The sequence below is a fragment of the Camelus bactrianus genome, chromosome 27 (assembly GCF_048773025.1).
Source record: "Camelus bactrianus isolate YW-2024 breed Bactrian camel chromosome 27, ASM4877302v1, whole genome shotgun sequence".
NCBI lineage: Eukaryota > Metazoa > Chordata > Mammalia > Artiodactyla > Camelidae > Camelus > Camelus bactrianus.
In genome coordinates, this window is record NC_133565.1 from 26434584 (window position 1) to 26558947 (window position 124364).

At 44.0% G+C, this 124364-nt stretch overlaps 1 protein-coding gene across 4 annotated transcripts; it reads right to left on the reverse strand.

The window, feature by feature from the left end:
• Positions 1 to 29527: 29527 nt before the first annotated feature.
• Positions 29528 to 117283, reverse strand: CRTC3 (CREB regulated transcription coactivator 3). Of its 4 annotated transcripts, none has more exons than XM_074354286.1 (15): positions 116970 to 117283; positions 108195 to 108293; positions 70299 to 70418; positions 63026 to 63087; positions 61653 to 61715; positions 59401 to 59501; positions 52640 to 52675; positions 49989 to 50074; positions 48417 to 48466; positions 42983 to 43200; positions 40212 to 40510; positions 35268 to 35468; positions 35099 to 35179; positions 33641 to 33743; positions 29528 to 33172 (listed from the first exon to the last, which is right to left on the reverse strand). In XM_074354286.1, exons 1-15 carry the CDS (start codon positions 117099 to 117101, stop codon positions 32967 to 32969), a joined length of 1857 nt encoding a protein of 618 aa, XP_074210387.1. In that variant the 5' UTR covers positions 117102 to 117283; the 3' UTR covers positions 29528 to 32966. The 4 variants fall into 4 exon arrangements, with proteins under 4 accessions (XP_074210387.1, XP_074210386.1, XP_074210389.1 ...); XM_074354285.1 differs by having other exon boundaries at positions 29528 to 33175; positions 116970 to 117282; XM_074354288.1 differs by lacking the exon at positions 116970 to 117283 and adding an exon at positions 71358 to 71477 and having other exon boundaries at positions 29528 to 33175; positions 108195 to 108291.
• Positions 117284 to 124364: the final 7081 nt, after the last annotated feature.

Genomic DNA, 124364 nt, shown 5'->3' on the forward strand with positions numbered 1-124364 from the left:
AGAAACATTTTATTTAGCAGATTACCAGTTTACTATAAAAAGGCATAACTCAAGGAAAAGTCAAATGGAAGACATGAATAGGGCAAATTATGTGGCAGGGGTACAACACTTCATGCTCTCTCTGAGAGGCTCTCTCCCTGAATCGCCACGTGTTCACTAACCTGGAAGCTCTCCAAACCCTGTCCTTTTGGGGTTTTATGGAGGCTTCATTACCTAGGCACGATTGATTAAATCATTGGCCATTGATGACTGAACTCAATCTCCAGCCTGTCTCCCCCTGCAGAGGTCAAAAGAATGGGACTGAAAGTTTCAACCTTCTAATCGCTTGGTTGATTCCCCTGGCAACCAGCTCATCCTTAAGTGACCTAGCAGCTTCCCAAGTCACTTCATTAACAAAACTTTAAAAGACAATTTTATTGCTGTCATCAAATAGGAAACCCCAAGGATTTTAGGAGCTCTGTGCCAGGAACAGGGACAAAGACGAAATACGTTATTTCTTATTATAAATTACAGCATTTCTGTTTTGTCATCCTCCAGCTTCTGTGCCCTTGGTTTCCAATGGTTTGTAACTATGACTTTGTTCAGAGGATCTCTATTGGGCTTTGGGGGCTAAAATGCACACTAGCACACAAAGGGAGCTGGAATTGCCTGGGAGCGTCTTCTTCCTGGGTCCATGGCTACTGACTGGTGCAGGAGTACAAAAGCCTAGGTCCCTTGTTTGAGGAGGGACAAACTCCTTCAGAACTCCTCTCTGGATTAGGCTGAGGCTGGGGCTTGGCCGACATCATACTGTTGCTGGCTCCTTCCCTTTCTATACTTCTTTTCCTATTCTTTTCCTTGTTCCTCCCTGAAGCACTTTAAAAAAATCATTTGCACATGACTCCTGTCTCAGCCTGTGTTTTGGGGAACCCAACCTAAGAAAGCAACCATCCCTGATAAACCATGCTGCCATGTACAGCCTAAGGTTGGGATACACATCAAAGTTTACCAGCAAAACTCTTTCCTGAAATATTGCTGAAAGGAGTCTTTGGCTTTGAATCCATTACTGCACAAAGAATTCTGCTCAGTGTAGGCAGGGAGGGGAGCATAGAGGCAGAGTCATGGTGCTTATCGCTTTGCCCCTGACAAACAAACCAAAGCTGCCAGGGAAATGCCCACTGCGGCCATTTGCGCTTCATGAGCAGCAGGCACAGGGGCTGTTGGTTGTGACTGTCCTTCCTGGTTGCTACGGAAGGGTCCTGGGTCTCTGCCTTAACTGCCTATTCATGTGAAGATTTGCAATCCCAAAACAGAATTATTTTGCCCATCCAAACAGGCTTTAAAAAACCCAGTGTCTCCTGAAATATTGGCCCCTTATTAGCTATAACTATCATTTCATACTCATCATCTCACCAGAAAGAAAAAACAATACTTTTCTTTGACTGACATACCAACATGCTATGAACATGTGCTTCATTTGTTGGCTCCCACAGTTCCTGGAAGCCATGACATGAAACATAGACATTTTCAGATAAGCAGAAACTGAAAGAATTCATTCTCAGCAGACTTGTACTACAACAAGTGCTAAAGGTTATTTCTCAGGCTGAAGGGCAAGGATATCAGATTAAAAACTTGAATTTGCGAGAAGGAATGAAAAGCATCATATCTGGGTAACTATAAAAGACTATATTTTTCCTTTCAATTCCCTTAAAAGACAACTGTTTAAAGCAATAATAATAGTTTATTACAGAGTTTAAAACATGGAGAAATAAAATATATGACTATAATAGCACAAGGACAGGGAGGATAAATAGAATTATTTTCTTTTTAAGTAATACATTTTATGAGAATTGGTATAAATTAATTCTAAGCAGAATATGATAAATTAAGAATATATATTATAATCTTATAGCACTAAACAGAATATTACAAAGAGGTGGATCTAAAAAGCAAATAGAGGAAATAAGATAAACTACTAAAATATTTGATTAATTGAAGGCAGAAAATAAGAAATAGAAGAACAAAAAACAGGTAGGACAAATATAAAACAAATAGAAAGATCATAGATTTAAACCAAAGCACATCGATAATTACATTAAGTGTAAATAAACTAAACACTACAACTAAAAGGCAGAGATTATCAAATTAGATAAAAATGACCCAAACCTATACTGTCTTAAGAGACATTTTAAATTTATAGACACAGATAAAACAAAATGATGGAAAAATACATGATGTACATATAATATAGCTAATAAGATGAAATACAAAGGAAAATAAGAACACAAGAAAGCTGGTGGAGTCATCTTAATATCAAAGTAGGCTTCAAGATGTGGTGTATCACTAGATATAAAGAGAGAAATTTCATATTGACAAAAGGGTCACTTCATCAAGAAGTTTTAGCAATCCTACATATGTACACTTAGTAACTGTATTGTTTATTAGGGCTGCTGTAACAAAGGATCACAGACTGAGCGGCTTAAACAACAGAAATTTATTTTCTCACAGTTCCGGAGGCTGGGCATGTGATATCCTGCCAACACTAGGATATCACACACCCAGTGTTGGTTCCCTCCAAGGGCTGTCTTCTCCCTGTGTCTTTACATTGTCTTCCTTCTGTCTATGTCTGTGTCCAGAACACTATGTCCAATAACTTTTTTTTGCTAAATATATATATATTTTATTGAAGTATAGTCAGTTTACAACATTGTGTGAATTTCTGGTGTACAGCATAATGCTTCAGTCATACATGAAAATACGTATATTCATTTTCATGTTCTTTTTCACCATAAGTTACTACAAGATATTGAATATAGTTCCCTGTGCTATACAGTATGAACTTGTTTATCTATTTTATATCAATAGCTGTTTATATGCCCGGTAAACATATGTACATTTTTTTCAAGGACACATGAAACATTCACCAAGATAAACCATATGCTGGACCATAACATAAATGCATATTAAAAGACTGATGTCTTATGGAGTATGTTCTAAAAGAAATCTAGAAAAGTCCCAGGTATTTGGAATATAAACAACACAGCACTAAACAACTTATGAATCAAAGAAGAAAGAAATTACAAGAGAAATTGTGAAATACCTTGAATTGCAAGATAATAATATAACATATCAAAATACATGGGAGATAGGTAAAGCTATGCCTAGAGGGAAATTTATAGCTTTAAATGCTTGTATTACAGAAGAAGAAAAGTTTTGAATCAATAATCTAACTTTCCACCTTAAGTAGCTGGGAAATGAAGACAAATTAAATCCAAAGTAAGAGGAAGAAAGGAAACAGCAAGATGGAGAAAGAGAAAATAAAAGTGGGGCCAGGGTAAAGGCTATTTGGTGGTTCCTTACACTGTTCTTACAGGTTTTCTGTATGTTTCAAATTACATCACAATAAAAATTTAAACAAAGTGGGTGGAATGTGCAAACTGGTGATACTGAACGGTTCAAATTTTGGTCAAGCAAGATTGTCTTTTTCTGCTGAAATGAAGACCAGAGGGGGAAAGATACGGGAAGGAATAAAAGTTACGGTTGAAGAAATTGGAAAGTTGAGTCCTTAGATGCATCACAAGGATGCACCAGGTTTCCATGCCAGTTGGCGTTCTCTCCTTGATGTTTCTTGCACTCAACACTTAAACTCCTCTTGCAACTTTAACCTAAACACCATTGTGAAGCCAAGTTTTTCTTACAGTGTTATGGGGAAGAGGATTAAGTTTTACAGGGAGAGAAGACAGGCGTTTAAATTTAGACGTGGATGAAAGCAAATCTCATATTGCATCTGAATCAGAAACGAGGCAGAGTCCTTCTTTATTCTAAAAGCCAACAGCTGCTCAGAGACAAGCAGATTGAACCACTTCCTCCCTGCTCAGAAATTCTCAGAGGAGAGCGCACACACGCACATTTATATACACATATGGTTAGAAGAACAAAGAAAAGGAGCACAAGGAAAAATAATTCATTGATGATGTAATTTGCAACTTCAGTGCACAGTTATATGTTTCATATCACATGACTTCCTGCAAAAAGCATGTTCATGAGTCCAGGCAATTCTCTCAAACCAGGAGGTTAAGGATTACATTTAGATAAGCACTAACCAACCAATTAAGACAGACTAGTTATTTTTTTTTAAAGAGAGAGATGTTACTTCTTTTTTAGATTTTTATTGTGAAAAATTTCAAACGTATGCAGAAGAATAGTGTAATAACCCCCTTACCCACCCATCCCCCAGACTGAACAATCCAATTACACTGAGTTGGAAGAAATCATAAAAGAAAAAGTCTGCAGTTTGGGATACAGAGCAGGGCATAGTTAAATTTAGCTTTACTGGGAACTTGCTCCAACTTGATTAATCAGCTAATCAAAGCTCTTTGTTTCATTTCAGTTTCCTTATCGTCATCCAGAAAGGCTATTCACCACTCACCAGCTGCACAAAGTTTCTGTGGGTCCGGGTCAAATGCTCATGCTCTGTTTAAGATTCTTTGTCTTAGTTGATCCCTTGTTGATCAAGAGTTGGAAAAAAGATGTGATATTATTTTCTATACTCAGTCCACCACGTTGGAGATGGTGGCAGGGTGTCTGCATGGGCAAATGGAGCTATAAACTGGGGTCTCGGGTGAGAGCTCTGGGGCTGGAAATCTGCTAGAAGTGATAGTCCCTAAAACTGGGAGACCGTGTCAGGTAAGAAGGGTGCAGAGGAGAGGAAGGCTTGGGTGGAACCCTCTGAAACACTCCCATTTAGGTTACAGGAGGGACACGCAGCAGCTGGGCCATGAGGCACACAGCCCTGGGAGAAAAGGAGAAGAGAGGGGTTAAGAGGGGTTAACCACACAGGGGGACTGAGGGTGCTGAAGTCCCTCAGAATGAGGCAGGACAAGGACATGGCACAAAGCATATGAGGCAGAGAGAAAAATCTCATTTCTATCTGCTGCATCTCACCCCCAACCCCCGGCCCCCTCCCGGTATCTTCCACTTCTGGAATCCCTAGTCTCTGGAGGCAACATTGCCCTTGCTCCTTTTCCCCGGTTCTTTTCGCACCTTCTTCCTCCCCTCCCTCCTGGACTAGCTAATTCCTACCCTGAAGTCAGATCTCAGCCTCCAAATCTCTTTTCTGACCTTCCAGTGAGATCAGATCCCACCATTACACCTTCATGATACACTGTGTGTCTGTCCGCTAGAAAACGTTTACGTTGTCATCGTGTATTTTCACGACTCTTTGACTAATCCTACGTCCCCAGGTAGACAGGTCACTCCATAAGGGCAGAGACCATGCCTGGGCCATTCACAAAGTGTCCACCAAGTGCCCACTTCAGGGTCTGGCTCAAGCTGTACTCAGTCGAGATTGAATGAATGAATGATTGAGGGCAAGCAGGTAGTGGCACATTCTCAGGACTCGAGGCCAAATATTCTTTCTGGAACCCCTCGGAAGTTCCATTGGATCATCGGCAGTTCCTGCTCACAACCCTGGGTAACGCTGACTGGCCACTGCTCCCATGGCCAGTGTCCTGAGTGGGGCCAGCCCAGCCTCCTGCTCTCCGGCCTCAGCTCTGCTCTGCAGAGATCGCTCACCATGTTGCTGAGAGCTGTTTTGGGGGACTGATGAGGGTGGAAGCCAGACTGAAAAGAGTGGGAGGTGAGGAAAGGGAGGCAGTGGGTGTAGACAGCCTTCTCACAAGTTTGGCTTTGAAGGGGAGGAGAGGATTAGGGTGGTGGTTGCAAGGAGCTTTGTGGTCAAAGCAGAGATTTTTTTGTTTTTTAATTTAGGGAGTGATTTAAACATGTTTAATTGTCAGTGGGAAGGTTCCAATCGGGTGGGACAGGTTGAATAATTCAGTGTGAGGAAGGATCCAGAGAGGAAGAGTGAAGGCACTTCTAAGGGGCACATGGATGTTAATAGAAGCTCTTTCGCCTCACAGGTGGCTGAGGCCCTGACAAGGGAGGCAGCCGCTCGCCCCGCCCAACGTGGGATGCTGGACCACTAAGCACGAGCGGGGAGGGAAATGTCTGAGAACTAGTTCTGAGTCAGTATATTGACCGCCCACCTCCAGCTTATAAAGCGGATGGATGAAAAGCCCAAGAGGGAGGGGACCAGAAATTATGGAGGAGTTTTCTGGAGGAGACACTTGTACTACAGAGCCCACCCCCAGCCCCCTCCGTGGGAGGAGGGAGGTATGCTTCCTGTTTCTTCCAAATCAACCGAGGAGGGCCACCTGGGGAACTCGAGGGGTGGTCCCTCGAGCCAGGGGGACACAGGGGTGACTGAGGCACACCTGGAAACCTACAGGGGAGGCTGTGGCTGTCTGTCAGTGGCTGGGCTTTTCCAAAGAGCTTTATTTGAGAGGTAGGTGAAGGTTGGTCCTGTGGGTGCACCTCCTGTGACCAGAGGTTGGTCTAGATCAACAGTTTGCATGTGGGTGACTTTATGCCCCGGGGGACATTTGGCAATGTCTGGGGACATGTTTGGTTGTCATGGAGGCTCATCTAGTGGACAGAGGCCAGGGACGCTGCTACACATTTCACAGCGCATAGGTCGGCGCAGGCAGAGGGGAGGACAGGGTGGGTTTGGTGTTGGGAAGCTGAAGAAGTTCCCATAGGAAGGGCTAAGCTTTTTCTGTGGAATAAGAAATTTATCATCTGCCGGGAATGAGGAGGGCCATAGAGATTTGAAAGAATGACGAATTGAAATAGTCTCTGGGGAGTAGGGGAGCTAGGAGACACAGTAGGTTCGCCAAACAACATGTAAGAGAATGGAGGGGTCCAGAGGCACAGGCAGGGCAGATTCCAGGGGGCCGCCCAGGGGTCCTGCAGCAGAGCCTGTGTGCCCAGGCCTGCCCACTGAGCACTACTGCTACCCGAAGTGGCACTGAGGGCCTCCGTGTTAGCAGTGCCATCCTCTTTTGTTGCTGTAGCTAAGAGCTGTCCACTAGTCCAACTTGAGCATCTCTCACTGGCTCACATGATGAGTCAGTTCCTTGATCAGGACAGGTCCAGTAACTGCGGGCAGCTGTCAGCCTCAATTGCTCCCATTTTGCCTTTACAGAGGGGAGAACCTTCTGACTTGCGCCTCATAAACGTCATTGAGCATGGCTCTCCCTGCCGTGTTCTTGGTGCTCCCGCCAGAGTGGTGAGATACGGAGGCGGGACATGCAGCTCTCGTTGGCTCTTACGCAACAGCTTGGTGCTATGGCGGTCAGCAACAGACACTGACTTCGCCACAAAGGAAATTCATCGGAAGGATATGGAGTCTCTCACAAAATAAATGGGGAAGTTGGAGAACCCAGTCTGAAAAGCACAGGGACCAGGGAGGCCTTGGGGACGCAGAAGCACGAACTGGTTGATAGTCTCATCTGGCCACTACGGGGGTGCATCAACCCTCACCTCTTCTCTGCTTTTCTTTCCCTCCATTCAAGAGTCAGAGTCCAGGAGAGAGCGCCTTGGTAGGCTCAGTGTCCTCCCACCCCAGGGAGGACAGACATCATTTTCTGATTTTCCTAGGTAATCAGGGTGCTATTCCCGGAATCCGGAGAGCAGAGGCAGGACTGAGAAAATAAGGCTTAGGGACTTCCTCAGCTCTACTGGGAGAAGGTTCTGGATGCTCATTTCTTGGAAGACTCTCCACAGTTCTCAAGAGCCCCTCCTCCACGATAAAGATTCCTAAACTCTGAGTCTCAGACACTCTTGCCACTCGGATGCAGACGATTGCATAACCATTTCAGGGTGCTGCTGGACTCCCAGTTGAGTCCCTGCTTGGCAAGTCTCTTGTCTCCTCTTACCAGCCTCTGTCTGGCTCAGAGGCAGGCCTCATACATCATCCTGCTGGGGACACGCAATTTAACAATTTCATGCCCACGGACCCATGTGTTACATAAGCAGGGCCCTAACCCTCCTCTTAATCTTGTACATTTTTTTTCCTAAAAGGGCAAAACACTATTTTAGTCACTGTTTTGCGGGGAGAAAAAGTCCTGTTTGTCCTCATGATTCATATTGGTGGTTTTTGGATGTTGTATTGATTCATGACGACTCACTCAGCATCTGGTATGAATTAAATGGGACTTTCTCTTGGTGACAGTAAAATGAAAGATCTTAAACAAGGCTGACATTAAAAAGAGGCCTGGTGGGAACTTCTTCAGGACTTGAGTCAGTTCAAGCAGATGCCGTACAGTGTCAGCAAAGTGAGCAAAAAAACCAACCCGCCACGCGGCTTTGGTGTGGAGCTGCCCTTGACGTAACGTCTGCTCCTCACTTTCTTGCCGATGAGTCTTTGTGGGTCAAACTGCTTCCCGCAATGTGTTGTGTTGTTTCATTCTGCAGCCATTGTTCCAATAGACGCAGGGGGAAATGGAGGCAGGAAACTGTCATGGATGTCACATTAGGGGCCAGATTCTCTCTGCTTTGTTCCAGGACGTTTTCTGCAGAAGTCCAGAGGCCATCCAGTGGTTCTTTTTTGGGGGCGGTGAGGGGAGTAATTAGGTCTATTTATTTAATTTATTTATTTAATGGAGGCACTGGGGATTGAACCCAGGACCTCGTGCATGCTAAGCACGTGCTCCACTACTGAGCTATACCCTCCCCCCATCCAGCGGTTCTTAATGGGGGATGATTTTGCCAATCCAAGGGGCATCTGGCAATGTCTGGAGACATTTTTGGTGCTCAGAGCTGGGAGGGTGCTACTGGCATTTAGCGTGTAGAGGCCAGGGATGCTGCTAAAAGCATCCTATAATGCTCAGGACAGTCTACATAGCAAAGAATTTTCCAGCCCTAAATGTCAATACTGCTGAGGTTGATAAACTGCTTTAATCCAAACTGACACTGAATCCCAAATGACTTGATGATTTCAGGTCATTAATTGACTTAATGAAAGGCTTCTAGTTATGGTAAAAACAGATCTTTTGAAAAATCATGTAATTTCTGTGTTTAAAAAGTGTATCAATCTTGCCTAGATCTTAGTCTCTAAATACCATTCTCCACTAAAAGGAAACAAGGTTCCTGAGAAATGGCCATTCTAGGGCTGCAACAGATGAGCAAGGAAGGTATCAGAGACTATGGGGTCAGATTAAAAGGTAACAGGAGCCAAACTGAAGACGTTCCCTATGGTCAAAATGGGATGCTTTGGGCATCAAAAAGAATAATGCAAATATGGGAAAATTCATATCTGCAATCATGTGGCTTAGAGAGGCTTCCTTTATTTTAAAAAACGGCATTTCCATTGCCTCTTAAAGTTAGGTGTTCTCATTTTTCTTTAGTATTATCAACAATGGAGGAAAGGAAATTTGTATCATCTTGATTAAGCTCCCATATTAAAGTTGCTCTGGAAAGGGAGCCGGAATGAGGCTACACAGTGATCACACAGTCATCATCAAACAAACCATGACTAGGCACATACCCTGAGATGGCTGCAGCTCTCAAGTGGGAAAGAGAGTGAGAAAGAGAGTAACGTATGAACCGGTGATTGCAGAATGGACAAATATGGTCTACAATAGTAGGGTGCGTCAGCTGGAATTGTCCTCTTATAACCAAAAACCCAACTCAAGTAAGTTTAAACAATAAAAAGAAGTTACTGAATCATAATCAAGAGATCTAGACAGTGCTACTCAAAGCATGGACTGGAGAGGTCCACAGACTGTTACTGGTCCACGTTGAGATATAACTATACTGCTGAAGTCATGCACAGTCATCTTAATAGACGTTAAGGCCTGCAAGCCTTGTAATTGCCCAGCTGCAAGACCAAAGAAAGAGCCCGGAGACAGTGACAGAGACATCAATGATTGATTGGGCAGAGAATCTTACATACCCTAAGCAAAGTCCTAGAGTGACACCTCACCATGTACAGTGAACAGCAGGCAGGACACTGCAGCAGTCTTTGCTACTCGGCGGGGAAGAAGGAGGCTACCAATTATTGGGGGGATTGATGTCAGGTTGGCTCATCAGTCACCAGGGAAACCAGGGGCTGGGGCAGGGAGCAAGCATGCAGGCAGTTACTGAATAAGCCCCATGATTAAGAGAACTGGATAGTCATGTGAGTGGAGTTGAAGGTGAGACGGGGACTGGTCAAGCAGGGAATGTACTACAGAGAGCAAGAGAACAGCCATCTTGAGCGGCCTGACCATAAACCGTCTTTCTAAAAACTTCCTTTCTTCCATTTTTTAAAGGGGAGGAGGTAATTAGGTTTATTTATTTACTTATCTTTTAAGTGGAGGTACTGGGGATTGAACCCAGGACCTTGTACATGCTAGGCAGGCACTCTACCACTGAGCTACCCCCTCCACTGCCATTGTTGATAATGATAAAGAATCATGAGAACACCTGGGTTTAAGAGGCAATGGCAATACTACTTTCTATAAGGGAGGCTCTAGAAACCATATGGTTCATTTTTATTGTATGTCACAAAAGTATCAGTCAACGGGATAATAGAAATATGAAACTGGAAATGAAAATCAAAACTGCCTTAATCACAGACAGTTTGAGAAACACTGGCCTACTGTGGTGATTCGAAATCCTGGCTACTCCTTAGACTCACTGGGTGAATTTTGACAACTAGTCATACTGGAGTTCATTCTTAGAAATTTTGCTTTAATTGACCTAGGATGAAACCCATGGGTATTTTTAGAAGCTCTCTAGGTGGTTCTAATGTGTAGCCAGAGTTGAGAACCAGTTTTCTGGATTTAAGCTGGCCTCAGATGAGAATTGATCTGATGGTCAGGAATGTCATCAAGGACTTGGGTCCTCATAGCACTAAATGCTTATATTAGAAAAGAAGAAAGAGCTCGCATCAGTGATCTCAGTTTCTACCATAACAAACTAGAAAAAGATGAGTAAACTAAGTCCCAAGTAAGGAAATGAAAGGACATAATAAACATCAAAGAGGAACTCAATGAATAGAAAACAGAAGAACAGATAAAATCAATGAAACCAAAAGCTAGTTCTTTGAGGAAATGAATAAAATTGATAAATCCCTAGCCAGAGTGACTAGGAGAAAAACAGAGAAAACACAAATCACCAATATCAAGAATATCACTGCAGATTGTATAGATATTAAAAGGGTAGTAAGGGTATGTTATGAGCAACTTTGTGTCAATGAATTGCATAACTTAGATGATATGGATAATTTCCTTGAAAGAATCAAACTACTAAATCTCACTCAAGAAGAAATAGACAACTTGAATAGCCCTACATTTATTAAAGAAATTGAATTTGCAGCCAAAAAGCCTTCTTACAAAGAGTACTTCAGGCCCAGATGACGTTCCTGGTGAACTCTACCAAATATTTAAAGAAGAAACAATGCCGCTTCCATACAGACTCTTCCAGAAAATCGAAGAGAAGAGAATACGTCCCAACTCATCATTTGAGACCAGCATTACCCCGATGCTAAACTCAAAGACATCATAAGGAAATACATAAAAATCCCAAAAATCCCTACACCTACCAAATAGGCACTCATTCCTGAGATAGTCATCATTTGTTGCCTACCCCTTAATAGCTCTTTTGAAAAGAAGTTATCCTAACCCAGAACCTAGATCTTAAATGACCTTGAACTGTATAGAAGGCCTTCTTCTGCCTGGTTCCAGATGTTTGGAACCAAGGGCAGCCATTTAATTGTGCCTGGAGACTGGCTTAAAGAGGTGTGCTGGAACCCAAACAGATGCCCTTCTCAGGAGGCTGACCTAAGAGACACAAAGGGAAGGAACAGTTGGTGTAGGAGCTGAGGATGGAGATTCATATTGCCTAAGCAGTTGTGGCAGCCGTATGGGAACCATGGGGAAAAAGGAGATGAAACAGATCCAAGGAGTGGAATGAGGCAGAGGCACAAGCATAGGCAGAAACGGCATGACAGAGAGAGCTAGCAAGGAGGAAATACCCTGACTTTCTGTCTCTTGGGGGCCCAGCTTTTCGGATTCTGCTGGGTTCATATAAGACCCTTTATACTTGACACATGAGTGCCCTCCTGTTTCTTATAGCCAAAACCACCCTGACCAAACAAAATGTTCAGTAAATGTTAAGTTCTTTCCCTTCCTACAGGCTAAGTCCTTGGTGTCACTTCTTAGCCTTAGCCTAAGGATACCATGGGCCACCTTCTTCATTCCCAAAAGCCTCAGAGATTTAATTGGATTCACTTTTCTTTTGTGCATGTTCATTAAAGAAAAAAAATGTTTTTATTGAGGCATAACATAGTAAAGAACACAAATCTTAAGTAAGTCTGTCAAAGAATTTTTACACACTCACACATAAACACATCCTTATGTAACTACCACCCAGACACAGAACATTTCCACTGCTTACAGGAGGTTACTCTTTCTACTCTCTGTGGAGTTGCAGATCAGTTATGAGCAGCTGGTTGGGTGTCCATGTGCTATGAACTGAATTGTGTTCTCCCATAATTCATGAGTTGGAACCCTAACCCCCAGTGTGACTATATTTGGAGATATGGTTTTAAAATGTAATTATTTTTCTTTCTCTTTTTGGATGACTTCACTTAGTCATCCAGACGATCTCATACTAAGTGAAGTAAGCCAGAAAGAGAAAGAAAAATACCATATGATATTACTTACATGTGGAATCTAAAAAGAAAAAAAAAAGGACACAGATGAACTTATGTATAAAACAGAGATAGACTCACAGACATAGAAAACAAACTTATGGTTACTGGGGGGAAGGGAGGTGGGGAGGGATAAATTGGGAACTCAGGATTTGCAGATACTAACTACTATGTATAAAAAACAGATAAATAAGTTTCTACTGTATAGCATAGTGAACTATATTCAATACCTTGTAATGGCCTATACTGAAAAAAAATATTTAAAGGTAAACTTGGAACTGTAGTTAAATGTCAATATATATATATATTATTGAATTACTATGCTGTGACCAGAAATTAATACAACATTGTAAATTGACTACACTTCAATTAAAAATAAAGAACCATTGCAGAAAATCTTTTTATAGACTGCTTTCATATGGTGATGTGTAATCATCCCAAATTTGTTTCATTAAATTGGAAAAAGGTACCTGTTAGTAATAATATCAGATACAAACAGCAGTGTTATTTATGATTTTAAAATAGTTAAGACTTGAGTAGGGAGGCTACAGCTCATTGGTAGAGCATGTGCTTAGCATGCACGAGGTCCTGGGTTCAATCCCCAGTACCTCCATTAAAATAAATAAGTAAATAAATAAATAAACCTAATTACCCCCCCAAAATAATTAAGACTTTTCAATTTATAAAAATAAAACATATAGAGGGAAAAAGTTTAAGGATATTTAGTTATCAAAAATCTGGGCAACTTCTTTATTAAATTATATTATTGCTGGGAAAAAACCATAATTAAGGTTAAATGAAGTTATAAAGGTGGGCCTTAATCTAATAGAATTAGTATCCTCATAAAAAGAGATACCAGCGTGCTCTCCTTCCCTCCCCCTCCCCCCCTCCCCTCCACACACAAAGAAGCCGAGTACACAGGGAGGCTGTGGCCATCTACACGTCAAGAAAGGAGGCCTCAGGATGAAACTTACTTTGTTGGCACCTGGATCTGGAACTTCTAGCATCCAGAACTGTGAGAAAATAACTTCCTATTGTTTAAGGCACCCAGTCCATGGTATTTTATTATAGGAATTCAAATGCCATATCATACCGTGAGACTCACAATCAGAACAAGAGGAGAAAGAAGTTTTGAACAGAAAATTACTCTTGGCAGGAGCTTGGGCAGCCGATCCCACAGTGCAAGCAGGGACCTGTGCCCAGCATGGGATGGTGGCGGAGGGCTAGCAGCACAGCCTGGAGGACAGGCAGCCCCTCAGCCACCAAGTCCAGTCCAGTCCAGGCTGACATGGACATATTGCTAGAAGACATTGGGCAAACTTGGAACTGTAGTTAAATGTCAACCAACAGCCTCTCACTCATCTGTCCCTTCGGAAGTGCTCCGAGATGGCCCAACAATCCAATAGGGCTTTCATTTTATTTTCCTCATCCAAATGTGAGCCTGGTGGGTAGAACCATCTGAGCACTGGCTTGTTAGGAAAAACCAATCCCTCAGCACGGAGTGGATTTAGCACAACTTACCAGCCAGATTATCCCAAAGCCCCTCTGAAAACACCACACTGCGCAGTCACTCCACTCTGCTGTTAAACAGTGACTCCTCTCCTGGATATTGGTGAAATCCTGGCCGGGAGTAGCTGGGAGGGGTCAGTCCTGGCCCAGGCTCCCTAACTTTGTCATGGTCCTGTGGGTTGTCCACTCACAGGCTTCCGTGTCCTGAGATGGCCACTCACTCCACTTGTCACTCCTGTGTCAGAGCTTATGTACCAGGGCAGAGAGCTCCAGGTCTCCGTCTCTGCAATTGCTCTACTTCTGTCTCTAAAGGAGAGTTTTGATGCCTCCGTGATTTCTCTTCCTATTTGTTACAGCAATGCTGCGATGCAGCCCCGTCCTCCATCTGCAATGTGCCCCACCAGACAGCCATCCTCCCCGGACAGACATGGTGGGAGGTACGGGAAGGATACACCCCAAACTCAAGGAGGTGGGTCCTCAAGTCTCACTTTTATCTGTTACTTTTTCCAGAAATCTTTCCCTGATCCCTCACTTGAAGTTAGATGTGCTTCCCATGGTGGGCAGGGTATTAACAGCCTCTTCTGCAGTCATAAGAATATAAACACTGTTGATTTAGTTAAAATCGTGATGAACTGTCTTGGGAAGACAAGGAAGGGAAAAGGTGAGTTGATGTGTGTGTGGGATGTGGGTGTGGGAGTGTGTAGGGGAGAGGTGTGTGATGAGACAGCTTCAGCTTCAGCTTCCAGAGTAGGAAGCTGGAAATCGGGAGATGATGATTCAAATTGAAAAATCAAGTTGAAAAACATAAGCATATTATTGAAAATCAGGGCGGTAAATACCAGAAGAACTGTGTTAAGAGCTTGAACTTTGCAGGGCTGAATTAGGGGACTACTGCTATTTAACCAATGTTTATTGTACAATTGGCCAAATTAAAATTAGGAAAATAAAACAGATCAAATCACAGCCTCTCTGCCTGGACTAGGAGGGCAGCCCCTGGCCCCAGCCCATCCCTGGCATTCTCACAGCATAATTCAAAACTAGACAAACCACGGTTTCAAGAAATTCCCGGGAACAAGAGAGAATCGCCAAAGGCCTTGGATGAGAAACAGCCACTTAAACAACAATTAGTCCCTCTGTGATTCAGGATGAGAGAATTTTGCTGTATTTAGTGTCTACAGAAAAGCTAATGCAGACATCTTCTTTTTGTAGTGTATTCAGCACCCAGAGTCTAGAAGAAGCTGGAGTCTCTCTCCCAGGATCTATTGCCTGAAACCTATGAACTGTCATTGCCCCCACGTTTAAGAAGCTGCATCTTTTTGAGATGTTTTCCCCTGGCTGAAGATGTGCCTCCCTGGTCCTTCACAGAGATGTAAGGAGGTCTTGATAAAGCATGGAGGGAAGAGCCCTGCTCACAGAGCTGTCTCTGACAATGGGTAGAATTTTTCAGACACAATCTTGGCTAGTTTAAGTCAAGGAAACTGCATATTGCAGTTAGATCCTTCCTGGGCCAAGTTTTTACACAGATTTCCAGCAATGTCAATGCATGGTATATAATTATAGTATCTTTAAATTAGGACGAAGCTGCATGAAGATGCTAATGCAACCTACTGCATTTAGAAAACCTTTCAGCCTGGATCTTGTAGAACAAGGATGTATTTTCACTCTTGTTTCACAGATACGTGAAACACTCCAATTCCCCAGTGTCACATGTGAAATATGTCTTTTTTAAGCCTTAGGAATTCATATATTTATAAAATCTGCAAAAGGGAGCACTACATGTGGGGTCTGCCCCAGTGATTTCCAGGAACACCTCTTTCTGTGAGGTTTGTAACATGGAAGGATTTCTTGAGGTGCACGCCCAGGGTTTGCCTCTTTATCTGAGAACTCTCACACCCACCGCCATTCCCAAGAGTGGATACTGACCTCCACCTACACACACACATACACACACACGTGCATGCACATGTGCTCACAGAGCCATAGGACAGAGAGGTGGCCAACCCAGGGCAAGTGCCCCAGAGACAGAGCCAATCCCCTGCCCTGGGGATTTGGAACTGGGTCACCTAGAGACAAGGGTCAGTTGGTACAGGCACCAAAGTTCAGAGTCTTGAGAAGCCCAGCCATGTTTCAGCAGAGGTGAGAAAGCCAGTCTGCGGGGGGGGGGGGGGGGGGCAGATGCGCTGGGAGGCAGAGATGAGAGATCTCATGTTCTGACAGACAGGTCATCATGCAGAGACAATGAAGGCCAGGGGACAGAGACCAGGCCACAGAGTGATGGAAGGACAAAGGCACAGAGACACAGTAAGAAGCAAAAGAGATGACAGAGCCAGAGGCATAGACTGAGAGACAAATGGACCAGGAGATGGCACCCTGGCTCCCCACATGTCCCCAACCCCCTGCCTGGGTGCTTCCCGGCCTCTAAATCACCACTTTCTCTGTCCCTTTTGGCATAAACCCCAAATCTGGGTGATTCATTCACCAGACAGTGCTTGGGACTGAAGGGAGCTGGGCTCCTATTTTGTGTCTGTTCTGGCAATTTATTTTTATCCTTTTATGGGGAGGGGGCATTCAGTGGGGATGCGAATTAGGCATGTCAGTCAGTGTAACAAAACTCACTAAATATGTCTCTGTTCAGACAACGGTATTTTTCCCCTATCTTCAGTCATTAAGTCAACGCTGCTGTAGGAGTAACACTTAAGTGACTGGGTTTTTATTTTTGTCCCCAAGGTACAAAAAGTACTGCCTACTTTCTCACAGTGCATCAGCAGAGTGATGTGTCCAAGGTGAGGGTTCTGGAGCTTCAGAGAGCTGGGGACGCTGACCCAAGAGGGTTGTCCCCATGGAGTAAAAACCCCGCAACGGCAGGTTTTGAGACTGTTCTGCCCACCAGCTTGTAGTGCACAGCAGGCGCTCAATAAATACACGTAAAAGACCGGACAAGGGGAGCACAGACGGGGCTCGTGGATGTAACGGGGCCCAGGCGTGGGAGGATGGAGAGCAGGCCCGCGGAGGGTGCTCCACATGTGTCAGTGCGGTGTCAGCTCTCCCCTTGCAGGTGTCCTTCAGGCTCTGCGTTTCGCCGAGGGCCCGGGAGGCTGTTTCCCTGCGTTCCTGGGTCCCAGATTTCCTCTGATCGTCTTCCTGGCTTCAGGAGTCCTCATCTCCTGATAGAGTTTGACAGTCATCTGATTTTGTTTTTTTCTGCTTGAAATTTGGGAAAGTCTTTATTTTTCCACCAAGTTTAGGAATTTCACCAGAATGTGCCTTAGGGTCGGGTTGGCTTTTCACTTTAATTGGCACCAGATGACCCATCTCAGTTCATTATAACAGTTTATTTAACAAATATTAAGGGCTTACTATTACTGTTTTAAGTTCTGGGTAATGAAGGCAACAGAAAACTGTGTGAGAGAGAGGGAGAGAGGGAAAGTGGAAGAGAGAAAACAAGCAAGTTTTGATTATTGATCCTGTTCCATTGATTTATTTAGAAACTTCAGGGATGCCTCCCCCTCATTATGTCTTCATACTTTATCCTAAAAGTCCTGCATTTCCCCGTGGCTTTCCTTTCATCTCCTCATTAAATTTGCCACCTACGTTTCTCTTGCCAGTCTTGTCCAATAATCCAATCTCCTCTAATCCTATTAACCACAGCTTCCGGTGACACGCTAACGTGATGGGAGCATCCACCTGCCCTGCACTGTCCTTGTCTGATGGTCCTGAGAATAGGGAATAGCTGTCTTCTAAAATTTTCTTTCATTTCATGTGCGAGATCCTCTTCAGAGAAATAGGATAATCAGCACAATTTCACTGCTTTCTTCTTCACTCCTATGCTCGAGGCTTTCTCACTGGGATCAGATTCGTTTTCTTCCCCTTCTATTCAGACTTCCTCACAATTCATATGTTAATCCAATAAGAGCAAGTAGATGGTTTATTTTAAAATCACTAAATCTTGTAGTATATATGCATTCAAAATAGGGGAGAGAGAGGAAATTGTTGAGAGAGCAGGGGAGGGGAGGAGAGAGATTGATTTAAATAGCGCTGGAGATTCTGCCTCCCAGTCTACACAGAAAGCAGGTGCCTGTGATGAGCAGAGATGGGAGATGTCATGGGAACCTGTGGTTCCCTCCGTGGGAAGAAGGTCTCATGTGCCTCTTATATGCAAGCATCTCATCACGACCCTAATGTCTAAAGATGTTTTTCATATAAGATCCATAAGGTAAACCGGCTACTTCCTCTGGTCCGCAACCAGAGAAACAGCCATCACTTCCCACTTTGAAGGGAACACTGGTTGACCTGGATTTTCTTTGGATGGTACTACACAGTAGAGACACATACGGGTAATTTAAGAGATTTATAAGAGTAACTGACTATATGGGATAAATTCTTACATGGAGATTTTTGAATCCAGTCTTCAGGTGAGATTTGAACCAACTGTACTAAACATGTCAACCACAGTGTCTGGGATGCCAGAGCCCTTTCTGATGACCAAAGTGGGCAGACACCTCTCCCCAGAGCCCCCAGTTGAGAGGCCCCCTGACAATCTATGGCTTGGTACAAGTAGGCAACATGAGCCAATCAGATTCCCCCTCTCTGAAACCTGAAAATGAGAATAGCCAAAGAAGGAGGCTGTTACCATGGATGCTGAGGCTTGAAAGTCACACACATGGCCATCTCTGTGGTCCCCTGCTCGTCACACAGGTCAGCCCCATCCACTGTGGGAGGGGACTCCATGGACACAATCCCCTAACTTAACATTTATGGGTACCTAGGATGTGCCAGGCACTGTTCTAGGTTCTGAGGGTACAGAGATGAACAAGTTTCCTGCTCTCCAGCGCTTACGTGGAGCGCTGCTCAAGACCAGCAAGAAACAGATACATGAGTGAGATGGTCAGAGAACAGCAGAAAGCCCTGCGTTTTGGAGTGAAGCCATGAATTCTCTTTGCAAGCAGCCAGTTTCTTTTTGAGAGACAGCTCTCAGCTTTCTGTTGGGTTCTGTTGTTGTCTGTAGGACTAAGTATGGCAGAAGGGTTGATGATGCTGAGTAACCAAGGAGGTAGACTGGAGGATATATGTCACCAATGTGCTTTGGCTTCCCTGAACCACGAAACACTCTTTCTACATTTTAAGAATTCCCCGCCCGATGAGCTCACACCCTCCCCATGGTGGAAGCCACAGGGAGCCATCTTTTTCCAGCTTTACGTGCAGACAGGGCAGAGCATGTGACTTAAGACACCCCCAGTCAGAGGCACCTGCCTGAGGCTAAGTGACACAGAGAAGCAGGTGCCAAGTCATCTTCTCTGGAGAGGATAATAGCAGATCCACCTGGCTCCCAGAGGCAGCAGCAGCCAGCATCCCAGTGATGGTGTCCATCTTCAAGGCCCCCCCCCACCGGCAAATGGTAGTGTGAGTGCAGCACGGGTTATCTGCACAGGTGGCCTCCATGCCCGATTCTCTGCTTTCCTGGGGATTTTATGAGGTACCTATTATCTTTTAACAAATTCCTCTTCAGCTTAAAACAGCTAAAGAAGAGTCTGTTGCTTATAAACAAGGACTCTTGCTGGTACATGAAGGGAGAAGGGCAATAATCCAATAAATGAGATAATTTCAGACAGAGGTCAGTGCTAGGAAGAAGTTAACACAGGTGATGTGAATGGGCATCTCCTAAGGGAACGGAGCATGACATTGATGCAGACTGCGCGTGTGTGAATACATCATACCGGCAAACCATAACATGTCAGTCATGTATCATGGTTCCCATAGTATTTACAAATTTATAACAGTGAACAGTAACCACACACACACACACACAAAAAACCACAAACTGAAGTGAGAGAGAGTGACAGGCTAGGGTAGGGGCTCTTTTTGATAAGGTGTTCAAGCAAGCCTGTCTGAAGAGGTGACATTTGAGCTGAGATTTGAAAGATGAGCAGGAACCAGCCATGCAAAGATCTGGGTAAGGAAACTTCTAGGCAGAAGGAGCAGAAGATATAAAGGATGAACTTGAGAAGTTGAGGAACCAATGGAAGGCTGGCGTGTTTAGTGGATAAAGAAGGACGTGATGAGATTGGACAGTAGGTAGGGGCCAGTTCACGCCAGGCTTTGCAGGTCATGGCCAGGTGCTTGTATTTTATTCTAAGATACAAGAATAATGGCAGGAAGCCATTAGAAGGTCTTAGGGAGTGATAAGGCACTGGTAGGCAGCTCTGAGAATGCCCCCACGGATCCTCAGTTCCTGGCACATACACACTTGTGTAGTCCAGCCCACACAGGATACGGCTGATCTGTGTAACCACTAGGATGCTGCAGAAATGAGTGTGTGCCTCCCAAGGCTGGGTCATTAAAGGCACTGTGACTTTCCTTTGCTCTCTTGAGTCACTCCCTCTGGGGAAGCCGGCTGCCATGTTGTGAGGACACCCAAGCGGCCCTACAGAGAGACCCACTGGTGAGTGAGACATCTTGCAGGAGATCCTTCAATCCTGGTCAAGCCTTCACATGACTGCAACTCCAACTGACATCTTGGCTACAACTTCAGGAGAGACCCTGGGCCAGAACCACCAAACTAGGCAGCTCTGAATTCTTGACCCATGAGTGTGCATGATCATAAATGGTTGCTGTTCTAGGCCACCGAGTTTTGGGGTAATTTGCTACCTCTATCCATTGTTACAGCCAGTGTCTGTCCTGCTTGGCAGGTGCCCAGGCTTTAAGAGTTGTTATGTATCTTGAGTACGAGCCCTGAGTGAGCCCACGTGGGAGATGAGACCAGATGGTGGAGGCAGAGAGAAAGCAGCACCCTGGGGAGGGCTGAGTCACGCTCTTTGGAGGAGGACAGAGTAAAGACCCGCAGCCCAGCTCAGCTACAGTCTTGGCTTCTCCTGCGTCCAGGTTGCTCTCCGGGTTCCAATGTCTGTGTCCTCACTGTAAATGCCCCACGACTCTGGGTGATCCGGGTGAGCTCTCCTCCTTGTTCCACTTGGAGCAATTCCAGACCTGAGGTTGGAGGATTGGGCTGTTGTCCGAATTCCCTCTCCTGGGCTGGGCAGAGCTCTCAGTCCAGATATGGGCACTGGGCACTAGTCAGCGGCAGAGGCTGCCTTCCCTCTGCCTCCTCTGTGCAGTTGTGGCCCCAGACTCCAGCCGGGTGGGTTAGGGGCTGTGTGAAGGGAATCCCTTCTTCATCTGTTCCCATTAGAAGGGGCTGGGTTATGTGGATTTCTCTGTTCTGGCTGTGCCTGACAGTTTATTGGGGTTGGTTTTAAGGACATTTTAATGGGCTTTAGGGGTAAGAGGCACTGGTATTTCAGCTCACTCTAAATAACTTCCTGAAAATCAGACACACAGCATTTCCCCCTCTTTTTGGCATTAATTTAAAAAATACTAGCAACAAGGCTCTACTGTATAGCACAGTGAATTATAGCCAGTATTTATAATAACCTTTAATGGAGTATAATCTGTAAAAATACTGAATTACTATGCTGTACACCTGAAATGAATACAATATTGTAACTCAACTATACTTCAATTAAAAAAAAACCCCAAATACTAAATAGAAAAAGTTCAAACAATACACAAATATCAAAAGTGAACCCTCCTTACTCTTTCCACTCTCTGATTATTTAGATTACCTTCAGGTTTTCTCTAATACAAACAGTTGTGTGATAAGCATACTTGTTCACAAGTCCACGTACTTTAGAGCAAGTGTTTCCTAGAAGTTCATCTGCACGTTTTACACGCAGATGGGTTCTCCCAATGGTCCTTCAAAAGACTGTACCAGCACATAATGCCCACAGTATACAGAACTACTCCTTTTCTTCCTGTCAACACTAGATGTTATCAGTTTTTAAATTTGCATTTCTCTGATCCCTAGTGAGCATAAATGTCATCTCTCAACCAGCGGCCATTTGAATTTCTTCTCCTGTGAATTGCCTGTTCTTGTCCTTTGACCATTTATGTATTGGAATATAAAGCTTCATCCTTTGATATGAAGGGAGTCTTCATACTTTCAGGTTATTATGCATGTTGCACCTCGTGTCTGTCATTTGTCTTTTATCTTTGTTATGGTCTCTAGCCCTACAGAAGTCTTAAATCTTTATGAGGTCACACCTGTTCACTTTTCCCTTTAGGGCTTCTAGATTTTGTCTTGCTTAGGAAAGTTTTCCCCACGACAAGAAAATAAAAAAATTTTTTATCATATTTTTTTCCAGTACCTTAAATATTCTGTTTGAAAGCTGATGTCAAATTGTCCTCCAGAAAGGTAGTACCAATTTACATCTCATCAGCACAGTGTATGAGCCCTATTTCCCTACACCCTCCCCAGCCCCTTCAAAACTTTGCCAATAGTGAATATGTATTAATTGTGAGTGAGATCAAGAATATTTTCACATGAGTATTGGTTATTTGTGTTTCTTTTTCTGTGAACTGCCCGATGGTATCTTCACTTGGTTTTTCTGTTGGCTGTCAGTCTTTATCTGATTGATAAAGGGCTCATTGTTTATGAAGGAAATGAGCCCTGGGTCCCGCCCCTGTGTGGTAAATAAGTTCCCCCGGTTTGTCCTTATCTCTCTGCTGTCTGCTAGCAGCATCTATTGGCCAGCTGCTCGGTGCAGTGGGATGGGGGAACAGCAAGCCCTCGCCACACCCCACCAGTCACCTTGTCAGCTGCCTAGGCTTCCCCTGTGCTTGGCACACCCCAAGAGCCAGCCCCTCCCTACACAGACATTCTCTTCCCAACATTCAGATTTTCACCTTCAACTCAATCTTATTTTCCTTTCGCTCTCCAGCATCCTTTATGCCTCATAACTTTTGATGATGAGGGTATCTTTTTGTGGTTTCTAGCCTATGACAGATTTTTTTAAAATATGTTTTTGTTTTTATTTATTTGGTTTTTTGGGGGGGGAGGCAATTAGGTTTATTTATTTTTTTTGATGGAGGTACTGGGGATTGAACCCAGGACCTCGTGCATGCTAAGCACACACTCTACCACTGAGATATATCCTCGCTTCCTAGATTTTTTTTTTTAATACATATTTTATTGCTCGAGTTGGAACAGGGCCTTTGGAACAGATACTCAAGCTGCCATATTCTCCATCATTAAGTCTTACCTAATCATGTAACTGATTTTTTTGTTGTTGTTTCTTCTGGTTTTAAATTTTTATTTTCTCCAAGCTTTCAGGTCTAAGATCATTTGGTAAAATGATTATTTTACCAGAGACATTTTAACAAGCTTGCATTGGTGAGCCACACTCTCATTCATGCAAACTAGAAGACCACAGGGACATTTTTGAATTGAAAAAAAAAATCCAACTTCTAGACCAGAGGCGGCTTGTGCTCGCTTCAGCAGCACGTATGCTAAAATTAGACCAGAGGCAGCTGTCAGCCTGTCCTGGGCTGGGTGCCGGGCAACTGCGATCACCGGGAGGTGGGAGAACACAAGGGGGCGCACTTTGCAGGCCACAGCCCTGTCTCGGTTAATAGTACAGTCTTAGGTGGGTCCTCCATATGCTCTTTTCCGCGTTTGCTCCATCCTTCCCTTCTTCTTCTTTGGTCCTTTCAAAGTCTAATTCCCTCCCGCATCCTGCCCTCAACCATCCCTGCCTGTTTCCATGAATATCAGCCTCATTAAGATGGTCTCAACAAAGAGGACTTGGGGGTCAAACAAGTTTGAGCAACGCTGACTAACATGTCACCCTCTAGGAAGTAGGCTGGCACTTTAGAGCCTCTGGGAAGCCCTTCAGGGAAGACATTTCGTCTCTGTGTGTGAGCAGCTGGTACCCCAGGCTTTTAGGAGCACTGATCTGTGCACCCCTTGCGAGCGTCCTGCAAAACTAGCACTTGCCTGACCTCGCCATAGGGAGCGCTGGCTCTCAGGCCCCTGGGTGGGAAGCAATTAAACAGCACTGTTTGCAGTGGCTAGAGGTGTGTGTTGATGTAACAAGGGACGTTCCCCAGGGCCAGCCCTGAAGAGTGAACCTGGAGCAGGAACTGACGTGTTTCACCAGCTCCCACTGCTACCGCCTGAGCCGTGGGAGAAGGCAGAGTCAGCAACAGGGGCCCAGGTGGCAGCCCAGCCCCCCAGGCTGGGGCAGAAACAGAGCTGCAGAGATTCCCGGCTGCAGTGTGGAAAGGTCAGCCCTACAGCTGGCAAACTGAAGCAACTCTTTGCTCCAGGGGCTTTATGAGAAAGTTAGTGGGGCAGCCCACAGAATAACGGCCTCTTGGGGGTCGCAAGGGGAACTTCTCTCCAAAGAACTGCCCTTTAATGTGGCTTCATTTCAGTGGCACCCCCTCCCCACCTCCCCGGACACTGTATCTCTTGTAGTCAAGCTTCAAATTCCTGGGAGAAAACATCTGATTGGCCAAGTGGATCAAGCAAACATCCTCAGGGGACTCAGTCTGTGCTGGCCTGGCTTCTGGGATGGGAGTGCCCAGCAGCCTCCACGGCTTCTCCTGCAACCAGGAACCCGGGCTCCTGGCAGCGTTTAGGGCTTGTTGGAGGGCAATGAAGACGCTGCAGAAAGCAATTAAGGAGCACTCCATACTTACAAGGCCAGGTTTTGAGCGGGTAAAGAATACGCATCATCTTCTGAACCAGGAAAGCCAGTGCACAGAGCAGATCCGAGTCTGGCCAAACTGTTGAGTTGCACCGGCTCCCCGGAGAAGAGAGGCGGAGGCTTCACAGGAGCCTTCTGCACATCGGGAAAACTATGTTCTGTCCTCCTCTCAGAGTATGGGCTTGGTCTTCTCAACAAATCCTTTTGTCATGTTTCTGAGGTCTACCAATAAAGGATCCATTTAGTAAAAAGATTAACAATGAAAACAGGAGCTAACATTTAGGAAGTGCTCACCAGGGTCAGGCACAACCCCGTGAGGCAAGTACCATCACCTCTACTTTTTCAGTTCAGGAAACAGAACCACACAGAGGCCACTGGCTTGCCCCTGCTTCACAGCCGGGAAGGGTGGAGACAGGTTTGAAGCTGGGTCTCTAGAAGTCCAGAGTCCACGCACTTGGCCCCTAAACAGAAGTCGTCTAGGTCTTGTTCCTCTACGCGGGCTGACCGTGCGTCCCTGTTTGTGCTGCTCAGCATCCTGGTTTGGGTGATACACGTTAGGGAAGCTAGGATGGACGGAACCAGGATTATCACAGCAAGATGCTGATGGTCAGAGTCTGGAAAACCCAGCCCACAGCTCCCCTCACTGTCCCAGAGTTCTGCGTGCCAGTGCTCCTCGTCCCAGGGCAGGTCTGCATTATGTTGGTGACATGGCCCTTACTGACCCTGGATACTTGGGCACTTTGCAAGGAAGTCCTCTGAGACTTCCATACCCCAAAGTTCTTTGTTTCTATTTGGACAGAGAGCTCAGCTTTCTCTCTGTTCCCACCTCCCTACATGTACTTACCAGGGTCTTGTCCCTGTTTTCATGCGTTAGCCTGGCTCGGAAGGCAGCTGCTGTGGTCCCCAGTGTTCCAGGTTAGGGCTGCTATGCCCTGAGTGTTTTCTCCAGCGGTGGGTGCCGAAGCTTAGGGCTTTTTAAACCTTTTTGTCCACACTTGCAGGTAAGTCCTGGAAACAGAGGCCTAGGCTCTTCACTCGGACTGGGCTGGAGAGTGTGCAGATCGACAGGATGACACTAGGTGCCATCTGGGTAGGCACTGGGGAGTCAGAATTGAATGAGACACAGTCCTTTCTTCAAGTTGGTCATAGGCCAGGGTGAGGGCAGACTCTGCAACAAAATCAGCCTTACAGTTAACAAGTAAAGTTGTGGACACAAAGTACAACTCAAGCACAAAAGAGGAAACGAATAGAGAAGGGACATGGGTCAACTATTGTCAACAATGCTGTATAACAAATGACTCCATAATTCAATAGCTTACTGTTATGATCACTTATTTCTGGCTCATGTGTCTGTACACTGACTGGAGCAGCCCTGCCAGTTTCAGCTGGGCCTGGTTAGACTGGCTCCTGGGCATGGGTTAGTTAGGCTGCGGTCTGCCTTGTCTTTCATTCTCCTGGAACCACAGGGCTATGTCAGGGAATATATGCTCTTGGCAGTGGCAGAAGTGTGAGTGGGTAGGCTCTGCCACCAGCCCATGCCAAGGCTGTGTTCCAGGTCTTGTCTCCAAACATCTCAGTGGCCGAAGCAAGTCACAGAGCCCATCCCAAGAGCAAAGGGGCCTGGAGGTATACTACTCCCAAAGTAGGAAGGCAGGTAAGTAAATATTTGCCAAGCAAGAATCCAAACCTCACAAAAGGCTTCACAGAGGAGGTGTCATATGACCTAGGTCTTGAAGGAGGAGTCGGATTTTTCCAGGTGAAGATGGGACAAAGCACTGCTGTCAAAGGGATGAAATGTGTGCATGGAGGCGGGTGGGGAGTGGCTGTCAAGGTAGTGGTGGTGGACTGGTCTTAGAGGCTCCCTGAGCCATAAATTGGGCATGTCCTTTCTTTGGACACATTACTATCCAGGCCCCCCCACCCCAGTCATTTTCTTTATTTGCAATTTCTAAGACTTCAATTTTGTGCCACCAAATACAAGTTGAAGACTCGGTTTTTAGCCAGGAGTCATACTGGAAAGTGTCAGTACTTATCTCAACACTGGGGATTTATGCCAGTTTCTCTGGGCACAAACCAGGCAATTTTATAGCCCGCCAACCCTCATTTCTGAGTTGAGGTCTCCATCTTTCTTCCTCCGCCCCACCCCAGCTGGGACCACCACAGCCCTTCTTGAATACACTTCTTGGGGACAACCGTCAAGGCAGATATGAGGTGAATCAAAATAAGGAACTCAGGAATGGAGGGCTGGGAAACCCAGTCTAAAAAGACTGGCAGTGATCAGGGGACCCGTGCATATGCAGAACTGGGGTCAAACAATGGTGGGAAGGATGGTTGCAGGACAGGATGCAAGTAGTACAAACCTCGACAATGTAAAAATAAGAACTCACCACATTTGGGAGGGGGGAAGGGATGGGAAGTGGGTGAGCTCATTTCCTTATCCTAAATCGCAGGCTGTCAAGAGCTGCCATCTACAGTTGAAACATATGTAAAGAATGAATTCAGCCTCTGGATATTTTTCTTTCCTTTTAATCATTTTTAGCTCGGCAATTTCTTTAGTTACATTTACGCTTCTTCTTCTTTTTCTTTTTCTTTCTGTTAAAGACTTTTCCCAAAAGAGCATGTACTGTGTGAGCCCTTTTTTGTAAAAAAATTTCATCCATCTATCCGCCCCTTTCTCTGAATAGGTGTGTAGACACATGTCTCCATCGAAGTTTCTGGGGGAGCTGGTTTTCCCGACCACTTGAAAATTTTCTTTTTCCTGCTCTTCGGTGTTACTTGAATTCCTTACAATGTGCATGCACTATTACTAGAAAAGCAAAGCTTTCTATAAAAATATATGTTACATATGTATTTACTTCTGGAAAAGAGAAAATCCGCACTCGCCTCTCATGCTCCCTCCCCACGCTGCAGGACCCGACGGGTCGGGACTGGTCCCGCAGGTCCCCGCGGTGCGGGGCGCCGTCCAGCCCCTCCGGGTCCAGCCGGTGGGGCCGGCGGGCGGGGCCGGGGAACCCGCTGGGCGGTCGGAGCGGGAGGGCGAGGCGGCGCCGCTTCCGGAGCTCGGCGGGCAGTTTTGAGCCTGGGAAGTTGGTGCTGCGGCGGGTGGGGAGGCCCGCTCGCGCTCAGGGGCTGTGCTCCCTGCGGAGCCGAGGGACTCTGCGCCTCTCTGGGCCTGCTTCCTCGTCTATAAACCCAAGAAGTCATCCTTGTCTCACTTCCAGGCTGCTGTGAGGGACGTGTGATGTACAGTGTCTGAGCGTCCACAGTTGAGCGGTCACTAGAGACTTACCAATACACTCTGCCATTATAGGATTCGATTTTAACCTACACTGCCGCCAACCCACTCTAAAGGTTAAATTGGAGAGAAGCGGGTCAGGTAGCGCTGTCGGCTGTTTCCGGGTCCTAACAGCTACTCTTATGTCTCAGCTCCATCTAGTGTCCATATTGGGACACAGTCACATATGACTGTCCTTACTGTAAAATTTCCATACTTGCGAAACTTAAAGCACGCATCAGGCAAACAAGACCTAAATATGATCAATTTAAAACATACTTCCCTATACTAAGATTTAGTACTTCAAAGCAAGCACTATATAGAGTCAGTGCTGCTAAAGATTCGTGCATCCTTTGAGAGGACAGCAAATTTGTGCAACAAATAATACTTATTATCATGGACATTTATTGAGTGCTTACGATGTGCTGGGCACAATTCTAAGTGCTTTAACTGTGTGAGTTCATTTCACCCTTTACAATGCTATGAAGCGGGGGTGGGGGTGCTTAGTGTCTCACTTTGTAGATAAGAACACTGGGGGACACGAGAAGTAAAATCTGTCACTCTGGTAAGTTCTGAGAGGAGGTAGAGGTTCCCTAGTGTGCCAGAGATGAGGAAGGAGCCAGATGGGAAGCCACTGCAAGGCTCAGGAGACAGAATGGGGGCTGAGACAGGCATGGGGACTCAGGCTGGATCTGGGGGGAGGAGGATGGCTGTGCAGAAGGGCTCGCTCTCCAGCTTGAGCAGATCCAGCTAGAGGCCGTGATCCAAGAGAGGCCCGACAGTAGTCAGCAGTTTGAAAATATTTATTGAGCATCTACTACATGCCAGGCACCGGAAATGGTGAATTCACGTAGACAGGCACAGCCCCTGTCCTTGAAGAGTTTAGAGCCCCATGGGGAAGGCCTGTGGCAAAGGTAATTTAAATGCCAAGAGTCAGAGCAGGAGGAGGGCTGGGGAGGGTGTCATGGAGGCCTCCTACACGGGGAGTGGGGGTGGAGGCGGGAGAGGACAGGCAGACTGAGAAGGTACAAGGGACAGAACTCACAGTGGGGTCAAAGAATAGAGTGTGTGTAGACCCAAGTAGAAATGGTAGCTCAGGAAGTTGGGGTCAGAGATGGGATTTCTGAGTAAGATTTCAGAAGACTCACCTTTGACAAGCCCTGGGTGTGGCTGTGGCTGAGGAAGTGGGTCTGTGGAGGTGGTTGAGGCTGTTTGCTGTTGGATGGGTCAGGCCTGTGAACCCTGCTGGGATGTGGGGAGTGGGGCTGGGGGTAGAAAACTGAGCCCAAGTCCTTGGTGAGGTGGGGGGAGGGCTAAAGACCGTTCAGGATAGCTTAGTAGTTGGGGAGGAGCATCAGCAGCTGAACCTTCAAAGCGGAGGGGTTTTAGGGGAGGGCAAGTGCAGGGTCTGGAAGAGGTGCCACCGTGGGAGCAGAATCCTGAGTTCCCTGCCATGATGTCCCATCCTGGGTACCTACAGCCTCAAAGCAACCGCGCGCCCCTACTTCTTTCTGAACTGCTCTCAGGACTGGGCGCAACATCACATATTAAGAACACTTGACAAGTGGGGCCAGCGCAGGACCTGCTGAGCCGAGGATCAGACGTCTCTAACTGCAGGCTGAGCTGAGAAAGGCTTTCCACTAATTCATCTCACCCGAGGCTGAAGAAAAACACCAAATGCAGTTACAACCTTATTGTGCTGCCTTTAATTAGGAAAGATGTAAAATGATGCATTATAAAACTTGGAAGCTACTTTATACAAATTCCAATCTTTAAATATTGTTTAATGAAGGACTTGGGAACTAGGACACTGGCGGGAAGTCTGATTAGTTACCGTGATGGTTCCATCATGAAGCAGTGGAAGAAACACGCTTGGAACCATCTGTGCATGGATCAGAAGAGCCGATGAGAGTCGGAACTGGAAATGTCTTCAGATATGCAAATGGACTGGAATACACAACATTTCAGCTCAGGTAATATACAGTAGACTTAGGAGAAATGAAACAGGACAAAGGAGAATTCATGTTGATCTTGACATAAACAAGAAAAGCTTATGTCCTAAAACCCACAACCATACAGAAGGAACAAAATAGAAAAAAAGGTTTTAGTTCTATGCTGTTTAACTGCTGGTAAATGAGAGTAGTACAACCATCGATTTCTTGTGAAAAACTAAATATTGAAAAATAGTTTACTCTGAAGTCTGCAGCCACTTCAGATGCCGAGGACCACGCCTGGTTTGTTACAAAGGCAGCAGTGAGGGCAGATGTACCCACCGAAGGTCAGGCAGACACCTGTCTGCGGGTGTCCTTGACACCCTGTAATCAAAGTGGGTTGTATAATGCCCAAAACCTTTTCACAGGAAAAGATCGGACTGATGGACCTAAGGACAAATTTAATTCAGTGCTAAACCTTACTGTCATCATTATACTCCCCCAAGCAAGCCACTTTTCCTGGGAGCCTCCATTTCCACGAGTCACCTGGCAAATGCAGGCGGGAGTACACGTTGTCCTGTAGGTCTCAGGGTCTCCAGCTGTAAGGCAGGGCTGCTGTGCAGACAGAAAGAGCTGGGACCCCGACAGCAATGATCTCCATGGGTAAGGCACTGTGTAAAGAGCAGATTATGCTGGGACCTCCATTTTTCAAAAAAAAAAAACAAAACAAAACCAACTGACAACATCAGCACTCCTCCCTATCTGAATGGCCAGATCAGATTTTGGGGGCCCTTGACTCAGGAGAGGCAGCAAGGATCTGGCTTCTTTCAGCACACCAGGGTGCTGTGTACAACGAAAGGCCCTTTTACTTTAACAAAAAGTTACTGCCCTCTGAGATCTCAAATATAAAGGGAGCTGGAAGTTTAACTGGGACTAAGGCTTCTAAGGGGAGGCCAATTGCCCCTTCCTGAGCCTGAGCTCAGGCAAGGAGGGCTCCGGCTTGACTTCCTAATTCAACAGTGGGGGTTCAGGGCAAATGAGAATTGGGAAGACTTGGGTTTCTCAGTAAAGATATGCACCATTGGGGTTATTTGAAAGATGGGAAGGAGGAATCCCCCTGAGGACAGAAGGAAATAGGACAAGGTCTGGAGAGGTTAACAGCCAGGATCCTATGACAGGCTCCTCCTGCCACCAGGCACATGTGTCAGATTCAGACCCACACAGTGCAGCCTGGCTTCTTTGGGTGGGAGTGGCCAAGAGGCCTTTAGTGACACTCCTGGTGTCTCCAGGAAGGGCAGTAGCCACTTTGTCTGGGCAAAGGTTCTGGCATCTCTCTCTCCTTCAGTGTTCCTGTCCTCCTGTCCTGTCTTCCCAAGCGTGTATTCGGCCCCACTGGCCAGACCCCTCCAGAGGGGCCTCAAGCCCACCAGTCAGGTCTCTGGTCAGGGATGGCCTAGACTAAGTCAGAGGAGGCAGGCGGCGGTGGAAATATAGTGATACTATTATGCGAAGATACTGATGCTTAATGATGGCTTCATAAATTAGGCCTTCATTTTATTATACACTACGTCTTCAACCTCAGAGAATGAATCTCTTTTTAAAGCAATTGAGAGCAGGGGGAGGGTATAGCTCAAGTGGTAGAGTACATGCTTAGCATGCACAGGGTCCTGTTCACTCCCCAGTACCTCCTCTTAAAACAGATAAACCTAATTCCCTCCTCCCCTCAAAAAAAAAAATTTAAAAAAAGCAATTAAGAGTAAAACCTGGGTCTGAGAGGGAAGATTTTTGCGGGGGCCAGGACCTCTGAGGTCCCGGCATGTAGGAGGCCTCAGTTGGCTCAGCCATTCTGGACGCATTGCAAAGACAGATGTCACCTCCCTGCACACCCTCGAGAAGAACAGGGCGCAGTCTACTCGTGGATTTGGTCATCTAGTGTTAAAAGCATATTAAAGTGCACGCTTAACTGAACCACAGGCACAAGTGTTAGAAAAGCTGAAACTCTGAGAAGATCTGGTGAGGAACAGGGATAGCTGGAGATCAGACTGCCCCACAGCAAGGCAGATTCATTCGTTCACGCACGCACTCACTCACTCACGCGTGTGTGCATCCGATGCACACTTCTGCAGCACCTGCTCCGTGCCAGGCACTTGTTAGGTACTAGGAGTTCAACGATGACTGAGGCACAGTCCCTGCCCTCAAGGAGCTTACGGTCTAGCAGGGTTACATTAACACTCCTGTTCCACAGAGAATCCGCCTCCCTCTGCTGCTGCTCGGCTGCCGGGTGGGCCGGAGTCAGACCTCAGCCATTCCCTCCAGCTGGTCCAGAGGGAGGGAGGCCTGTATTGTCTGGCGCTTGTCTGGAGGATGTCACGTGTCTGTGAGATACCTACAGCCCCCTTCTTTCTTCCCCAGCCACCAAGAAGGAGCACTGTTCTCTTCAGGCTCATCCGTTACCAGGGGATTTCTTATTTCAGTGACTGAATAAAATAGTCTTCCCTTTCCTCTTGTCCATAGGAAAAGGTGTACTGAAGCAGCAGAAAAGAGATTACAAACTGGGAGGAAACAAATTAGCATTCAGTTTGCTTCACGCAAGTCTGTTCTTGGACGTGTGGTAAAAATTCTTCATGTGAGAACTGAGGCCCCGAGAGAGCCCTGGCCCTCTGCTCCGCCCTGCTACATCCTGGTGCTGCGAGGCACAGCGGCTGGATCAGAGAAGGCGTCCTGGGGCTGTGGTACCGTTTCTGGAAGCTGAACTGACTCCCAAAGGCCTAACTGCCCCCAACTCCAGGTCCTTCCTTCAGTGTTGACTGAGATCAGTGGTTCTGAGCATGACACGATTCCACTGGGGCCTCCTGTTACATATTTTCTACTTTACACATCGACCGACTAGATGGCCGATGAAAAGATGTCATGGTGGTGGTGATGGCTGATTCATCGGAGGCCCCAAAGCAGCTTGCCTGCAGCAACGGGACCTGCGCCGCAGGCCTGAGGGGCGGTGCCCAGCTCTGTGGTCTCGAATAAGCCACTGTGTGTGAGATGGGACCTTGTCTGAAAGCTGGGAGCCAAGGAATTGGTTCCTTCCATGTCAGAAGCCAGAGATAACTAAAGCCCAGGGGTGTAGCTGGCTCCACTCTGTTCCATTCTATTTTAGCTATTTCAGAAATAAGTTCTCCTGGTCCGTTCCATTCTATTCACAGTCGGTCAGCTCGGAAGGTCTCTTCAACAGAGGGGTCGAGCAGGCCCATGCTGGAATCACTTAACATGTTGAGTCCGTCCAGGCTCAGGGGTTCAATTTGGAGCTCTTCTTCCAATGGAAACGGAGTGTCCACGTTCAGGCTGACCTCAGGCATGCCGGCCAGAGCACTGCTGAGGTCTTTGAATAGGCTGGTGCTCGAGTCTTCTGGAAAGAGCAGTGAGAGGGGAAAACAGTGCTGATTAGGAGGCGTGAGGGCCCAGGCCACTAAAAGGGCATAACTAATAAAAACCCTCAAAACGCTGTTCCTGTCATCTTCCTATCCAGGATGGTCATCACCCGTGTCCCAACCACTCCAGGCCTACAGTTTCACTCTGGAATCTATGTTCTTTGCAGTCGGTTCCACGACTCCCAGTTTGGCAGGTTTTCTCCCTCTGAATAGCTGTCAATCACCAGAAACTAAGTAGATCAGAAAAGGCCTGGCTTACCTGGCCCTTTCCCTGCGGCCTCACAGCCTCTGGGGCTGGACACCCGCATCTCACAAAGGTCAAGTTGAGCTGGAAGGCATTCATCTTTTGCTTTATATAATGTTATTGTTTAAACTGTCTTACAGCAGTATCTGTAGAAACACAGCGAAATAAAAAGAGAAGCGGAGGGGTGGCCCACACTCACCTGTCAGGATGGCGCTCGGGAAATTCCCGCAATTGGAATACAGGTTTGGTCTCAAATGAAAGGAGTCCTGTGGTTCTCGGGGGCCCTGCTGCACCAGGGGCACCTGGAAGCATCAAAGCTCATGCTGTAAGGAACGACCCCCGCTTCCAAGGAGAGGATAGCGCAGTGTGCTCCCAGAGCAAAACCAGACATGAAAACTGTCTTCTGGTCCCTTCTCTCCAGGATCCCAGAGTGCTTTGCTGCTGCAACAGCCTACACAGAACGTTATTTTCAGGCCGGGGGATGCTGGGGTGGAGGAAGGGTTCCTGAGGGCCACTGTGGGTGACTCGTCCCCGTTCGCACACTGCCCGGCCCACCATGCCATCCCAGGAGACACTACTGGTTTCTTTGGGCCCTCTGGTCTCAGCCACCACCCTCCTCAGCACACTGAGGCCTTTGGAAAACCACCAGCTGTGGGAACCCTTCAAAGGCTCCATCTGTTACCAAGAAAGTGATGGGTTCTTTTCCTCTTTGGTTTCTAGAAAAACGAGGAGGTGGGACCATTTCCTTCTCTCACTCAGAGGGAGGAACCACAGGCAAGCTCCTCTCTATGAGAAAGCCTCTGTAAGGATGGTTTAGAACTTGGGCCCATTTTAGGTGGCTTTCCTGAAATTAATTTTCAAACTATTTTTTTAAATCTTTCAAAAGTACTTGAATTTCCATCATTTTTCAGAGAGACACTGACTTACCTAGACTCAAATGGCTTCTTCAGAAAATGGGGAGGCAAGGACTACTGCTTACCACAAGGTTTCCCCACGGCCTAATCAGGAAATACCTGTCTTTATTTTTTATTATTATTATTATTATTATTATTATTATTATTATTATTATTATTATTATTATTATTATTATTAATTTCTGGAAAATTGCTCTTCTTCTCTCCTTAGTACATCCTGGAGCCCAAACCACAATTACTGAATACTGTAAAATCTAGGGATATTAAAAATGGTCAGTGTTAGGGAGCAGCTAAAAACCAAAAGAAAATGGCTGAATGAAAGTATCCTCAGGAAGGAACCCCCGCCCCTGGCCAGGACAAGCTCCCAGGAGGCCACACACTGTGCAGGGCACAGCAGCTCGGGCAGAGGCAAGGCCCCTCCCTGTGTCTCAGTCTCCTCATGTGACAGATTCATGGATGGCTATGCCTCCTTCCAGTATGAATAATCCACAATTCTATGGCTAGAGTGTCACACACAAGTCTTCCATTGCTTGTTCAAACAGGTCCTCTGACTAGGCCTGACATTAGATAAGGCAGCCAGCCCCAGCATTCCAGGGCTCGGGCCACACCAGGCTCTAGGCACCGAGCACATCTGCGGTCAGAGAAGTGGAGGACCAAGTCTGGGGGGCATGGGTTCCCTGGGTGGAGCAGACCGACTGCGGCATCCCCACCCTGAGGCAGAGGCAGGCTGGGCGATCACTCACCTGCTGAGGAAAGGCTGGGCCTGGCCTCATGGACTGCTGGTCAAAGCTCACATCTGGGAAGAAGTTGGTCAAAGATGAGCCCTTCAAGGAACAAGGAGTGGACCGTTTAGCTTGGAACTCGGGGCAACATGAGCGTTCCCTCCTGACCAGTGTTCCTGGTAGGACTCACCTGGGCTGTGAGGAGCTGGAAGTCTGACTGCAGCAGCGATGAAGCTGCATGGGGCTGCTGAGCAGGGGGCTCCTGGGTGCAGGGCTGCTGCAGCAGAGGCTGGGGGAGGTCCTGGGGCGTGGGGTACGGGGGCGGAGGGGACACCTGGGCTTGAGCTTCTGCGGGCAGGAAGGAGAGCGGGCTTCGATCTGAGGACACCATCTGAAAAACAAAGCCACTGACTACTTAGCTTCTGAGTTTCTAGTTTCTAAGTCTTTTATGATTAGGGAATGTCAAAGTAAGGAAAAACCCTGAGATTTTTTCCCCACCCTGGTATTCTGCACTATGCTCTGAGAAGCCTGCTTCTGTTCTTTCAAAATATATTTTAAATCTCACTTCCCCACAAAGCATTTTCCATTCAATGACAATTTCTATTGTCTTAAAAAAACAAACAAAACAAAACACAGCCAATTTAACCAGTTTCCTCTCAGTTTTCTCAGTGAAAATTGTGTTTGTTTTTTAAAGCCATAACTTCTGGTTAAAAATGGAAGACTGAATAAAGCATTTAGCTCTGCTGTCTCCCAAGACTCTACTAAGACCCCAAAATAACATTAAACAACAATAAACAACACTAAAACAATAATAAATAACACTAAAATGATAATAAACAACACAGGGACAAAGAAAGTGGGAGAGAAGAAAATAGCAACATGATTTGGAAAACGAAAAGCAGATGGACAAGTAGGAACTGGCTGAGCAGAGCTGAGAAAGCCAAATGCTAAGCTGGCAGCCGGGGGAGAATCTAGAGGCAATCTGCCTGACATCACAGCATCCCTAGCGGGGCCTGGAACTGGGGCAGCAAGCAGCAGCGGGTGAAGGTGCAGCTACCCGGAGGATGCGGACGAAGCTGACGTGGGCAGCGGTTAGGCTTCAGAGCCCCTGCCTGGCGGGAGACTGGGGGCTGCACTCTGGAAAGAGTACAGCACAGGGTCTTCGCACAGGCTGCACCAGACCCCAGAAGGTGGGGCACCACCGAAAACAGGGTTTATGAGAAAGCTCACTGTCAAATCTTGAGCCTTCCGCCTTTCTTTCCCAGCTCAGCTCTCAGAGTGCTGGAATCCAGGCAAGAGCCGGGCGCGAGATCAGGAGAGTGTCCTTTGGGGATCTGACCAGCCTAGGAGAAAATCCAACTTACGACACCAGAGGTTCCCCAAGGAAATGGCTGAGTTAGATCACTCTACAATGAAGACCATATTCAACGAGCCCACCCATCTATACAGAGCTTCCAGCCAGTTTGTGTGTGTTCTGTTCTTAAATAGGAGTACGGTGCCAAGGATCACCAGACCATGAAGAAAGCATCTGAATGACAGTCAGAGACCCAAGCAGACAAACAGAGAAAAGAAACTTGGAAAAATCTATGGAGGAAGAAGTAGTCATGAAAAACAAAATTATCATTATAATCTATAGGGCTGTTAAAAATCCTTATCTGTTAGAAATACATATTAAAATATTTGTAATACATATCTCAATATACATTTTTATGAAGTAGGTATATGGGTGAAACAAGATGACAAAAATGTTGACAGTTGTTGATGAGAAATCATGGGTACAGAAGGATTCATTATCTTATGTTCTGTACTTCCATGCAATTTGGAAAATTTCTATTACAAAAAATAAATGTAAAAGAAATCAGGGGGGGAGGATATAGCTCAGCGGTAGAGTGCCATGCTTAGTATGCATGAGTTTCTGGGTTCAATCCCCAGCGCCTCCATCAAAAAATAAGTAAGTAAATAAACCTAATTACCTCCCCACCTAAAAAAAAAACAAAAACAAAAACAAAAACCAGAACAAAAATTACCACCAAAAACCTCAGAGAGGTAAAAGATGATGTTGCATCCATGGAATAAGTATGATGTTATAAAAAAGGGAACATTCAGAGAATAAGAAGAAAATTATTGGCTATTTAAAAGTATGAGAGGAAAAATGAAAACCTCAACATAAGGTTTGAAAGATAATGTTGAGAAACTCTTCCAGAAAGCAGAGAAAAAAGACAAAGAGAGAAAAGAGAAGAGAAAAAAATTGGATGTCAGAGGAGAAGTACAGATGTGCAACAGTCATACAATAGGAGTGCAGGAGAAAAAAGAGACAACTAAAGGGAAGAAATCATCAAAAAAGTGATTATGGAAAATTTTCCAGAAATGAAGGAGATGAGTTTCCAGATTGAAGACACCCACCATCCAGCCAGACTCCTATCAAGCCACATTATCTTAAGTTTCAGAATACTAGGGACAAAAAGAAGATCCTACAAGTCTCTCGAGGCAAAAAAGGGAATTTCATTCAAAGTCTGATGAATCAGAATGATACTGGATTTCTCAGGAGCAACTCTAGAAAGTAAAAAGCAATGGATTAATACCTTCAAAATTTCAGGAGAAAATTATTTCAAATTTGAATTCTATACTTAGCCAATTATTCATTAAATGGTGGGTAGAATGAAGGCACATTTAAGTCATATCAGGTCACACATACTCTTTTTGTAAAGCTATTGGAAGATTCGTTTTTAATTGTATTGAAAGATTTACCCAATGCAGAGACTTTGGGATTGAATAAATACAATACACACAGAAAACCAGACCAAGAGAAAAGTAAGACATTTATTAACTCCCAGAAGAAAACAAATGCTCATTTTGTTATTTTACAGTAAACTACATGGTTCCACTCTGGTTGCATTATTATAACCATGAAAACACCAAACACTGAGTATTGCTCTAATCAAAATTATAACAAATCACCCTGTGAGGATGAGGAGGGTGAGTAGGAAATATGTGTGTGTAGTGTGGGGTGAGAGGCTTGAGAGACTTGAAAGAACTAAATCCTAATCTTCCATGGTAGGATGTCATTAGATAATCCCTAACACTAAAAATCTAGAGCAAAATAATAAAATAACACCATTATACCAGACTGCCTAAAATGGTTGAAAACGGCCATCTCCAATGCAGTTTGGTGCAGCCACTGTGGAAAACAGTATGGATATTCCTCCAAAGGCTAGGAACAGACTTACCATATGACCCAGGAATCCCACTCCTGGGCATATATCCAGAAGGAACCCTACTTCAAAAAGACACTTGCACCCCAATGTTCATAGCAGCACTATTTACAACAGCCAAGACATGGAAACAGCCTAAATATCCATCAACAGATGACTGGATAAAGAAGATGTGGTATATTTATACAATGGAATACTATTCAGCCATAAAAATGACAACATAACACCATTTGCAGCAACATGGATGTCCCTGGAGAATGTCATTCTAAGTGAAGTAAGCCAGAAAGAGAAAGAAAAATACCATATGAGATCACTCATCTGTGGAATCTAAAAAACAACAACAACAACAAAAAAACCCCAAAACCAAAAAGAAATATAAAACAGAAACAGACTCATAGACATAGAGTACAAACTTGTGGTTGCCAAGGGGAAGAGGGGTGGGAAGGGATAGACTGGGAGTTCAAAATTTGTAGATACTGACAGGCATATGTAGAATAGATAAACAAGATTATACTGTATAGCACAGGAAAATATATACAAGATCCTGTGGTAGCACACAGCGAAAAAAAATGTGACAATGAATATATGTATGTTCATGTATAACTGAAAAATTGTGCTTTATGCTGGAATTTGACACAACATTGTAAAATGACTATAACTCAATAAAAAAATGTTTAAGAAAAAGAGAAAAAGAAAAAAAGAAAGGAAAAAAAGAAGAAAAAGAAAAATAAAAAAGAAAATGGCCATCTCCAGGCAATGAGAAATATGGCTGGTGGCGGCTAGTGGGGGAGGAGAATACCATTGTTGTTTCATAACAAGCCCTTTAGAAATTTGACTTTTTTAAACTATGTGCACGAATAACACTTTTTTTAAAAAAAATCTAAATATTAAGCAAACCAAAGATGAGAACATCTGAAGGAGATGCTCTCTGTCCCTCCAGTCTCCTTAAAACGTAGCTGGAAAGCAAGAGTGATTTTTTTATACCCTATAAAATAATCTTGCAAAATAGAATTAAAGGCAACCCAATAACGTAAAAAGAACCATTAAAAAACAATTATGAAATACGCCCTGACCTTCTACCGAAAGGGATTACTCATATAATAAAGATCCCGTAGCTAGTAATTGGTACAGGGTGACTAATGACTGGGTCTGCTAACTCCTTCCGCTGTATTCTGTCAACTCCTTCTTGCTAAATCGTTACTCATTTACAGTGAAGTGATGAGTAAACGATGTTATAATGTATTTAGGGCGTGACCAACAGGTTGAAAACATATTCACTGGTGACTGTGGTAAGGAGAACCACCCTAAGATCTTAGAATAGAAACAGTCAACAAGTCAAAATATGACGTTTCCACCCTAAATTTCTATAAAAGGCTTCTGACTTCAAAATGTGCCTCTTTCTGAACAGACTTCTTCCAGTCCTTTTATAGAGATATGATCCTATCGTACCTAGTACTTCATCAGCAAGAGAAGCATTGCTTCTTAAACCTGTCGTTATAATTAGGAAAGAGGTCTAATCCAGTATCAAAGTTTCAGGAAGGTATTTAAATGTCTTCTTTGGCTTTCCTCTGTGACTTAAAGTACTCATACAGTCAAGTATTGATTTTCCATACCAGATTAAAAATCCCTACCTGGCTTCCCCAAGCTCTCTTAGATAGACCTGGATTGTGTTCCTCAACACCCTACTCTGTCCTCCAACCCAAACTTCATGAGTTAGTGACCGCAAACTGTTCAGTGCTTGCTTAAGAGTAATCAACACAACAAATATTATTAGAAAATCATTAGTGCATTCTGAATTATTCGATTTTGCATATAAGTGAGAACTGACTGCACTGGAGACCTCACGGACAACGCCTGGTGTGAGGACCTAATCCGACTCCTATATGCTTCAGTCTGTTTCACTGTGAGTTTGTGGCTTTTACCTGCGAGGCAGGATACGGGTTCAGAGGGCTGGTTGAAGAGAGCTGTCTGCTGAAACCTTGATGTGCTTCAGGGCCAGGAGAAAGCGTGAGAGGGCTGACGGGGGGCTGCCTACGCCGAGAGGGGCCGCTCAGGTTTGTGGTGGAAAGGGATGGGTTGCTGAGGGAGAAGAGACGGAGCGAAGGGTGAAGAGCAGAGGCGCTGGGGGCAGATGCCTGGGGGTGGCTGTTTACGGAGGAGGAGAGTGCTGTCTTATTGAGCGTGGCCTGGATGGAGGGGTTGCTCCGAGAACTCTGGAGACCTACAGGATGACAAATTCACAAGTTACTTGTCATAATTTCAGACCAAATCTTCTGTTTTCCAAAGATTAAAGAAAACTTAACTTCCTATGATTTGTATTTGATGATGATTCTGTATGAAAAAGATCTCCTGGGCAACTCTCCTACTGAAAATGGTGCCAACGGCAAGGAAAAGACGCGCCAAGACTGAGAGGGACGATGCCATCAAGATGAGAATGGCTTTTTCTTACAAAGAATGAGAGCGCGCGAACCACCCCTGGGAGAGCAGGACGCGGTGAGCAGCGGCAGCACAGACCAACGCCCGGTGTGCTCTGCTCCAGCCCAAGGAGCACACCCAGGGCTGCGCAGCTGATTCTGTTTAGGTCCCCCGGCTGCCTCCATCCCAGGTGTCCAGCCAGGACGCTCTGCTGCCTTTGGAAAACATCCTTTCACTGAGAGTTGTGGCTCTTGGGGAGCTGCCTCAATGGACCTCTAAATACCCCGAGCACAGCAGAGAGTCACAGGAGGGGACACTCCATGTCTCCTGCCCCAGGGTTCCTTTCTTTTTGTTTTTCTGGCTCTTGAGAAATTGTTCATTACAGTCTATTCCAATTTAGGGAAGAAAAAGTCTTTGCGGGAGCTTTGTTTCACGTTAGGGGGAGGGTAGTAAATTTTAGCAAGAGCAAGAGAGTTTGGAAAGGCATTTCTATGACACAGGCTGCTAGGGCACCAGCTCCAGGGACCCTGTCCTATGCCCTGCTGGCTCCCTGGCACCTGGCCCAGGGCCTGGCGGAGTGGCTTCACTCCAGGAATGAGTCCTCTGCTGCTGCTGTGCACCTGAGCTGGCGAGCTCCGTGTTTCAGAGCCCAGCCCACCATGCTCGTACCAGCAGTTGGAGCGAGCAGAACTGTGTGCTGTCTCATGTTGGTACAAAAAAAACTAAGTGTTACATTAAAATTATGGCAATGAAGAAATGACCAAAAAAAAAAAAAAGCATTTTTAGCTGGCAAATGATTTTTTAAAGGAAGGAAAGTGTCTCTGATAAAACTGTAAGCAGTTATCCCACCATTCAACTCCCCATGAAAAGGTCAGAGAGTTGGGTGGCTCAAATAAGAATTAAAATTAGAGCTAAAGATATAAATTTAGATTTAAAAAATCATTCAGAAAGAAAGCACAAACATCTTAAAAAATATATGTGAGGCTTTGTGTACCGTGCACTTTAAGGAGTGCATAGAAACTGTAAAAACTTAAGCACTGGTTCTGACATATTCTGGAAAAAATAATGCTTGTTTGAGGAAAATAACAGCCAGCAATTATACGTAGGATTTTCAGCTGAAGCAGTGTCCAAGGATGTACTGGAGAATGCCAGCTTCCCCAAGACCCAAAGGAGCTAAGTGCCAATGCTGCTTTACTTATGTGACCTTGGATGTCCTTGTTCACAGAGACTTCACCAAGGTCACGTAAGTAAGGCAGCAGAATAATAAAATGACAAAAAAATAAAAAAATAAAGGTGGTCTCTGGTATTAGTTCTTCAAACCTAAAATTATGTTGTACAATGGCAGCATCGCTGTAATTGACAGAGAACCTTCCAGGTGACCACACTGAAGGGGACCACTCTCATTTGAGTGGTGAGTTCTGATTTGCATGGACAAGTCTTACTGAACCCAGAATGGAAACCAGCACAAGCACTTCCCCCACTGACAGACCATCACTGAGGATTCCTTCTAAAAGAAATGGTCCACCATTCTTAGAACCCTTATGGCTGGGGGCCGTCCTGCAACACTGGGAGTAAGAGAGATTAATTCCTGTCCGAGACATTGATAAGAGCATCTGTCAGGGTTCAGGCAAATGTAGTCATGTTTCAACCTGGGGGCTGAGCTGCAGGCACTCAAACTCATACAGTAACACCCAAGTCACATCGTGGGTAGCTTTTTAATACAGCTACATGCCACATCTTTAAGCACTTCTGAAAATTTGAACCAATAATTTTGAACTGTGGTAGGTTATTTAATATATACATCTATTAAGTGTAAGTATTTTCCCTGTATCCACTGTAAATTTTCTAAAATTCAAAATATTCTCTTTAGAAAGCCAATGGGAAATTGGAGGGACCTAGAGAGACATCTGTAATTATTAAATATCATCATAAATTGATAAGAGCCACAAACGTTCCACTAACACAGAACAGAACAGACACTTATTTCTCAACTCTCAAATCTTATTCTCCAAGTCCCTGGGACACACGGGCTGGTGAAGACAATGAAGAATGAGCTTTAACAGAGCTGTTCCAGAGTTCATCAGATCCAGGAGAAACAGAACCATCAAAATGAAATGCCAGCAAGTTGAGAGGTACAGGAGCAGGTAGTTATCATCTCCAACCCAGAGGGAGTCACTCTAATTTGGTGACTTACTAACATGCCACCTGGCCAGGGACCACTTACAGGTAAGCCACCAGGGGACATAGGCAACGTCCTTACAGAGTGGGGAGCGCTTACCAGAAGAGCTTCTTATGCCCAGGTGAGTCATGGCAGCAGGGAGGTTGCCCATGCTGTTCCCCACACTCATGCTACCGAAGAGGTGGTCGCTGCTGTCCAGGGAGGCTGGCAGGGGCGCTGAGTAGTGGAGGTTGGTGAGATCTGGCAATGACCCCCCAGTGTTCAGGGTTCCCAGAAAGGGTGAGAGGCCTATGTTTTGACCATTGTGTGGAAAAGCACTGAAAAAAGAAAGATAAATATTATTTTAAAAATGCATTCAGCTCTTGGGAAATAGGACCTGTATGATACTCTTCCTCGTTAAATAAAAGCAGTGGGTATCAAAGATCTAAGTCCTTGTGCTGACTCTGCCTCTTCCTTGTTCTGAAAACTTGCATCCCTGGCTTAACTTCTCTGAAGTGCAATTCGCTTACCTGTTAAGCTGGACTAAGGATGTCATCCATGCCCACGTTACAGGAATGTTTTCCGAGACAAGATTAGATTACTGATGCAAAAGTACTTTGAAAATTATAAAGCACTGTATAAACTGCGAGGTACTGCTGTGTATTTATATGGTTCTTTTCGCTACATTTCTAAATTATCTTTCCTACCAAAAAAAAAAAGTATCTCTGTATCAACCAGATACCTTCCAAGATATACTTTTTCAATTGCAGTTTTCATAAACTTTAAAGTGAGGAAGAGATGTTACCATTCATTTGTCAGAATCTGCTGGGCGGTCACTCTGGGCCCAGGCACTCGGCTCAGTGCTGGTGGTGTGAGGGTGAGTGAGCGCAGTGTGTGCGTTCACAGTCAGGCCCGTCCCTAACATCTGCAGGCCTGGAGGTCTGCACAGTCTGCTTAAATTTTTTAAAGTTATAAATCAAATCAACAAATCCTTAAGTGAATTATGTTTCATGTTTCTTCCCTTGACAAACTGTACCTTCGTAATTGCTGGGAAGGCCAGATTCAAGCTTAGAATTCTCTGACTCCTTGGAGCTCTGCACAAGAACATTAGGAGAGGCAGCCCTGGTCCTCAGTCCACCCCACCATCTCTCCTCGCCAGCCCTGTTCTGCACTGCAGGGCACACAGGTAGCTATCCCAGCCTAGGGGCTGAGATCTGGCCATACTCTGCATCCCCCGGGCCCTCCTCCCAGGCCAGGTGGTGTGTTCCCCTGTGGTACCTGGGACACTTGATCTTGAGAGTGGAGTCCTCTGTGGGAGTGTGGGACCCAGGGAGGGGCTGCCTGGCCCAGGTCTGAGGGGGCACTGCTCGTGGGGTCCACAGGCAGACCAGAGACAGACTGGTAAGGTAAGCAAGTGCAGGATGGCAGGAAGCTTGCTGGGCCAGGCCTGACACAAGTGATGGCTGGGGACACAGAAGCAGGAGTTGTCATTGTCAGGATGGGTGGGGAGGGAAGGTCTGACCAAGTACGTGTGCTCAGGGAACTGCAGGCAGCTTGGCACAGCCATGGGGTCACGAGTCAGGGTAGAGCGGGGAGTATGGAGAGGGCATGAGGTAGGCGAGGCAGGTGAGTGAGGAAACAATGGTATGATAATGTGCTGTTCTGAAGAGCCTGGACCAGGGACTGCGAGACACAGGGAGCCCAGGTTTAAGCTGGAGAATGACATTTGAGAAGTGCCACTGTGGTTACAGTGTGGAGGATGGCTTAAGGGAGCAGAAAGAGAGGAGGGAGAACAGTCAGAAGCGACTGTGTGGGCCAGGTCTGATCTGGGAAAAAAAGAGAGAGGTTGAAGAGGAGAATGGCTGGAGGAAGGTGCCATTAGCCAGGAACAGGGGAAGATAATGAATTCGATTGAAGACACTTCATTCAACACAGCACGCATCAGCAGGTGCCTGCCAGGTGCCAGCCACTGGCATTAGGGCCTCAAGAGACTAGGACAAAGCAGGGAGATAGAGCCACAAAGAAAATAACTTGCAATATAATACAATTCAGTAGTGCAATGACGGAGCCTGATGGATGAGGTGTGGAGGGAACCAGCAGGCAGAGGGGGCTTCCTGGAGGACGTCTGAGCTGAGCTTGAAGCCTAAAGAATTCAGATGATCTAGACAGGCAAATCATTTCAGGCTGAGTTCCCAGCATGGGCAGAGCAGAGAGGCACGTAACCACAGTGTGCCCATGGAACTTAGCCACCGCAGGAAGGTCAGGCTTAGGAGGGGCGGATGTGATGGGAGATGGGACCAGAGAAGCAGGCAGAAAGCACGAGACTTGAACTGACGAGCTGATGACAAGAAGCCAGTGGGAGGTTGAGAGCAGGGAATAGACATAATCATTCCTAGGACAGCATGGCTCATAGACTTGGGGGAGGGAGGGCAGGGTGTAAGGAGCGGAGTCTGGAGGCAGAGAGGTGAGTTATGATGCTGCTGAATAATCAGGCGAGACATAATGAGAGCACGGAGGAGAGACAGGGAGGGACTCGAGAGATGCTCAAGGAAGTACTCAAGAACGACTCCTGACTTTCTGGAGCAGGGACTGGTGGAACCACGCCAGCCAGGACAGGGGACACGGAGGTATGCAGGTAGACTGGGGATGAGGGTGGGTGGTGTGGATAAGATAATGATTCTGTTTGAGACACTGAGGTAAGATGGAGGGACATGTCATGGAATGTTTCTTGAGGAGAGTTCCACTGGAACAGTGTGGGTGGAAGCCAGGTCACAGGGGGTCGAGGAGTGGACAAGGAGCCTCAAGAGTAAATATGCTTTCAAAAAGTGTGGCTGAGAATTCTGGAAATGAGAAGGAAGTAAATAAAACAGAATGCAGGGTCATGGAAGGACTTTTTAGTGCAGAATCCTTTAAATGCAGAGCGGAAACTTAGTAGAGAGGGAAAGGTTGAAAATACAAGAGAGGGGAGGATAAAGCAGAAGAGAGGGGACTCACAAAGGGCCCGGGACATGGGCGAGGCAGGCAGCCTTGAATAGGAGGGACATCTGTGTCTCTGAGACTAGAAAAAAAGATGGCCAGAGGGGAATCGGGGCAGGAGGGAGGCTGAGCGTTCACTCCCAAAGGCTTCTTTTTTCTGGGTAAAAGCAGGGCTGGGATAACTGTGGGGGCTTGAAAAGAAGTGGGGAAGCAGGAAGGGTGTTCAATTTGATGGATAAGGAAGAAGGACAATTTTGGTTGTAGAAAAACTGAATGTGACATCTTGTCTCTCAGAAGGCTGGTTGCAGGGTTAAAGGTCAAGGACTAGGAGATAAACGTGAGAACCCAGAGCTGCTCACCATGAGGGCAGACGGGCTCTCTGACTAAGAGAGGAAAGATCCATTGGATGCTCAGGTGGGGATGAGGCAGAAGGAGGAAGAGAAGGGCAGAAATAGCATCTGGTGGCACAGAGCAAGGATGGAGATGGTAACTGGGACTGGCATGACCCAGGTCATCAGTGACATTCAAGACAATTTCTCTCCAGTTGAGAGAAATACAAGTTTTAACCTTCCAATTATGGTTGCTACCTGCTGGAATCATCTCTTGGAGCTGACATAAGGCAGGTAATATTCTCCCTGCTTCAAAACCCTCGGATGATTCCAACTTACTTCAGGCCACCCCAGCCTCCATACTGTCCAGGCACACTCCTGCCTCAGGGTCTCTGTACTGTTCCCTCTGCCCTTCCCTTCACTTCATCCCGGGTTCTGCTCACTTATCATCTTATCAGAGAGGCCCTCCCAGACATCCATCGCTGCCTATCTCCTTACTTGGCTTTCTTTTCCTTCACTGTATTTACCAACACATGACAAACATTATATTTATTTGCTTAATTGTTTTTGCCCATCTCACTCCACTAGAGCATTAGCTCCTTGAAAGCAGGGACTCGATCTGTTTTGTTCCCTGCTTTACCCCAGAGCCTAGAATTAGGGGCTCAATAAACACCTGGATGAATAGGAGTCACTGAATAAATTCTACCTCTAATATAAGAGCAAGAAAGCAACTTTCCTTATCTATGAAACACTTGCTTCAAAACCCTCAGGGGTGGGGACAAGGGGTTTAAAGCACTGCAGCCCCTTCTGTAAGGCAGGCCTTCGGGGCCTTGATCATTCGTTTGTCTGAGGACTGAGCCACAACGCATTCTTGTGAAGAATCCTGGCCGCATCTGTGGGGACATCCTAACCCGAGGGATGCTGGCCTTCTATCAGGCATGTGTCCCGGCAGGCTTTCTGACTTCCTGACCCTCAGCTCAGCGGGCCGTTAATGACATGGGTTTATGTTTAACTAGCCAAAAAGAACTTCTGCACTCCAGCCACTCAGTAGGAGCGCCCCGAACTCGCTGCTGCTAATGTTCACGGAAGGCTGTATTAACCAGGAGATGGTAAATAAGGACGGCCTGATGTAGACTTGGCTCCTCTCCAGACCCTCTAAGCCCCGCACTTGTTCTCAGCTACATCAGCAAGGGTGCCGTTTTCAAACCACGTGATTTTGGCCCTGGAAAGAGTTGCTGTTTCTGATTTGGTTTTGGTCCAAGCCCGTGGGGCAGCCCTGAGGGACACTGTGGTGTCTCAGGACATTGTCCATCGCGTTCCAAGGGGTTGGTCCCCTCGGTGCAGATCTGTAGGGGAGAGAGTCCTCCCAGCGCCACAGCATCAGGGAGCGGCTGCTCCACCCCAGCTGCTGCCATCTGTCATTCAGCGATGGCTCTGTCTCCGTGTCACTGTCACCTTCGAGTTCTTCCTCAGTCCCCACTTCCTCAGGAACGTCTTAATCTTTTAGTGCTATACATGTGTTTGTAAGCTGTCTCAAATCTTTCAGGAAGTTGTGCACTTCTAAGTACGTTAATTACTTGTTCCGCAGAAACTCCCTTTTTTTTTCTTTTGAGGGAGGGGGGAGGTAATTAGGTTTGTTTGTTTGTTTGTTTGTTTGTTTATTTATTTTAACAGAGGTACTGGGGATTGAACCCAGGACCTCGTGCATGCACACACTCTACCACTGAGCTATACCCTCCCCCCACATGGAAACTCTATATTGCAAATTTACCTACTTATTCATCTTCCATCAGTTTTTAAAATTGTAGTAAAATATCCATAACATAAAATTCACCCATTAAATGTACAGTTCTGTGGCATCTGGCACATCTGTAGAAACTGTCTTAGTTGACTTCTGTGTCACCAAGTTGCCAGGTGCCCAGGGCTGCCAATGCAGCGAGGGTGGTGGGCCCCTCTCGACGCCTGCACACTTCTGCTCCTGCCCGTGGGGTCATGTGTTTACTGAGAGCCAGTTGTGTCATTCTCAAACATATTTATGGCAGTTTTATTTGTTATTGCAGTTATGTAATATAATTACTTCAAACAAGTGAAATATGAGTACCTAAAGAGAGCTGTTGTTTTTATGAAAATTCAGTTGACTTTCAACTTATATATAATGAGTGAAGTTTCTCAGGGTTCTCTGATGACTTTCCTTTTGGAAAAGCCTTCAGGACAGCCTCTGAGCCATGAACGGAAAGAAGATTACTTACCTGCCTCCTCCGACGTCACAGGACCGAGGGCGCCCTGACAGGGACTGGATCTGGGGAGAGATACAGAAAGCGGGGCTTACTCATCGTAAAGCCAAATTCAAGTTTTTAAAAAGTGTCTTTGCAGGTATCTTGGAGCCCCAGTCAGTGCAAGTCAGAGCCAGCACATGTAAATAAGCATCCTTGCAAAGCAGCCATTTAAGTTTTAACTAGACTTTTTCAGGCATAAGGGAGATATAATATTAATGCATTTTCTTAATTTTGATACTTTCTTAATTTATCTTCTAGATGGAGATTATTTCCTTCCAAAAGGCCAATATTTTTCATATAGAGCTTTAAAACAAACGTTTATTTTCCAATTGGCCTCAGAGGAAAAGAAGAATACAGAAAAACAAAACAAGGTGAAAAGAGAAGAAATCACCATTAGAAGAAAATAAATATTTCAACTAGAATCTAAGTTCCAGGATGCGGGGGAGGAATCTTTATTTTGTTTATTGCTGTATTCCTGCACCTAGGATGCCTGGCAACAGGTGATCAGTAAATGTATGTTTAAAAAGATGAATGAACCTATTGACTTAACTCTTCTCCCAGAAATGATTTATGGAGACCTGCAAGTCGGTAAGAACTAGGAGAGGTAAAGACCTCTTCCGAGAGAGAGCATTCCCTGGTACTGGGGGAAGAGTGGGTGCCCCTGCCCCCTTTGTGGGGAAGATATCACGTCCTCTGATAAAAGCCTCCAAAAGCACCTGTGCCTTCCACAGCCACAAACACAGTGGGCTGCTTCTACATTTAAGTATGTGAATTTAAACCACCTCTTTTTTCCCCCGAAAGATTGAACACCATAACATCTTGCTTTTACAAAAGACCTCTCGAGCCCACCCTGATGCTGACGATGACTTTGGTAGACTTGGCAGCAGAAACTGGAGCTGAACCAAAGGAAGCCTGAGCAGACGGGGATGGTCAAGTCCCAGGCAATACAAGCAACGTCAGCAGTGCGTCTGACGGCTGGGACAGAGGCAGTGTTTTCTTTCAGGGGCAACAGCTTCCCCACGGGAAGAAAGGCCAACTCCGGCACCGTGGGACCTCCCTCTCTTCCACGGCAGGTGAGTTTACAGAGAGAGCCATGGTGAACGTCAGGGACAAATAAATACTCAATGGCTCTTAGAAACCATTAAATGGAGGACTTCCTTTCTGACTTCCAGAGGATTATCTTATGGACCAGCAAATCTGGACAGAAGCTGGTGACTGCTACACAAAACAGAAAAATCTGCCTAAGACCTGTAACCAGTTTTCAGCGCTTCTAGTACCTGGAATGAGATATGAGGGACCAGAAGGCTTCTCTGAATGAGTAAATTCACATGAAAACTACAAAGTCCAGAGATCACTGTACTAATGTATCAACACAATTGTGATCACTTTTATTTGAACCATCATTCCCTAGTATAGGCTTCCTGTCTCTGTCCCCAGACATCCGCTCTGCCTTTTTTCCCAGTTCCTCTTGTTTTCTCCTCCACGATGACCTCTAAAGTACAAATATTCAGTGCCAACAAACATAGCTGAGTGCTGTCCACCCACCTCCTTGGTCTCCCACAGCTGTTTTGGCAGCGGCTTGGGAACGTTTACCAGATTCTCTTCTTTCAGTGGGCCAGGGAAAGGCACGGCTGGAAGGGAGAAGAGGCACATTCACTGCATTAGAAGGCAGCCAGCCCGCCTTCGGCTAAATTATCTTTGTAAACATGACTGATTTAACATATATGCATGGACCATCTACGAGGGAAGGTGTCTTGAGCATTACTGTGGGGCCTGCACAGATGAGTAAGATGTGGATTCAGCCTGTGAGGACTTTAAACTCTAGTCGGGAAAGGCCAACACACGAATACCCACCCACGACTGGAAGGAGAAGCAAGGGGAGACTCGCAAGCGCAAAGGGCTGGGTGCTGCTGAAAGGGCGGACCAGGAAGAGCCCATGCAGGCCTCCGGACCTCGGCACTGAGAAGCCCTTTAGGGACACAGGAAACGGGCTTTCCCAGAGAGGGAAAAATAAGGACAAAGGCCTAGAGAGAGAGGGAGTGGTGGGCAACCATTGAGCAGAGCTGTTCTTTTCAACTGGAGTGTAGGGTAAGTGGGGAGGTGGCAGGAAGTAAAGTTTGGGGAACTCGAGGCCAGACCAGGGAAGGCCCTGCAGACTTGGCAAGGAGAGAATGAAAAAAAGGGATGAGGAGAGACCCACAAAAATCTAGGAGAGATGAAATGGGCATGGTAACAGAGAGAGAGAAGGAATACCTTATGACAGACATGGTGGCAGTGAGGCGCCTTGGGCACGGGCTGGGAGTGGCAGGTAAAGAGGAATTGAGAACCCAGAGGACTGGGCTGGGCAGCTGAAGGGCCCTGTCCTAGCTCATCAGTGCTGTAAAACTGCCTGGGTCTGTACCGAGGGGCCATTCCAGGGCCTTCTGCTGTTAACGTTCTGCCAGGTAAAATGGGAGGGCTGAGCCATCAAACAAGGGAAAACTTTTTGTTCTTGGAGAGAGGCCAGGAGATAAGGGCCAGCTGTCAGGGATGAAGGGACCTGATGTCAGGAAGGGCATTCATCAGAGAGACGGGTGACTGCTCAGAACTACCAATGCTGTTAGGTTCTGGTGACCATGTCAGCTCCAGGGTGACTGTCATGACTGTCCTGTCTTAGCCCCACACAGGATAACAGACCCCAGAGACAAGCCACTTAAAACAGAGGCTGAAATTTCAGAGTAAATTCTGAGAACGGTGCAATGTTCCCTGAAGTTAACCTCCTCGGTGCCATCACTACGGCAGTCATCTCTGCCCAGACAGTCCAGGCTGTATCAGTGAGCCCAGGGGTCTTTCTTAATCCTGACATTCAAACCACTCTCTTTTGGAAAAGCTTATTTTGTCAACATCCTTGTCTGGCTTCTGTTTCTTCAAATGTTACCTTGGCTAATTGATAACACACACTGCTTCAGAAATGTAAGCTCCATGAGGGCAGGGCCTTTATTTTATTCACTGCTGGGCAGTGCTTAAAACAGTACCAGGTAAACACTGGCCCTACAGCCCCCTCTCAACAAACTGGAGGACAGGAATAATAGGTCTGAGAGCCTTTATAAAGCAATACAATGACTTAAGAATAAAACATTGCTCTGAAAGGTACTGTTGGATGACAGGAAGAGTTTCAAGGCTGATGGAGGTGGCTTCACGGCTCAAGGCTGCTCTTCATTACAGTCTGGCCACAGGAATACGGCTGGAGTGCGTACTCCAACGCCTTAGAGAGGATGGTTTCCTTAGAGCAGGTTCACTGGGTCTAGTCTATTTTCACATCCAAGACTGGCTGGGAATTCGTCAAAGAACTCACTGGGGGAATGCAAATGACTGTGAACCCATTTCTTTATTTCTGTCCTCGTGGATTAGATATTTATTGCTGCTTCAACTCTGATTTTATTCATGGCCTAAAGTGGCTTGCCGGGAAAAGGCGTATCCAGGATGATGAAAGAGGACTGTGCCTCTGGGGCAAGATGCTCCTCATTCATCATGTTCCCCATGAGCTGATCTCTGCAATACATAAACCTAATATAGTTGTTCACTCTCAGATTATGAAAATTAAATTTCACATTATAAAGTTTCAGGGAAAAGAAAACAGTGCCTGGTACTGAATGGGTAAATGAACTGTGTCAGACCCTCATCAGTCAATGGCTCTGAGTGTCACTGAGTAGCTAGCTCTCCAGCATTACTTTAACCAGCTTTATGAAACTCATTATCTTTTGCAAGATTTGCAATTTCATTTTGCAATCAATTTGTATTTTTGTTGCACTGTTTATTTCCATCTGTCAATTATTGACTCACAAAACTGTCTAAATGGGCAGGGAAAGACAGCTGAGGAAGGCAGGACATTGGAACAACTAATGGTTTAAGTGACTGATTCATTAATATTTTCACGTGATACAAATTTTGCCCTCTTGCACAACCTTGTGACTGTGGGACTGTGGGGACTCAGATGATAAGAAGCCTTTGTAATCTAACCACACATTTCCTTTCTCGTGGCCTTTATCATGGCTAGCCCTAATTTTATAGAGCATCTCAGGAAAGGAAACCAATCAGCAGTTGTCAGCACTTGGGGAAGTCCTGAAAACGTATTAATTAGTTCAGATGTTGAAAGAAGGTTATGTATATTACAGTCAGTACCCAACTCAGCACAGGTAGGCGAAATCAATTCATACCTTCCCCATGTACATCGTTCTCACCATCACAGAAACCTAGTGGGAAAGGAAAAAAAAACCCACTTTTATACGATGCTTTCATTTGCATTCACGGATTAGTAACTCTTTCTGATTCAAAATAGAATTTTGAAAATCCCAAGGCAATTTTGGCACGTGGATGTTCTTCTAGAGTGCGTTAGCACTTACACTAAACTTAAAATCGATATTGCTAATTTATGTCTAAAGTTGGTTGCTATCTACTTCTTTTTCTTTTAAAGTTATCTCAGTCTTAAATTTTTTTATCGTCTTTGTCCTGAAAGAACAATTTACAAAGTCTGAGAACCTCTATTCAAATCGTAGAGTAATGAAGTACACAGATAGAAACTCTCCTCCAAATGCTTTGTCATGGAAGGAAGGGGACGTAACTCAAAAAGTCTACATCACTGTTTCACACTCACCATGAATGTCTAGAGGAACAAACTGGAAGTTCCATGCTATATGTTGTATTTATATTTCTTACAGTCAAGTCATTTTAAAAGGAAACTTATCTGGAGTCTCAGTCAATTTGAATAGTATATGTGATAGCTATACATGAAGTTTTAAAATTTTGACTGGGGATAAATTCTGACTGAACAAAGTATTTTTAATCCATAAAATATATTGCAGATGACAAGTACAATATACCCTGTTGGTCCAAGCTAAAAGCAAAAAATTGTGCCAAGAATGTTATATGTTAGCATTCTCCTTGGAGCAATCAAGTATATAACAAATGAGTTTTCGGTATAAAATCAGGACAAATTTTTAAGCTCTAAGCCTTTAAATATAGCTTACTTCAGGTTTAAGTATGTTTCTGGATAAGCTTAATCTATAAGTTAACCTGACTAGTCTATAAAATTTAAACTAAATGTTTAATAATCATTCATTCAACACATTTAAATCCCTGTGCTAGGTGTGGCCAGGCAATAAATAGGCGTAGGTGAGAAGATAGAACATGGAAGCAAAGTCTGTATCAGCTGGAAGATACAAAATGTTAGTGGAGCCCAGCAGCTGGGCAATATTGAGAGTCCCCAGGAGCACAAAAATGAAAAATTAAGCATGCTCATACAGACAGTTTCTCCCAGGCCCATGGGAAAAGAATCCAAGTTAGTGACTGAGAACTTTATTCAGTGCACATAAAGACCACCTGGGCAAGCTTGCTAGGAGGCATACTCATGGGCCCAAACCTCACAGATTTTCATTTAGAAGCTGTGGGGGTGGGCCCAGGAATCTACATTTTTAATAATCACTCAGCGGACTTTTCTGCAGATAGTCCCTTTGAGAGGCCTGGACGAGGCTGTGGCGTCACCCTGATCGAACACACCTGAAGAAAGGCAGCGTGAACAGAACACTGGGAGGCGAGGTGCAGAGAGACAAACGGTGTGCTGCTCTACAGTCAGCACTACCAACAGGAGGAGAGAAGCTTCTGATTCGTATTCTGGTGTCCCTGGGACCCTCACACTGGGAAAGACCATTCAGATCACTAAAAAGTGACTATTCTATTACAGATAAAGAACCGAGTTTTACACGGCAATGCTGAAGCATCTCTTCATTATCAAGGCACCAATCACTCTGGGTTTAAATAGTAAGGTCAGTTTTCAATTTAATTAGCAAGGCTGACCCGTCCCTGGAACTTGAGGACTCAACTGAGGGCTACCTTGTGGAACCACCTGAGTGGTGTGCAGACATCCCACATAATATCCCTTTAGTGTCACCCTCTCTGTCAGGCTGGAACAGAAGGAAGGCTTCATGGAGGAGGTGGCACCTGGGTTAGGCACTGAAGGACAACGATGAGGATGATGATAATAACAGAGCCAGTGGTATTGCTGGCTCGCTATGTGCCAGGCACTTACTCAGCAACTCAATGAGGCAGGCGCTATTATCACCCCCAACATCACACTGCCAGGAAGTTTCAGGACTAGGCTTCTGACCTCTGTGCCTTCAGAATGCCTACCTTGCTGCACCTAGAGGGATTCAGACACTCAGGAGTGAGGAAGAAGACAGCCCCAGTGTAAAGACAGGAGGAGGAAGAGGAAGAGGGGGTCGAGGGTAGGGGTGGAAAGGAAGGGGGAGGGCACAGCTGGGTGGAGAATGGTGTAGTCGGGCTGGAGCTCAAGATGGGAGGAATGGGAGATGAGGCTGGATTGAAGGCATCTGCCAGTAATTTGGCGTGAGGTAGAGAATAGAAGGTTTCGGTTAGAGAAGTGACATGACTACAGCCAAACTTTAAGTTTTTTCTTGGTGGGGGAGGGTAATTATGTTTATTTATTTATTTTAATGGAGGCACTGGGGATTGAACCCAGGATGCATTCTACCACTGAGCTCTACCTCACCCCTCCTCCCAGCTAAGCTTTAGAGAGACTGTTTCTGCAGCAGAGTGAGAGATGGATTGAGAGGAGAAAGCCTAGAGGCAGGGAGACGAAGTGGAACATCACTCTAATAGTCCAGGCAAGAAGGAAAGAAGTAGGGTATTTTCTGGCAGTAAGGACAGAAGAGAGGTGGCAGATCTGAGATACGCTGCAGGGACAGAATGAACAGGACTTGGCTACCGAGCGGGTGTGAGTGGTATGGGAATGAGAATCCCAGGTTTGGAGTTTAGGTAACCAGAAGCATGGTGGTAGCAATAACTGGTATGTTAGCACCAACTCAATGTATAACCAAAATGTCCAAGCCTGGACTTTCACTACTGGATAAAAAATATCATATGATTCAACTATAAATAAAGGGATAAAAATAAAAAGGAACGAATTGTGACTGGATATCTAGAAACAGAGGAAACTCATATCAGTGCCCCAGGGGATGGGACAGCAATGACCAGGGCTGAATCTATGTTCCAAGAAACCTTGAGGTCTCAGAGCCACTGAGGGCTGACCTCCTAAGTGTAACCAAGACCGTGTTCCCGCTCCCTACTCCTGTGCCCGACGAATCTAAAGTAACTCCTAGCACGGTCTTGATTTGCTGAATAGAGGCAGAGGCAAGAGGCAGGTTCCGTAACTGGAGTGTGTCCTTTAAGAAGCCTTTGGTGCTTCAGCCTCCCCATCTGGGCCTTCCTGCCAACTGGGTGACACTCTTGCCCCTCTCTAGATCTGGGATGCTTTTGCCAACCCTGTCTCCCTCCTCTCTGTTCAACCAGGGTCATGAACAGGCTTGCTTATTTCAGGGTTATTTGCATTTTAAGCCTTCTTAACTATGCTAGTCAAAGGTACTGCCTATGGAAAGGTTACTGAAGTCCAAGGAACGCCTCTTTCCCAGGGAGGAGCTCAGGGTCATAGTTCTCAAGGCTGGGAATACTCAGCATCAACGGCTCCAGCTGCAGGTGCAAAGAAGGCAACTAGCATGCCCTCTCCTGCCTTCAGCTCTAGACTGCTCCCTGAAAGGACAGGGGCCACCCAGCCCCTCCTCCATTCACTGGGTGATGAGTAGAGGAGAGTTAGGGACAGTCCTAGACTATGGGACAGGGCAAGTGTCACAGTGGTCTCATGCTTACCCATCTCTGCACGTGTGTGTGTGCATGTGTGCGTGTGTGTGAGAAATGACAAACTGCACATGCTACCAGGGAAATGATCGATATTTCTCTTTATAAATTCTGGATGATTAAACAAGAAGAGAGAATTATAAAAATCTTGTTTGGTTGTATAAAAGTTTATTTCTATCATTTATTACAACTACTTACCATGTTTGCTTAATTGTTGTGCAGCTCAATAACCATTATGAAAATTACTAACCATGTATCAGACTAATGGCTTTGTTTTCTTGGGACACAAACCTCTGCTCACAAATGTATCACAGTCTATTGCTTATGTAGTTAAGATATGAGCAGATGCTCCCTCATCATCTGCTTACAAAAAAAAAAAAAAAAAAAACAAGTGGGAACATTAACTGAGGCTACATCATTACGCTCAGGAAAGATTCCAAGGGAAAGAACAGTTATTGCTTCTCCTATGGAGCCTAATTCTGGGCTTCAATTATATCTTCCCATCACTTTTTAAATCTTTACTTTATTTGGTTGGTCCCATAATAAGAAATACCTTTTTGCAAAGCTAGTCGATATTTTTAAAGTCCAAAAGGAAAGAAAATGAAAAACTTTAATGAATTACAGGGGGAAAATACATGAAACTATTTAAAATAGCTCCCACCAACAAATATAATTCTCCAGAAATAATTCCCATCCTTGGAGACTTGAGTAATATTTTAAACACACTGGCTTTCCCATGTAAACACATCCATATTTGGATGTGTTTCTGAGTTCTGCTATACTTGCAAGGCAACTGTGCAGAAGCAGGCACCCAGCTCAGACTTTCAAGCTGGAGGTCAGTCCACCTTCCACAGTTGTCAGAAATTGGGGCCCAACAATTTCTCAATGCTGATTTGAAAAGGAGTGCCCACTCTGACTCTAAAGTCAACCTGGGAATTCTGCTCTGGGATTTCTTTCTTTCTTCCTGCTTTCCTTATTGCTCTGTCTACTACGATCAACATTTACATTCTTTTGCTTTTCTTACTCATCCTCACTCACACCTTCTGACACTTCTCACCTCTTCCCTCCAAGGCTACCTCACTCTTAGCATAAATATTTCACTCAACTAATCACTTTCTTTAGGTACTTGTTTCTCTCTACATGCAGGCCTCACAATCTCACTTAAGTTACCTACGATTCCCTTGTTCTCTCTAGGTCTTTGGCCCTTTCCAGAAAAGTGTAAACTTTAAATAGAGGGCAACACAAATCAAGGAATGGCAGAGGCGGAAATGCAGCTCTTTATTTGGGGTTCTGAGTAAAAACCTATCAGTCTGGTTCCCTTCCAATCCAGGGAGACCGAGATCTTGCTGCACTCACCAGCATCCCCACTAATAACAGTCTCTGCCTTTTTTAGGCTTGTATATTCCTAAATCTCTACCTATACAGAAGCTAAACTACTCATCTTCCCATATGTCCCACTTTTCTGATCAGTGAGCAGTGGTCCCTTATCCAATTCCAGCATAATTGTCAGCTTTATTCTCATATTCCCATGCGTGGAGGCGGCTAGGAGGCCCTAACCGATTCTAAAAGATCTCATACTTTACAAGCAAACAACCATTTGGGTAAATGCAGTCATCTCTGAATTGCACCAAGAGAACAGAAACAGCATTATTACAACAAATACAAGGACTGTTAAATCCCATCCCCACTATATGCAAGGAAATAAGACATTGAATGTTCTCTGCAGAAGGAGCAGAGACTATTTAGGCTTTAAATTATCTAAAAAGTAAAGAAAACCAGAAAAGCTAGTATTATCTTGGCCAAAGATTCCCGTTTGTGGACAAGAGTCGATCTGCATTGGAATGGATAATTCAGGACAACTGTTCCTACTAGATTATAAACCCCAGGAAGGCAGGCTTGGAATGTGTCTCAGTCAATCAGACTTGTTTCATGGGCAGGTTAGATGTCAGCAACCAGAGTGGTTTTAGCGAGTGCTCTGTGCACATAAGCCATTGAGTAATTTCTCCACACTTCTCCATCACTGAGGGCTCCTCTGTGCCAGGCGCTGTGCAGCAGGTGAGACCATTAAGAAGCTAATTGTCAGAAATCTACATGGAGCAACAGAGAAGCACATCCTGAGAAAAGCGGTCAAGTGACACAGGTGCCAAGACGGCCATCTATATTTAGGAGCTTTGAGACGTTAGAAGGACACAGGGAGTTCTGGGCCGGCAAAGGGAGAAAGGTCAAGGTGGCCCCACAGGCATGGGGTCAGAGCTGAGGGTGCTGGTCAGGTAGCCAGGAGTAAGTTAAGAGAGGAAAAGATGGGAGCAGGATGAAACATTAATAAAACCCCAAGGGGTTCAAAGACTTGGGGGAGGGGCTAGTGAGTAAGGAGAGAAGGGAGAGAGATGGGTGGGGGGCCAGACCCTGGCATTCATGTCATTCCAAACTGAGAGATTTGGACTCTCCTGGAGGTGAGGTTTTAAGCAGGCAGTAATACGATCAGATTTGGGTTCACTCTGGAAGCAGATGACATGAATCTCATCCCCACTCCTGGTCACTTCTGGCCTCTCTCCACCCTTTTACTCACCCTGCCCAAGGGTGGTGGAACAGTGACCACAGAAGAGTGGGGAACAAGCCAGCAGGTGGTGCGGCTCCCCCTTCCCCTGCCCAGGGGCGCGCCTTCCCTCCAAGAGCCTGCCTTCTCTCTTGGCCCTGCCCCTTGGTCTGATCTCCGTGCTCCTCCCCTGGGGGCCGCCCTGGGCCAGTGCTGCTGGCCACTCGGGAGCCAGCCTCCTTCTGGGGTCCAGTCGTGATAGGCATGGACCCACAGGGAGAAGCCACTTCCTCTTGTCAGGAATAAAGGCAGTATTTACCTCCATCTGGCACTTCTAGTTTGAGTTCTCAGTTTGTCCAGAGCCTGGATGGGAAGAGAGGACTTTCAGAGAGTCCAATGTAAAACTAGACTGAGAGGACACTGGACTGGAAATAAGGAGATCAATTAGAAAGTTTTGATGAGTTCCTGCAAAAATAATGAGGGCCTAAAAATTGGAGAGTGTGGAGTGGAGGAAGCTTGAGGGCCAAGAGATGCCAAGAAGAGAGAATCTGCGGTGGAGAAGGCAGGAGAGGAGCTCTGTTTCACTTCATCATGAACACACACATTCCCCTGCTGGGAGCTTTGCTCTGAAGACCACGAACCCGGGAAGTGCGGGCGCGGTTTCAGCTTTTCTCCTCCTGGGCCTACAGGACAGAATGAGCAGCACAGAGCTGGCAGCTGGCCCGTGTGTCTTACCCATGTATGAGGCAGGCCAGGCCGATGGGCCCCCTCCTCCATAGGGGTCTTGGGGCTTGGTGCTCAGAGCACTTGTGTGAAGAGCAGAATCAGAATTGGTCCTAGGAGAGGGAGGAGAGAGTCTGGCTGAAAATCCATTTTTTTTTCTTTAGTGAAAATGCAATATTCTTCACTGAAAATTACCAACAGGAGAGAAGGCAAGATCAATCGATTTACAATCAACCAAAAAAGGAGGGGTCTAGACCTACCTGAAGTCCTTTACATCAATAACAGCCTCTGGGGATGGCCCACACCCAAAAGACTGAAATTTGTACTTGTATGATCTTATCTTTTGAAGCTGATGGCATAAGGATCTGGTTCAACAAGACAGACCTCAGATTCGTGGCTTCCTCTAAGAAACTTCTCATTTTTCCTTGCAACTCCAAAGATCGCTGTGACAGTATATTCTCTGTGGCTGCGCTAGACCTTCCCTGTCTGAGAATAACTCCTCCTACATGAAGGACCGCCGAAGCAGGGATGCTCAAACACTTTCAGAGAGAATGCAATGTCAAGACAACTTTCAAAATACTACTAACGTGTTCTCTGCCCTTTCACTCTTGTTCTTTCGTAAGCACAGTGGTTTTTCCAGCAGCTATGTGACCCATAGCTGCAATGCCGCTGCAGACCCAACGCACAAGCAGACAGCACAGCTTTCTCCCAGGGATTTGTAAAAGGTACAACAACGTCAGTCTTCTCAGTAAATTAATTCGTTTCAGAAAATGTAACTGTGCTTCTTTTAAAAAGATACTATTTCGGTTGACATTATTACATGTTTATTATTTTCTCTTGTTATTTCTAAATGCATTAATGAGTATCTTCTAGAAATCTCTCAACTTAACTTCCAAAATCAATAGCTAAATGTCAATAAATATACCCACATAAACAAACACTGTTTGAGGGCTTCAATGGTTTTAAGGTTCAAGGGAGTCTTAAGACAAAAAGTTTGGGAACCACTGAACTATAGCAAATTTCTGAAATTCTCCCAGACAGCTCCAATTTGTACACAGCTTCTGCTCCAAGAGCTGATTATTTACTTATCTCATCCAAGGGTCAAACCGTCTGCCATGAAAAGAACTTGAGAGAGACTTCAAATTAGCTTAAAATGCTTCTTCTGTGGTCTGTTCCAGGGGATGGCCTCATGCGGCCATTAAGCCATGTGGCCTGACTGCACCGTGGCTGTGTTGTGCTCAGACAAGGGAGGGGCAGTTCAGAACCTGTGCGATGCCACAGGAAGAGCGTGGACGCTGTGGTCAGAGCACCCTGGGTTCAGATTCCAGCTCCTTTACAGATTCAAAGAAACTCAAGAGAACATCAGTCAGATGCAGAGGGACAACTGGGAGAATCTGAATATAGACTGGGTATTAGATAATATTTGGAATTATTGTTAATTCTGTTAAGTGTAATAATGGCATCGTAGTTATGTTTTTTTAAAAAGGTTCTAATCAGCTTTCTACTGTTAGAGATATTTACAGGTAAAATACTCTATCTGACTGGTGGTGGGATGGGGGTGGGAGGTACTGGGGTTGGGGGGTGGGTAGAGAAGAAACAAGACTGGCAGAATGCTGATAAGGACTGAAACTGAAGGATGGGCACATGGACTTATTAATCTTTCCCCTTTTGAGAATGTTAAAATTCTGCACTATAATTTAAAAAAAATCTCAGTTCCATCACATGTTAGCTAAGAGGCCTTAGACAAGTCATTTAACCTCTTAGAACGGAAAATAATGTACATTCTTATAGGATGGTATCAGGACTGAAAAAAATGTCCTATGTAGAAAATTTACTGTGGAGGTCCGGCCCAAAGTGATAATTTAACAGCTAACATCTATTGAATACTTAATGCTTCCCACCTTTCTTATGTATCTTATTTAATCCTTGCAACCATCCCTTGACACATAGGTACTATCATCTCCACTTTCCAGATGAATAAACTGAAGCATAGAGAAGTTAAGTCACTTGTTCAAGGTCACAGAGTAAGAGGCAAACCCTGTCGTCCCACACCCAGACCTCACGTTCTCATACAGCTACACTATACCAAGCAGACACTCATTACGTGCTGGGAGATTTGGATCTTCGTTTTTTAACACTTCATATGGACACAACTGATATAAACACACTCTGGCAAATGGATGATATATTAAAAACATCAGGACAATCAAGTTGATTGGTCTTCCACGTTAAAGTTTATTTCTACTAGGAAATCAGCCATGTACCTGTTAAGTGCAGATGTTAGTCTGAACCCAGGGTGCTTCTCTTCCTTCCAAGCAGGCTGCTGCCTTTAAAAAACAGAACAACATAAAAAGAAAAGAAGTTCAATCCACAAGGAGCAAAGGAGATCCTCCAGCCTTGGGTTTGAGAACTGGCTCTTCCACTTACCCCGCTGCACGACCTGAGGAAAGTCACTTCACAGCGCACCACCTCATTCACTTGGCTCATCATTGTTATAAAACGAGGTCACACTGAGTGATCTCTCCAGCTCTTGTGATTTCTGATTTCCATGACAAAAACTGTCACAAATCCACCAGAGCAGGATGAGCGGATGAGCTAGCTGGGCATATAAGAGTTTTGGTTTTCATTTTTAAAGGTCAAACAAGCACCTTTGAAAATATTTTGAAATAGTTCAAATCTATGGCCAACTCCTCTTCAGGGGATGGGAGGTCTTACTCCGGACGTGTGTGTGGAGAGGGCGCCCTGACAAGCTCGGGTGCAGAGACGCTGCATTCCCAGGCAGATGTCCATTGAGAGGAATACAACTGGTACAGTAACCCAGTTTATGAAAACAATAATCTCACGAATCCTCGTGCTTGTGCAGAAGACTGTTTTTCTTGGATACAAATTTTTAAAATCTGTTTCAAGATATCTTTTTATGATAAAATACTGTGTTTATCCTACAACCATGGATCTCAAGATTCTTGAGGGTAGCTGAAAACCTATTGGAGGCAGGGGCCAGCTGTTACCCACCTTCACACCAACCTTTCCCAGGTCCTGAATACATCGTCTGCAGTAATTGCTGCCAGTATTTGCCCAGAGAATGCACGGACAGTAGACCTCAACCCAGAGAGCTAAATGGTTTCAAATGCCTCCGAAATCTGACTAGGTGATCTGAAAATGACACCACATACCCACTGGATGTAGCCATCTTTTCAGTTAACTGTATATTCTGTCACTCTCAAAAATACTCAGTTTTGGGGTGTATATTCTCTCTATACAAAAATACTCAAAGAGACCCTAAATCAAATCCAACTTTAGGAGCTTACTAAAGCCTTTGTTCCTTTCAGTGGATTGCCAAGACACCTCATATATTCAGATATAAGAATACCAAATCAGAGTATTATGTTTATAAATGTATTCCAAATGTGTTTATATTTGGTCTTAAAGATGAAGATCTAGATTTACTTAAATAATTTTAGACTCTCATATAAGCATATGATTATGCATAGAAAGAACTTCACTTTTACAAGAGAAAACAAGAGTCTGTGCTTTAGATTAGAGATTTCTAAAACAACATTCAGGATGGGTAAAATAAAGTGAAACCGTCCAAAAATAGCACATGCCCATCATACCTTTGAAAACATGGCTTGCTTACCTGGGCCAACTCTCATCCAGAGGCTGTGAGGCGTAATTAGCTCCAAAAGTACCACCATCAAAGTAGAGTTTTTAATAAAGGAAAAATAAAATGAATGGAAAGCTGATGCAGAAGTAAGAAGCTGGAATCGTGGGGCGTTAAAACAACTGAGTTGTGGGTCCTTATCTTTATCGCTGCATCAGACAGCTCTTCCTCCACGCATTCTCTTACCAGCTTCCTCTGGAAAAGTCTACTTCTCTGTCTTCTAACCAGTGCCATCTTTGCTTGGTTCATCGGGGGTGTTTCTTACTCTTTTTGCCAGCCTAGCATCTTTTACTTTGAAGAACTGCCTCCACCCCAACCCGAAACCTGGGAAGCCTGGCATTCCCCTCCCTGTCCCACGGGATGCTCCCAGGCCCAGCATTTCCAGTCAAGGCAACTTATCCCCCAGTGATTGGTTCAGGGATGATGGGCTCATGATATAAACAGGACCAATGAGAGTGCTTTTGAGGAGAAAAAAGGAGTGTCCCCAGTGGAGGTGGTGAGCTTGAGGACCATGTGAATCTGGGTTTCTCTCCCTGGAAGTCAATTCAGAGGGAGCACCTCACAGAGACAGAGTCTCAGTGCTACTGGACGGGCCCCTAGATCTAGCCTGTGGGCTTCTAGTGATGTCAGCCAATACATTCCCTTTTCTTCAAGTTGAGGGTTCCTGTTACTTATCGTCAGAAGGGAACTGCATTAGGTTTGTGGAGAAATGTTAACTTCCCTGGGTTGTCAGGGGCCCCGTTCCATAAATTCTGTATCCTTCCCTGGGTCTAGCCTTAGCACATCTTAGTGTGCCTTCGCACATCTTCCACATGCACGGAAAGACAAATGTGATGCTACACCACTCATGCTGAGGACAGCAGAGCCATGTTGGTTAATTTAGTTAATTATACCCATAGAATAGCCTTCTTAAAACATTTTAAATTACATTATTCTCCTGCTAAAAAAATCTTCAGTGGCTCTGTGTAAAAGAAGCCATCATGAGCTAGAGCTCAGGAAGAGACGGGAGCCTTGATGAGAAGGGACTATGATGCAGGTGGAATCTGGCACCGGTAGAACTTGGGCACTAGTGAGTTCTTAATGAAATATTTCCTTTGCCAGGAGAAGCATTATGATCACAGCTTCACTTCCTGTGTGTTAGTTGTGTCATGTCTAGCTACCTTATTTCTTAATCTGAATCTTAGTCAGTACAATAAAGCAGACATTTTCAAAAAAGAGACCCGATATTTCTCCAACATTAACTATTAGGCTTAATGCTTGCAAAGTACGGATTAGAACAGAGCCCAGGAGAAGACAGGAAAGGAGAAGGTGAGAAAGAAATAAGAAGGCCCTCGGAGAGAGGAGGCACTGAGCCTTTCTCTTTTCTGCAGGGTGTGATGACTCTCTGTCCAGAAAAGCTGAATTTCATGAAGCAGAAGTTCACCACTTCTTCTGGTGCACTGCCACCCTTAAAGTCATTAAGTCCAATTATCTAGACAAGTGCAAGTTAGAATGCAGTGGTGTCGTAATAATGCAATGATCAAACATCAGTTATTTCAATGTTGAGGTGTAAGTTAGCATTGTAGCCTTTCTGATGTAGATTAACAACACGGACATGAAGTAAATTCCTGAAATTATAATATGGCTAGACTGAAGGCATCTAAAGTTAAAAGATGTGACATCTGAGCTCTCTTAATTCTCACCATCACATCTCATTTAATGGATATTTACAAACCAAAGAACTGTTGGCATCAAGAGAATCACTAATGTTAGCAGCTTACAGTTAAACTCAACAGAGGAAAACACCGAAAAGGTTTATTTGTTCTTCTGAAGATTTCAGAAAACTTTGTTCAGGTGACTAATTACTCCACAACACTGATACGTCTAAAGAACAACATAAAAACAGGAAAAATACCCTTATTTGTAAACTTGAATTTACCATTTAATTCAACAAACATTTCCAGAGTGCCTGCTAATTGCCAGCAAACAAACAGAAGAGCAACGCAGGTGACAGGTTTTTAACAAGCCAGACCAGCTCCTCACCCATTACCACCTTAGTTAAGCCTAAGTCAAAAAACAATCCCACGTCATAATGGACCTTTTTATCTATTCCACTCTGCACTCCTGTTGAAGCTCCTCCTCTCCTGCCTTCAACCCTAATGGTCCCAAAGTTCTGTGGCCTCACAGCCTCTCTGCTCTGCTCGCATCTGCTTTCATTGCTCTCAAATGGACAGGATGGGGAGAGGGTCTCAGCACCACTGGGTACCAGGTAGAGTGGGGGCAGGGCAGGAGGCTGGAGAGGCCGGGTACTTTGGGAAGAGCGCCCTTGGAGACTCTGTCAGCAGGCCCTGACCCCTGTCCTCCATGCTCGCCTTGGTCGGTCCACACATACATTTGGCTCCAACTATCACCCACAGTCCCACTCCTGAATCCATACCCCCAGCTCCCAACAGTTCTCGTGAACTCCAAGTTCACATTTCCAAATGCCTACTCAGCCTCTCCACCAGAAGTACCTCAAATTCTACTCAAAGCCCAACTAATCATCTTCCCTCTCATCTTCTTACAGTCCCTCGTATTCAGTGGAGGGCGCCATCCACCCAGGGGCTCCAGCTGGAAATCTCAGAGTCATCCCAGTCTGTTCTCTCTCTCCCCAAGTCCCTGCGGGTCAGTAGAGGAAAATCCTTCCCCTCACGCTCCTGCCTCAGTCCTCTGACACGGGGACTCCTACTCCTTCTCAGCTCGGGGAATATCAGAGGGAAAGTGCTCACCTACTCGTCCCCAAAGGAAGGGGAGTAGCCCTTCCATCAATAAGACAGGACATCTGCTGGCCCACTTCCCTGTGGGTGGGATTACTGAGCCTCAGAAGCTCCAAGCAGCTTCCACCCTTCTCTCTCCTGTGCTGCCTGCTCGTGGCTGGTGAGCACAGCTGGGTCATTCTTTTGGCTTTCTGTTCCCATGTGGTAAGGGACCTGGGGCAGGGCTCAGGGACTGCCCCCTACAGCAGCCTAGAGGCCGACTGTTTTCTCTCCTACCCTCTGGAACTCGGGGTTCTACCAGAGACAGGGTGCGGGGCAGGCTCGTGATCTCCCCTGCAGCTGGCGGGGTACGTGAACTCCAGGTCCACTTAATAGAACCCGCCCACCAAGACGAGTGCCAGGGTAGGATTTAATATATACAAACGTCACAGTTTGGTTCCTCCCCTAATTTCTCGACCATGTCTTCAGCATCACTCTACTTCCTCTGGTCCCCTTACCTCCTACTATGTCCTACTAGAATATATCTTAAAGTCAAACATGAAGGGAGTTGGCATAATGAGTGGAATCATTCTTGAGTTCTTATGTGTATCAGAACATCTTATTTCTTTCAGCATATCAGTGACAAATAGGTGGCATGTGGAATTTTGAGGTCTGAATATTTCCCCCTTACCACTCTAAAAACCACTATTTCCATGAACTTTGAGATGGAAATCTCTAATGGGTGTTTAGATGAAAATTGGGTTTTTTGATCAAATAAATTTTTGGAAATCCCGGGTTAAAGATGAGAAGTTTCTTAACTATAGGGCTTCTCAGAGCCTTAATGTCAACTGTGAGGCTCCAAGAAGTGACAGAGAGTTCAGTGTTTCTCAAACATAATAGGCCATGCATTTCAAATAAACATGCTCTATAAACCAATGTTCTATAATTTTCATTTCATTGTGTGAAAAGTTTCAAAGCAAGACCTATTCCAAAGAGGAGAGCCATTCCTAACTTTCGTGGGTCTTAAGGCATCTCTTGATGACTGTTCACACTAGATTTCAGGACACAGTATACTCTCAAGCCTTGTTGGGAATATAAATTGGGGGAAATCTCTAAACATTTGTCTTTCTTTCTAAAAACACATCTCTTTTAGAAGAAGACATTTTCTATGATTCATCAGTGTGTCTTACCCACAGATCTGAGATAATATTACATTTGCTGTAAATGTATGTTAACAGTTGAGAAATTCAGCAAGACGGTGTTTGGGGTACACATTCTGCTGCCCTTGAGGAGGGAGGGGTGAGAAGGGCTGCCTGCAGGGAGGCGGGAGAGCTTCTACTCTGAGTTCTCAAGCCCTGGCCCCCAGCCGGGGACCAGGCAGCGCCTCTCCTCTGCCCTGAGTGCGGCCCCAGGCCAGAGCCCACCTGGGCAGTGCCCTGGTCTCTGCTTGTGGTGGCCACTCATGCCAACAGCAGAGCCCACCGCACTGGCCTTCTATGTGGGGGCGGCCGCCCACCGCAGAAGGAATGCCCTTGTGCCACAGGCTCTGCGGAGTGCGGCTGCCCACACTGTCAAACAATGTTCACTTTATTTGAGATCATTTATCCGTATCATAGGACTGAACCCTTGTCTAAGCCAGTGTGCCTGTTCTAAAATAACACCCAAGCCAAGGAACAGCTGGAAGAAGAGAATTCTGAACACATTTCTTCTTTTTGTTCTAACAAAGATTCAAACCAGTGTTAATACTTTTAAAAGATAAAACTTCATGAGGGAGTAATAGACCAGTGTGAAAGGCAACCATTTTAAGTGAATTATTTCAAAATCATATGAATGCAGGCCAGGAAAGGAAAGACGGAATTGCAGCCCTCTTCCCTCAAGTTCTCCTGAATATACCAATATCTGCAACAGAAAATCATCCCACTTTTATATCTTACTAGGATTTAGGGGTCCCTGGATTCCTCAAAAGAGACTTGCTGTTTGTTAATGGGCAGGCCTATGCTAAAGCCCCAGGGCCCCAGTTCGGTGCTTGAGAAGAGTGTATGGAGAGACGTCTCATGGTCTATGATCAGTCTTGTACTGTCTGATGAATAACTTTAACTGCTCTGTATAGGAACTTGGTTCTTGCTTCTCCTCCGCTTAGGAGTTGATCTGCTCTGCTGCTGATCTCACAGGGTCCAGCCACACCCTGTGACTTACTACTGAGGAGAGACGGGGCCCCCTGAGCACACGGCGGAGTAGCGCCTTCCTACACTTCGCCCAAGTCCGTCCCTCTGCCTGAAACATTCCCTCTGCAGCTGTCTTCCTCTTTGGATATCACTTACAACCACTTGAAATTATTTTCCTTCATCATTTTTTAAACTGTTTGCTGTCTGTCATCTCCCAAAGAACTGTAAACTCAAGAAGGCAAGGACATGCCTGTCTTATTCACCACTGAGTCCCCAGCGCTGAGAACAGTACCTGGTGCAGAGAGGGGCTCTGTGCACATCTGTTGAATAAAGATGTACATTATCACCTTACTTATAACCTACCCTTCAAGCCTCAGATTTTCTCCCAGGATGCCTTCTATGCCCCCACAAGACTGGTTCAGGCTGTCCCTGCCGAGCCCCTGAGCCACCTCAACTACAGCTCCCCGCACTGTGCTGCGACCACGTGCTTGCCCAGCTGCCTCTCCCACTGGATGACAGTGACTTGAGGGCAGGGACCATATCATGTTTGCCAGTATGCCTGCAGTATCTAAATGATGCCTGATGCTAACAGATACTCAAACTGTTTTTAGGTGAATGAACATTCTTCTCTATTGCTTTTCTTCAATTTCCTCCTCTTCTAGGTATTCCTTGGTTAAAAAAGCTATGACTCTATGTATATATTTAGACTATACTTGATGCAAAAAGGTTCTGAGAAAGCTGTAAATGTATCTATATGTATTATAATATTTAGAGAGAACACCTACAAGAGAAAGAGGGAATTGAGACAACAGAAAAAGATGTAATGTTACATCAAGCGAACAACACTCAAAGTCTTTTGCTTGAAAATTCCGAGCAATTTAGACAATGGTTTGATTTACTGCTCCACCCACATGTGTGTGAATTCGCTGAAGAACTGCCTCTATTCTCCTCTCCTTTTTACATTCTTAAAGTTCTGCACATTCCAGAAAGGAATTTGAGGGATACATCGGTGGTTTAACGGTAGAATTCTCACCTCCCAGAAAGGAACTGGAAAAATCAGTTATTGTTTTCATGTCCCCTGATAATGGCCACACCATATACAAAATCAGAAGTCAGGGTATCTTGATGGACCAAATGTAGTGTGTTCCTGGGGGCAGAAGAGGGGAGAAATAAACATTCGTTGGGGTCATTATCCTCACTTCAAATTACTGGAAGACTGCAAGAAGCTTGAGGGCAAGAAAAGCAGTGGTTTCCTCTGTGTCCCCACAGCTCCCACGGGTTTCTCTGGAGCATGGTCCTGGGAACAGCTGAGCACTGCAGAGAGGAAGGGGCCCAGCTTGACCTGGGCTGACTCTGGGCCCCTCCTACCTCAGCAGTGGAATTTTGGGCAAGTTACTTTGATACGCAGTTTCCTCAGGGGAAAATGGGGGTTAAAAAAGTCAACTGCTCACTGAGTTTTGAGGACTAAATGACATTGAATTGCCTAGCACAGGGCCTGGAACGGATAGGTGCTCAGTAAACATGAGTGCCCTTCCCCCGCTTCCTGGTTTCTAGGCTGGCGAAGCCAACTCTACCATCACTGCCAGGAATTCAGCTCTGCAGTCAGACTCACCCTGCCTTTCTGGTCTTTTCCACCCCTGTGGGTGAGAAGAGTGAAGTGGGGGGCGCAGGCTCTCCCGGCACACTTATTCTGTGCCCTCTCTCACCAAATCTGGCTCAGGTCTCTTTCTAAACACCCTGAGCACAATGCTGGATGCTCGGCAGCACCCCCTACTCTGGCCTGATAAATAAAATTGTCAGATGAACTCAGTCTCCTGTTTTAGTCCTACGTAACAGCATAGGACTTGGTGTGAGTACATATCACCATATAAGAATTTTCCCAAATACCAGCTTCATATTTTAGCTGTCACTTACTGAGTTTGAGACTCCATAAATAGAAAATCATATAAAATTCCTTCTGTAAGTTCTAACAGCAGTTCAGTGGGTCAACAGAAATAAAAATAAATCACATATCTGTATGTCTGTTTTAGCTAGACTAAATCTTTCTAACCTGATTCAAAGTCAACTCTGACTTTGCTGATTTCTGAAGAAAATGCTGCAAAGGCCTTGCAATGAGGCTGACTTACATGTTTCTTATGTGCACTTACTTCATTAAAGTGAACTTGATTGACACTTTCATAAACACCTACAATGATCCTTCCAAATTTGTGGTGCAGAGATGTTTCTGGTTTCCTGCTCATTTTTTTTTTCTCTGTTCATCAGATAAAATGAAGATTTTGAGGCCAAAAGGGAATCGCAGAGAAGATAAAACCTGAAAACTTCTCAAACATTTCAAAACTTATCGTCTCCTCTGATGATGAGAAAGGATATCTGTCGTCCTGGCTTGTCCCCAGACCGTCGGTGGAGGGGGTGGAAGCGCGTCCGGGACGGCCTCTCCACCAGCCCGTGGTGGCGGGTTCCTCGCACGCTGTCCGCTGGGTGGAACGACGGCTGCAGAGGGAAGGAAGAAGAGTTGGCCTGTGACCATGACATCGCCACTCACCCTCAAGAACAACAGCTGACAACAACAGATGACAAGACTGACTTAAAAATTTTACTGGTGTCCCTCACTGTGACTTGAGTCGAGGTTAATAGACTGCAGCACATGGGGCTGTTTCTACATAGTTACAGAATAACTTAAAATGGTCTTTAAGGTATGAAGATGCAAGCTGAAAGAGTGATATATTAAAAGTTGTCACAATTAGGGGACTACGGATTCATACACCAAATCTGGAAACTAGGAGGGACACGTGACATGTGAGAGAGGTATACTTAAGACAGAAACAAACTGGGCACCATAGTGTCCACCTGCAGAAACACAGATCGAGCAACCAGAATTAAAATGGGATACCCACAGACTGTGGACTAGCTACTCTGCACAATGTCTTTTTACATTTTTTATCGAATCAGCATTGTTTAAAAATTCAGGTCTGGGGCTTCTCGTGAAAAATCTGAACATCTCGGCCCAAATTCCCACATGGCAAAAGAGGCTGAAATCGAGAGTGGCTGCTCCCTGCAGGTAGGACACCAGATCACTTCACTGACTTACTATGTTAGACATTTGAGTAGAATCCAAAGTCCTTTGTTAAGGGAGGCTTGGGGCACATTCTTAACATTTTTGAGATTGGCATCATGAAAAGCAATCTTTTTGATGGTCAAAGACCAAATCCTAGGCTGGAAAATTATATTTCACAGAATGGGGCAATGTGTATACAATCTGATGCCAGAGGTATTTGTGAAACATATAAAAATAGGTTTTCTTTTATGTAAGTTGAATCATATGTCAAATAGCTAGCTTACTATGAAAGGAATCCCTAGACAGACTATGTCTTTATGGGGGAGCTCCTTTTAGCTAAGAATTGATCACTAATTTTTCTCTGTTAAACTTACGGATTTTGTCATATTGGACTTGAGAATTACTCCTATTTCTCCTGAATGGGCTGATAAAATGTCTGGGCTAATTTAGTTGAAGAATTCTAATCTATTTTCACAATCCAGATCTATTAACTCCTAAAAAAAAAAAGAGAGAGAGAGACAGAGAGAGATCTTAGTGAGGAACAACCTGTGAGCCTGGAAGAAAAACATCCCTGTAACAGGTAAGCTGGGTGCTAACCTCAGATAAGAGAGCACACACACTATCCTAGGAGTGACCAACTGAGACACCTTCGTTAATCAAGGGGACAGCACACCTTATCGGAACCTGTTTATATGATAGACATAATTTTAAGAGACAGATGACTTTGTTCCTGGATAAAAGAAAAGGGAGGACTCTCTGGTAATATAATCAACATTCACCACAGTAACGTTAAGTGTACTCGAAAACACGACATTTTCATCTAGGAGTCTTAGAGCACTGCCAGACTGGGCTCCCGGGGGCCAGCCTACAGAGGTGGCGCTGAGGGTCTTTAGAAAGGGTTCCAAAAAGTGGAAAGCTCTTGGAATGTCTTCCAGGCTTCCCATGACACCCGTATTTTCTACTTACACTTGCCCCTTCTGCGTTAACCCCCACTGGCCCAGGCCCTCCAGGACTACCTGGACTCAGTTTTGGGGGGATAATCTCTGCTTACATTGGATATTCTCTTCCCCGGGGCACAGCTTCAACGCTCGGCCCCTGCAGTCGCTGATCCTCTTCCAAATGATATTTGGCTTCAGCCCTCTCAGTTCACAGCGACCTGCCTGGCTCATCAAGTGAGCTACAGCAGTTCAATCAGAGAAGCTGGGACTGGAGGAGTTTCACAGTGAAGGAGTCTATTAAACACTATGGTGTTTGGTAGTTATCCTAAGTCTCTGGGCCCCGAAGAGCTAGGGACAAACGGACACACAATTCTCCTGTCCCCACCAACTTCCAAACTCTTGATTTCTGGGAGTTAAAATTCTGTTATTTATAAATGAATTCTTTAGGTCAACTTTAATACAAAAAAGAAACAAAACCCTACCACCCTGAAGGCCAAGTTACTTCATTTTTTTCTGTTCCTTTTTAAGCTTCAGTCATACTTTTTACATGGCTGTGCTCACAGAGCACATATATTTCTGTGATCTATTTTTTATACTTAAAACTTTATAAACAATCTTTGTATTTTGTAAACAATCTTCCATATATTATGTAACCTTCCTAGTTATTAATTCAGTCCATATATAGTTATTTCATTTCTAATGTTCTTAAGGAGAATATTCCACGTCACAGTTCAAAGAACATGTGATTTAGAGTCAAAGAAACTGTTTCAGTCCAGAATCCTCCACTAACTAACAAGTTACTTCATCTTCCTTATCTATAAAGTGAAAATGATGATCTGATAACCTCCTCACAGGCTTGTTGAGAAAACAAAATTAGACTGTGTATGTGAAAGCTGCCTTATCCCAAGGATACCGGGTGTTATGGACTGCATTGTGTTTCCCAAAATTCATGGGTTAAAGCCCTAACCCCCAAGGTGACTGCATTCGGAGATGGGGCCTTTAAGGAAGTAATTAAGGTTAAGTGAGGTCATAAGGTAGGCTCTAGAGGACTAGTGTCCTTAGAAGAAGAGGAAGAGATACCAGTAGTACATGCACACAGATGAAAGGCCACGTGAAGACACAGGAAGAAGGCGGTCAGAACCCAACACTATCAACACCTTGATTTTGAACTTTCCAGCATCCAGAACTGTGAGAAAATAAATTTCTGTTGTTGAAGCCACCCAGCCGGTGGGGTTCTGCAGACCAGTGCACTAGGCACTGGAAGGAGGAAGGAGGCCAGGTGGTGGGACACTGTGAAGCATCCTGCTGAAGGCGAGGCCACCCTGCAGGGCCCTCCTGTGGACAGCAGGTGTGGCATCACCACCAGGGACTTCTGCAGCATTCTGACCCTCCCACAGGCTCCCCTAAGCACCTAGATCTCCCTAGATCAACCCATCTGTTGCCCATTCCATGTCACCACTGAAAGATGCTGCATGGGATGAATGGCTGAAAAGATGCTGAAAATGGTTGGCAGGGTCTTGTGACCTGCTTTTGCCAACGAGCAGGCGTGATATACATCTTGTCTACCCAGGAGCTCTCATACTCTTCCCTCTGCCATGAGAATGCCATGTCCAGTGGGGATGCTCCTTCAGCCTCCACTGTAGCGGGGAAGATGCAAGGAGGGGAGCCGCAGCAGGCAACACGAGTGAAACATAAATGTTTGCTGAAAATCCCAGAGTTTTTGGATTGGTTGTTACTGTAGCAAAGCTGACTAATACAGCAGTGATGGCAGAGAGACAGACAGCAGTGAGATGGAGAGTCCTCTTTTTCAAGAAGAGCAACAAGGGAGATGTAAAGTCAAAAGGTCCTGCATGTTCTGAGGAGGGCCTCAGGCTCAGGCTCTGACAAGCACCACCCTGTTTGGGAATGTGGGACCCAGACACTCAGTGGAGAAGAGAGGGCTCCTATGCACCCGTGTACAAAAGCTCCTCCACACAGATGTCTGGGACCCGGTGCTGGACTGACTGACTGCCCACAGGTAGACCGAGTACATTCTAGGACACAAACAAGAAAAGGGCAACACAGAAGAGAAAGACTGAGAATGTTCAATAATGTTCAAAGTATTCATTGTGGGAAAAATCAGAATGTAGCTGGATTTCCTTATCTCCTTGTTTGTTTATTTAGGATGGCTTAATAGTTTTCATTCTGAAATACACATAGAGGAGGTCCAATAATCTCTTCTGGGCCTGGGCCAGCAAAGGTCTTACTGCAGGCCTCTGGGCACGAGAAAGCAGATGGGAATGGCACCCTGGGAACAGCAGGGAACAGCAGGGTCTCGGAGGCAGCCTGAGATACTGCAGGGTGCCAGTGACAACAGCCTGACAGTGAGGTTTAGCACCAGGAGGCTCAACAGGAACCTTAGCAGCGAAGGGCTGGGCTACCGAAGTCCGTCCCACATTGTGACCTAGCTGCCAGGGGCCAAACACACAGAGAAAAGACCGAGTGGTAACTCAAGGCAGAAGAAAGGTGGATTCTGGGCTTAGGTCTCCAAATCTGAGAGAGGGTAGATTGGGTGGAGTACAGCCCAAACACAAGGCTCCACGGACCTCAACAGCAAAGGGCCACAAGGCCAAAGTAAGAGTGGTCCCTGGGTTGGCAAGCAGACAGCCACAGTCTTGCTTAGTTTCTGTAGTTGGGCTTTGGTGGGAGGAGGCAAATCCAAAGCGGTTCAAGGAACTGCTGAAAACTGGATGTCCACTTGCAGAGAACCCCAGACCCAGGCTCTGCCCACCTTGCAGGACTGCATGCTCCTGACTGTTTCTGAAACAACATGGATGGCTAATTGGTTCAGGTTTGCAGATATTAGGGTGGCTGACGGGGTGAAGGTGACGCAGCTAATGCTGCTGGCAGAACTATTTCTGAGATGGATCAGGAGATGTGAATCTTCCAAAATAAGCAGAGCTGTGGATTTCCAGGCTAATGGTAGAAAGGACCACACTCTCAGAGCACACCCCCAGGGACCGAGACCTCATGCAGGCATCTTTACGCATAGCCCCATCTGCCACCACCTCCCATCACCTCTGAGAGCTGCACCCTGGATGAATGGCTGAACACTGCAGCTGAATTTCCTTACCTTTCCTGGGGGAAGATTATTTCCTTTAATTAGGGACTACTGATCTGTCAGTGTGACCTATATTTGCATTCATTCTTTAAGCAGATATACCACACTGTTGGCATATCATTAGGTTTGTGGTTAATGAGAAACCGCAGATCTTTCTCACATGACTAATAAACCACAAGCAGATTCCTACTAAGCCCACGTGTAGCCATGAAATGAACTGAAGTCTGAGAATTGGAGAGTTGCTTATTGTCAACTCAAGGAGATTATCATTATTAAACGTAAACATGCTATATGTTTTATGACTAAGAATATATATAGTAACTCTCAACAGCTTCATCTGTAGACATTATGATGACTAAAAATCAAGAAAAAAATGATAAAATTCCTGTAAGAGCAACAAAGAGTTTTCTGGAATCCCACTGTCAATACTAGAAATACTTATGGTAGGAATCTTCCATGCTGCAAAGGCATTACACTGGATGTAATGTCACCATAATTTTATGGTATGAGAACAATGTGCTAGCCTGAACGAGGGGTCATTGATGGACTACCTCACCCATCTCAGCAGTGAACCAAAGCAAAGAGAGACTCTAAACAACAAAACAGAGTCCTCGAGGGGAGTACTGGGAAGGGGGCCCCCCAGGTTCTCCACCATGCCTTACAGCAGCCTCATAAACTGGGCCACCTCGTCTTTCAGCCCACGGCAGGCGAAAATAAGGCGGGGATGGGCAACAGAAGGGAACAGGGACCACCGGCTTCTCAGAGTGAGCTGCGCAAATAAAAGTGAAAGGACTGCGGACCACAGTGGAACCAGCTCCGTGCTTCCCCTCTACAGACGAGAAACCAGGATCCAGAAAGATGAAGTGATTTTCTCACAGTCACACAGCTATCGGCAGCCTGGCAACCTGAACTCGGGAGTCTGAGCCTCACTTGGTGTTCTCTTCACCACACCATTTTGCCTCCTTTGCTGAGTCGCCGCATAAAATCAGCTATTTTTGAGATTGTAAGTGGACTTTTGCTGACAAACACGAGAAAAGTAAAGAAGGCTTTCCAGAAATTTTCCAGATAAAATTTTATTATGTTCCCATAAACCTACTGAAGATCTAAGATTTAATTAAATGATAATCGCCCTGCTAAAGTATCTGGTTGTCTTATAATATAAACAGCACACCTACAGCTTGATACAGGATCCAGTAGTCTCACTTGGAGTAGGTGTCTAACTTAATATTTTACAGAAGGTTAGCTACAAGCCCCAAGGCTGTTAATTGACCATCTCATGCTTCCTCCTATAGAAGTAAAATGCCACCTCAATAATTCTCAACTCCTCTACCTGTTTGAGCTTCCATCTGTTTCCCTCCCCCGCCGTGGAGCTCAGGTGGGAACAGGGGACTGGAAGCTTAACAGGTCGAAAAGGTACTATTAGATGGGCTGAGTTAACACCTGCCCTGAGCTCACACTTCTCATCACTGCACTGCAGGACCTCCTGCCTGCCCACAATGCCCTGAGCGCTTCTTTAGTTTACTTCTTTAGTTCTTGGTAAATGCATGAAAGACTGGCTCCAGTATTGAATAAATTCCTCTGGAGCGAAGAGTGGAGGCTTAACAAGGGCAGGAAGTAGGGCAGGTTCCTTGAGCTTGCAGGGCTTTTCACTTACACGCAGGCTAGAGTGGAAAGGTCCCCACTTTTAAAAAGGGCAAGTCTAACAAAGGGATAACTGTGCCACTCCTGGGAAGCTAGCTGGAGATCATTCCAGCCACAGCCAGTGCCTCCTTTGGTTCTCGTGAGGTGGGGAGGGACCGGGAAGAAGGGCCCAGAACAAAGAAGAGGCTATTGATTCACTGCCTTGGGGTTAAATGGAGCATTTTAATTCTACCTTATAAAATGAGCAGAGTAAAAAGGATTTCATAGCTTGGTTAGAGACTCTATTATACAACCATCAAAAAAAAAAAAACAAAACAAAATACTTAACGAGAAATTCAAAATACTTTACGAATCTCTAGGGTCAGACCTGCCAGCGCCCCGCCAGCCCTCCCTGACTGCAGCTCCCCGGCATCTTCCTTTGCTCTCTGCGGTGTTGGAACCTGGGCAAAGCAGGTGCTCAGCCACGTCAGAGGGCAAGACCTCGAGTTCAGGCATTCCTCCCAGCAGTTGACAGTGCTACACTATCTTTGGGCTAGTCTTCCTCCAGTCTTACAGGGAACTGTGTCCCTCAGGGCGCCTGCATCACCTGAGTGGCTTATTTTTATTTTATTTTTAACATGGAGACTATGCCTTTTTTGCCAACTGAATCTGGGACCCAGTCTTCTCCAAAGCACCAAATGAGTCCTGCTGTGAGGATGAGCAGAAGCCACGAGGAGCAGAGCAGATGCCAGAGAAGGCACTGGCACCCGACCTTCCAACCCGAGACCTGGCCTGTCACCATATCTGTGTCCCCTGTGTTGTCCCTTCCTCATCCTTATTTTTAAATGAAAGGTAAAAGGGAAGAAAAATTAATAAGATAACCTAAGCTAAAAGATTATTCTAAAAAATGGGAGAGACAAAACAGTTTGCTTTTTAAGGCAGCAAGTGTCCAAATACAAAAAATATCAAAGCAGTCAAAATGATCTCAGAGGGCCAAGTAAAATAATCTGTCAAAATAAGAAATAGCAGCAAAGCATAAAACATGCCCAGAGTGCAGGGCCTAGGGCTCACGGCGGGGCTCCTGTTCAGGAAGAGGCCGATGCCCCAGGCAGGGCTCGCGCAGGTGTCTCACCTGGAGAGGCTGGTGTGACATTCTGTTGGTCTAGTGCACTGTGAGCACTGAGACCGTCATCCTGCCTCCAGCATCTCCCTGCCTCAGCACCCACACAGTGTCTGTGACAGTGCATTCCAACACACGCTTGGTGAATTATTATGTTTCTAAATAATTAGGATTCAAAGCAGAGCGTGTGCCCCTCTGGGGGTCTACAGGCTCTGTTCAGAGTGTAAAGAAGATATTAGAAGCTCTGTTTCCACTAAGGTTTCTATTCTTTGTGTAAATGATATAACAGTACAGGGGTATGTACACATAATTTATAAACAAACAAATACATCCAGACTGGGGATACAAAACTCCTTCTGGATGCAGGATCAATTAGTTTAAATGATAAATGTTGATAATTATTGAAACTGGTGATGGCTGTATGGGGGCCTATTTTTCTATTCTTTCTCTTTTTGTGGATAGTTAAATTTTCCATGATAAAAAGAATTTCAACTTCAAATCCTCAGGGATGGGCACAGGCATGGCAGAGGTTAATGTAGACCCCAAGCCTTGGAAGGTATGTCACTCTTTTTCTAGGAAATGCCACACAAGTCCCCACAAAGGTCCCCACTTTTAAATTGTCCGCTCCCATCCCCACCTCCATTCCTGGTGCAATGTCTTGGGTGGAAAGAGAGGCCTTCCGCTGAGTGTAGTTCCCCTTTGGCTGCTACTATGATCATGAGTAGAGAAATCAGTTCTGGGGAAAGTGGGTCTGCCCATATATTTCCACCAGAAGAAGCCGATTTGCTTCTTACGTGATGACAGGATGACGGAAAGGAACTGTGGAAGGGAAGAACTGGTTTTAGAAGCTAAGACTTGAGCAGTGACAGGGCAGGGTAGTGGGAGCCTGGCCTAGAGGCAGGTTAAACAGGGAAGCAACTGGCCATTAGAGTAAGGCCAACAGTTCCTGGGAGGCCAGAGGGGTCAGTAGGTACTTTAGGTCCAGCAGGAAAGGAGTCAAAACACCTGACCCTGGCTCTCCCATCACTTGCCTCTTCCTGCCGTGGGAGATGGAGGCAAGCAACAGTCGTGTGCTGGTACTGATGGCCCTTCCCCGCCTCCTCTCAGTGTCGCCGCGTCCTGCATCACAGCAGAGGGGGGGTAAATGAGACAAAACTGACAAAGTGTTGAAAATTATCAAGGGAAATGGGTGAAGGTGGTCAAAAGGCTCAGACTTCCAGTTTTAAGATAAACAAGTTCTGGGGATGTAATGTACAGCATGGTGACTACAGCTAACAATACTGTATTATATATGTGAAAGTTGCTAAGAGAGTAGATCTTAAAAGTTCTCAGCAAAGGAAAAAATTCTGTGACTCTGTGTGGTGATGAATATACTAGACTTACTGTGGTAACCATTTTGCAATATATACATATAGCAAATCATTATGTTGTACACCTTAAACTAATAAATGTTATCTGTCAATTATATCTCAACAAGACTGGAAAATATTATGAAAATTGGTGATGAGTATAAGGGGGTTCATTATTCTATTCTCTACTTTGGGGTATATTTTAAATTTCCAAATTAAAAGTTCAATTTTTTAAAATTGTGACACTATAATTAAGGGTGCCCTTTATCAGGTTTAACCCAATAACACCTACAGATATGAAAAAAAAAAAAAGAGAGAGATGGAAGCTAAATGTTTTACCATATGGTCCGCAAAAATTATGACTAAAATACCTTCTTCCACGTGACTTTAAAGGACAAAATTAAGTGTACAATTTTGCAAAGGAATGAGAAAAGAATTATAAAAGAAAATATTACTAGAGAGAATAAAATAATCTGGAATATTTAGTTAGATATAAAAGCACATGGCAATTCTAAATAAAGAAAACCGAGTTTTTTAAAAAAAACAAAATGTACATCCTGTTTTTGATTTTAAAAAGCTTTGGGCACTTTTCCTCATCTGACTACTTGCTCAAGAAGAGGCCCGCGCAGTGTTCTGTTCCTTCTGGACTCATACAGCCAAAAGAGTGAGGAACACCCTTCAGGTCAGTCAATCCAACTACGCAGACTCCTCTCAGTGGCCATCTGGCCTCTGCGGGGCCCCTCCGGAGATGGGAATCATCGACTTTCCCAGGCAGGCCACTCCCTTTTTATGCAGCCTTGCTTCTGGCATGTTTCCCCATAGGCTGAGCTGTAAAGCGTCCTTGCGGGAATCTCTTGGGGGAATCTGCCCAGATGAGAGGTTTCTAAAAATTCATCATTGTAAGGTCATTCTTCTCCATGAGGAACCAAGCTATCAAAAGTAGGATAGGCCTGTGGGACCAGGTTCTCCATTTAATTTGAATTAAAACTGCAAATGAGTCTGGTTGCTTGTTTGCAGACTCCAAATTATGTTGGCTTGGCATGCCTTATGTCACCTAATACAAAAACTGGGCCGGACTCATAAGGAGGAAGCTTTTCTTCTCGTCTGCAAGTGCTCCCCTCTGCTTCCAGACAGGGGAGAAAACCAACCACTCAGACGTGAGCTGTCGAGAGCTGCTCTCCTGAGCCAGGCCCCACTTTGGATGGATGAATATGTGCCCTGACAGCATCTTGGGTCCCCATAGTAGGGCAGGGTCTCTCCCCTACAAGGAAGGTGGGCCTTTCTCCAGCTCTGGCCTGTGACTGGTGAGGTGTAACTGGTGAAGTAAGATGGGTCAGCCCTGCCTATGCAGGCCAGGTGGCCTTGCTCCAGGAGGAGGAGGACTAAGGAGGGATGTCCCATTTCAACCCCAGAGCCCTGCCCAATGGAGCCTTGGGAGCCTCCGAGGGGCTGGTAATAAAGCTAATAAAGCTAGTGATTTGATCCTCCATCAGCTTCCCAGGTCAACTCCCCACCCGTGAGAACCCAGGAAAGGGAATGGTGATCAATCAGTTTCCTCAATTGCCAGAAAAATGATGTGGTTCAGCTGACTCAGATTAGGCACCATTAACACAACCCTAACTAACTACTTACCTGGTACCCTAAAAAACGGATAAGGAAAATATGATCATTAGTGAATTTGGTTATTTTTGTGGGGATTCAAAGTTTTGAGGTGATTTTTTTATATTTCACGTCCACAGTGGGAGTGTGCAATCAGCATGGAGTATAAAACTAGAGATTAAAAGTAAAATGTTTCCTCAATGCAATAATTCAGATATTTCCTCTGAAGCCACTAAGAAACTTATTAGGAAAAGATTTTTTTTTTTCATTTTCTGTGTATTTTCCTTGTTCTTTCTTGGGAGAATTTTTGATGTTTTTGAAAATTTTTGGAGTTTCCAGAAATAATTTATGGTACTGAGGAGACTGAAAAGTCATAGGACTGTCGCTGGGACGTGCCGCAGCTAAGGAGGGGAGAACCAGTGTGAGACCTTTCTCCATGTCAGCAGACTTACTGACTGTGCCCCTTCTCCTTTCTCTTCCTTGTAAACCAGCTTTACAGCTGTGGTATTATGATTTTTAGTAAGAAAATATATTTGATCTTCCTCCCCATTTCTGGCACAGAGCTCCTTTGGCAAGGTGTCTTTGTTGTTAGTTAGATGACTTTCGGAACACCCCTAAGGGTGGGGGCTGGTTGTCAGGAGAACCAACCACGTGATTAGGGGGCTGGAATTTTCAGTGCCCCCACCGCCACCACCATGGAGGGGATAGGGACTGGAAGTTGAATCAATTGCCAATGGCCAATGATTTAATCAACAATGCTTATGTGATGATGCTTCCATAAAAACCCAAAAGGACGGGGTTGGGAGAACCTCCCCTCACCCCTGCATCTCTCCTCTTCTCCACAGTCAAGCTTTCCAATGAAGCTGTCTCAACCACCTCCTCAACTCCCACTCACCCCTCACCCCCCACCCTTCTACTCCACTGAAATTTCTCTCCCCAAGCTAACCATAGACTTTCCTGGTTACTAAATCCAATTGGACTTTTTCAGCTCTTAAGTTACTTGACCTCTTAGAAGCATCTGAAATTACTGACAATTCACTCTCCTGACTTCTGTGACTCCACACTTCTCCCGTTTTCCTCCTACTACCCTGGGAGTTTCCAGTCTTCCATGCTGAATCCTAAACTTCCTGATGGTCCTTTAAGTGCTGGGGTTCTTAAGGGCTCTGTCATACAAATCTCTATCTCCAGCCCAGACCTCTCACCAAAGCTTCAGACATATATAATCCAACAGCCCACTGGACAACTTTTCTAGGACTGCCTGGCAGGCATTTCAAACTCAGCGTGTTTAGAGGCAAATTTGTCATCTGCCTCCCATACCAGCTCAATCTTACGTGTTTCAAATCTCTGGAAAAGGCACCACCCCACAGCCTAGCCCTGGAAGTTCAGGGTCCTCCTGGAGCACTTCCTCCCAGGCCCTCCCCATCCCAAGCATCTCCAAGTATGGTCACTCAGACCTTCTAAACACTTCTCAAACCCACTAGTACCCTCAATTTCCCATCCACTCACTCCCAGAGATGACTGCAACAACCTTGTAACTGGTCTTTTGGTTTCTAATCCTGTTTCCTCCAACTTAGTTTCCACGCTGCAGTCAGAGTAATCTTCCTGAAACACAAATCTGATCACATCATTCAGCTGCATAAAGCCCATTAATGACAGGATTTTTAAAAAGAGATCCTAAAAAGCCTATTTTAAAGTTCACCTGGAAAGATAAATGTGCAAAAACAGCCTAGAAAAATTGCTGAAAAGAAGCGTAAGACTGAATTAACCCTACTAGGATTTTTAAATGTAATATAAAGCTAAACTAATCAGTAAAACAGTGTGATTCTGGTGTATGAATGGACACATAAATCAACAAGAGAGAATAGGAAGACTCAAAATATAATCAAACACGTGGGAATTTAGTATATGATAAAACTGGCATTTTTAATTAGTAGAGAAAAGATGATTATTCAATAAACAGTGTTGGGACAACTGGCTAACAAACTGAAAAAATAATTGTCAGATCCTCACTCCATACCTTACATTAGCATAAGCTCCTGATGGATCAAAGATTTTAAATCTAAAAATGACAGCACAGAGTATTACAAGAAACAAAGAAAAGACTATTTACAAAACCCAGAAGCCACCGAAAAACATTAAATTTTGACACAGTAAAAAATGCATGGAAAAAAATCTCATCATAAAGTCAAAAGACAAATAGCAAACTGAGAAAATATTTACAACTCATATCACAGATAAATGTCTACTTTATTTAATATACAAAAAGCTCCTAAAAAATCAGTAAGAAAAAGATCACCCACCCTAAAAAATTAAGGCAAAAGATATGAACAGATTCCTCACAGTAAAGATAATACATGATTCATAAACACAGGAAAAATGCACCTCACTTATAGTAAGAGAAATGTAATTTAAAACTACACAGACACATGATTTTTCATCTATAAGACTGACAAAGATCAGTTTGATAAAACACTGAGCTGGGGAGGAAGTGGGCAAACAGGCACTCTCATCCGCAGCAGGGAGGGATGTAAACTGGTACAACTCCTACGGAGTGGGGCGAACTGACATTACCTGTCAAAGCTATAAATGCATCAACTCACTGTCCCAGCAATCCACTTCTAGAAAGCTTCCTTGCAGCTATACTTGCATGTGTATAAAATTATATGTGTTGTTTGTATACAACGTAGTCTGTATATTTTTTAAAAGTCTGTAAATAACTTAAATGTTCATCAATGGGGAAACTAGTTGAATTAAATCATGGCAAATCTGTACACTAGAATGCTGTGCACTCAGAAAAAAAAAAAAAAAGAACCAGAATAAGGATGCTCTTGGTGAGCTGATATGGGTTAAAAATGTTTGAGAAATCTTGAAGTGATAAAGGCCATTCTAAATATACAAATTACAGCACAGAAGCCACAAAAAGACCAATACATTTGCCTCATAAAAATTAGATCAGAAAACTCCCAAATAAAAATTACTAAATGGAGAAAATATTTGGAATATACATGGCAGATTGTGGTAGACAGACTCTAAGGTGTCCCCCAGTGATCCCCACCTCCTGGTGTTCATGCCTTTGTGAAATTCCCTGCCCTCGAGTGTGGGCTAGACCTGTGACTTTCTTCTAACCAACAGGATATGACAATAGAGTGATTCTATTCTGAACTGTTAAGACTCTGTCTTGCTAGCAGTGGTGCTGGAGAAAACCCTCTCCATCGGCCTGGAAGGAATAAGCAGCCATGCAGTTAGTGGCCATGCTGGAAAAGCCCACATGGCAAGGAAGTGTGGTGGCCTGCAGGAGCAGGTGGGTGCCTCTGGCAAGAAACTGCTGCCTCAGTCCTGCAATCACAAGGAAATAAATTCTGCCAACAACCCAAGGGAGCTGAGAAACTCATTCTCAGTTCAGTTTCTGATGAGCCCACAGCCTCAGCCAGTATCTAGACTGTAGCCTGGTGAGGCCTTGAAGCAGAGAACCAGATAAGCTGTAACCAGACTTCTGACCCACAGAAACTGTCAGATAATAACATTATGTTGTTTTAAGCCACTAAGTTCATGGTAATTTGTTACACGGCAACAGAAATCTGACACACAGAAAACCAATTTCCTTAATATACAGTAAAGAAGTCTTAAAAACCAATAAAAAGATAAAATACTCAATAGAAAAATAGGTAAAAGACTTAAAAACATAGTCTACAGAGTGGTAAATACAAATAGTTAAAGAAGCATAAAGAGATGCTCAACCTGCCGTTTGCGTCAAGTCCTTAGCAACTTAGAATGGGGCCAGACAAGTAGGGGCCATTCAGCATTATTTGTTGAATTTCACTCATAATTGAAGAAATGCCAATTAAAATAATGAGATGTCATTTTTAACCCAGTAGATTAGCAAAGATTAAAAAGACGGATACAACTTGAATCAACATTTCTCCAAAACAATATACAAATGGCCAATAAGCACAAGAAAAGATGCTCAGCATCACTTTTCATTAGAGAAATGCAAATCAACTACAATGAGGTATCATCCCACACGTATCAGGATGGCTACTATACAAAACACAGAAAATAACAAGTGTTGGAGAGGAAGTAGAGCAATCAGAACTCTTGTACAGTTAGTGGGAATGTAAAATGGTACAGACAGCGTGGAGAACAGTGTGGCTGTTCTCCAAAATATAAAACAGAATTACCATATGATCCAGCAGTCCCACTTCTAAGAGTATATCGAAAAGAACTGAAAGTAGGATTTCAAAGAGATATTTACACACCCATGTTCACAGCAGCATTATTCACAATAGCCAAGATGTGGAAGCAACCCAAATGTCCTTCCATGGATGACTGGGTAAACAAAATGTGGTATATACATACAATGGAATACTATTCAGTCTGTAAAAAGAAGGAAATCTTGTCACATGCAACAACATAGATGGACCTGAAGGACATCATGCTAAATGAAATAATCCAGACATAAAAAGGCAAATACTGTATGATTTCACTAGTATGAAGTACCTAGAGTAGTCAAATTCATACAGTAAGTGGAATGGTGGTTACTGGGGCTGGGGGGTGGCAAATGGGGAGTTGCAATTTAATAGGAACAGAGTTTCTATTTGCAGGATGATAAAATTCTGGAGATTGGTTGTGCAACCATGCAAATACACTTAACATTACTGAACTGTATGGTTAAAAATGATAAATACGATAAATTTTACATTATGGGTTTTTAATTTTTTACCTCTGTTTTAAAAAGTAGGTATATCCCGTGGTGCAGACGATATGAAGAAACAGACACTCTCGTAATGCTGGTGGGAACAGAAAGTGTAACTGCCTCTACAGGAACTACTTTGGTAATACTCACCCTACCTGTAAATGTACAAACCCTCTTACCCAGGTCTTTAACTTTTAGGAACAGATCCTACAGATACCCTTACATAAGTACCCAAGGATACATATGACAAGAACGTTCACTGCAGTTTTGCTTTGTAATAGTGAAAAACTAGGCTGTCGAAGTGTCCTTCCATGGAGACTGGTTAAGAAAATGATGGGATAGCTACATAAAGGTAAACGATGCAGCCACTGGAAAAAATACGTATCTCTATGCACTGTTACGGAAAGATGTCCAAGACATTCAAGTTTAGTTTTTAAAGGGGAAGTTATTTAGCATGGCATGGTTCCATGTGTGTAAAGAGAGAGTACGTATATACAACATATGCTTGCATAGACACACGAACTTCTGCAAAAGAAACCCTTGGCAATAGGTACCTCTGGGGGTTAGACTCGGGGAGGGTGTAAAGGAGAGAAAGGGAGACTTTTACTTTTCATTTATATGCTTCTACATTATTTGAGTTTTCATAACAAACAGGTATTCCTTTACATAAAAATTGAACTGGAAGAATGAGTGAACAAGCAGGCAAGCAAATAAATATTTCCCTAATATCTATACATTGCCCTGAGTACAAAAATCTAAATTCCTTAAAAAGAAAGTAAAATTCTTCGTGATCTGGTTCCTGTTTCACCCTCCAGCCTCGTCTCTCACCCCCGACCTCATTCTCAATCTACATTCCAGTCTCACCAAACCTCCAGTTCCTCAAACAGGACACGCTTTCTCTTGCCTCCAAGCTTTGCCAAATGCTGTTTCTTTTGCTTGGGACACTCCACCCTTCAGTCATACAGCCCTCAAGTCCCAACTCACACATCTCTTCCTCCAGGAAGCCTTCCATGGCGTGTACCCCACGCCCACTCTGGGTTAGGCATGACTCAGATATGTTCCAGCCTGTCTCTGAATCCCTCTGCCCTGGGTTTATCCCACGGTCTCACAGTGACTGGTAAAGTCATCTGCCTTTTCCACTGAACTGAAGTTCCGCCAAGCAGTCACCGTGCCTGCTGGGTCACTGTCCTGTCTGCGGCATCAAGCACTGCGTCTGGCATGGTGCTCAGTAAATCTTTGTCAAATTGGGCTTCCATTACAAAAGAAATATAACCACATTACAGGCAATTTAGGAACACAGAAGTGGGGAAGTGGAATTCTAATCCTACCATCCAAACACCACCACTGTTTTCACCCAGTGTTTTTGTTCCCTACGCATGTGTTTTCATAGCTGTATTCCCAAGCTGGACATTTTGACAAGACCCTTCCGACACAGACATTTCGGTCGGGGAACATTTTGCTGCATCCTGTCAAAACATGAGACTTTTATCAGCCAAAGTAAAGACTGCTGTTTTAAAATCAAGTAATGTGTACAAGAGACCACAGACATCCCAGACCCTTTCTCATCACTAACCTACACCTCATTCGGGGGGACTTTTACTTTGTATCCCATTAATTACTAGATTATGTGAACTCTTAAGAGGATGGATTACTGTTCTAACTTTTTAAAAAGCAATGATTTCATTTACAGTCTACTTGGTTAACTTCTAAAAATTATTATTCCTCCCCCCAAATAATTACTATAAAGAAGTTTTCAAACATCAATATAATGCATGTGTGGCTGAAGAAACTGTTAGGATTTCTATCCACTAAGAACGTCCATAACAGTGGTGAGGTCAAGAGTAAGAGACTGCACTGATGCCCACAGATCCCTCCCTATCCAGGTCCACAGAGAGAAGTTCGAGAACTTGAGAAGAAACCCACTTAAGATACAAGTGACTTTCTTAGAGCATCTCTGAGTTCTGTCTCCTCCCTCACAAACCTCCATCTCTTACCCTCAACCTGAGGTTAGGGGTTGGCAAAGGGGATGAGACTCAGGCACGGGATTAGGTTCTATGCTTTGCTTTTTACTTGACCTTTTTTTGTTAAGCTACATTAAAAGAAAAAAGACTAGTGTGACAGTGGCAGTGTCAGAAAGACCCTAGGGACAAACCAGCTATGTCCTAGCAGCTGTGTGGAAACTTCATATACTCCTATAACTATCAATGTATACTATTTTGTACCTCCTTTAAAAATTTTCCTTAATATAGTAATACAAGAATCTTTCCATGTGTGTGTAGGGTCTTTACATTCATAATTTTAAACTGTACTGAGCAGATGTAACATTTTACTCAAGTCAATTATTCACTGACAAATAATATTGCAGTATTATCAAGCGTAAAGTTTTCTTTTCATACATTGATTGCTTCCTCAGGATAGAGTCCCAAAAGTAGAATTCATCAAAGGATATAAATACATTAATACTTCATACATATTCCTAAACTGCTTTCAAAAAGATGATACTGATTTATAACATCTGCAATAATGTATACAAGAACAAATTTCATTACCCCCTCACCAACATTGAGTAGTAACTCAAAAATTTTCCTAACTTAATGAGCAAAAAGGCTAAATTATTACTATGACAATAACAAACCTTTATTGGCATTTACAAGGTTCCAAGCACAGTGCTAGATGGTTCACACACATCATCTCATTCAATATTACAACAATCTTGTGAGCTGGTACTAGTATTATCCCCATCTTACGAATGAGGAAACTGAGGCTTGGAAAGCTTACGTTCTTGAATGCAAAGCTCAGCAAGGGTGGAGACAGGCTTTGAACCCAAGCTGTCTAAAGTCTGACTCCATATGCCAACCACTCTTGCCTATGGTATCTCATTATGGTTTTAATCCATGTGTCATTGCTTATAGTGACAACAAACATACTCCCAAAGATTTCTTTGGTAGGTGAATTTCCTGTTGCCTAATTTTCTACCCATAGCAAATCCAAACAAGTCCAAAGGGTCAGAGGTAGTTTGAAAGTCAGGATTTCAGAGCCAAAGTTTTGACAAGGGGCAAGACAGGGTTTGTAGTAAAAGTAGACTGGAATCAAGAAAAGAATGTCTACAGTAACTGCAGGGACAAGATCTGGGGCCTTGGCCGTCTGCCTTTACTCAATCGCTGGGATGGTAAGGCTCCAAGGGCCAGATGAAGCACAAAGAGAATCAAAGCGCAGGGTTGAGCTTCTGGCCCTCCAGGCAGCTTCAGAAGTTCCTGAAGGACTATCTCACTGCATTCTCATGTGTGAAGGCAAGACAACAGCTGGTACCAGCCCTAATGATGTCACCGGGTTAACAAATGAAGAAATCAGGAAATGGTTTCTTTTTTCTTCAAGAAATACTCTGGTTGAATTTCCTCAACAGGTTTCAACTTCTGCATTCAGAGAAAATAGTTCTGTTTTAAGTAATCCAACAAAAGAACAAAAACAAAAGAAAAAAATACATGCAAGAAGGACGGCCAGTAGTTACGAGCACAAACTCCACGGTCAAAGAGCCAGCAGGACTTGAAGTCTGGCTCTACTGTTTGCGGCTGCGTGACCCAGGGAAGTTGCTTAATCCTTCTTAGCCTCTGTTGTCCCCCTAGTAAATAGAGACAGTAACAGTACCCACCTCTGGGATTATTGGGAAGATGAAATAATGTACTCAAAGCACTTAGCAACAGGGCCTGACGCATGGTACAAATTCGGTATTTTCATCAGTAGGAGTGGTAGGAATAGTAGCGCTAATGGTAGTAATTCTGTTTGGAAAGGAGGGAAAAAGGAAATGGAGGTGGGGAAGGAAATAAATTTCCTTTTTCATTGCATTCAGAAACAAAGGGCAAATGTGCTGGTCATATGGTATGGAGTGGTTGAAAAACTCCAGACGAAGTAAGCAGAAACCTATTCTAGTATCAGCTACTTACTGGATGAGAAACATTAAACTAATCACCTACTTTTTCTTGCTTTCAGTTTTCTGACTGATCATGTAAGAGTGATGCATCAAAAGAACTACAGTGTCTATTCTGGTTCTAAGAATTCTGATTCATCTGCCAGGGCAGGTGGTCAGTATGAAAGCTCTCTCTCTGTCCCAAATTAGAGTCATCCATTATTGGCAGAAGCCCCGTCAAGGCTATGCTTTGCTTCCCATAAATGTTCCCCTTTTAATATCCTTCTCTCTGCCTCATTTGGAGTTTCATTTTAACTTATAAGCTGTTTCAAACCTTCTAAATGATAGTTCTAAATTAATTAATTCTAAATTAACCCCCCAAACTACTTAGAGACTGAACAGGCACAGACTGGTAGAAAGCACGTCTTGAGTAATTTCATGAATGACAGACAAGATGGTGGGTGAGAGATACTGAGGAGAGATAAGCACAGCCTCTAATTCAACAGTGAGCCCCTGAGCTCCTGAGGCCACAGCAGGAGAAGACCTGCATGGCCACATCTGCTCCTGCTGGCCCCCCACCCTGCCCCGCCCTGCCCAACCTCACTAGCTCTCTGATCTTTTGGACTGCTGCTTGCCTTCTGGCTCTTTTCTTTGTTAATTGACTCGCCTCCCTCTTTTTCTTCCTGGCATTAGCCTCCCAGTTCTAGACTTTCCTGACCAAGTTCCAGTGTGAAAATCTCAGTTCAGGGGAGACTTAAAACTAACCCAAGGATAGATTTCCTAGATAGTCAAGAGAAGGACTGAAAGTAGGACTTAAACTAGAAAGAGACTTCTCAGGTGGCGGACAAGCAAACAAACAAACATCATCTAAGAGAAGGAACCAAGCAAGTCACATTGCACTGGGCATCTAGAAAAAGACATCTACCCAAACTGAGAAAAAGAAGGAATAAAACACTTTCCTAACTGAAAATGAATTGATTTTGTGTCTCTACTTGTTTAATTTGCAAAATAAGAGCAAAAGCCTGGGAAAGATAAACCTGGGTTTGAATTCTGACTCCATTACTTACCACTTTTGTGACCTTGGGCACATTACTGTTTAAGCACCAGTAAAATAGGGATAATAGTACTTATCTCAAGAGGGCTGATGTGAGGATTAAAAGCTACAGGATACACAAAGCACAGTCAGGTACTCAGTAACTGTTCGCACTCTTCTCCACGCCCCTGTTAAACTTCTATTTAATTTATGTCTGTGGGGAAGTGTTTTCCCTTGCATTCAAGCAAACTAGCATAAAAGAAGGTGGTTACCATGGTGATTGCTTCCAAAGGGGTTCCAGGAAAAAATGGATAGGGGAGAGCTTTCTGAAGTCACGTCCCAAGAGGTTGTGGGTAAAGCCAGAAAAGGGCTAAGATGTTAGTTAGCTAGCTGTTGCCAAGGCAGCCAATTTCTATACCCAAGGAGTTCCTTGAAGCACAGACTATTGCCTTTGAATGGGGAAACACTTTGGTACCCGGCATCAAGGCCTGTGTAGAATCTTCTACAGATGTTATCCTGACTCTTGGAAAATACCCAAAGTAATCATAAACAACTAAAGCTTCATTTTTAAAGTCTAAAGTGTAAAAACTGGCTGTTTCATAACAGAGACCAATCCTGACTCTTAACTATTGTGAAATTTTGCAGGGAGTCAGACCAAAACTTTGGCTGTTTCTACTGCCAAAAATGTGAGAACTTGAAAAGTTTAGCTAGAGACAATCACTGTTTTAAAGGTGGTGCCTCTTCTCCCTCTGTTATGATCTGGCAGTCAGAGGCTGGATTCGGGGAGAAAGGTAAGAGGGTTACTTCATATTAATATGATTTGAACTTAACACGAAATTCAAATGCAAGGGAATCCGGAGACCTGGGCTCTGCCCTCGTGCTGGCTCTGCCACTGCCCAGGTCTGTCTTCTCTCTCTGGATATCCCCTCTACCTTTCCCAGAAGCCACACTGGGTCACGGGATCAATGTACAGCCTGGCTACCCTAGGACAGGCCAATGAAGACTTTCAGCAAAAGTGTTTTCATCTAGTCAGTGAAGAATGAGCAGGACATAGCTAGCTAGTCTGGAATTTAAGCAGCTTAATATAAACAGCAAAAGCCGAGTTCTCTAGCCCTGCATAGGGTACTTGCAACAAAAGAGGGAAAAATGATACCAACAATTTATTGAAGTCAAATTAGAAGGCTGGTGTGCCCAGCTTCTCGTATTTCACACAATGGGAGAGTCTGTACCAGAAATTTTGCAACATTTCTTGAGCAATAACTATGTGCTGGGCATTGTTCTAAGGATATCTGTGCATTAACTAATTTAATCCTCATAACATTATACTAGGTACTATTTAGTAGCCACATCTCAGGTGAGTGAGCTGAGGCATAGACAGGTTAGGGATCTTGTCTAAAGTCCCAGTGCTAGTTAGCAGTGAGACTGGTAATGGGACCTCCAGTCTGACTCCAAGGACCACACTCTTGACCCCATGCTGAGATACTGAAGCAGAGGGTGAAAACTGTTTTTATTTTAACGCACTGGATGGCAAGTTGTAGAGACTTACGGAAGAGATTTACTGAAGTGGCTTTTTCCAAACAAGGACTTTTGTGTTATTAAAGGTTTCTGAGAGACCCATTTTGCTGAATCCCCAAGGGACTTCCAAGACAGTCCTTGTGTGAGACATCTCCACAAAGTAAACCTGCACCAGAGGCTGCAACCAGGAACACTGGTGATTCATTCACAGGACATTTACCATCCGGACGCACCTGGACCTGCAGTTCAGGTAGGTGGCATCTGGCTGCTGCGCTCAGTCCCTGCTGCTTCCCCAACGGGACCTTTGAGGGCCTGCAGAGCTGGTGACCTGATAATATGTCAGACAATCAGAAGGGCCTCCTAGGTTTTGACCATGTGAATTATGCATCTAGTTTCTGTTGCCTTTGAAGCTCACCCCATGGGGCAGGTCTGAAGTACCCATCATTGGTTCTATCAGTGCCCTGAACTTGCAGGGAGAAAGCAGACTCTGCTCGCAGACAGACAATGCATGCCTGATCGTTTGGAGTCACGCCCATAAATTCCAAGACTCTTTTGAAATTTCTGATTATGTGGCCAAAGTCTGGGAAATGTTTGGGTCTACTTGACTCTGAGAAAATGCATTCTCTTTCAAGAATCTGCTAAAACCAAAGCTGAGAGACACCATCAGTGACGCAAATTGAGTCAGGATTTAGAGCTGGTCCTAACCAAATGAACATCCCACAAGGTTCGCTAGCACTCAGGAAATATTTGTTGAATGAATGAATCTGTGTTCTCATTGGCCCAATCAGTCACTAACACCAGACCTCTAACTACAGGTACACCTTGCTTTATCGTGCTTTGTGGATATTCCATGTTTTAGAAATTGAAGGTTTGTGGCAACCCTGTATCGAGCAAGTCTATTGGTGCCATTTTTCCAACAGCATTTACTCACTTCATGTCTCTGTGTCACATTTTGGTAATTCTCGCAATATTTCAAACTTTTTCATTATTATTATATTCATCATGGTGACCTGTGATCAGTGATCTTTGATGTCACTACTGTAATTGTTTTAGGGCACCATGGCCTGTATCCATGTAAGACAGCAAACTTAAGCAGTAAATGTTGTGTGTGTTCTGACCGCTTCCCTGACTGGCTGTACCCCCATCTCGCTCCCTCTCCTCAGTCTCCCCATTCCCTGAAACACAGTAATATTGAAATTAGGCCAGTTAATAACCTTACAATGGCCTTTAAGTGTTCAAGTGAAAGGAAGAGTCACATGTTTTTCACTTTAAATCAAAAGCTACGTATGGTTAGGCTCAGTGAAGGAGGCACATCAAAAGCCGGGACAGGCAAAAACTGAGCCTCTTACACCAAAGAGATAGCCAAGTTGTGAGTGCAAAGTTAAAGTTCCTGAAGGAAATGAAAAGTGCTACTCCTGTGAACACACAAATGATAAGAAAGAGAAACAGCCTTACTGCTGACATGGGGAAAGATTGAGTGGTCTGGATAGAAGATCAAACCAGTCACAACATTCCCTAAAGCCAAAGCCTAATCCAGAGCAAGGCCCGAACTCTCTTCACTTCTGTGAAGGCTGAGAGGTGAGGAGGCTACATTTCCTAAGGCTATAGCTGCTTAGATAGTGATTCCTCTGAAGGACCTGGGCAAAAGTCAACGGAAAACCTTCAAGAATTCATTACTCCTGATGCCATTAAGAACATTCATGACTCATGGGAAGTTGTCAAAAAGAAGTTGATTGCAGGGCCTAAGGTACAGCTCAAGTGGTAGAGCGCATGGTTAGCATGCACAAAGTCCTGGGTTCAATTCCCAGTACCTCCTCTAAAAAATAAATAAACCTAATTACCTCCCATCACCCACAAAAAATAAAAATTAAAAAAAAGAAGTTGATTCCAACCCTCAAGGATGACTGACTTCAGTGGAGGAAGTTACTGTAGATATAGTGGAAGCAGCAAGAAAACCAGACACAGAAGTGGAGCCTGAAGATATAATTGAATTGCTACAACCTCATGATAAACTTTAATATAAGTTGCTCCCTATGGATGAGGAAAGAAAGGGGTTTCTTGAGATGAAATCTACTCCTGGTGAAGATGTGGTGAAGACTGTTGACGTGACAACAAAGGATTTAGACTATCACATACACTTAACTGATAAAGCAGCAGCAGAGTTTGAGAAGACTGACTCCAGTTTTGAAAGAAGTTCTATTGTGGGTGAAATGCTACCAAACAGCATTGCCTGCTACAGAGAAATCATCTGTGGAAGGAAGAGTGAATAGATGTGGCCAACTTCATTGCTGCCTTATTTTAAACGACATTGCCATAGCCACCCGCCCGCCCTTCAGCAGCCACCACCTCTGATCAGTCAGCAACCATGAACATCGAGGCAAGACCCTCTAGCAGCAAGATTAGGACTCACTGAAGGCTCAGATGACGGTTAGCATTTTTTAGCAATAAAGTATTTTTTAATTAAGGTATGTACATTTTTTAGACATAATGCTATTATACTTAACAGCCCACATAAACATAACTTGTATGTGCACTGGGAAACAAAAAAAAAAATCATGTGACTTGCTTTATTGTGAAATTTGCTTTATTGTGGTGATCTGAACCTGAACTTGCAGTATCTCTAAGGTAATGCCTATATATGAATAAAAGAAAACTCCAAAAACATTATCAAAAGATAAATGAATTTTCCTCAAAATGTGACAATAGGACATTGTGTATATCAAAAAACTCCTGCAACTTGGTAAGAAAAAAAGAAGAAAGAAAAGAAAGAAAACTGGGCTAAGGTTATAAACAGAAAATTTCCAGAAGAAATCTTAATGGCCAGTAAATATATCAAAAAAAAAAAAAAAAAAGTCACCAACAATCAGGAAAATACATTTGAAAATAACATACCCATGATCTCATGTAATCCTTTTACCTGAGAGGTGGAATCATTGTCTACATTTTATAACTGAGGAAACTGAAGATTAAAGAGGTTTTAACTCAACTAATAACTGACAGAGCTGGGACCTGAAGGCAGATTTGTCGAACAGAAAAGTCTGTGTTTGTTTTAACATGCTTCCCTCTCTGATTATTTGTGTGGTTGCTCAGATCTTCCTGATCAAGTCACTTAACTTCTCTAATTAGATTCAGTTTTCTCATAGGCAAAATGAGAATCACAGAAGTACCATCACATAAGGTTACTGTGAGAATTAAATGAGATAATGCACATGAAATGCTGGGAACAGTGCTGACACACAACAAATATTCAACTACCTGATTCATTCATTCAACAAATATCTAATGAACTCATACCCTGGCCAGGTTCTAGAACAGACTTTGGGGATACAGCAGTGAACCCAAGTGCCCTTGGCCTTATGCAGCTTATATTCCAATGGAGGAAACAGAGTATAAATAAGATAAATAGATGGAATATATAGTACATTGGATAGTGAGGAGAAAAATATTAAGCAGGAAAGAGGTGGGGGTGGTGATTTTAAAGAGGCAAGGCCTCACTGAAGGGACATACTTGGATTAACAGCTAGGAGAAGTGAGGAAGTAAGGCATTCAGTTATCTGGGGGAAGAGCGCTCCGGGCAGTGAGATCCCAGGGAGGGTCCAAGGAGCAGAGAAAAAGGCCAGTGTGGCTGCAGGGAGGGGGCCCGCGTGACAGTTCTGTGCAGACATGCAGCAGGTAAGAGCAGAGAGGCAGCCGGATGCGTGGGGCCGCGACTGCACTTTGCACTTTGGTTTTACTCTGTGAGATGGGAAGCCACGGGAGGATTCTGAAAAGAGAAGTGGTATCATCTGGATCATCTTTTAAAAGGGTCACTCAGATGGCTGTGTTGAAAATAACTGAAAGGGGATAAGACAGAAGCCAGGAAACCAGTCGGGAGGCTCTTTGCAAGAATCCAGGGCAGAGATGATAGCGATTCAGACCAGGGCAGTCAGATCCTGGATGTAATTTTACTGTAGAATCAATTTGCTGATGACTCGGCTATGGGATGTCAGAGAACGGGAGGAGTTAAGGATGATTCCGAGGTTTTGGCCTGAGTAACTGGAAGAAAGGAGTTGCCATTTGCTGAGATAAGTGGCCAGAACAGAGGCTTCCTGACTGCAGGCACTGCAGAACAATGAGAAATCTAGGACACTCTGGAATCCAATCAGAAAGGCAAAATGGGTAGTTGACATTAGGAAAGTGCATCTGTCACTGCTTTAGGGCAGGACTTCAGTCCCTGGGAGAGACGCGGATAAAAACAAGGCCGAGGGATATGAGGCAGGTTACCATGGGATTCTGGCACCCAGGAACCAAACAAGAGTCCAGTTATCAGAGCTAAGGCACAAGGCCAGTAGTGGGGACTTGAAGCCAAATTACAGGCTCTGAGGCAGCCTCAGTCCCTCTGCTCAGCTCCAGCTGGGTCTTAGAGACGGCAAGGGGCTGGCTAGTCCGGGATCAAATGGCCTCCAGAGCCTGAGGAAGAAGGCTACACTGGAAGCCAGAAACCAAACAGACCTGACTCCATCTCTGCCCATAGCCGTGTCATCAGGGTGATGTGGGCATATTCAGACTGATTCTAGGCCTTTAACATACTGGACAGGGCCACAAGGCCAGATGACTACATGAAAGAAAGGTCCACGTGTGCAGAAATACAAGTCCCTCCAAGTGGGGCCCCATTTTGAACCTGTCTTAGACCTTAGCGGGGAAGGAGGAAAGGCAGGTCCTGGGATCAGAAGAGTTGGGGTGCCAGTTTGCCAAGGGACTGCGAAATAAAAGCAAGAAATGTTCTAAGGGCCAGACAGGAAGCAATGGTAGCTACTGCCACCTCCCTGTCACCAAAAGGAGAGAAAGCAACCTCAAGGGGAATAGTTCAAACAAAGGGGGTGGGGGAGCTGCTCCAGGGTGTGATGCTGGGGGCTGGCGGGGTGGGTGGTTCCACTTAGAAGTACAAGGTTAAGTACAGATTAACTTGTGATTGGTCTCAGCGATGTCTCTTTTACCAAGTGTGTTATCAGACTCCCAGACACTGATTAAATTATTTTCTATACAGTTTCTTTCCTAGCTAGAGTATAAGACATTCCCACCAAAATACAAAGAATTTCTTTAAAAATTAATCCAAGTAGGGAAATATATGTTATGGCTCCTTGTCTGATGACTTCATTAATGTATTTATTTTCATATTTTATTGTAAAGATAGATATATATATATATATCTACTTCATAATTATTATAAAGAGAATAATTTCTTTAGTTGGCTCTAAAAATGAAATTGCAGTTATTTTCTAGAAGTAGCATTAATACATACTACCAAACAATTAGAAAGTAAATCTTCAATTTTCTAATATGGAAATATCTGTACAAATGCCTAGTTTTTTCTTAAGTCACATTTCTCAGACAGTCATAGGTTTTCTATGCATAATTGTACACCTTCTCAGTTTTTATGAAAGTTCTCCAAATTTAAAACAATGAATTTTTAGAGCAAAATATGAGAGGTATTGCAGAAAGAGCCATGAAGCCCCAGCGAAAGCAGTGCTAGGCAGCCCTGGCCACTCACTACCCAGGGGACTCAGCCCCTTACGCCAGCCTCAAGGCCTGTGTGATTACACTTTGTGCTTCAGTAAATACGCAAACTACTTTACATCATGAACTTTGGAGTTATTCTGGAATAGCCCACACTTGGAATGTTAGATCTATAAAGGCTAAGGACCTAAGGTAATAAATATTCAGGCTAAGGCAATAAGTATTCAAATCAGAGTCAAAAGTTTTGTTAGGTTAAGTATATTTGCTAAAAAGCAACAAAGCCACATGTATTAATAATCTTACAAGCATTTTTACTTTGAATAATTCTACCTATAGGAGTCTATGATTAGAAACACAGATGACTCATACGCCAAGGTGTTTATTACTATATTATTTATAATCAAGGAAAACCAGAGTCAACCAAAATATCCAAATACAGAGGGAGTGGTTATAAGTAAGTCATATGCGATGAAATATTTAGCTATTAAAACTGTACTTATTAAGTATCTTAATAACTTAGGGAAAGGATGATTACATAATGGCTGAAATTTTTTAAAGAATATAAATATGCAGAATATCACCTGTATAAAAGATGCATGAAAAATAACTAAAATAAAACATTAAAATAGTAATTTCTAGTTGATGAAATATGGATAATTTTTTGTTTTTTCATTTTTACATATTTTCCCGAATTTTATACAATGAGCATGTATTACTTTTATAATGAATTAAGGACCAAGCTATAAACAAACACAATGTCTTACTTTCCCTGAGTAAAAAGATTTAAAACTGAAAGCTGAAAAAGAAAAAGAACACTAGAGCCAATGTTTCTCTGCTACAGTCCTGTGTACACAACCTGTCTCTCCTGCAACTTGATTATAAGCTTCTTAAATGGACATTCCCTGACTTATCTTCATAAGCCCAATAATAGCTTACTCATAACAGGTGCTCGGTAGACATTTATTAATGGGTAAAGTCAGGGCAAGTCACAGTAGCTGTTTAATGTATAAGGAAAGTGATATTAACAGTCAGAACAAGTATTTCCTTGGTATCTACACATTTGGACATGATAAGAACAGGGGACATTGGGGAGTGTGGCACTTTAGTCTGACAAGTGGCAGAACAGAGATTTGCCACGTGGAGAAGCACGAACATGAGAGACTGTGAACAGTACGCTCTGTGGCAAAAAGGCCAGCACCCCCAGACCAGTGGTTCTCACACCTGATTCTGCCTCACATGAAGCACTCAACTTTCCAGTGCAGGACCTGTTCTAGCAGGTATCTCCGGGCTTCCCTTCCAGGCATTCTCCCACTTCTCAAAATGGAAACCAACAGCAAAGCTATAGGGGGATAACCTTGACTTAGCTCCAATCACCTTTTAAAAATAATTCTCAAGCACTGGCAGCTTATTGATAAGAACAAATTGCTTGTGACACAACTCACAAGGGAGCCCAGCACTCTGCGGGGAGTGACACCTTGGCTAAGAGCCGCCCCAGTAACAGAAACACAGCAACAAGCCCTGATTGTCCAGGCTCGGGCAGAGTGCCCACATGCATTATCCCCGCTTCATCCTCACCAGGACCCTGAGAAGTACACTATTAACATTTTACAAATGCAGACATGGGGGCTTTTAGACTTAAATGACAGCAGAGCTAGAACTCCGCCCAGGCTGACACCAAAGCCCGAGAGGCAGCAGTGGAGGTAGAGATGGCCAGAGAGGGGGTGGTAGAAGTAACTACGGTGGTGGAGCTGGGGGGGGGTAGTAACAATACCCACGACAAGGGGAAGGACCTCTAACGTGCTCCCCCTGTGCCAGGCGTGGCCCAAAGAGCGTTACAGGTATTAACTCACTGATTCCTCACGACAAAACTCTGATACTGGCATTACTACCATCCTCACTTCACAGGTAAAGGAACTAAGGCTGAGATGTTAAGTGATTTGTCCTAGGTCACCCGGCTGGGAAGTGGCCGAGGCTGGATCTGAATTCACAGTCTGACCTTTTGGCCATCATACTACACAGCCTTTGTACTGCCCTAAAGCTTGTCTTTTAAAGCAAAATGGACATTGGCACATTAGTCCTCACAGTATTTCTTTTCAAACAGACCACTAGTTTGAAGTTCCCATCTCTTCCTACTTTCTAGCATAAGAAACTTAAATTAGTGGAACACAGTTCAGCCTTTAAAGCCCTATTTGGAGTATCCATGCTATTCCTGACCCCCTATCATGTGAACAATTGGGAGCACGTGAAAGGCAGAATGAAAGCGGCCATGTTCCAGGTCTCTTGGTCAAGTCCTCATGGATGCAGATGTTCCTAATTCAGTGTGTGGGGCCGCTGTTCCCTGTCCCGTCTGTTATTTCAAAGGCCTTTATTCTCGATGACTAGAGATTCATGAGTTGTCTACTTTTCTCTTTCATTCTGTAAGTTTTCTATTCAACACATATGGTTAGATAAAAAGGAAGAGGAAAAAAGTACTACTCAAATCTGTATTAAAAATATGACAACCATATTCTTGGTCACAGTTCCTATTTTGGGACAGATGCAGATTCCAAAGCTATTAAGTAAGCCCCCAACTTTCTGTGCTTCTCACTATTTCCTTAGGCAGAAGAGAATAATGTCCCACTGGAAGCCAAAATTAAAGGCAAACCAAGGAGCAAATCAAACACATAGATAGATAGTAAAAAAAAAAAAAAAAATCACAGTTGCAAAGTGCACACAGTTTGGGAGGTACAGACTCCTAAAGCATTTAGAGACAAATTCAGAAAAATACTGTTTTCTGAAAAAGAAACTAAGACTTAACAGAGATATTAGGAATCAGTGTAAATCTTCCCTGGAAATAATGCATGCTAAAATAATTTGTAAATGTGGTCTTCTAAATCTCACGCAGAAGCCCAAGGTCACTGCCCTATCTCATTATATCTAATAGTATTTGGATAAAGGGGTATTGTTTCAGGGCTGACAGAGAGCATGCTGTACCCAAGAGCAGGGCTGGCTAAGGTTTATGGCCTTGGGAACAAAATTTCCTCTCCCTTTTAAGTTTTGAGCAGATGACTATGCCACAAGAGCCACAAACGATGATGAATGAGCACACATAAACAGGCTTCAGTGAGTGGCTTGGGAAGGAATCAGTTATCTTTGCACCCTAGTTCCCTTAACTTACTCCAGCTCCCAAATCCCTTGGTCAATGCTTCCATGCCTCCCATTATCTCAGTTTATCTTATGGATAATTATTATTATCCCTGTTTTATATACAACCCCCCTACCCCCTGCAAAAAAACCCAGGCTAAGAGAGGTTGAAAGAAAGCCCAGGATCACAGATCAAAAGGGCAAGGGAGCCAGGACTCAAGCCCAGGTCTGCTGGACCCCAAGCCGTGTTATTCATCACACCACAACCCCACCCCAGGCAGTATCCAGAGGAAGCAGAGGCTGAGGGCAAGCTCACTCTGCAGGTCACTGCCAAAATTCCAGGAGACAAAAGAACTAGATGAGAGCTGGGCAGGAAATGTGAGCAGCTGGGGGCTGAAAGTAGAGACAGACAGAACTTCTGAAGACCAACAGATGGCACAAGAGGCCGTTCCGAGGTCTCTGCGGAGACTCTCAACTGTGACCCAAGCCAGAACCATTTTGGGACAGTCTCTTCGACTCCATGGTCACTCACGGCTTAAGGCAGAGCAGCCCTTCTTCAGTGAGAGGCAGTGGCCGAAAAAGAAGGGTAGTTAATCCTCTCTTATAGGAGAAGGGGAGCAGGAGAGCACAAAGCCCTCCCAGGGTCAGCTGCTTCATTCAGATGCCCACCTGCATGTATGTGTTTGCGTGCGTGTGTGCATGCGTGTGCTGTAATTTAAGGATGAGCCCTTCCACACAGCCTTTCAGATCAACATCCACCTTCTATTGTGTGGAATTCTGCCAACCCCAAGATTTGATTTTGCAGGCATCCTTGTGAAATGCATGTGTCTCAGAATAGTGAAATGGAGGCCACTTTTTTTATATGAAATTTAATGAGAATACTTTTCTTATAATCCCAATAAGCGCTTTAGCCAAGACACAGAAATCTGCCTGGCTGATGAAGGAAAGAAGGCAGGGGGAGATCACCTTAAAGCACTGGGCTTGCAGGGGCAGGTGAAGCCTTAACCTGGTGCTGACACGGGACACAAATGCAGCATGAGTGCCACCCACCACGTGTGCCCACTGAGGACTTCAGGTGGGGCTTCCCGAGAAGCTGAATCTTTAATTTGTATTTATTTTAAGTCATCTTCATGAAAGATTTAAACACAGCCATGTCTCCCATACTGGACAGCACAGGTCTTGGCAGGGTGGGGAGAATTGAGAAGAGCACAGGAGAAAAAGAGGTAGAAAGCGATAAACAGAAACTTCTTACTTCAAACTTGTTCCTGGGCACCATGTGCGTTAATGACTGACCACTGCTTAGCACCTGAGAGCTTCCAATGCTCCTGCTGCATTTCCTCCGCGCTCATTAGATGCTCATAACAACCCTATCAGGTGACTGTCGAAATCATGGAGGCTCAGGGGAGGTGGTCTGTGGGTCCTCAGGTTGTTTACCTCCAAGATGTCCGGACAGCATCAAGGAACCTCAGCTCTTCTGTCAGGAGAGAAGTACAAGACCCTACACCTTCTGTGAGGATATTCAATGAAATTCAGTCTCTCTTATTTCACTACAGAAGCTCCTCACCTTCTTGTACTTGGCTCCTTGAAGCTCAGAGTGTTCCCTGGGCTGTGTAGCAGGGGCGCAGGTCTCCACCCTTCATCGAAATCTGCTTCTGCTGCCCTCTCCCCCTCGTCAGACCCTCACAGCCCACAGCCAGGAGGACAAGGGCCCGGAGGAGCTCTGAGAGGTATGCTTCAACTGCAGAAAGCGGGGCTGCTTGGGACCAGCATGGTGGTACCTTTTTTAATTTACTGAGAAGTTCTTTGGCCTGGTATGTAATCGATTTATACATACAATGCATACACACACATATTCTATGAATAAACAGTGAAAACAATCCAAACATGCAACAGTAAGGGAGCAGTTCAATAAACTGTGGTGCATCCATGTGACAGAATATCGTAAGTCACTAGAAATAATATTTTTGAAAATCATTTAAGCATACAAGAAAATGTGCATGACATAAAAAAGAAGATACAAAACTATACATGCAGTACGATGCTGATTTTCTTAAAAATATTTACAGTCACAACAAAGATAATGAAAAAAGCCAAGGTGTGAACGGGGATGTTACATGTTTTCTATGATAAGCAAGTGTCACTTTCTATAGTCAGGAAAAAATGTTGTTTTTAAAATTTGTCTATGAATATCTAAAAAAGGTATCTTACCTTTTTAGAGAAGAGGATAGAGACACTAGATTAACAGTTGCTTAAAGGCTGGATGGCGGGCAAGGTAGGAGTGCAATGGGTATTGATTGCTAATGGGTGTGGGCTATTTTTCAGAGGGGATGAAAATGTTCTAAACTTCTATTATTATGATGGTTGCAAACCCTGTGAATATACTAAAAAACATTAACTCATTCCCTTTAAGTGGGTGAATTATATGACATGTAAATTACATCTTAATAAAATGCTTTAAACAAAGTATACAGAATAAATTTTATATATAATAATCCTGATTTGTTAACATCACTCTCCTTTATCTTTATGTTGTATATTGACTCAGCCATTAGAGTGAGTTTAAAACCTGCAATTGTGCTGTCACATTCTCGTTATACCAGTTTCTGCTTTTTGCAATTTGTTGCTGTGTTCTTTTATCACATACAACTCAAATAAAGTCATGACACTTATCAAATACATATACCAACCCCAAATGGTCTTTGTGAAAATTAAAAAATCTCTGTATAGTGAGCTGAATGCAGTGCTTGGCACACAGCACATACTCAATAAATGTGGGCTATTATTAGTTGTAGTATTTTGAGGTTAATATTGCTACTTATATTTTCCATTTGCTTGAATTTAACTGATATACCAGTTGCCAACCATTTTTTAAAGAATCTTATAAAAATTTTAAAGGAAATGCAGCAAAGGAAAGCCATTAAAATCGAATTAGGAGTCAAAGACTCGATTTTTAAGTTCTGCTTCTCTTACATACTTGCTGTGCAAACTCTGGGCCTCTCTAGACCCATGTGCATTGGTGGAAGGTCTCAGAAGAATCACCATTCTGGATCCGGCCATCCAGTCTTTGCTGCCTTGGAACAGGACTTTCTCCCTTTGGCCACCAAACTGTTCCCTAAATTAGTTAGAACTTGTAAACCCTCAGCTATAAACAAGATGATGCAATTTTGTTAAAACGTCGTAGTCAGAAATGTAAAAAGTGTGGTTAGTTTTTAGTGACATAATTTGAAAGGACCAGGTGGGTTAGGTGAAGGCTATGAAAGGCTACAACTGTACCCTGGTATCCCTATACAAAGAGATGCCCTCTGTCCCTCTCATGTGGCTGCCGACAATCAGGTGCCCTAGCTGTCACACAGGCTGGAACGCGCTAGAGAACAGTTAGCCGTCCCCTAACCAGAAGACACAGCCCTAGCCCTGAGAGGAGACGATAATGCCCACTTCCTCTCTCTGCTTTCAAAGCACATGTGCCAGGCCCTGCCTAGAAATAGGAGGGCTCTTACTCTAGCCACCCCTGACCGATGACCTGTCCCTTGCTAAGGATTACCAGAAGGCAGTCTGAAAAGCTTACTTTGGTTTACTTATCTGATAAGTTTGTGTTCTCTGAATAAAGGCCCAAGGGGTTAGAGGAAAGAATGTGCTTTTAGATTCTCCACTAGGATAGAAAATTGGTCTTTAACCAATATTAAATAGTGATTATGCATTAATAGTGCTATGCTCACCAACGAATGTATTAAAGATCAAGTCGAATAATAAATACGAAAACATTTTGTAAACTCCAAAATGATCTATAAACATGAAAGAGGATTGTGTTTAAATAATGATCAGCAACTTAACTTGAATCAAAATCTGTGCTTCTGTACCATATTCATGGATTAGAAGACTCAGTACTATTAAGATATCAGTTCTCCCCAACCTGATTACAGATTCAATGCAACCTCATTTAAAATCCCAGCAGGCCTTTTTGTAGAAGACAGTAAGCTGAGTCGACAATGTGGAGGAATTAGAACCCCCGTACACCGTTGGTAGGGATGTAAAATGGTGCAGCCACTGTAGGAAACAGAATGGGGGCTCCTCAAATAGAATTACCATATGATCCAGCAATCCCAATTCTGGGTATGTATCAAAAAGAACTGAAAGCAGGATTTCAAAGAGACATTTGCACACCCATGTTCATAGCAGCATTATTCACAATAGCCAAGAGATGGAAGTAACCCAAGTGCCCATCAGTGGATGAATGGATAAACAAAATGTGGCACTTATGTACAATGAAGTATTATTCAGCCTTAAACAGGAAGGATATCCTGTCACACGCTATAATATGGATGAGCCTTGAGGACATTATGCTAAGTGAAATAAGCCACTCACAAAAAGACAAGTATTGTGTGACTCCACTTACATGAGGTACCTAGAGGAGTCAAATTCATAGACACAGAAAGTAAAATAGTGGTTGCTAGGGGCTGGGGGAAGAGAAAATGGAGAGTTGTCGTTTAATGGGTATAGAATTTCAGTTTTATAAGATGAAAACGTTCAGGAGACTGGTTGCACAACAATGTGAATATACTTAACACTACTGAAATGTACACTTAAAATGGTTAAGGTGATAAATTTTATGTTGTGTTAATTTTACAATTAAAAAAACTGAAATACCAAGTGTTGGAGAGAGAGTGCAGATTCACTGGAACTCTCATAGACTGCTGGTGGGAATGCAAAATGATATATCCATTTTGTAAAACAGTTTGGCAGTCTCTTACAAAGCTAAATATACACTTACCACATGATCCAGAAGTTCTACTACCAGGTGTTTACACAAAAACTGAACGTGAATATCTTCATTCACAATTGCCAAAAGGTGGAAGCAATCCAAATGCTCATCAACTGATGAATGGATAAACAAATTAAAGTACCTCCATACAACGGAATACTACTCAGCAATGAAAAGAATGAACTACTGATAAATGCAGTGTACTGGATTGGATCATGTTCCCCCAAAAAGATATGTTCAAGTCCTAACCCCAAGTACCTATGAATGTGATTTTATTTGGGAAGATAATCTTTGCAGATGTGATGCAGCTACAAGCCAAGGGACACCAAGGACTGGCGGCAGCCAACAGAAGCTAGGAAGAGACGAAGAAGGATTCTTCCCTATAGTCTCCAGAGAGCGTGGCTCTACTAATACCCTGATTTCAGACTTCGAGCCCAGAACTGTGAGAGAATAAACTCCCTCTTGTCTTAGCCACCACTCAGTTTGTGGTGCTGTTAGGGGAGCCCTAGGAAACTCATCCATGCCACAGCAATGCATGATGATCAAATGCAGTATGCTAAGTGGAACAAGAACTCAAAAGACTACATACTTTTGATTCCATTTATAGGACACACTGGAAAAGGCAAAACTACAGATCAGTGGTTGCAGAGGCCGGAGGTAAGGGGTGAAAATAGACTACAAAGGGAATTTTGCGGGGATGATGAAACTGTTCTGTATCTTGATTGTGGTGGTAATTACACAACACAAAACTGTAAATCTAAAACAGGTAAACTGTACTTTATGTAAACTATACCTTAAAAACATTTATTAAAAAAAAAACCTATGCTTCTGGGATCCCCCCCCCTATTTTCTTTTCAGTTTGATGAGAATTCTGGGAAGGGGACTCCTACTGGCCTAGTCAGAGATAATGCAAGGATCAAAACAACAATAATAGTTATAGAGTATAACCTATTAAATGAATTAAGAAATCAAAAAACTTCATAGAGAGAAATAAATAAATGTACAAATTGAAAGTCTGATGAGAATCAGGATAAAGTATCTTCTCACAAAATATTTATTGATTACAAAGACTTTAGAGTGGAGAAGACAAACAGACACCACCTTAATTAAGTGATAAAAGTGAACATCATGAAAATGAAAAATCACCCACTTAGTGGGACTGTATAACAGCATCACTTCTGGCTATTCCTGCCAAAGATGCACAATCTAAACCATGAAGAAACATCAGACAAACCCCAATAGAGGGATATTCTACAAAATAACTGGTCTGTGATCTTCAGAAGTGGCAAGGTCACAAAAGTCAAAAGTAATTTTTTAATGTCAAAAATAAGATTGAAAAATTGTTCCAGACTGAAGGAGACTAAAGACAGCGTAGGTGTTCTCACCAGATCCTTTTGCTACAGAGGACAGTAATGGGACATGGGTGAAACCTGAAAGGGGTCTCAGGATCAAATGGTAATAAAGCATTGCTGTTAATTTTCCTGATTTTGTTGGCTCTATTTAGGTGATGTACAACAACGTCCTTGCTTGTAGGAAATACACGGTGAAGTATTTGGGGTTGACAGGGCAGGTCAGCAATCTATTCTCAAGAGGAAAAAACCAGTTATTTTTACTGTGCTTCCAACTTTTCTGTAAGTTTGTGATTGTCTCAAAGTTTAAAAAGTACCCAAAGAAAGACTCCTGGGAAGATCAATGGCTGTCACTTCATCCCAAAGAAAGGGACATGATAGTAAATTCTATATTCCTCTAAAGTTGACTAGTAAAGTACCACAAAATCGGGATCTCAAACAGCATATCCTGACAATGTTCTGTTTTCTGAAGCATGAAAGCCAGCATAAAGCAGAGATCTACTTTATTTGGATACTGAATGACCCAATAGGCCAAAATGTAAGATTGTTCGATCTACAGAGGTAGATGTCTAACATAGGCAGCATTATCCTAATTATTATATAGTAATTATTCTAATAAGCAGTATTATTCTAATTAGGCAGTGAGATTTCAGTGTCATTATATTAAAGACAAAATCCTAGAGTAATAAGGCACAAACATGTTCATACAGTACTTTTTCTAATCACTTTATGTTTAAGAGTTCCTATCAGCACTCTCAAATGGAAGTCTCCATTTAAATAATATTTTTATTTTACAGGACATCATCAAACAAGTGAACCAGATTTCACAACTAAGAAAGAAGACAGTAGTTTTAAAGTGAAGAGGCACCCAAATGAATAAAGGTACACTTCATCTTCAAGTTTGTATCTCAAATTTAACACCAGATCTTAAATTCTGTAATTAGAATGTCAGGCTTCTAATTTTTCAGAAAGTGTATATCTAAATTTAATTCAGATCTTGACAACCATTGTCACACACACAAAAAAACAAACAACCATTGTCTGAATCACCAATTCCACACTGTTTTTTTGAACTAGGCTCTTCAATAATATGAATAATTAAAGCATCCTATGATACTGCACTAATCTGAATGCAATACAATCTACGACTTAGATCTGCACTGTCCAGCGTGGTAGAAACTAGCCACATGAAGGTAGTGAAGCATGGCTGCTACCAGGTAAGATGTGCTTTAAGTGTGGATTTCAAAGACTTAGTACGAAAAAAAAAAAGAATGTGAGATATCTCATTAGGTTTTTTATACTGATTATATGTTGAAATATTAATATTTTGGACATATTGGGTCACATAATTATTTAAATTATTTATACGGTTTTAAAGTTAGTTACACCAGTCTCTTTTTCTTTAATGTGGCTACAGAAAAGTTCAGATTGTATGTGTGGCTCACATTATATTTCCAGTGGACAGTGCTGCCTTAGACCATTTGTGTAATAACACTATCTTAAGCTGAACTGTGTCTAAGCCCAGTTTAGCCTTTAAGATCTAATCTTTTCCAGGAAAATGTCTGCCTATCTTTTTTACACTCCACTCAGCTTGAAGGAAGTGTCTGACGTACCTGAAACTCCGAGGCACTGCTCCGCAGCTGGCTCACATTGGGTAAGGACCCTCCGTGGTACTGTGTAAGGCGCAGTTGCTGAAGCTTCTGAAATTGAACCTGGGGACAAAGAGATTTCAAGGCTGTTGAGAGAAGACAGCAAAGACGGAACAGAAGCATTGAAGTACAGTGTTTTCGTAGTGAGATGGTTCAAGAGTGAAAGTCTTTGTTTCAATTTCTTCTCTACTTAAAACCTTTACGCTTCCAGTGCTGTCTGGGTTTTGATTAGACTGTTTCTGGAATGAATATACCCATGTTCTAAATGTCCCAGCCATGACAGTGAGGCACTCTTGCACCATCTTTGAATGCACGTTTGCGTAGGTGAGCAGGCACAATCTTTAACAGCGATAAAAAGACTTCTTTAATAAAACTAAGCCACTGTCCATGACTCTAATACAGTGACTGCTTCCCTTCTCCATGCTCTTTTCCAGTCTCCATTTACATTTCTGTGTGATATCTGCATAGTGGTGATCAGAACATAGATCCAATCTTGCATGCTTACCTCATAAGTCTCTTCTATGATATTACATAATCATTTTAAATGGCTACATAACATTTCTCCTTCTGAATTATTTCCTTAGAACACGTTCCAAAGAGTGATTACTGGCCTCTGGGTTTGGGCCTTCTGATGGCTTCTCAATACACACTGCCAAAACGTTTTCCCAGAGGGTATACCAATGTATGTATGAGAAAACAGTTTCGCCAAAAACTCACTAACAATGGATGTTGTCATTAATTGGGATAAAGAAGAAGGCCAATTCAACAGGTATTAAATGGTATCCCACTGTTTTAATATGCTTTTCTTCTGTAAGTTCTTCCTTGCTTCATTTTTCAAAAGGCCGTAAACTGGTTACAGTTCTTGTAAACCCCAGAGTGGTCCAATTTAGTCTTTAAGAGTTCTGTTTCTAAAATAATAAATTACCTCTGTGGTTATATAACCCTTGGCACTTGTAATTCATGTAGGGAAGAAAGGACAGACGGGAACCCTGAGGCAGACTTTACCCTTTCATTACTCTCTGTCTTTGTCTAATAGTAATAAGAACTACTAGACATGAGCCCCTAAGGTGAGCTAGATGCTTTGCCCACTTTATCCCTGGCCCTCTCACCAGCCGAGGGAGACCACACGATCCTGCTTTTACAGACCTGCAGACCCAGACTTAGGGAAGCTCAGAGACTTGCCCAAGGTCACACAGCTAAAGGAGGCTGAGCTACAGCTGACTCGGAACCCACTTTCTTATTTCTGCCATGTCCCTTTTGTTCCATTTCTCCCTCTACGATCATACTATTTACAAGCTCAAAGAAAAGTGAAGTTTGGTTGATGAAAAGCATCGCTGAGCCTAGGAAGCTCTGTGATTTTGTTCTGTTTTTACATTTATTATGAAAACTTTCAAATACATTCAAAATAGAGATTAATATAATGAAACCCCATCTATTCATCTTCCAGCTCCAACAATGATTAACTTATGTCCAATCTTGATTCATCTTTACCCTCTCCACTACCCACAGCATTCCACTGAAAGAAATTCAGATTACTGTTCCATTTTTCAATATGCATCTCCAAAGATAAGGTCTTGTATATGTTTGGAAGTTTGAAAGGCATATAAAACCCTTTGGGTGCCTTAACTTCCTTATACCCACAGTATTTGATTTTTCAAACATACTGCACTGGGGAATGGTTATAATCTATTCATCAAAACCGAGATCTGAGAGTCAAATATGAGAAGAAGGCCATGGTGAGCCTTTCCCATCTGTCAGCTAAGTTATAAGTATAAATATCAGCTTTTGATCTTAACATTCTCAACCAGAAGCATTTGACTATCCTTGTCTTGGGATGAGCCAAGATGGGAGAGTAGAGAGACTCACAGCTCACCCTTTCCCACAAATACACCAACAATTACATCAACAAGCCCACTGAATTGCACAGAACACCTACTGAACTCTGGCAGAGTGTCTCTCACTTCAAAACACAGGAGGATTCTCATAAAATCCGATGAGTAAAAAGTTCACACTGTATAGCACAGGGAACTACATTCAATATCTTGTAGTAACTTATGGTGAAAAAGAATATGAAAACAAATATATGTAAGTTCATGTATGACTGCAGCATTGTGCTGTACACCAGAAACTGACATGACATTGTAAACTGACTATACTTCAATAAAAATATATATACAAAAAAAAAAAAAAAACAAAGATAAGGTCTTACATACATTTGGAAGTTTGAAAGGCATATAAAACCCTTTGACTGCCTTAACTTCCTTACACCCACTGTACTTAATTTCTCAAACATACTGTACTGGGAAACAGTTATAATCTATTCATCAAAACCCAGATCTGAGAGTCAAATATGAGAAGAAGGCCATGGTGAGACTTTCTCACCTATCAGCTAAGTTATAAGTACAAAGATCAGCTTTTGATCTTAACATTCTCAACCAGAAGCACTGGACTATCTACCTTTGCAATTCTCTAGACAAAATTCTCAGCCCCCTTGATCTAAAGCCTTTTAACTGTGTGTCAGGTACTGTGCCAGGCACTGGCTTATTGAAATAAATATGTGCCAAAGTTCCTACCTTCAGGGAGTTCTCACAAAGGCTTCAGTTCTTACCCAAGAGCCTTGACGCTTCAAACAAGCTCAGTTCTAAATCTAGCTAGAGACCTGCCTTCAACTGAGCTTGAGGTCTCCCAGATCTGCTCTCCCTTCCAAAGTGCCTGTTTCCAGAGCCTTCAGAGACTGCTGCCCTAGGGTAAAAAGAGCACTGGATTTGGAATGTGGATACCTGATTTTGTAACCTGGATCGCCCGTGTAGGTGGGCAAATTATTCTGCTGTCTACTTCACAAAGATAATGTGAGGATTAAAACAGAGAACAGACATGACAGTGGCATGTAAACTATAAGGGTCTGGACAACTTCTCAAAATATTATCATTATTGCTGATATCCTCAACTACCTCTTAAACCCTTGAGTAATTTGGACAATTTCCTCTTTGAAATTTAGAACCACTGAGCTAGAAAGAAACTGAGTCATGCTTACCGATGAGGAAAATGAGGACCAAAGAATGATTAGTCTGAAGCAGAGGTCACGAACTGGCAGGCCGTAAGCCATGTTTAGCCTGGAGAGTTCTGTCTGACCCACATGGTACTGACCTACTCAATGTTTTAAATTTTAAAATTGCAAAACTGCATAAAAATCTGGATTTCCATCTTTTCTTGATTGAAAGATCAGACAAACACGGAACCCATATTCGCGCAAGGCAACAACGCATGGAGCTGAGAAGTGGCTGCCCCTTAGACAGGGCTGGGGATCTCCTGTTTGCCCAAGTCCTCGCCGTACCCTGTTATTCCTCCAGCCTGAGATCAGCTACTGTGTATCATCTCATTCCTGGCCCCGCCACTCATTTTCCTTACCTGCCTCACCCTGGGCCTTGAGTTAGCAACCGTTGGCCAACAGTCACACGCTTTGGTGGACTTTCCTTCAATACCTACATGAAATGATACCTAAGCCTCAGTAATTCCTTTTTGAAGATGTCTTGTAATAGTCAACACAACCCCAAACAAAATCCCAGCAGGCCTTTTCACAGAAATTGACAGGATAATTCTGAAATGCATGGATGTGCGAACGATCTAGAGTAGCCAAGGCAATTTTTGAAAAGAGCAAAGATGGAAGAATTAAATTATGGTCTTTCAAGACTTACAATAAAGCTATCGTAATTCAGGCAGTGTGCTATTGTTTAAAAAGAGAGAGATGTACAAATTGATAGAACAGGGAGGGTCCAAAAATAGACCCACACATACATGGCCAACTGATTTTTGACAAGAGTGTTGCAGCAATTCAATGTGGAAAGAAAAGTGTTTTCAACAAATACTCCTGGTACAATCTGATATGGGAAATGGGGGGAAGAAAAGCATTTGATCATACATTCAGTGTGACAACCATAATCAAACACCAGCTCTGCCACTTACCAACAATGCAAACTTATGTCTCAAGTCTCGGTTTGCTCTTCTACAAAATGAGGGGGATTCTAGATACCTACTTCATAGGGTTATCGTGAGAACTACATGAGATAATGAATGTAAAGTGATCAGCACAGTGCCTGGCAAAGAGATAACACTCAATATTCAGTCTCCTCTCTCTATTCCTCTCTCAGAGACCTCACTACTCCATAGCATATCTAATGTTTGTTTTAATATAAAAGTATTGGTTCTTCCCAAATATTCAAGCTAAATCAACATGCCAGGTTAATATGCTATTTATCCTGTGGTTTCTCAACACAAATTGTCCATCAAAGCCAAGCTTCTTGACAAGTTCCCAATTCTGTCCCCATTTCCTCCACTCAGTTCTCAATGCCTCACAACCTCCCTTCCACCCAGCACCCTGGGAACGCAGTGGCTCTCAGCAAGGTTAGCAACCACCTCCCCCTGACTAGACCAAAGGACCGGTCCTTATCGCATCAGACCAAGTCAGCAGCATGAGGCTCAGCTGGTCCACATTCCCTCCTCTGAACAATAATCCTCCTGGCTTTTCTCCTACCTCTCTGGTTGCTCTTTGGTCTTCTTTGCTGGCTCCTCCTCCCCTACCTCCCCTTTAGGGCTTCTACTAGGCCCTCTGCACGTTTCATTCACAAATTCAAAAGCAGAAATCACAAATTCAAAAGCCTACGGGTGCCAAGTATGGAAGGCAAGTAAGTGAAGCGGGCTAGAATCACAGTGTGGAAACCATAGGGAGCGATGGGACTGTGGCAAACTGAAGAACACAAGTGCCCCATCTAATGGGGGCAGCCACCATTCAGCTCCAGGCAATGCTGCCGTGCAGAAAGGTAGCGGAAGTGTTATTAGATGATCTCATTTTTCAGAAGAAGCCAGAGTCCAGATTTTAATGTAAAATCTCAGAATTTGTTGTTGGCCCTCACTTAAAAAAAAAAAGTGGTGGCAACGCTCCAAAAAAAAAAATACATCTGAGGGCCAAATTAAAATTTAGGCCCCCAACTTGTAAGATCTGTTCTAGAAATTCTTCCTAGGCAGCTGAATCTATTGCTGCAGCTTCACACCAAAGATTCCCACACTCATCTCACTAGGCTAGACTTCCACCCTGAGCTTCAGAACCATGCAAACCACCATCTGCCGGCCCATCTCTACCTAAATGCCTCAGAGGCACCTCACCCTCAGCATCTCCTGCCAGTGAGTTTGCTCTCACCTTCCTCCTGCCAGTGCTCCCTCTCTTAATGGAGACATGGCTCAAGTCTGAAAGCTGGGGATCATCCTCGGGTCCTCCCTCCTCCTCACCTCCCCGGTCATTCACCAAGTCTGGTCCTTTCTACCTCCTAAGTATCAATCTCTCCATCTCTCTGCCTCCCTGTTGCTACCATCCTTGTCAAGGCCATCATCACATCTCCTAGACTTCAGAAGATTTCTCTGCTACCTCCTCTTCTGATCTAGCAGACATTCTGGAGCTAGCCACATCCTTTTAAAATGCAAATCCCCCCTGGTTCAACCCCTTCAATGATTTTCCATTGTCCTTAGGATCAAGTCCCAAATCCTGTCTCCATGGTCTGATCCCCGTCAACGCCTCATCTCAAACTACTCTCCTCATCCCCTTGCTGAACCTCCATTCCCTGTGCCTAAAACATTCTCCCACCCTCAACACACAAGCATATACCCTCAAATGCCTTCCCCACTCCCACTAATTCCTTAGGCCACAAGAGGTGAGGACTCCCTATCATGCACTCCTGAGCTCCATCGGTTTCCCCTCTTGTAATATTCATCAAAATGTGTCCTTACTTGTCAAGTGAATGTCTTCCCCATGAAACCCTAAAATCTGTGAGGAAACACTATTATATCCCCAGTATCCATCCTAACCACACCCCGCCCACACACACACAGAAACTCAAAAAGTATTTGCTAAACAAATTAATGAGATCTTTGAAGCAAGGCATCATGTCTTCACCTCCCCCCACCACACCCCTACCCTCCACCCCACACTGGGCACTCAAGTACTGATAAATTAATGAATGAACAAAGGAACAGTCTCTTTCCAGGCATATCTGCCTCCACTTTCTTCCCTCTCCTTATCATCCCAGGTACCACCACTGAACTAATCCTCCTAGCATTCTCTTCTCAGAATTTTTTCACTGCTTCCTGATAAGGCTGAACCCCTAAAGCTAGAGTGAAAAATTCTCCATAATCTGGTCCATCCCACCTACTAAACAAATAGGATTTAACTTTAACTCTGAAGGATTGGCTCTGATTATGTAGAAAAAGACCTGGCACACAGACTCAGAAACGAAAGAGTATCTAGAGTGATTAGTGATGTCTGTCCCCTCCAGAAGCGTGTCTGCCATGGGCTGGTAACAGAAAGTCAGTTTATCTGTCATCCAATTACCAATAATGAACTGGATAGATTCTTCTCCATCTGGGATCCTTGGACCCTTGGAGGTTCACAGACATATGCTTGGGGATCTAAGAGTTCTCTATAAGAAGTGTTTCAGTTTTGTGATTTCATTACAAAAATTACCCTTAAAATTTTAAGTGAGCAAACACTACTAGGCAAATTCAGTGTTATCATTTGCCTTTGTGTTATTGAACACAGTGGAACCAAGCAGTATTTATTATTTTACTTGCAACTGATAGAGGGGGAAAGAATACAAGCAGAATTAATATGTAAATGATGCCCTATATAAAGTGAAGAATAAAATGACACCATAATTTTAAAGTAATTAGAAAAGAGAAAAGTAGTGATCAGATTGAGTTACAATATGGGGCACAGTTGATCAGGCTTGCTAAACTCCAGAATCTCAGCTACAGGGTTTAGCACTAGATTCACACTGAGAGCCTCAATTCAGTTCAGCAAAATAGCACTTTTTACCTTAAACTAATGTCCAGTTGAATTTACTGCTTTTGTAACTTTAAATTTATTTGGTACATGTGTTTTAGTTTATGGTGGTATCACGGCTAGAAACAAAGGACTTTAATATACAAGTTTATGTTTGAACATATTTGGGTAACATAATCAAACTCATTTAAGTGAACACAGGATCTGTGAAAATGTTTTGCCTTTAAAAGAGTCCGTACATCCCTTATGGCCTCATTTGTCCAGGACATTTTAAAGGGGATTCATGAACTGGGTGAGAGATCAGATTAACTCTAGATATACAGACACAGAGAGTGCATGTATTTGTACATACACAATTTATGCACTTAAAACAACACAAAACAACACAGGCCCCAGCATTAATACTCAACTTTCAGCCAGTCATTCTCCTCAATGTGCTGTGAGCTTGCCATGCTCATCCTCCAATCTAACAGAGGTCACAGACGTAAATGCCTGAGGACACCAGGAGGGTTAACTAAGAGTGAAGCCAGTAGGGTGATGAGAAAAAAATTGCCTGAAATCTTCAGTTGTCTCTCTGTATTTTTCTCAGCATGATAGAAATGAAAGTATAAGAAATATTTTGATTTTCCCTTAACTTAGCTAAAAGAAAACAGCATCAAAAATATGCCAAATGGCAAGTGAACCTAGCCTAAGCAGTGGGAGGTCATGACAGGGTGTGGTGTGAACTAGAGAATTCGAGCTCCATTTGAGGGGGCCACCACCACCTAGCTCCAGACAGTGGCTGTCATATAGGAAATCAGGATGAGAGTTATCAGGTCCCCCAATTTTAATGTCCATAAATATAAATATAAATATATATTTAAAATAGAATTTTGGGGTTTATATTAAAATCTCCAATTTTGATTTCTATGAAAGTTTCCCAGCTCTGGCAAGATACGTTTTCCCAAACACTGCTGGACAAAACAATAACGCGTCTGCAGCTCAGTGAACCAGGGACCACTAGTTTGCAACTCTGCTCTCAGCCCTCCTTCAGGCTGCCCACCCTACTTCTGCCCCAGCCATCTGTATCTCCTCCCCAATCCTCCTGAGGGTCCTTCAAGGTCAGTATTCAGGATCCTCAAGGCCTGCCGGGCTCACGCTGATCCTCCGTCTCGGCAGCCCTGAGCGGACACTCCTGTTGGCTCTCCATCCTCCACTGCCTCACTCGACAGTTACCTAACTTCGCCGGGTGTTTGTCCCGGCTCACGCCTTACTCATTCCTCCTGGACCCTCCTCAGTTACCAGCAGCGCCGTGCACCTTGCCAGTTCTCATGAAATAGCCAGGGCTGAACTCAGTACACCGGACCGATAAAGCACCTCCAAGGAGTGAAAGTAGCAAAGCCCCACACCCGACCTGGAAGCACATCACGGTACCCAGACAGACCCCAAACCAGCGCGGCGGGCCCTGGATTTACTGGTGCGCGGCGCTCTCCCGAAGGAGCGGGCGGGACCCTCCGGCCCTCCACGCCGAGCAGTCCAGGAGGACTCGCGGATGCTGGATGTTCGCAGCAGTGAGAAGCCGCACGGCCCGCCCCCGAGCTGTTTGTGATTTCCTCTCGGGGCTCCCTCCGGTCACCCTCCCCGTTAGGCCGCCCTCACTCGGTGGCCCGCCTTCCCGGGCTTGGCCCTTTCCCATCTCCCCGCACACCCGGCCCCGCGACCCTCCCACCTCTGCGGCGACTGCCAAAGGGCAGCGGGTGTCGGAAGGCGGGGAAGCCCCGAGGCCGCGGCCGCGCCGGCCCCGCTCCCTGGCCCCGCTCCCCGGGCGCGGCCCCCGCCCGGCCCCGCCGTCGCCTCAGCCCCGCGACCTCTCACCCGCCGCGCGGGGCCCGCCCGCGGCCGCCCCGCCCGTGCCGGCCCCGGGGCCTCACCCGCGACAGGGTGAGGTCGGTCATAAGCTGCTCGAAGGCCCGCGTCTCCTCGGCCTGCCGCTGCGTGTGCAGCGCGATCTTCTCACTGAACTTCCGCGGGTTGGCGCTGCCGGAGCCCGGCGAGGCGGCCATGGCGCGGGCCCGGCGCCGGCAGGAGGGGGAGACGGCGGGCGCGGGGCCTGCACCTCGGCCCACCCGTCCGTCCGCAGGCCGCCCCGGCCGCCGCCCGAAGCCCGTCCTCCGGCGCGACCCGGCAGAGGAGCCGCCGCGGCCCCACCGCCAGCGAGCGGCCGGGAGCGCGCCGAGGTCCGCCCCCGCGCGCCCGGCCCCGCCCTCGGCGCGGCCCGCCCGCCGCCCGTCGCCCGCCGCCCGGCCCCGACCCGGCCCCGCGCCCGCCGCGGGAGGGCTCTCCCCGGCGTCCCGAGCCTGGCTCAGCACCGCCGCGCAGACACCGAGGAAACCCCCGTCGGCAGAGCAAAACGGGTCCGACGTGAGGGAGCAGCTAGGGTACCATTTTACTGAAACGCTCCAATGTAGGGATACCCTGGCCTCAGCATTTACGTTACAATTTTAGAACAGAGTTTCAACACCCTTCTCGCCCATCTTCCCCCAGTTAGGATGATTTCCTTAAGGTGGTGAAAAAGGGGCGACCTGCGCTTGAGCAACCCTCTCCCTCAGTTCCCACACTGTGGAACCTAACGTCTGCCTTCCCTCCTCCGACTCGCAGCCCGCTTCCTCCCTCGATTTGTGTCTCTGACAGCCTGCTCAGGCCCACCCAAGAAAAAAGTTACTAAATCTGGATCTCAGTTTTTAAAACTATCTCCCGAGTTGCACGAACTGGAGACACCGTCCCCTCCCGGGTGCACCCTCTTGGGTCCTCAGCCCCAGCCCCTTTTTCTGGCTCTTTCCGAGCATCCCTGTGGCCTCGGCAAAGTCCAGCTCCAACCAGTGTATAATCCCTTGTCAGCCTCAACCGTATCCCTCCCTCTCCTGCAGCCCAGAAGCTCCTCTCCGTATAAACGTTTGCTCTGATGTGCATAAAGATGTCCTGGAAAGTTTTGAGCGCATGTCTGTGTTTTGTAAATTAGGAAATACTAGGGTCACGCAGAAGAGTGTAGAAAATGATACTAATACCCACTGCCTCCACTATCCAGATTAAATGGGTCAACATTTTGCTTTATTTACTTGATATTTATTAAAGAAATATAAAATTAGACAGAACTAGAATCCCACCCTTGTTCTTTCTCCTTCCTCCCTAGAGATTGTCACTGGGCTCCAGTCAGTACATATCTTCCTCATCCATGTTTTTACACTTTTATTACATATGATGTATGGATCTACCAACTGCATATGGAATACTAAACTTTGGTCTTAAATTTTACAAAAAATGGCATCATGCTGAATAATCTTGTGCAACTTTTTTTCATTGACCATTGTTTCTGAGATTCATATGTATAGTATTTCATTGTTTCTTTTAATGTGTCTTACAGATTTTTGGGGGGAAGTTTAATATGAGAACATATCTCTATTAGCTAGAGGTTAGCTTGTTTTATTATCATAATTAGATTTATTTCTTCTGTTGTATTTTGTGCTATTTTCCATGCTTTTTCTTTATATTTTATTTTCTGTTTTCCTGTTGTATTGTCTGGATTCAATTTCAGAGAACAGAATTCATTCTACATAGTTTAAGTTCAAAAGGATTTACTATAGGGTAGAAAGTGGCTGAAGGACTTACTTGGAGGGCTGAGGAAGCTGACTCCACGTTGAACATTCAGGAATGACCTTGAGAGCCATGCTGCAGAACCAGGCCACCAAAAGAGCCACTGCCTCTTCTAAAATCTGGAAACCACCTACTAAATTGGAACGTTGTCCCTATACTTGCCACCTCCTTTTTTTTTTAATGATTTATTTATTTTCTTTCCATTTTATCTCTCTTTTTTCTTTTTGGTGAGGGGGAGGTATTAGGTTTATTTATTCATTCATTTATTTTTAACAGAGGTACTGGGATTGGACCCAGGACCTCGTGCACTGTACCACTGAGCTAGACCCTTCCCCCTATACTTGCCACCTCCTGAACCATATAGCTATTGCCATGCTAACAAGCCATTGTAGAAAAACTGGACACTTCTACAACAGTCCTCGCCAATAGAAACAGCACATACACAGGCTCCTCTTCGCTTCTACCTTACAAATCAAATAAGAGAGCAAATTTGATTGGAAGAGCCAACATTCCATTCAGAATCCTAGCTGTAATAACATCTCGGAAATGTAGTTGTAACCTTTCAGCTTCTGAAATATAGGAAGGCACAATCGGACCCTGGAGTGGGTGCTAGGTTAAATCTTCCATTTTCATTTACCAGTTCACCTATGTAGGTATCTATCATATCTGCATCCAATTGCATCAAATGGCTGTTTTTTATTTCCATATTTCTATCTAATTTGGAAGATAATCATTCTACTTCTGTTCTTATTATGATTAATTTAATCATTTCAACTTAACTTTTTGGTCAAATAAGTATATGTAATTTGCTTAACAATAGTTTTACAAGGCCTACATTTTTAAAAAGAAGTAATTCCCAATTCCCACTGTAAATAAGTTTTTCCTGCTGATTTATGATTATTTTTCAATTTTAGATATTAGCTTCATTTTCTATTATGGGAAAGGATGATTTGGCTCTTTTGTGCCCCCAGTAAAAAATATGATTTTCCTTACTTCTATTCTTACAGTGTAGTTTTATCATCATTTTTGATAAGTCAATATTGTCTACCAAGTGTACTATAGTTCCATTTTTATACAATTTTTTTGCATTAAAAATTGCCTTTGTGTTTTATTTGCTTAGGTTTCTCTCAGCTCGTGATAAATTCTTTCCCAAGCTCTGATTTATAATATTTGGATTTTCTGCCCTGTCCCTCTCCTCTGCTGGTGCGTCTGGTCTTCTTTCTCAGGTTCCCTGAACTGTGAAAGACATTACTGAGCTGATGAATGATCAGTTTTAGGGGGAACGTCTGTCCTAGAGCACTTTGCCATCCTGCTGCAGCCTGGACTGCTAGTGGCTGGCTCCCCTCCCCATCGTCCTGGGGGCTCCCTTCATCTCCCGTCTTCTGACCTCTGCTTCCTGCATCCTAAGTGGTCCTCTTGCTTTGTGTCCTCCTTCATTTTAGTGGAGGACATTCTCCAATAGTTTCCTGAGAAAGAAAAAGTACATAAAAGGTCAAATCCTTGAACTTTGTGTCTAAGCAGATGTTTTTATTTTTCCTTCAGACTTGATCGATAGTTTAGCTAAGAATAGTCGTCTTCTTTGTTGGAAATCCTTTCCACTTAGTTCTTTGAATCATTGCTTCAGTTTTCCCACATTCCGTGTTGCTATTGGGAAGGCCACTCACATTCTGTTTCCCTTTCCTTTGTAGGTGACCTGGTTTTTTGAGGGCTATTAATGTTTATTTATTGTTCCCCCCCCCCCCCATTCTCTGATGGCTTAGTGTTCTGATCTTTTATGATGACGTGCCTTGCTGTGGGGCTTTTTTTGTCGTCCATTGCTCTGGCATTAGGCATGTGTGTGGAAACTGGATATTCATGTCCTTCAGTTCTGGGAAGTTGTCTTATCTTTTTGATAATTTTCGCCTCTTTATTTTCTTTGTTATTTCTTTCTGGAAATTCTGTTTGTCAGTTAATGGGTTTCCTAGATTGCGTGTCTAATTTTCTCATCTTTTCTCTCCTATTTTCTATTGCTTTGTCTTTTGTTGTTGGGAATCCACACCCACTGAAATGTGACCTTTGTCTAAGTCAAGGGTTGGTAAACTTTTTCCTGTAAAGGGCCAGATAGTAAACATTCTAGGTTTTGCAGGCTGTCTGGTCTTGTCTCCTTGTGACGACTCACCTTTGCCATTGTATCATGAAAGCAGCCAGAGATAACACATAAATAAATGGACGTGGCTGAATTCTAATAAAACCTTACTTACAAGAGTAGTCAGTGGGACAGATTTGGCCCTTTGACTATAGTTTGCTGACACCTGGTCTAAGTTGCTCTCATACCTTTTCATTCTTCATAAAGATTGTAAGAGATTTGCTCATTATCTGTGAGTATCAATTATTTTCAGGTCAAACTCAGAATTTTGAGTACTTTTCTTGCCTTCTGGTCCCTTTTGTTGCTGTCACTCTTAGCTTAATTTCTATTCCATTGTAGATAATCTGTCTCCTCTTCTTGGTTACTTTGCAGTTTTGCTACAACATGTCAAAATACGGATTTTGTTTGGTTTCATTTATCTTGTTTGGAACTCAGTTATTTCAATCTGAAGATATATATCACTTAGGATTAGATTAAGCTAGAACAGAAAACTTCCTAAAAAGTAACCTTAAACAATAAGAAAGTTTATTTCTCTCTTCTGCAAAAGTCAAGGTAGTATCTTATCGTCCTGCCGTTCACACGCTAAACTTCATGATGCAAGATGGTAGCATGTACATTCTAAGCAGCAGTATGTAGAAGAAAGGGAGAAGGGCACACGCATTCTGTCTCTTAAGGAAGGTTTTCAGAAGCTGCTACATGAACTTCCTTCTATGTGCACCCCATTGAATGAAACCTCATTACACAGCCACACCTGGATACAAGGCAGACATGTGCCCAACCACAAATCAAGATTCTATTACCATAGAACAGTGTTCTAAAATTTTAGCATCCACCAGAATCTCTAGGGAGCTCATTAAAACAAATTGCTGAGCATCTTCTGAGCTCTGAAACCTCTGAGTTTCTGACTCAGTAGGTCTTGGCTGGTGCAGAGAATTTGCATTTTTAACAAGTTCTCAGGTGATGCTGATGCTGTCTGCTCTGGGACCTCACTTTGAGGACCATTACTTTTAGATGCCAGGAGAGTAGATACTAGAGAACAACTGGAAAACTCTGCTACGTGTCTTTCAAATGTTCTAGAAATTTTTCTAAAATCTCTTTAAGTATTGCTTCTCAATATTCTTTGTTTTTTCCCTGTAGAAGTTCAGTTAGATGCATATTAAACATTTCCATTCTATCCTTCATATCTTTTTACCTCCCTTTCATATTTTCCACTCTTTAGTTTAGTTTAGTTTTGTAATTTCATCAGATGTATCTTCCACTCTACTAACTTCTCTTTTCAGTGAGGTCTCATCTGCTCTTTAACCTATCCATTGAGTTTTTCCTTCTTTAAGAACTAGGTTTTTCCATCTACAAACTTCATTTAGTTCTTTTTCAAATCTGACTACGCTTTACTCAAGAGTCCTGTTCTTCTTATTTTTATGCCTTCTTTTATGCCTTTAGTTATACTAATTTTATATTCTCTTTCAGCACATAGTTCTATTATTTCAAATTTGGGGAGCTCTAATGCTACTTGTTGTATTTGCTGGTGCTTGTTTAGGGTGGATTGTTTCCTAATGTTTTTCACTATGCTTTCATGTTTAGGAGGGCTTGATTATCTTCCCGCATGGGAATCTTGGGTAGTGGGAATATGACTCAAATGTTTCATTTTGTTCCATGAGCTGGAGGGGAATCAGTTAGTAGACATGAGAATTTTATTACATAGAGACTGTAAATTCAGATCCTAAACCCATGTACAGTCAAGTTTTTGGTTTCTCAAGGGGCTTCCCCACTCTCCTCCCAGAGCCCAGCCAGAGATAGTCAAGCTTCCTTGTTAATTTTGACGGTGGGTAGATTTTACCCTTTCAGGCTGGGATTTTACCCTGCTTACAAATAGATATATTAATCTGTTACTACTTCATGGGTGCTAGCAGGAGGAAGGAGACTCCTGGGTCAGAATCACCGCAGAGCAAGCAGCACGGGCATCATTTTTGTGTCAATTCCCTTTGCCCACCAGGTCCCACAGAGGTGATACAGAAGGGCTTAGATGGATACCTACCTATGCAACGGGTTCTGTTACAGGAGAGAAACCAACCAACTTTGATCTAGAAGAAGGCATTGCCTCATCCCTCAAAGTTGCTCGCTGCTAACACAGCCCTGAGAAATGGCCCCATAAAGAATGATCAGAGATTGTATTTGTGGCATAATAACCAGCCAGAATGTCCAGGAGTACTCAGGGCCCATAGAAGGTCAAAATCATAGAAAGTGATTTTGTTATAGATGGTTTATGTCAAACCTTAAGAAGTGCTGCCATTAAGAATGGAATCATAGAGTGAGTCAAAGAATTAATATGAGCTATACTTTTCAAACTGAAAGTAACTGACTTCTTGGTGTGGCAAACCCTCCCTCCACTCTTCTGTTGCAGAGACCGGGAAGGCAGGTGCCACTTCCCCAGTACCCCCACAGGCAGGGTTGGCCACATGACCAGTTTGGTTGTTGAGACTTAAGGGAAAGCCAATTGGAAGGCTTCTCGGAAAACTTTGGTTTTCAGATAAAGGGGACCTATTTAGCTGCAGCTAGCCCCTTTGTCCTTTATGCTCTGAATACAGATATGATGCCTGGAGCTATGGAGCCATCTTGTAACCATGAAGAGAAAGCATGGAAACAAATTCAGTACTCAGAGAGACAGAAAACAACCGTGATCAGTGTCAGCACTGAGTAGCTAAACCAACACTTGCAACTGCTTTCCTCTGGAAGTTTGTGAAACTAAGATAACCCTATTTGTCTAAATTGCTGGAAGTCTGTTTTCCATTTCTTGCAGCCAAAATCATTTCTAATGCATTCAGGTAAAGATCCTCATTTCTTTTTTTTAACTTTTAATTTTTACATAATATCAGGTTTACAGAAAAGTTGCAATTATATAAAGAATCCACATGTACTCTTACCCAATTCCCAAACATGAAGATTTTATTGCACTTGCTTTATTATTTATCTCCATATATATATGTTCATTTTATCTAAACAATTTGAGAGTAAGTTGATATGATGCCCCTTTATCCCTAAATATTTGTATTACATAAAAACAAGGATATTCTCTTACCTAACCACAGTATAATGATCAAAATCAGGAAATTAACACCAATATAGTACTATTATCTAATCTGCAGATATTATTAAAAATTTTGCCAACTGTCTCAAAATAATATTATGGAAAAAGAAAATCTAAGATCACTCTCAATATTCAGTTGTCATGTCTCTTTAGCATGCTTTAGTCTGGAACAGTGGTTCAGTTTTTATTTGTCTTTCATGACTTTGCAAAATTTTGAAGTGACAGGCCAGTTATTTTGTGGAATGTCCCCTAATTAAGATTTGTCTTGTATGTCCTCATGGCTAGTTTCAGATTATGCATTTTGGGTAGGGATGGTACAAGAGCAATGTTGTGTTCTCAGTTTACCAATCAGGGGGCACATGAGGTCAACTTGTCCTATTACTGATGTTAAGCTTGAAGCATTTAGTTAAAATGCTGTCTGCCAGGTTTCTCCACTGTTTCTTTTCTTTTTTTTTTTTTTCCCCA

Coding starts and splice junctions, on each gene's coding strand:
- CRTC3 (XM_074354285.1), bottom strand. CDS start 117,101: ATGGCCGCCTCGCCGGGCTCCGGCAGCGCCAACCCGCGGAAGTTCAGT. Junction 108,294..116,969: donor CCGACCTCACCCTGTCGCGG/GTGAGGCCCCGG, acceptor CTTTGTCCCCAG/GTTCAATTTCAGAAGCTTCA. Junction 63,088..70,298: donor GGGACAAGCCAGGACGACAG/ATATCCTTTCTC, acceptor TAAAAACTCTAC/TTTGATGGTGGTACTTTTGG.